The 119,897-nt window shown below is 35.5% G+C and overlaps 1 protein-coding gene across 1 annotated transcript; it reads right to left on the reverse strand.

Annotated features, from left to right (window-relative positions):
* Positions 1 to 3,451: 3,451 nt before the first annotated feature.
* On the reverse strand, positions 3,452 to 56,432 carry LOC120634595 (zinc finger protein rotund-like). Its single transcript, XM_039905322.1, has 3 exons — positions 56,000 to 56,432; positions 52,962 to 53,543; positions 3,452 to 5,726 (listed from the first exon to the last, which is right to left on the reverse strand). Exons 2-3 carry the CDS (start codon positions 53,364 to 53,366, stop codon positions 4,713 to 4,715), a joined length of 1,419 nt encoding a protein of 472 aa, XP_039761256.1. The 5' UTR covers positions 53,367 to 53,543; positions 56,000 to 56,432; the 3' UTR covers positions 3,452 to 4,712.
* Positions 56,433 to 119,897: the final 63,465 nt, after the last annotated feature.

Consider the following 119,897-nt stretch of genomic DNA (forward strand, 5'->3'; position numbering starts at 1 on the left):
TTTACTGAATCCACAGCGCTTACTGCTTTAAGAACGTCAACGTACTTTGCAGCAACTTTCACATTTATAATATAAATAGGAACCCTATCACCAGGATCCCACACTTCGCTGGGCATGCAAGGAACAATTCCTACAGAATGCCCCGTGCCCACCAACCTGAGGCGTACATGCTGTCTCATGTACAATTTGCAAACAGCCTTGCAGCGATGCTGATTGATGCTTGGCGGCAGAAGTAAGCACTTCTCCACACGAGCTCTGTTTCCAAAGACTCTACTGCTATTAAAAATGTCGTTGGCGAAAAGGGGTTTATAAATAAAATGAATATGGATCTTGGCATAGTTGTAATTAATTTTTAATCAATTTTAAGTAACAAAAAAGATACCGCCCACTTCGATCTATAATCTTAAAACGGGAACGCTAGACAAAGCGAAAACTATCCGTAAAACGAAAAAAAAAAAGTTACTTACAAAAATATCGTATTTAATCATACAAATAAGTTTACACTTAACTAACTAAAAAAAAAATCATTACAATATCACATGTCTACTTAAAATAGAGAGATATTGGCGACCTTTTTAATCCCTTACAACCGAAATCAGCTGTTCGCACATCTATCAGCCGCTGCGCACGTTACCGCACCGTGCGCATTCAACGTAAAGCATAGTCTCATACTTATAAATGGGGCCTGCCGTACCGAATGCGCCGAAGAAGAGCACAATGTACTTTATTTACTCAAACTTCTGCGGGAGATGCAAATTGTGCCTTTAAAGTTGTTTTCAAGTAAACAAATGTCAACGATGAAAATCTGCAATTTGACAGCCGAAAACGAAATTTTAATCGTTTCTATATTTTTTTCCGTACTTGCAATTGAGATTGAATTTAATGTCATGGTTTCTTATAAGCAGTTAGCTTATTAAATGTATTCACTTATTAAATTTGAATCCCGCGTTGTTGATAGAGTATGGCGAAATCTGTTAGTTTATCCAAACGTCAACGCATATACTGTTTCGTTAATTTAAATAATTAAAATAATAAACTGTAACAACAAGGTTTTGTATGTTAGATCAAAAAGATTTATAATAAAAATTAAAATGGAGCTTTTATAAATTCATTCGTATTAAGAGTTCTAACTGTATTCGGTCAACACGCTCTGATTTTATATTTTATTTAAAAAAAAACTTATTATACTTGGTGTTGTCATATATTACACCTTCATATATTACAGTTCAGCTAGGGCTGTCGAGTATTGGTTCACAAATTGCGGTTTCCGATGTTACAGTTTAAATGCCACAATAAATAATGAGTCTACACATGCGGGAAATGCGGACAGGTGTACGATCAGCTTAAAAATTTTGGATAAATCTTGGCTCAATGTCATCTATCTACATTGCGCATAAGCACTATAACAAATTCGGAAGAGATATAATATTGCATTACGATACAATAATAATTAATAAAAAAAACAATAATAATTTGTACAAGAACTTAAAATTAGCATTTGGCTAACTTTGTGACAAACGGACAGAAGGCATAACACTATATAGACTCAGAGCCAGTGGACTGTTTCTTCAAATTGTTTAACCCGGTCACTACGGCAAATTCTGCCACAAAAATCGCGTAAAGATGTTAATATATATCTACAAATATAAAGAAGATTTAAATAGCTAATAAAGACTCCTGTATACTGGCAGTCTTTCAAATAAATTATTTACTTTGATGAAAACAGTTAAAAAACACTTGTATAATTATTAATTGAGTGTCATGTTAACGTTGCAATTATATAATCTAATTCTAATAGGCATAAAATACAAGTATGAGCCCATTGAAGTCACATGTGCATTTATTCAGGAATGTCGTCACTTCCTCATTGGGAGTTAGCGAGCATTAGTATCGTAACAATATAAACAGTATAAGCAGTGCTCCTGGCAGAAATTTTATAAAATAAAAGTATACGTAATGTACGATGACTCTACGATTGCGAGTGTGCAGATCTCATATCAGAGGAATTTACTTTGCTGCTAGGTTATCCATATCAACCTAATTCGTAGAATTTATCTGTATAAACACTTTAAAGAAAAAGTGCACTGGCTCTCGAATCAGAAGTCCCCAAGGAACTGTGTCCCGAGCACAAATAACCACAACCTAAGAATTCGTAACCTAATAAAAAAAGATCAATAGCAAATCAACTTTTAGACGAAAGATTTTCGAAAAATACACCTCTCCCTGCACTTCGTCTTGTATCACATTTTTTTAAAGACTACATAATATTATGCAATTTTTCGACAATAAAAAAGAAAAACAAATCAACAATATTTCGTATACTTCAAAATTAAACTTAATTTATGTAGTTTTTGTGCATTATATTTTTTTAAAGAACATGTTATTTGGTGACTAAACTGAACTGTTATTTTTCGTATCACAACATTCAAAAATATGGATATTCTTATTGTTTTAAAATCTGTGATGTTATACTCAAATACACACAACAATTGCCCAATTAAATCTGCACTTCCACATACATTATCTTTGACATTCCTAACTTAAGTTTTAATCACTAAAGACGTGAAATCCACAGGGCTGGTATGAGATGGTTTAAAATATTACGATTCTAGTGTACATTCATTAACCTGGATGTAAGTATACAAAAGTAAACTTTACCTGGCATTTATTTAATGTTAGACGCGTCAAAAAGTTCGACTACCACGTTCTTAGATGTTATAAAATGAGGGACTATAACGAAAAAGGTTAACAGTTCAGTTAAGGTTGCATTGAATCGTAATAAAAGTTGATAATAGATCCATTGGTAACATTAGACAATTGATTTTTATCTAAATTTAACTCATTATCAAAAATGGAAGAACGATATTATTTTAAGACAGTAAAAATTTAGATACATATCAAATGTATTGCAATTATATTGCTAAAAACCTTTAATAAATAATATGATGTCCATTTAAACCAATTGTCTAGTTACCACTGTCGATAGAATTTGACAATTAAAATATAACTGTTAAGGACAGTCCAGAACTCGAAAAAGAGGTATGGACTATTGCCAACTTGATTTGAACACTTGACTGGCACTAAATTTAAGTGTCACCAAAGTGTACCTGCGATGTATCCATTATCAAACGACATCTTACGTCTAATTTAATTGAGCATAAGCATTTAAGACTTAAATGAAAAGAAATATTTTCAATAAATTTCAAGGTTTCTCAAAAATGTGTATCAGTATTTACAAAATATTTACAAAAGTGCGCTTTTATCGCTATCGATAGATGAGAAAAAGCGATTTTGGCCACCCTTCGATATTTATACATAAAACATATCGTACAAATACAAATAGAAAATGTATTCAGCCTTCAAGATTGACGTTAATTATGTTAAAATAAATACAAAAGGATACAAATAGACAATAATTAAGTAAATGTAAATTATGCTGCTTTATTTTTAATGCAAGATTCTGTTGAAAATGAAAAAATTACAAAGCTGCCCAAAATTACGGAATACTATCACAACCTCTAATATTAACACCGAAATTATTCATACGATAATTAAAAATAACCTTAACTTTTAAATATATAACACGAATCATTTACCAATCCTATTCCGCTAATGTACAAATCTGAAGGAAGACCACATTTTCTAATCCGTAAACTAAGGATTGTAGATTATTTGATAATGAAAAGTAAAGCTAAATAAGAATTTAATCGATCTAAGTAGGAACTGAGTGCAAATGTGATGGTTTAAGAGATCTGTCATGTGTAGTACTTCATAACGTATACGATTAAAATGCAACGGATAATAGAATAATCAGATTTCATTAAGAATTTTATATTTATCGATATTGTAACTCATCAATCAATCAGGAACTCTGTTTATTTTTATTAAATATCAATCAACACATTATAATATACTGCATATTTCATGTTTTCAAACAATAATATAGATACTATGGTTGGTACGTCATTGAAATTATGATTTTCCATAAAATGTGTCTTTAAAATCATTAGGTATATCTTTTTTACAATTAAAATAATATTTTTATTAACATTTAGTATTTGTAGAGTTAAAAAATGTGATTAATTTATAGAAAAATTAAAGTTCGTATTGAAGAGTATTATTATGCCTAAATTGCCTGTAAAGCGTTTTGATTATGCATTTGTATTATAATTTTTCTAATAAATTTTCAGAGCAAACATCAGATTTTATTGCTTTGACATTCCGTTTTAAAGATTAGTCTTCTTAAGTGCAACAGTCAAACACAATGCATGTTTAAGAAACTATCGACCAATATTCCTATTTTCATTAATAATGGAGTAAAATTACTTTAAAAATAATTATTTTATTACCTAATAATAATTAATCTGCGATAACTGTGCTTTAATGAAAACTAATCGATAAGCGATAAATTCCAAAATTATCCTCACAACTTCTGAAATCACATTTCATACCCAATATATTCGTTTACATATCTACTCACAAAATTCAGAATTTTTATACAGAATATCGATATAAGTCTAAAAACGTGAACTTCGCATCACTAAATGACAAACGAATTTCGTATTTCATACATATATTTTAATACCACCAAAATCTGTCTTGGAGAGCGAGATTCTAAACATTTTTAATAATTTTCGTTATTTTTTGTTTATAGACTAATAATACCATCATAAGTTCTAAATTAAGTGCACCTACAGGAAACGGCAAGGAGCTTACTGCTTGTCTTTGTGAGATAGGGAGTGGGGGAGAATATGTTCCGCGGGCAAAAGGGCGGACGGTTGGTGTGCGTAGTTCCGAATTTGGTGTAGAGATATCAGTTGATTAGGGAAAGAATTGGGCTGTTGCTTCCCTTGCTGGAAATGTAGCGGGTCGTAGAGATAAGGCCGTGTCGGAAGCGAGCTATGATGGGACAGTCCATTGAGGTGTGGAGCCATCGAGTTTATCGGCGTGAAGGCGGAATTCGCGGCTGAAGACACGGGGGGTTGGATGCGATCTTCTTGACTCTCGTGTTGAGCGAACAAAGCTCTCTGTTGCTGTAGCTGGTGCTCATGATGGTCGTCGCTCTCTCTCTGCTGATGATAGCCGCCCTCATCAGACATATGCGCCGCGGAGTCAGGACTGACTTTAGGCCAGTATGGATGATCTGCGAACGGTGCGGCAGTAGGCGCTGCCGCACCTAAGGACCTATTGAGCCCGCTCAGTCCTAAAGCAGAAATCGGCGGCCTTTTATCAGCTCGCTCAGCGTGCTTGTTCATGTGTTTACTTAAGTACGTCTCCTGGGTGTAGCTTTTGCCGCAGTACTGGCATATGTGGGTTTTCAAGTGCTTCGACTCTTTGTGTTTCGGAATGTGCTCGAGCAGATCCTTCTCATGCGTGAAACACTTATAGCAGGAGTTGCATTTAAACGGCTTGTCGGTTTGGTGGCAGCGGCTGTGGCTTTGGAGGTTGGACAGCTGGGAGAAGGCCTTGGTGCATCCAATTTGGGTGCAGCGGTACGGCTTGTCACCTGTGTGCGTGCGGATGTGCTGCTGGAGATGCGACAGCTGGGTGAACTTGCGCTGGCAGATCTCGCAGCGGTAGGGCTTGATGCCCAGGTGGATCCGCGAGTGCTGGGCCAGGTATGAGGAGTTCGCGAATGCCTTTGGACACTGCGTGCAGCGGTAGGGCTTTGCCTCGCGCAAGTGGATCTGCGTGTGCAGCTGGAGGTCTGCTTTGGAGCCGAACACCTGGAAAGATGGAAAAGAGATACGTTAGTTATATTGTAGGTACGAATATCAAGCTCCCAAACCATCATCAACACATTAACGGAACCTCGACATATACTCGCGCGGTCTCTGAATGAAAAGGGTTTGGGCCGTAGTCCGCAGGTTTCCTCACGAGTTTATCTTTCATAGTTAAAGGAAGTGATATTTAACTGCTTAAATTAAAAACACACGTTACACCGGAAAGTTAGAGGTGCGTGCCGGAGATCGAACTCGGCTTAAGGGAAGCCGAAGCGTTACCCTCTACGCTATCACCGCTTCCCAAAAAAGAAGGTTAATATTAAATCAGAAAATGAACAATGGAGGTACAAATTTGCCCATTTTAGTAACGACATTTCAAAGTTAAAATTAAAAGCCGTAATAGAATTGACCTCCTTAAATTAGAGTGCCTAGGACTAGGAGTAACATGAGATACTTTTTCTGATGGTTCCTAATATAATTTTGGTACAGGGAATGGAAACATAATGACAACAACGATGGTATGAATTTATAAATTCTCGGGATCTCCCCCTGAGATGACCACAGAACAAATCACTGCGCCGAATCAAATTAAGTTAAATGTAATGACGATTTACCCACAAAATGATATCACGATTAGAACGAATGTCTAAGTTATATTAATCAACATTATGGCTTATCTAATACGGAAAGATATAATTTTATACAGCAATGTAGATTTGCATATACCAAGAGATAAATCAACAAGAGATTAATGTTGCACTTTATTACAGATTATTACAGTATTTTGTAATAAAATAGTTGAATTTTGAATTTTTTTTAATTATAATATTATAAATGCAAAAGTGTGTTAATTGATTTGTGCTTTTTTCACGGTTCCAGCAGTGTCTTTGCATGTTGAGCATATCCTATCCAAATTTATTTATATTAAAAAAAAAATCATATTTGTGTTTTTTTTTTATTTGACATTCTTATCTATGTATATAGCCCCATTGAAACTGGTAGGCGGCGCTGCTGTCAATATTGAACCTTATTTGTTTTTGTTTTTTTTTATTTATCGGAAAACCGCATAAATTGTATCCAATTAAACAGTATACCTAACAAATTGTTGGCGGATTCATCCGAAAGTGAGTTCACCCTTGAACGACATCCGCGGGTAGCCGGAACTAATTGTTCTCAGTTTAAGCGAAACTTGGTTGTTTTTATTTGTTCACGATTATAAGGTTGTGTTCAGAATACCACAAAAATAAATGTACGAGTATGTCCAGTAGCAGTGGCGTGCACAGAGGGTATGCACAGGGCGTGCAGATGATACAAAATGAAGAAAATCTCCAGTACGAGTTGTAAAAAACTCAAGGATAGGCATTGTAAGAGTTTTAAAAAGCCTACCCTTAAGTTTTTAAAAACTCTTACTGGAGATTTACTTAATTTTATATCATCTGCATACCCTGTTCATAACCTCTATGCATGCCACTGTCCAGTAGTCGCAGCATAGAGTCACCTACTGAAAATGTATGATGCGCAAACTAAATATCTTATAACATAATGATACAAAATCCTAACTAATACATCAATGCGACAGTGTGTGTTTGTTTGTGCTCCATCCAAGCAAACCAATGGACTTGATTTTTAGCATAGAGTTAATTGAAGGGACGGAGAGTAACATAAGCTGGAGTAACACGACCAAATGGTCGTACAAAAACATCAAATTTCCAAGGATGGTATACAGGAACACGATATAAATGCAGTCGAAGTCACGGGCAGCAGCTAGTAAATCCATAAATAAAAAAAATTGGCTAAGCAGTGCTCATAATATGCATTTATACAAATCTGAGTTAACAAACAGATTTTGCTTAAATATGATATAATCCTATCCTAATTAACCTATTATTTATTTACGAGTAGCAAATAAATAATAGGTATACAGACTGATAGCAAAAACAATATTATAGACAGTCTATTATATTTTATCTTTAAGTTGATCAGAATTTATTTATAAGTGGTTAAATAAAACTAACTAATAAATAACCTGATTATCAAAATAACATAAGATATTAAAAATAAATTATTCGTTCTAAACTCGATCTCACTGGAATATCAAAATTTTTGTATATTTAAATATCTGATTTATGTAATGGTATGCAGTATTTGGACTATGCTTATATGACCATACAGCTGCAGTTTGTATTGATTATGTTTTGATAAAAGGAGGAAAGGTCTACCCTCCTCTCTCACTTACACCTGTGGATTTTTGGGTGAATTTTCCGGGTTTGATCCCCGGCTAGGGCGCTTTGGGAATTCATAACTTCTGATTTATGACTGGTCTAGTCTGGTGGGAGGCTTCGGCCGGTGCTAATAATTGAAAAAGTGCCGCCATGTAATTTGGCGTTCCGGTACGATGACGTATAGGAACCGATAAGGAGCATGGCTTTAATAGAACTGTCATACACCTAACAATTTAGCCCGTTCAAAATTCATTTATTTTCAAGTAGGCCTAATATAAGCACTTTTGAAACGTCAAGTATGTCTGTTTGTAGTGATTCTACCACCGGTTCGGAAGGCAGATTCTACCGAGAAGAAGCCGGCAAGAAACTCAGCAGTTGCTCTTTTCCAACATCAACAATTTACATTTTGCATTTTAACATTCATTTTTCTATCTTGTGAGAGCTGAAAGCGGAGTCGAATGCTTCCAAGCAACCTTGTCATTAAAAAAATCTATGTTTTTATGGTTATTAAATACCTCGCTGTAATACATGTGTTTTAACAAATTCTTTAAACTTGTGCATTGGCAGGTCCGTTGATAGCTTTACTGCATCATCATTACCTTAAAGCGGTAGTTAAAAAAGTCAAGAATGAGTTCCTAATTAATAAGAGAAAAAACAGAAGAGAACGAAGAGATATATTTATAAAAAATCTCGATTAAGGGAAAAACATCGCCGTGTGAACGTAGCCTAACACGGCTGTAAAGGCAGGAAGTATCTTCACGGCTTTTTCACGCATCTTAGTTTGCTTTCCTTAAAACCTAATCTGCTGGAGGATCCCGGTCTTTATAAACATAGCTATCTTCTAGAAGATTAAAAAAGGAGTCAAGCTGATGATCCTAATTAATAACAGAATGGACTAGAGAGAGAACAGGAGAGATAGAGATATAAAAGATCTTATGTAATGGAAAAACAACGCCGTGTGAACGCAGCCTAACACGGTAATAAAGGCAGGATGCATCTTCACGGCTTTTTTCACGCATCTTGGTTAACTGCCTTCCTCAAACTTAATCTGCTTGGATCTCGGTAATTACAAACATCGATGGCATTCAAAATTAAAATAAATCCACATTAATTTAAAGTTATAATGCGTATTAAGTTCCCTCGATGGTCTGGTGTGCTGTGCGAGGTTCTGGGTTCGTATCCCGGTTCGCGACGAAAATTGTATGAGGTATTAAGTATTTTCTGGTAAGGTTCAGTACCAGTCCGGAATAAGGCAAAATGCGGTCTCAACTCCCGTACCTCGGAGAGCAAGTTAAGCAGTCAATTCCGGTTGTTATTACTTGGGGTAATACTAGTTAAAGCCTATTTATCGACAAGGCTGCTTGGAAGCAGGCTCCGCTCTCATCTCTCACAAGATAAAAAAATTATTATATATATATATTTTTCATTGTTAACTGTAAAATGATGTTGAAAAAGAGCAATCTGCTGAGTTTCTTGTCGGATCTTCTCGGTGGAATCTGCCTTCCGAACCGGTGGTAGAGTACTACACTACAAACAGACTGACTTGAAGTTTCAAAAGTGCTTATAAACTGGGCCTACTTGAAATAAATGAATTGAAAAACAAGTAAAAATTTAAAAACCAATCATGGTTTTTTTTTTAAATTTTTACTAAGACTGTTTTAAAACAGACTAAGACAGTCTTCACAGCATTTTAGTTATAATTGTGTTGCCAAACTGTATATGCCTCAGTTAACGCGTGCCATCCAGGGGTACCCTGTATAATAGGACGCCGCGCCGGTACTCCTCGAGCACTCAAAAGACTGTTTCTGTAGCGCATGAAGACTCATTGTGATATCCCAAATTAGTTTCTGAGCTGAAATACGCGCGTCATCGTACCGAGACGTTGTATTCAATGTCCAATAATAGTCCAAGAGAGAGTGTGAAGATTTTAGGAGGTGCTTGATAAAATATCAAATGCAAAAGTTGCCACTATAGCACTTAAAGCGATTATCATCAGGTAACGATTGTTGCAATGCTATATATCATGAAATTTATGGTACATTGAAAGTATATATATTTTATCCAATTATTCTCTACCATCCGTGCCAAACAGTTTCAACCGCAACAAGTTGAAAAATAACATTATTGTGTCAATAAAGCAATTGAAATGAAATGTGTGACATATATAAGATGTCATACTAGTATGGACCCATGTATGGTAAAGTTGCTGAATAACTTTTAGTTTAGATCAAATGCCGTATTAAGCCTATAAAAACCAGCCAGGCGAGTTCTGTATTTCCCAAATCTACCAACCAGGGTATCCTTAAAACACGTGTTAAGTGGTACAACTTAAACCTGATAGCTCTTTGACTACGAAGTCTGTGGGCCACGTTCCTGCGGGCACCGGATTCTATTCAAGCACGACTCAATTTCAACTAGCCTATAAAACTTTTGGGAACCCAATCATTGCGATACTAATCTTGAGGTCCAAACAAATAGAGCTCAAATTACGTCATCGGCCATTGATTTGTATTGTCGAAAACTGCTTTGCAATGAATGAAATTCAAAAGGCTGCTGTCAGTGTATTAAATCTAAACGAGATTCCACTTTAAGTTTATGTATATAGAGTTTATATTTCTAAAATATTCGGTGTTGATTGTAAGGCGGTTTAAGTTACTAGGGTTAGGGCAGTGTCACATTGCCGGAAATTCCGCTGCTGATCTAGAACGGTGGAACGCAATTTTATTTAATTACATATAATATAATTCTGTGCAGTGTTTGCTTGTTACCTTGTCCAGCTACGGAAAAAGAGTTCCTGGGTCTGATTTCAGGGTCAGGCCGAAAATTTTAAGCATTGGGTTTATGCATCAAGTAATTCTCAATGCTTCTATTGAAACTACCTACTATTAGGCCTCAGAAAGAGTACTAAATATGCTCTTTCGGATTCTTATGTTGGCCACCAGAATTTAATCGAGCAGCGTCTTCTCCGCTAAGTGGAAATTTGTAACGCGCATTTGTTTAAGGGCAGTAGATTTTAGGGGGTAGCATTTCGAAAAACCACAGCCAACCATCTATTTTCACTTAATGAGCCTACTGAGCCTTTATTATGCCTAAGGTCCTAATAATGTCCTTATTAGAGTTACGGCGGAAATATGCAGTGGTACTTCCCGGGGCGAGCTCTGTCACATAAAGCTCTATTACAATAACCTCGCGCTACACTGCCGCAACGGAAATTCCAAACAATGTGTCCCTGGCCTAAGATACGGTAGCACTTGCATGACTTGTCAGAAAACGCAAACACGATCCCGATTGGTCACGGCCTGAACGTAATTAAAGTTTGGAGCACCAGTTAATGGCGTTAGGCTGTACATTCGAGGTGGCGGATGACTTTTAATAGGACTTCGTGAAGGATTGATTCAAAAGCGAAGAGGCTGCGTTAAATTGGTATATTGTAAGTACTTCCCGCTCAGGTTTTACATTGTTTTGACTACTTAGAATTGTTAAGAAGACTCTAAAGGCTCCGTTTATACGTCCCGGGTTTAAACAGGTTTTTCATCCATCATCTACATGTTTTTTTTTAAATTTCACTACAAGTTAGACTTTGACTACGATCTCTGCTGGTGATTATGCAGTCTTAGTTGGAAACGGGCTGACCTGTTAGGGGTATAGCAGTTAATCATACCCCTAATCGGTTTCTATGCGACATTGTACCGGAATCGCTTAGCTTCACGACTTTGTTGGTTGGGTGGTAACTAGCCACGGCAGCACCTCCCACAAGACCAGTCCTCCAAGAATCCAGAATTCCCAAATTTAGATTGAACTTGTGACCTCCTGCTTAAACACATAGCGCTCACCGCTGCGCCAAGAACGTCATCATCATTTTCATCACATTTTGCTCAAGATGTTTTCCTTCACCGTCAAAGCATATCAACAAACTGCCGGCCCACTACGGGGTCTGCCGGCACGGGTCTAACACAATGAGACGGGGTTAAGGCCGAGTCCACAACGCTGGTCCAGTGCGGATTGGTGGACCCCACACACCTTCGAGTACATTATGGAGAACTCCCTGAGAGTTGCAGGTTGCAGGTTGCCTCACTATGTTTTCCTTAAACGTTAATGCATGTGATATTTTAATTGCTTCATTTAAAAATGCACATAACTCCGAAATATTAGAGGAGCGTGCGTGTGTCGTGTCGGGGATCAAATTCGGTCCTCCGAAGCCTTAACCACTAAGCTACGAGTATCACCGCTTTCAAATTGCATGTATTTCGTATTTTTCCAGACAGCTTAACCGTATTAAGTACACGTACTTTGTTTTTTACTCCAAGTGTAAAATCGTTTCGCCAGATTAGGAGGGGCAAAAAACCCCCTTATTAGAGGGAATCCCTCACTAGACCCCAGCATCCTTAGGTGAACAGACGGGTATGTATGTCCGCGATTAATAATAATTTTAAGGACGCCGAAAACTGTCCTGCTTACGGACTTTTTGTCGCGCTTTTTGCTAACCGAGGGGTCTCAAGGAAATTAGTTTGAAGCTTTTCAGCTATCTCCGCCCATTTTTGCGGTAAATATTTGTTAAAACCACAGTACTTTTATAGTACATGTCAGTTCTTACTCCTCATTTTTGTTTTAAATAAATAAATAAAAATAAAATAAAATCATTTTATTTACAAATTTAAGAGATTAAGTATTTTAGTTTCGTCTTTCCGCTTATTTTTCTATCTGTAATTAATTACATGATCAAACCAGTGAATAATTGTATTGGTCTCATGTGTTACACCTGTAATCGACAAACGGACAGTATGTTATAATAAGATTATATTATGATAAACAGTGTATGTAATTTGTTGGTGGAAATAAATAAATATTTTTTTAACACCTCTTTGGTTTTGGTAGAAAAAAAAGTTAAAAAAACTGAGTCAGTAAATTACCTAATAATACTTGCTGTGACCTGGGAATCGAGCCCAGGATATTCTTACCACTAAACCAATAAAGAAGCTCATTGAGCTAACTTACGTAGGTTTTTTATTAAATAGTTGTGACTATTTGAGATGGTGAGGACGAAAAGAATACGCCATTAGGAAGCGCCGTAGGCTTATTTTAACGAATGCAGCTATCACAATCATGTCACTGCAATGTAAAAAATCATATGTAAGCATCGACAAATTCTAGGATAGAAGCAGGCGTTACTTTGCGGAAATCCATAATATATTACGAAAATAAAGCTTAATTTGCTATACTCCGCGAACAGCAGGATAAACTGTATGGCGTAATTTATAATTTATTCAATCAACAAACAGACATTGCCGAGGATCTGTTTGGTGTGGAGTATACGGATTGAAGAAATTTTAAATTACGCCATACAGATTCTCCTGCTGTTCGCGGAGTATAGCAAATTAAGCTAAAATCTAAATTCCTTGAAAGACTTTAAAAATGATAACTTTATTAAAGTGCTACTAATCGTTTAATATGTAGTATTCCAGACACATAATTAGTTAAGGCACCAACACGTTACTCAATAAAAAAAAAGACAAAAGACAAAAGCAGAGTCTACTGAGCTGTAGGTCGATAATAATAAGTACGCAAATGTATACTAACATTACCAAAGAAGATTTACAAACCCTAGGTGGGTTTGGTAATCTTCATCCCAAAACAGCATGACGTAGGTAATCTGGAGGGTTCAAACTGCTTTGATTTGAGGAGAGATTACACCCCCAAAGATGTGGGGGAGGGTCAAAGGATTAATGTCCTTATTAGAGGCCGGACAATCCTTTATGACACATTTTAAACTGACCCTTACAAGGCGGAAAAATGGGACCTCCAGGCAGTTTGTGACATGTAGGGCTTAAAGTAACATATTGTTGTAATGTAAACCTTTGTGATCTAGTGTTGTAAAACTTTTAAATATATTGTTATATTTTATGATAAAGTTAAAGTTGCCATAGCGAAGTTTTTGAAAACTAAGGAAATTATTCATTATAAATTTTTAGGGCCTATCTTTAATCAAATATTGCAGAGGTTTTCAAAATAAAAAAAAAAATAGTAAAACTAAATATTTGAACATCATTAAGACAACAATAATATAATTAAATGCTGATTTACAATAATTTAGCTACCGAAATGAATTGATATATCCATAGACATCGAACTAAACCGTAGAGCGCTTTTTTGGTTTTAAAGCGTACCTTGCTTAGATGGATGTGTAAAACAAAGTTGAACTTTATATGGTCCAGTGTTGCAGCACGTTATTACTTACCTTATAATGAACATTTTAATAAGTTATATTTTTAAAACAACAACAAATTTTAAACTTAAAGCAGTAACTTTCCCATTCACATTTACATTAAAATCGATAATAACTAATGAATAGTTATTATCGATTTTAATGTAAACGTACGTATTACTTTGAGGCAGGTTGTTAGTTATATTAAAGGACCATATATTTTTTAACAATATGATATAATATGGTATACTTTGATACTGAAATAGTAAAAGCAATTTGAAACAATATTGTATAATTTAAATTTGCGTTTTTAATAGCGTAAGCTTAGCCTATTATCAGCAAAAGAAAATGTAAGATGCTTCAGTAATCTACATCATGATACTAGTTGGCATAAAAATGCGACTAGTCACTAGTTTTTATTTGCCCATGTGTTTTGTTAGATTGTCCTATCTGAAACTTCTATAATGTTTAAATATCATTGCTATAATCACTAAATTATCAATCTCGAAACACTTCAGAAGCTGTTTTGTTTGTCAATTTGTTTTATTTATTAGGAGTTTTTGTTTCAACTCTTTTTTCCGATCGTGCGTTCTTTTGATGGTTTTTCATGTGCTTTTTTGTGTCTGCGTTTCAATTAAGCACTCCAATGTGTCTAACAATAAATCATTTATACGATTAGTTGAACAAATTACTCGCTTTTTTCGCTCGTAATGTGTTTTTGTAGCTTCTTCAAACGCGCGTGTTTATATGTGTATGAATGTGTACTCGTAAATGTGCGAAGCGGTGATAGCTTAGTGAGTAAAACTTCGGCTTCCCTTCCGGGCAGACCGAGTTCGACCACACACGCATAAGGGTCGGTTTTCGGATAAGCGTCACTAGTTTTAGCGATGAAGCCAAACATCGTAAGATGTATGAAAGTGCATCATGTTCTCAAAAGCTTGTGAAGTTCGCACTTGGTCAGAGCTACGGCCCTTTTTATTCCGCGAGAAAACCCATAGTAGTAATGGATTGATAATTACGATGACATACTATGTTACTATCAAAGAATCAAGAACGTACAGAAACCGTGGACTCGGCTAATATTGGAGCATTAAAAACCACTCCAATTTAGTAGCGATTCTCGAACAGGCGGCTAGTCACGTCATTAGTTTACCAGTTGACGGTAATTATTTTACCTCTAATGTTCTAAGCGTTTACTATGAAGTGGGGAAAATTTTAAAAGTTTTCGAGCTAGCAACATTCTTCGGGTGTGAAGGTTGCTCTCTCTGTTTTTGGACACAATGCACTGCATACAATAATGACTGAATGAGGATTCTGTATATTCGTAATTCTGTGATTACTATATACCTGAAAAACTGCTGCATCTTTTTTAATAATACTTAAACCAGAAACGCATAGGTGGAGAGCAAGGAGAAAATATTTTTTTTACAAGTTATTATAGGTATGTTAGATATACGTACTTTTTACACTATTACTTTTGAAAGTTCGAAAACGATACATTCCAACGTTTAAGGCCCGAGGAGTTTAGAGTCGGTGTATTAAAGGCATTTTTTTTTTGTATGAAGCCTACGATATACATATAAAACACATTCATAAAAAAAAAAGAAACTGAGGACGTATATCGTGTACACACTTGAAGGCTAACTGAATATGCGTTATCTCGATGTATTAAATAAAACTTAATTCTCCACCACTCTCTGCTGATAGTCTAATATGATGTTTTTTTTATTCCACTGCAGGTTAGCTCTTGACTGCAATCTCACCTGGTGATAAGTGATGATGCAGTCTAAGATGTTAGCGGGCTAACCTGTTGGGGAGTATGGTCATACCCCTAATCGGTTTCTTCGCGACATCGTACCGGAACACTAAATGTAGTGGTAACTGGCCACGGCCAAAGCCGGACCAGATCAGAGAAAATCCAGAAATTATAAATTCCCAAATATTGCTGTTAAATTATAATTTTTAATTCCCAAAATAAATTGCTGGGAATCGAACCCGAAAATAAAAAAAAAACATAATATTACTTACAACTCAAACACATACAACCAAATCCTGAATCCGCGTCTCATTCTATATTTAATGAAAACCAAGTAGTACCAGTGAATTTGTATTGTTAAAATGTATCTTTTTACAAGCTGTATGTATTTTTACGCTTTTTAACGAGGTTTTAATGCAAATTTTTTAATTAAAAGATATGTTTGCTAGACAGGTAGCGAGTATCTGAATTTAAATTTCCTTGCGTTATATTTTGCAATTTTAGGGTTATGTGGCCTTGAGATGTCTTTTTTTATACAATATTTGACGGATCGAGCAGATGGTCCACTGGATGGTAAGTGGAAAACCATCGCCTAAAACATAAATATAAATAATAAATAAATAAATATACTACGACAATACACACATCGCCATCTAGCCCCAAAGTAAGCGTAGCTTGTGTTATGGGTACTAAGATGCCTGATGAATAATTATATGAATAACATACATAAATACTTATAATATATAGATAAACACCCAGACACTGAAAAACATTCATGTTCATCACAAAAACATTGTCCAGTTGTGGGAATCGAACCCACGGCCTTGGCTCAGAAAGCAGGGTCGCTGCCCACTGCGCCAATCGGCCGTCAAAAAACAGAGTTCTGTCACAAAAAGCTGAACTGCTACCAAAAAGACAGAAGCTTCTGTTTTCTTTTTACGGCACAGTACGGCTAGCATGGGCAGGAGACAATTATATCCCCGGGGAAAGTATAAAAATTTCTTCTACTCCCACAGCTTTATCAAATCTCAAAGCACTGGCGGATAAGTCGAAATAATATCCAAATAATAAATGTGTAAAAATAAACGGAGGTTAACTTCTGCTATTCCATGTTCCCGGGCTTTAGGAGATGGATACGTTAATTATATCCCTTGGGATATAATCGGGGGATATAATTTTTATCTCCCGCCCGTGCTAGCCCTGCTGGTTAGAAACTGTATAGATAGTGACGGCCGATTGGCGAAATAGCCAGCGACCCTGCTTTCTGAGACCAAGGCTGTGGGTTCGATTCCCACAAATGGAAAATGTTTGCGTGATGACTGTTTTTCAGTATCTGGGTGTTTATCTATAACTATAATAATTTACCTATATAATTCATAAAAATATTCATTCATCTTAGTACCTTTTAAACAAGCCACGCTTACTTTGGGGCTAGATAGCGATGTGTGTATTGTAGTAGTATATGTATTTATTTATTTAAAATTCTCTCGTAAAAAAGGTAGAACCCGCGATCTCCCACTTATAAGTACAGAGCGAGCACCATTGAGCCTGAGAGGCGTAAAGTAGTTAAAACGCTAAATAATACCAGTAACATTCTTTGGAAGATTGACGTATTAACTCATGAGCAAGGTTTGAAGGGTGAACTACCCTCGTTTGTTAGAAGATTAGGTTCACGTATCAGGTGCAAGCATATGTATTTCACGCCGCTTTATAACTTTTATGACGTCATATATACTACCTCTGTGGCGCACTGGTAAAAAGTGTAGACTTTCAATGGAAGCGCAGAGTTTAATAATTCAGTCATATTTTATTTATAAATAATAAAATAAATATACTGACTTTTGAAAAGGTAGACAAAATCATTTGAAGGTAAACACTACATGTTAATTTCGCTTAAGCATCATCGTCATTATAATATCAACCCATTTTCGGCCCACTAAAGGTCTCGGTTTTCCTCCCACAATGAGAAGGGGTTAAGGCCGTAGTCAACCACGCTGGCCCTTTGAGAACGTTTTGGAGAACTCTCAGGCGTGCAGGTTTCCACACGTTTTCCTCAACGTTGAAGCAAGTGATATTTTAATTACTTAAAACGCACATTTCTTACAAAAGTTAGAGGTACTTGCTGGGGTTCGAACTCGGCAACCCGGATGTGAAGTCGAGCTCCTACCCAATGAGTTATAACCGCTTCCATTTTTTCTTGCTCCTAAGTTTTTTTTTTTTAATAGTTATAGACGGGCCAAGCCACCACGGATATGCGGATGGTTAGTGAAAAACCACCCAGTAGTAGCTGATTGCCGAGCTTGGTCACATCCACTACTACTATATTGTATTACATACAATGAAAAAAAAAATTACGTCAACGCTTCATTTCGGTTTTTTCGGAGTATTTAAAAAAAATCAAGTCCAATCGACGACAGCCTAAAGGTGAATTTTGTAATTAATAGCAAAAAGGCCGTTATGTATGTACGTAGAGTAGTTACCTACGTGTAACCAGTTTAGTATTTTTAAACACGTATCGTGTCGGAAACAGGTGGGTCCGTAGAGTATTGCATTTATCTACGTAACGTTAATTACTATAGTTGGATATTGACAGTTTACGTCGGTTTGTCGGTTTGTGGTAATTTTTTCGAATTAATAGCTAGGTGCACTAATTGTATTATTTGTTTGAGTTGCCTGGCAGAAGTTACATGTAGGTTTATACTTTGAAATGCATGCAACATTTGTTATTAGCGAATTCATATTTTTTTTTTCGTTTTGACAGTTTCATGTAGTAACAAGGATGCTATATTATGCAAGAACTATTGCATGATATAGCATAGAGAGGCATATAGCGTGCGTAGAGAGGGTATGCACAGGGTATGCAGATGATATAAAATGGAGAAATCTCCAGTAAGAGTTATAATTATACTTTTTTTCGACAGAAATTCGCGCCATTTTCGCAACTTGAGCAACCATTTCCTAGAAGAAAAATACAATTCTGCGACGTCACCATGATGAAAAAAATAATTAAGCACGGTTTCACTGCTAATAATCACAAATCAATCGGATCGGATATTATGATTATCAATAAAAAAATTATGATCTCTATCATTTCGATTCGTCGAGTTAAGAAATACTTGATTTCTTGCTATTTACCTGAATTATCCAGTTTTTTCAATCGTTGCGCCAATATTTAACGCATGGACGCGCTTGACATTGGCGTTTTTGCCGCCAAAATAAAGAGGTCGCCTTCAATCGATATTTTTCTATGATATAATAAATGTCTTTGGGATAAGTCTGCGTTTAACATAGCCAATGGAGTGAATAATTGAAGGCTAACCTAATCATATAGTCAGAAATATTGCAATGTCTGTCCGTTCACACGTTAAAGTTACCTAGTATAAATATACAAGTAACTGAAGTAAGTAGAAAAATAGATAGAAATTATTCAGTATCTTTCAACTCAAATGTAAAACTTAGATGCTATTTTGTTATTTATTTAGCAAATGCTGGGTTTCTTCATGTTTTCTAGATAGAATATGCCTTTTGAATCGGTGGTAGATGCACAACCAAAAACACGTTTGACATTTCAATAGTGCTTGCAAGACATATCTACTAAAAAAAAAAAAGGTTGGACATTTTGTTACAAAAAAAAAACCAAGGCAAAAAACTAAAAAAAAAATTAAGGGAAATTACTTTAACTATCACAAAAATTGTTATCGAAATAATTTTTGTCTTTCTTAAATTTAATACACACTATTGTACACCAAAAGTTAAATGTTCATAAATGTAAAAAAAAAAATATTAAATACAATTTCGAAACGATTTTCTTTCATTTTTCTTTTTCGCGTTGGATGCACATCCGAGAGTGAAAATGCACCTTATAACAAAAATAGAATCAGTGGGAGACGCGAAACAAATAAAATTATCTTCCATCAAAAAAGCCAAACACGCATTGGATACAATAGAGATATACTATGTATGTACATAACGACCTATGATAACATAACTGCAATTTGAGCATGTCGAGGTCATCGGTGACGCGAACCTATAATCACATAATAACACCCAATGTAACCAACACCAATGCAAGTTTTCCCCTATCAAAAATCAAAGCGGCCAAAGAAGTTTTCTCTTCAAAAAATTTTATACATTAAATCGGTCGGCTTTTATGCGACCCTAGTAGTCAACTTGAACTTAACTAGGTGATCTAGTGATCGTGGGCCCAACTGTGTGGCCTTTACTGCACTGTGCAGTGCGTCACAAGGCACTTTTTGTGCACTTGGGAAAATTCTATGAATCATCCGAGGCAATGGGAGTGAAAAATTCAAGGTTTCCTTTTTATCGGCAACCTACCTACTACGCTTGACTACTGTGATCGGTGATCGTTGTAAAGGTTGGATAAAGTGCTGGCACACAGTGGCGTGCACTTCATGCATGCACAAAAGCACTGCCTACCCAGAAAATTTTATATAATTTTCCTGCTGTGTGCACACCCTGGCAAGAAACCCAGTGCACGCTTCTGCTGGCACAGAATGTCTATTATAGCCTCGTTGGGAAACTGGTTTTCATATTTACGTACAGGTCACTAGTTCCAAATTTAAATTTCCGATTCAAGCCAATAACTAGGATATACGTAAGAATTTATCTGTAAAAGCAGTTAGAAAATTGAATAAAATTGTCTATTATGACTAACATAAAACAAATATAACAACCCGCCAGCCCGCATTGCAATAGCGAGGCGGGTCTATGCTCTGACCCTCTCGTCCGTGTGTGAAAATGCTAGTTATGACGGATGACTGACAGCACTGAAGATTAACTACGACAACGCGATATCCACTCTAATGATTACCGATAAGGTTGAAATTTGCTCGCAGACTAACTGTGTACCTAACCTATACTCCGTTTGAACCAAACCCAACCTAAACACTAAGATTTAGAGTAATAATGAAGCCGTACACATTTGTCTGTTAATTGACAAAGCGTAATTGACAGCGGGGCTGACTTACATAAGACGCTGCCGACACCATTTAACGACTGCGCATTGCTCTTTCATGGAGTATCAATGATATATACATTGATTTCTCTTAAAACAGAAAAGTTTCGTATTTGACATTCAATTATAAAGAAATGTCAAATACGAAACTATGAAATAAAAGCCCAGTTAGTAGTCAAATAAATTACTAAAAAAGCACCGACACCGGTTTCCGTAGTCGTACGTACAATTTTTAATAAGCGAGATAATAAAAATTGAATTTTGCGAAGTAAAATACAAAGGTTCTTTTTGCTTAAAAATACTTTGATAACACTTATTTTATATATAGATACATATAATTATATATGCGATGTCTTTTTGTATGAAAATAATTTTCCGTATTCCTTATTTAAGAATAAAACTATCTTAAGGTTTATTAACGTGGTCTTAGTACAAACCTACAATATTTTTATAATGACGTTATTCTATAAGTCGTTATTTACGGGCGCTACCAAAGGCCAAAGCTGGTATTAACTATAGAAATTAGTTAATGCAACTTACTTTATATTATAAGGCTTTTATCACTCAACTTAAGTGCCATTTACACTAGACCGTTAAACGACCGTTCACTGAGTACGACTGGTGGTATAAGAGAAGCGGGTGGAGTGCTATTGTAATAACAAAGTTGATCAACAACGAAGGTCTTTCGTAGAGATGCGGTAAAAGTATTAGTGTAAATGGGTCTTTAGGATTAAGTAGATAATTTTAATTAATTAACTCATTGCCTGTCTATTGAAAAACGGCCGTCGGTCTAGTGGTTAACATGTCCAACTACGGACCACGAGGTACCGGGAAAATTCTTGGCTCGAGCTTAAATAACATATAGGAAAGACTCTGAGTATACCTACGGGTTTCTATGTGTGAAATTTACATGCATGAAAACACTACCTAACACCAAAATCAGGGGTTATGACTTTTGAGTTAATGTCTCTAACATACCGCGAGATGGTGATAACAGAATACACAGCTGAGTTATAATATATAAGGGATCTGAGGATATAGTATAGTGGAGATGTAAAGGAAAAAGAGCAAAGAAAGCGCTGAAATTTCCAACACATTTCGTACAAAATGGGTAAAGACAATCCATAAAGTTTTGTTTAAATGGATAAAATATTTTGATCTTGCACATTTATATAAAAGTCAAATAAGTAACAATTTATTATGCTAATATGACGCGATTGTGTGAAAATGATAAATGACTTAATATGGACCGTTTGTCCTTCGTTTCTCATTATTAATAGATATTTTTTCGCATGACCTTTAATTGTAGTTTCGTATGATTTACAAAATATGATTCATTTTTATTCAACTTTATTCGGTGAAAAGGTTACTTTTTATATAATTTATGATACCCATGAAACGAAATGCATTGCGTGTTAAGTCAAAGCTACTCCGTATCGGTGGTATTTTAAGTGTGTTTTTGGGCATATTTGCTATGCCTATCTAGGAATATGATTTTATTAGACTCAATACAATACATGGAGCGAATTAAACGAGTATGTTTCCGGTGTTTTAAGTGACTTGTGAGAACAAAATGTAACTTTTGCTTATGCCCGAAATCATTCTTAAAATTATTAAAGGAGAGAGCAATCTAGTTGACCCTCCACGCTGTTTCAAATTGGGTTGGCGGGCTATTCAAATTGGGAACCGCGGGCGGGGCACGTGCCTCCAAAAAAACCTCATTTCCAAATAACCGTTTTCGACGCATTGGCGTAAAGAAACACCAAGACTCAATTCGTATTCTACATCAAAACACACTATCAAGACTAAATATAAACTCAAACACCTTATAGATAAGATTTAAATTGATTTGCTTTCTATATTTTTCATACTGCATAAAAATAAAATAGACAAATCAATTTGAATTCTATGCACACAACCACGAGAATTAAACTTGGTTGCTACAGTTTTTGTGCAGCTCGATAGTTTTTTGTCCGCGCTTTTGTCACCCAAGAGGCGAGTAAAAAGTTGGAAATCGTGCTTCTATTAAAAAAAAACCGTTTAATATTGGCATTGAAGGTGTCGGATTTGGGCGTGGAAAATTGGTTTTCAAACGTTTTAATTTGTACCGAGTTTGTAAGAGATAAAGTACCGTTTTCTGCGCAATTATTGCAACAGGGATATTTATCGATCATCCTCAGTTTGTATGGCCAACAGCTGGCCATAGACCTTCCTGGGGCCATGGTGGTCTTATGAGTTGATGTCCCTGCTTCAGTCTGGAGACTATTTCAAATTATCTCAGGTCTGGTGGGTGTTAGGCTTTAGCCATGGCTAGTTATCACCCTAACGCCAAAGACGTCCAAGTATTTTTTTTTTTTTTTTGATTAAAAGTTCGATGCCGTGGTGAAACTATAGTTGTCATGTAATAACTGGTTAGCCCTCTCCCGTCTTAGACCAGGACGCGTTTGGAACACTCCTAGCTTTAGTTTTAAGTTTACGAATATGGTTACCGCCATCATCTCACTACCTTGTACTTCTCACATAATGTACGCATCAAAAGTGCCATTTATGGGCCTATTTGAAGTCAAAAGTCAAAGTCAAGTCAAGGCACGTAGATGGCACTTTTGATGCGTACATTGCATGTAAAATATGACATAGTAGTGAGTTCATGGCGATAACTAAATTCGTCAACTTAAAACTAAAGCTACGAGGCCTCGAGGGTTACAAACGAGCCCTGATCTAAGGAGCCCACAACAAATGTAGCCGGTTCCATCCGGTTTCACCATCTCACATTGTAATTAAAAACTATCAAAGAAGCATCCTGGTTAGAACAATAATTTACACCCAAGCAAATGCATTGAATAAAGATATTTTTGACTTTGGGCTGCATAAAACTTGCCCTCGGGACATTGCAGCAGTGGCTAACTTGTAGAATCAGAAAAAACAAAGGATGTTAATAATGGCATAATCCGTGGCGAAAAAACCGTATTAACATTTTTAAAGACTGCCGATTGGAGCAGAAGGCAGCGACCCTGCTTTCTGAGTCCCAGGCTGTGAGTTTGAGTCCCACAACTGGAATATGTTTGTGTGATGAACATGAATGTTTTTAGTGTCCGGGGGTATATCTGTATATTATAATTATTTATGTATATTATATTCATAAAAATATTCATCAGCTATCTTAGAACTCATAACACAAGCTACGCTTACATTGGGGCTGTATGTCGCGAAACGTTTTTTTACCAGTTCCTGTGAGAACCTAGGGATATAAAGTAAGGGAAATAGATCACTGACGTAATAAGAAAGTTTCCTTTAGGGGATTTATAACTTCGGAGGTTTTTTAATTCGCTGACAAAACTGGACGTGAAATCATAGCATATCAAATTATTAGAATCCGCATTACAAAATAAATTATAACGTGCTTCCGAGTTGGATAATTTATTATTGTATCGATTTTTATTGCTACATTTGCACGCGTTTCTATGTCACGTATTCAAAAAATGACTATAAATTTCAAATATTTTGATAGTGGTCGAATAAAATGCATTTTAATATCAAAATTCGTAGGTTAAAATATAGACAGGAGATTTTTCTTATAAAATCTTTCCTTAATATGTTCACCCGTTGCTTCCTATGCATGCCCGTTATATTTTAAGGGTTTGTCATATTTTAAGTCATATCGTAAATGCTAAAGAGTGTTTGTTTGTTTGCCCGCCTTTCATCCCTAACTTACCAAATAATTTGAACAGATTCTTGGTCAAATGTAGGTGAAATAACGTACGCTACTTTTGGGCCTTGAAAAATGTCAAATACGCAAAGGTGAACATTATGAAAATTATGCTATTCATACGTATCATTGGAAGTAATGCCGCAAAGTAACGCTTGTTTCCATTCAATAGAAAATTTCGCACGTGGAGTCCTAAGTCCTAACTAAACGATTTCTTCCCCGCTGCTGACATCGTGGGACGCAGCTAATACGATAATAATCGTTAAAACCCAACACGCCTCATTGGTGCAGCGTAGTGGGTTAACTCTCTTAAACCCGCTAAGTCTCTCTTTAACTCTCTTAAACTAAGGGATAGGCGCCAGACATAGTGTATCACATTGTTAGAACTGGCATGACAAAATAAATATGTATATATAATAACGTTCTTCCGAATTTAAATGAATAATTTACATCGACTTTATTTTATTAGACCATTTGCATTTAAATACTGGATTAGAATGTATCTAGGCATAAATTTTACCTGAAATATATTTTAGCATACACTGGCATTCATTATGTAGATATTTAGGTGCAGTAATAATTGAAAAGCTAGTCGTTAATGTTTAATCTATTTTTGGATTACCAAAATGTCTATGGGTAGAAGCGGTTGGTTTTATCATTTTACTAAAAGCCTGTTTAGTTAAACATTGGTAAATTTTGTAACACTCTCACATTATATCAAGTAACAAAGAAAAAGCTATCCGACACTTTATATGGGAGGAGGTGAAACAGGGTCTAAGTCTTATGATATAAAATACTATCTGTGCCTGCAGAGAAGGTCACGTTAGACCTTTCATCAACTTAATGTATAAAGCCGAATGAAGCTTGACAAAAAAAAAGTAAAAAATCAAAATATTTTTTCGCAAAGTTTTTGTCGTTTCCATTATGTTACAGAGTATGTTTAACACTTTTAAACATACTCCATAGTTTTATAATTTCAAAAAGTGTATAATAAAAATGAAAACAAGGCATAACTTCATCACTAAACTTTACCTGTTTTCTTGGTTATATTCAAAACCAAATCGTAGGCACATACATAATTTTAAGTTTGATTCCAAAAATATTTTTCAAAAACGTTAAATAAAGATCAAAATCCATTACTAACACCACAATATCGGATCGCTGGAGCCCGTAGTTAGCCCAGGTTCCAGGACCCATTAAGATTTCCGCCCGGTGCCGTGAGATGCGCGGGAGCACATTCCACATACAACTACAAAATATCTTATGTACGAACAAAAATTACTGAATTTTAATCTTTCCGACATTACACATAAAGTTGAGTTTGAATTAATGGTGGTTGAAAATTCGTCTGTAAGTATATTATTACAATATTGATTTAATGTACCACACTTTATAGTTCAATCTCGTTTGGCATTACGCAGATAATTGTGTTTTAAGGAGTGCGAACGAATGCCAAGCGATATTGAATCTTAAATTTTTGCGCTTTTGGTAGTGAGTTGCTTAAAGTTTAGGAACGTTTCGCAGAAAACTGCTCGCGTTGTTTGGTATCACTCATTTTTATAGTGGTTTCAAGATAATGGTATTGATTTACCACTATACATGGTATCTTTAGAAATCTGTAATATTTTGTATAAGATATTCCGGTCTCATGGATATGAAATTTCACTTATTTTGTCCGTGTTTATAAAACTTGCATTTTAAGGGTATTTGAATGTTAGATTTTTGCTCCAATACAATGAAATTATAATGTGTCAAATTATACTGTTCAGCTTGGTTTGTATTTCGGGACAAAATTAAAGTAGGTACTTAAAATAAAAAAAAATACCCTATATAGGCGATATACGATGCATATGACTTGTTCTTAATTTGAAGTTAACGGATACAATTCATAAACACACCTAAAAAGTCAGTATATTTGCCCTACCACCGATTTGAAATGAATAATTCTGCAAAAAATAAACCGTAAGGAACTAAGTAGGTGGAAAATGTTTGTGCGATGGAAATAAATGTTTCTGAGTGTTTCTCTAAATATTATAAGTTATGTATAGTATTCATTAGTTATCCTAGTACCTATAGCACAAGCTACGCTTACTTTGGGGCTAGATGGCGTACTGTGTACTGTCGTAATATATTTAGTAATAGGTATAACGAAATTGCAACATTAGATATTTCTCTCATAAAATCATTAATAACGTCAAAATACATGCACATAAACGCCTTTATTACACACAAGTACAAATATAAAAAAAAAAATACAGAACAAAGTAATTACTACAACATTTGAAGTCATACATAACAATAATTAAAAGTAATTCTTTGTGGATTGGTACGTGACAAAATTCAAGAAAAAATACGTGATCAACGTTGGTACCTACACAGGAAATAATGTTTATCTTCCATCCCTTTCGTCACTAAACACTTGATATCTACCTGTCTCCTTCATATTAATTCCAGTTTGGGGCATCATAAAATTACTGTCTGTACTGTAGATCTTTGCGAAAGATATAGATAGCTCTTGGAATTCACGTAGTAAAAATGTCAGCAGTAACTATCAATTGTACTATCGTTATTATCTGCCAGCTAATAGTTTTCTATTAGAGGTAGATATCTTCTTCATGGAAGAGGAACTAAGCGTTTAAGCGGGTTTTATTAATTATTATCTCCGTACCGTACCGAGGGATTAAGTTGCTGTGGGTTTCGAGGCAGTGATAATTTTGTAACTCTTGGATATACCCTATTTACAAGAGTTACAAAATTATCACTGGTCACAAATTTTATTATTCTATTTTCAAACATATACCCCTTATTGGTTTTACGCGACATCGTAGCGTCTTTTTCGTTAGGTTGGTATCAAACCATGATCCCGGGCGTCTAACAAAGCCAACGAGAGAGACATGCCGAGGTGGTTTTAGTTTGTGTTTACCCCCTTTAGAGGGGGGAGTCCCACATGCCCAAGGGTCGGAGGTAGCAATAAAGCTTTTTATCACGATAAAAAAAGGGAGTTATTGAGCCATGGGCAGAAGCCTCCCACTAGACCAGATCAGAGGAAATTCAGAAATTATAAAGTCCCAATTTGCCTCTGCCATCTAACCCTTCCTCTCGCCTCTTCGCTCAGGTTGTGCAAAACTGTTACACAAAACGTGATTATCTTAAAATACACATTGAGATTTGATTTTGTATGTATTTTATTTCAATCATTTATATTTTAAGATACCCCGAACATTTGAAATTAATTAAAGTTAGCATTCAAGTATATCATGACGATAGTTTGTATATTCGTTAAAAATGGATCATGTTGTAAAACAAACCAAAAATTATTAAAATTGAAACAATTTACTACCAATAATTACCAACAATTTACCACTTTAACAATAAGCTTTTAATAATTATTAAAAGCTTATTGTTAAAGTGGTAACGCAGACAAAGCTAACATGTCATCAAATGAAAAAGAAGTCCGGTCGCATTCACTAACAAATGTAGAAAGAAATTAAAATGCTAGTTAGTTACAACATTAATCCGCATAAGGGAAGCCGTTACATTAACATTAGTAAACAATTAATTTTATGCCGTGTCTAGCAATAACGCTGTCTATGGTAATACTTATAATACGTGATGTAATGTATAACAGGTGATCGGGAATTTCTCCTCGTAAATTATTATATCGGCATTTTAACCCCTTTGACTTAAGAATCAAATTCGCTTGACAATCTCATCACATCAACCCATTACCGGCCCACTGCAGGGTACGGGTCTCTCACAGTGACAAAGGTTCAGGTAGTAGTCCACCACGCTGGCCAAGTGCGGTTGGGTGGACTCCACAAACCTTTGAGAACATTTTTCTAACCATGATTTCCTTCAACAGTGTATAAAACTGATATTTTAATTGCTTAAGTAAAAAATAATTTTAACTACGAGAACTTGGTAACTTTATTAGTCGCTATGTTTTGATTTCACTCTATTTCACAAACCTACAGATTGGGCATACATTTTCCTTGCCTTGCGAAATTCAAAATTCAATTATTTCCAAGCAGGAAGCACTTTTGGAACGTCAAATATGTCTGTTTGTAGTTACACAACCGGTTCGGAAAGCAAATTCTACCGAGAAGAGCCGAACAACTCAGTAGTTGCTCTTTTCCAACATCAACATTAACAATCATTTTTCTATCTTGCGGGTGATGAGAGTGGAGCTGTCTGCTTCCAATATACCTTGTTATTAAGAAATTCATCAAATGTATAGTAACCTCGGTGTAATAAATTTCTTTTGTCACATTGTTCAAATGTATGCTTTGGTAGGTCCAGAATTAGCTTCGAATTCATGTTGTTAAACTCAACCCCACAAAGGAGTTCTGCATCTTTTGCAGATCTCACTAAGTTATGTCCGTTTCTAGTAAGTCGATTGTTAAGCTTTTTGTTTATGAAAAGTAATATTTTGTCTCACGTAGACTATATTGTTATAAATGTATTGAGAAGCTACTGTAAGTATACCTAATGCAACCTACATAATAAGGTTTTATACTAATCTACGATAATTTTTAACAGAAAATTCTCTATAGTAATATAAGAATCGATCATTGTCATCCTTTGTCGATACATACCCTAATGTCGGGTAGTGGGTCATTGATACCCTTGCTGTAGGGGAGGGTTGGACTATACAGAGATGACCGTTACACATCCCTTTGTTATGTTAATTCGTGTGATACGCTGCATCTCTTTAATGCGCGTTGTTTGACTGCATTCTAAGCATTATTTGGAAAAGTAATATCTATTATATTAAGTAAAATATACAATTTGAAATATACAAGTATGACAAAAATTAAACTCTGAGAATATTAAATTCACAATTTAAATTACAAAAAGAATTTGCAAATTCCAAATTTTCAGAAGAATATATTTTAAATAGCAGGATGGCGAAGTTGCCAGTATAGCCATGAATAGAAGACAACAAGAGCGCCTGAGAATATTCCAAATTTTCAGAAGAATGGTTTATTGGTTTATACTTTAAACAGTGAGCCGTGAAGTTGCCAGTAAAGCTGTGAATAGAAGACATTAAACGCGTTAGACAAAGGGGTAAGATGAAGGAGTGAAGCAAACCCTAAAAGAGAACACAATCGATTGCGATGAGAATTAGGAGAAGAGTGCTACAAAATAACTAAGTCAAGTGGGCGACAATCGGTTGCGAAAAGAATTGAGAATCAGGAAACGTAATTTGTCTTCCAACCCTTAATAGAGCAGAGTGAGTGCTCTAAGATTTATAATCTGTGAGAGGTAAAGCATTTCCTTGGGATATTGATACCCTAATATGGCATTTAGTTCATTCATTCATTATGAACTGAATCCACAGCTTCTATTCAAAGACGTGATTCTCCCATTGTATCATAGTTATTCCCATAAAATGAAAATAATGCATAAACACCCCTAAACAGATGCACAAAATATCCGAAAATACCCAAAAATTTAAATGAAAGGAAGCATTAACGAAACTAAATATTAGATCCTCATAAATCACTACATAACAAAGCGTTTTATAAAGGAAATGACAATATCCAAGAATCCAATACTGCGGAAACTATGTTCCCACAGTTGCGCAAGGATCAATAGAAAATGCAGTTTTTATAGACCTTAACACAAACGAATAAAGGTTGTAATTGTTTGGCAGAATTCTGAGTTGAAGACATATGGGACTGGAGCTCGCAAAGATTAATCTGCAGTTCAAGTAGACTCTAATGAAAAGGAAGTAGAGGTAATAATTGCCTGGCTGGGTGTGTGGTTTAAGACATGTGGGGCCGTCACCTGCAGGGTCGTGGGACAGGTCGCAAGCATCCCTCTTAAGTTGCGTGATGCATCCTGTTCAAATTTCGCGCAGTTTTTGGTTCTTTGCATGGGAATTTTCATATTTGTGGGTGTATTCGTGTATAGCATTTTGTGGGAAGTATTTTGTTTGGTAGATCAGTTGTTGTTATGTAAATTGGGGGTTCTATTTTCTGGCAAAGATGTCTTTTATATTGTCATAATGAAATAGTAATGTTAGGCAATTTTGAGGTCGCGATGATGATTATTTGTTTACTACGTTGTTTGTGCTTAAAGACTGCGGATATTTAATATTTGTGTTATTTTGTTAACCTCTAAGTTATCTATTGAAATAAAGGCTCCAGATTAAACATTTCATGTTGTTTCTTTTATCTACGATTTCTATTACTAACACTTTTATTTATTTTTTTACCGCTTTTGGATCTTGTCCTTCGGTTCCATACAGGACTGAAGTATGCACTCGTATTTGTAATAAAATACCCACCGGAAAAAGGTGATGAATATTTGCTGTGAATCCTATCCTACTAATATTATGAATGCGTATTGATGGATGGATGTTTGTTCTCTTTTACGCAATAACTACTGAAACAATACGACCGAATTTTGGAATGCAGATGGATATGCAGATACCTTGGATTAACACATAGGCTGCTTTTCATCCCGGAAAAATGTACGGTTCCCGCAGGATTTATTAAAAACCAAAAAACCACGTACGAAGCCGCGGGCAACGGCTGGTCAAATATCATTTTAATTGTGTATTGCAAACTATATATTTAATTATGTAAAGGATGAGACGTCAGCCAGTGCACCGACCACAGATTATAGATAGACAATTTGTCAAAGCCAAGCCGCACCGCCGTCCGTGTTGACGTGTTGACGTACCTCACCGCCGTCAAGCTAGCTAAAGCCCGCCATTTTTTTGAAACGGTATTAAAATATTTTGTTGTACCAAAATTGTTTTTATTTAATTGTTTACAATTATAAAGAATTACCAGGTTGTTAAAATGCTAATCAATAAAATAAAATATCTGGGACATCAAGTTATAGTCATCAAAAGTTTATTTATTTACCCACTTTATAAAACTACTGTAACACTAAATACCGCGAAAGAATCAAGTACATTTGATTCCAAGTGTGGTTGTTTTTTATCACATTTTCATTAATGTCCAGACAGGTGCCAATACATGGCTTCTTAAACACCTGGTGAGTATTAAAATCAAGTCCCTATAGGTCATATGGTCAATAAGACCACCGTGAGTTGGTAATTACATGGGAGAACGGTCAATGTTCACAGGGTCGAAGTATTCCAGTGCTCAAGTTAACTTTTACGACTTCCGAAGGTGTCATATGTTTAGCGTTAATCTTATTGCGTGCGTATTATTTGCTAGTGGTTACCCGCTACTTGTTCCTCGCATATGTAAAATAATATATATTTTTTTTATTTTAACGGTGAAGGAAAACATCGTTGGGAAACAAACATGCCTAATAGATCACCATAATGTTCGGGTGAGAAGTCTACTTAGTATTTGTCCAACCTATTCTGAGAGACCTGTGACCGGCCCACGCCCACTAAAGGGGTTGTGGGCAGTGGCGTGGCAGTGGCAGTTTTATTGTCAATCGAAATTTCTAATCATATTTCGCGTATGGACCATAATCGTAGTGTTTTTCAAAGATGAGTTGGTGTTTGTCATTTAGCAAAACAAAAACTGCTTTGTATATGCCATACGATGAGTCAATTTATTCCCATACTAGCTCGCGACTTCGTCTCCGATTGATTTTGTTTTTTGATGTGGCATTAAATATATTTGTAGATCTAAAAAAAAGTATTCAGTATCGCTAAGCCTTAAATGCGGGGTTTGCTGCTGTCCGCTGAGGAGTTCTGTCCTCTATCTCCAACCACAGTTTGGGCAAAACTAAACGCATATTATAACCTGTAATATTACAAAAATAATTATTTAAATCGGTTATAATTTGTCGGAGTTATGGTGTGAAACGTCAAACACTCATCCCCTCTCCCAAAGGAACCGAGCTTAATATCGGGATAAAAAGTTACTTCTAACACTTCCAAGAATATGTGTACAAAGTTTCATGAGGATCGGTTAAGTAGTTTTTGCGTGAAAGCGTAACAAACAAACTTACATTGATATTTATAATATTAGTAGGGATAGGGATGTATCTTGGTTTGCTCTAATTCAAGACCCTAGGAACGCTTTAATCAAATTTATCCAAACTTATCAGACCAGTCTGTCCCCTCGTGCTCTCGTGTATATCATTCCAGTACGCGCAGAGGCCGTGGCGTGCAAAGGGGTTTTGACCAGGGTATGCATAAAGGATGGTGGCGTAAAATGGAAAAATCTTCGCATTTATGAGTTACACAAATTTTAGGGAAGGCAGTGCTTTTGTACATGCATGAAGTGCACGCCACTGTCCATAGGGGACCATCCAGCAACCATGTGCTGAGGAGCAACGATGTGGTGTTGATGCTGCTCATAAGCCTGCTCATCATAGATGCAGCACGTTTGCACTTGACCGCATGAAAAGCATACACCCGTATAAAATAAAGTTTCGTCTAAATCGGTCGTCTTTTCTGTGGTAAAAAAGATGATAATATTAAAAAATTAATCACTGAAATGTGTTCTTAGTAGCCCAAATACAGACAGGCATTTAAAAAAGGTCGTAATTTTTAACAATTTCATGTCTTTAATCATCTTAATAATATAATAGGTATAGGCATAAGGCCCTTTGTTAAAAAACAAAGAGTTGAGATTTCCGCATTAGATAAAAAACAGTAAAGGCGTAGGTACCGAAAAGTATTTTAGGGTTTCGATAAGATGCTTTGCTAAACCATTTATACCGATGTCTATATACGCGATGCAAGTATATCGAACAACAAAATATGCTAAGTGTTAACTGCTACTAAACTACTCACTACAAAGCCGCGTTTCTAGCACACGCTTTAGGGTGTTTCTTAATGCAACGAATTAATAAATTATTAAGTAAGGACTTTCTTCGAAGTTCCATATTCCATATTATAATAAAAATTATTATTAACTGGAAAACTATTTCCTATACATATTTTTAAGTGCATTAAGAAAATAAGCAGAATGCCGTGTTTCACAAAGTAAACCATAAAATACGCTTAAAAAATGATTAAAACGTCTCAGTTAATTTGTTTTTAATGGCTTACTTCAGGATGTATCTATCTATCATCTAGAAAACCTTTTTGAATTCTAAAACATTGAGGCAGAAACATTCTTAATATTCTAAGACATAATAAATAATAAGAACAGATAGAATCTAGGTTTAACGCGTCTTAGGATGCGACCAGTTCCTTATCTATGCTAATTAAGAGATAGGATAGGGAAGGGAAGGGCTCATAATTTATTTGTAGATACCTGTGACCCTGCCCTTAGTACTATAACCTACCCATATTAGACAGTAATGCGCTTTTGGGCTACACACTTTATTTGTAGACAAATCACAAAACTATTTTGGGGGTGTGAAATATGAATAACTTGATTGAATAATAAATGCTGGTAAAAGCTACGTTAACTGAAGTCCGTAACTGGACGGGCGTCTGCATTCAAAAATTCAAAATTCATATATTTCACATACTTTATGAACAATTTCGAAACGTCAAGTACGCCTAAGTATGTTTGTAGTATCTACAAGTTCAGCGAAGCAGCCAGAAACTCAGCAGTTGCTCTTTTCCAATGAGAGCTGGTTGCTTCCAATCTCTATTGTCATTAAAAAATTCATCACTTGTATAATGACCTCGCTGTAATAAATGTCCTTTAATACACTTTTTTTAAATAGCTTTGGCCTACATTGGTAGGACCCGAGTTACCTTAGGAATCATGTTCCAAAAGCGTATACTCAACCCGACAAAGGAGTAAGACAGATTTTTCTGGAACTATGGTGTAACTACACAATTCAGTGAAAATTTGGTCTTCGGCACTTGTTTAATATAATATAATCTACCGGTGATCCTAGAGCGGGCAGTTACCTCGGCCAACTAATTGGTGTGGCCATCCAAAGGAGCAATACTGCCAGCATCTTAGGAACTGTGTCTCGCTGCGGTGGTTTCGAAGATGTTTTAGATTTATTTAGTTTTACATAGTTTATTTTAGGTTATATTTATAAAAAAAATATTTTAAAGAATAAATAAATTTATGTACATAAAATATTATCTATATAAACAAAATAAATATTGGCTTATAGCATTACGAATGGATAACAAAAATAGTTGACTCAATAAAATCTTGATACAAGTTCGTAATTAAAATGTACTACGTCAGTACACACAACCATTTAGCCCCAAAGTAAGCGTAGCTTGGATAACGGGTACTAAGATGACTGATGATTGTTTTTATTAAAAGAATGCATAAATACCTATAATATACAAATAAACACCCAGATACTAAAAAACATTCATGTTGATCACACATGGTATCAACAAAGGTTGCCTGTAAGAGATTGCTTGCAGCAATAAGGCCGCCTTAGCCTGTCTACTTTGTTTACTGTATACTCCATATTGTTTCTTTTCATGTATGTTATACGCGCAATAAAGTGTTTCTTCTTCTTAAAAAGTAGTAGGCTCAATCAATCTGGATCTTCTTCTTAGGGTGCCGTCTCCTTACGAAGGTTGGCAATCACTAGGGCTATCTCTACCTTGGACACCGCTGCTCTAAATAATGATTTGGTGCTCTTTCCAAACCATTGTAGTAGGTTTTTGAGCCATGATATTCTTCTTATGACTGCCACTTTACCTTGTACGATAAACTGAAGAAGTTAATACTTTTTGGTGTTCCGCATCACATGACCAAAATATTCTAATTTTCTTTTTTTAATTGTTAAAAGTACCTCTGGAACCTTACCCATTCTCTGCAATACAGTGCTATTCTTGCTAGTCCAAGATATTCTTAACATACGTCTGTACACCCACTGGATACTAATTCGAAATTATTTTCTGAAAATTGTTCATTTGCTAAAATCAAAGTTTAGATGGGGTTACTTGGGCCCCTGAGTGATGACTAGCGGTTATGGGCGCGGTTAAAATTCGACCTGCACTTGCTGAGGGTTAAATTAATTGTGCGAGGGGTTAGCAACTATAAATTATGATAAAGGGTTGGGATATAACTATTTGGATCGATGTGACCCTAATAGTTCGAATTGTATTTTCCGGCCACGTTTTAGTTATTGGACGATCATCGTTGTAGACTGTACTAGGTACTACAGTGTTATGTAAAACATAGAATACAGAGGTTCCTCATCATCACCCATTACCGGCCCACTACGGGGCACGAGTCTCCTCCGAAAACGAGAAGGGGTTAAGGTAAACAAATGGTGTTTGTAACGGAAAAAATGATTATTTTAGTTTTATGAATATTTTCTTTTGCTCTCTTTTATTTTCATCGTAATCGTACTGATTTAATTAATATAAATTTGTTAGTAAAATAAATCTCTGATTTCACTTAACCTAGGAATCGCCTTAATCAAAGTGATTTATGTGATTTTGTTCACCCCGCTAGCCCAATGCGGATTGATGGACTCCACACACCTTTGAGAATATTATGTAGAACTCTCAGGCATGCAGGTTTTCCTTCACCGTTGAAGCAAGTGATATTTTGATTACTTAAAACGCACATAACTTAGAAAAGTTAGAAGTGCGTACTGGGATTCGAACTCGGCCCTCTGAAGTCGAGCTCTTACCCATAGAGGTTAAGCTAAACAAATTCGACGACTGCTTGCGAAGATTTGCTATCAAATAAATATAAATAAATATAAATAATTATACTACGACAATACACACATCGCCACCTAGCCCCAAAGTAAGCGTAGCTTGTGTTATGGGTACTAAGATGACTGATGAATATTTTTATGAATTATATATACATAAATACTTAGAAAATACATATAAACACCCAGACACTGAAAAACACTTAATGCTCATCACACAAACATTTTCCAGTTGTGGGAATCGAACCCACGGCCTTGGACTCAGAAAGCAGGGTCGCTGCCCACTGCGCCAGTCGGCCGTCAAAAATGGTAAAGTACAGCTGAGAAAATGTTTATTTCAACTGTTATAATAAATGCGAAAGTGTTTGTTTGTTTGTCTTTCCTTCACGCCCTAATTAAGCGAACAAATAATTTGATTTTTGTCATTGAGTTAGGGTAAAGGATCGGTTACTTTTTTATGAAAGCACGGAATTAGTAAAAAACCGTTCGTCAAACCGTCAGCTAGTAGGTTAATGAAGGAACTAAATCTAAGAACAACTCTGACTGAACTTACAAAGGTTGCTATGCGTAGCATTTGTTACATTGATAATGTTTAGTGTTTAGGTTAGTATAATATAGTTTATAATGTCTGTAGATAGGTGCATCAGCGCCCAAATAAACAGTATACAAAGTAGACATGCAAAGGCGGCCTTATTGCTGCAAGCAATCTCTTACAGGCAACTTTTGTAGATAGGACTTACAGCAAGAGAACGGGATAGTGTCAAGAGTGTTGATAGATATACATAAATACCAAAATGTAAAGATACAAATACATAGATAATTTAAATATATATACGTAATATATAAATATAAAATTTACATGATATATTTACATGAGAAGTTCGAACAGCATGAATATTACAGTACGAATCTTAAGTACCAAGGAACACAATAAATCCCATTGTTTTAAAGCACAAAATTAAATGGTTCCATTTTTACTTAGTTTTAATGAAATATTATTAAGCAAGCTTTGCTACCAGTGGCGTTCATAGAGGGTATGCACAGGGTATGCAGATGATATAAAATGAAGAAAATCTCCAGTAAGAGTTATTATTACTTAAGAGAAGGCTTTTAATAACTCTTACAATAACTATACTTAAGTTTTTATAACTCAGACTTGAGATTTACTTCATTTTATATCATCTGCATACCCTGTTTATACCCTCTATGCACGCCACTGGATATAGTTATACCTACAACATTAAATTATAAAAATCAAAATTCAAAATTCATTTATTTCAAGTAGGCCTAATACAAGCACTTTTGAAACGTCAAGTCTGTCCGTGTGTAGTGACTCTACCACCGGTTCGGAAGGCAGATTCTACCGAGAAGAAGCCGGCAAGAAACTCAGCAGTTGCTCTTTTCCAACATCAAAAATTTACATTTTACATTTTAACATTCATTTTTCTATCTTGTGAGAGATGAAAGCGGAGGCGGATGCTTCCAAGCAACCTTGTCATTAAGAATCTCATCAATTGTATAATAACCTCGCTGTAATAAATGTGTTTTAACACATTCTTTAAACTTATGGATTGGTAGGTCCAAAATTACCTTAGGAATCATATTATAAAAGCGTATACTCAATCCCACAAATGACTTCTGCACCTTTCGCAGACGATATGCAGATGTCACTAATTTATGACCATTTCTTGTAAGTCGACTGTTTATATCCACTTTTTGTTTATAAAGACTAATATGTTGTCTTACAAATACTATATTGTTATAAATGTATTGTGAGGCTACCGTAAGTATACCAATTTCTTTAAATGTTCACGGAGGGATTCACGTGATTTAAGTTTATATATTGACCGTACAGCTCTTTTCTGCAATATGAATATAGTTTCAATATCAGCAGCTTTGCCCCATAATAAGATCCCGTAAGACATCACACTATGAAAGTACGCGAAGTAAACAAGTCTTGCTGTTTCTACGTCAGTAATCTGTCTAATTTTCCTGACGGCGTAGGCAGCCGAGCTTAGTTTACCTGCTAGTGTATATATGCCAGCTTCTATATATTATAGCTTACAAAATGCATTAGGCTAAATGTTTACAAAACGTAGTTACGCAACGTAAAATATATGTTGAATTGACGTAAGAATGCTGTGGATACGATGCGCTGTGCGGGCTGCCTAATTTCTGCTTGGCATTGAGCCGGTCCAAGGTCACGCTAAATACGCCGGGTGACGTCACACGTGCGTCTGCGCCGAGGCATTGTGGGTGTGCCTTTTATTTGTTGCTCTCGCGTGATATTTTCTATTTGAGTTATTGGTGTGCTTTGTATTTGTTAGGAGCTAGCTGAACCGCAAGACAGTCCAAATTCGTTCGTTTGAGGTTCATACAAAAATCCCATAGAGCAAAATCTCCTTTTTTTTAACTATTTTCCAATTATACTTATAACTTTGCCATTTAGCTCTTACTAAATAACTTATTTGGGTTATAACAAATATTTAAAAATCGATTAGTATGTAAATGTATCAACGAGCAGATTTTTTTTTTAATTGTGTGTGAATTTACATGTAATATTACGGAATAACATAAGCGATGGCACATACAAATATCTTACCTAAACTACGACAATTTAATTTACATTCAATGAAGACGATAGGCAAATCGGATATTATTTATTTTGGGAACATTATCAAATTTGACTAACTTGCTATAAATAAGTATTGTAAAATACAAATGAAAAATTTGAGAATTTCCATAAAACAACATTTTATGCTTGGTCAACCACTATTTCTGTAGTCAATTTTTGTCGTGGAATTCAAATAAGGTGAGCGGCTTACCGCAACTCTGTAACTCAATACTTATAATATGTGACATTTCAGTTGACCAAATTGTACCTATCTGGTTTTGACTTTAACTGTAATAAATACATATCAAACATTCTTTTGTAATATACTTTAATCTGCTCCCGCAATATGAATTTTCACGTTTTTTTTTATACTGTCCTATTTACTTGGTTCAAAGGAATTTGACGATTTAGGTTTGTTCTAAATAATATAACAATATTCTGCAACAAACTACCCATTGACATCTTGGAGATGTCTCTGAAAAAGTTCAAAGTTTGTATTTATAAACGCTTATAGTAACGTCCTATTATAGTATTAAGGACTACGTAATCGATTAAAAAGCTTGGGTGTGATTTTTTGCTCAAACCAGGTTGCTCTTCTGATAATTTTAAATGACAATGTGAGATGGTGATAACAAAAAAAACACCCGGCTAAGTACGTTGTGGGCTTCTTCTTAGACCAGGACGCGTTTGGAACCCTCGTAGCTTTAGTTTTAAGTTTACGAATATGGTTATCGCCATCATCTCACTACCGTGTAATTCTCATGTAATGTACGCATCAACAGTGCCACCTACTTGAATAATAGTATATTGTGCAACAAGTGCGACAAGTTGTCGATTGCCGAGAGAAGCGAGTGCGGTCACTCGCTTGAGTGGGTAATCGATGTCGCACTTGTTGCACATACTATTTTGTATTACTCATGCGGGGAAAGTTTTTAAACTAATTTTAATTTAATTACAATTTTATTTATTAAATTAAACTGTCAGACGCGTCAACCTCAATTTGCGTGTGCCAAGAATAATTTGAGAAAAATTTGCATTCGCACTCAAATTTAAAAATGGGCAAACGGTTCTTTTTCAACCGCAACAGCGAGCGTCAAGATACTACTTTCCCCGCATGAGTAATACAAAGATATTTTTGTATTTTGACTTTGACTTTACACAAATTATGGAATAAACATTCTATATTATAAGTGTGTGAAAACGTATTTTTTATAAATGCAAAATTTTATTGGTATATTTTTTTTTCTAACTTATATGTAGGTGTGTAGAAATAGTTTTGTTTAATGAGGTGACTTTGAGGGAAGTAATATTCTCAGACATGTGCTTATTACTTATACCTTAACGACTCGAGATGTATCTTGCTTAGTAGGTTGACCATAAATGATATAATCTACTCGGACATCCTGTCCAAAAATAATTTTATCGATTTTGGAAAAGGATGCCCAATTAGATTATTTTATATATTTTTACTTAAACTGCAAATAAAATACTAATAATCTACTTTGACTATTGGATAGAAGCAGGCGTTACTTTGCGGAAATCCATGATATATTATCAAAATTAAGCTTAATTTGCTATACTCCGCGAAAAGCAGGAGAATCTGTGTGGTGCAATTTATAATTTCTTCAATCCTTATACCCCACACCAAACAGATCTTCGGCAATATACCCTCTACGCACGTTTCGCTCCGAAACCGGAGCATCATCAGGAGATGTTGACTTTACAATGAATAATTGTTAAGACCTTTGTTGTACTTAACAATTATTCATTGTAAAGTCAATACATAACTAGTACGAACTGGAATAATAAAAAAACATTGTAGGTAACTACATATTATTAAGGATCTAGCCAAATAAATAGACTAAAAGTATCTTTAATAAAGCTGATCTATTAATTTTTAGTCCAATGGTAACTTTATTTATAACAATAAATAATGTCATGAGTTAGAAAATTTGATCCTTTTAGGTGTAAAATTGTTTAATTATTTTACACCTAAAAGGAGCCTTGGTTTTTAAGCAAAAATACCGAACTATATGTTTCAGAGTCTAGTAAAGATGGACAAAAATAATCCTAATTCATTGTGTAGGGCCCTGTGGCAAAAAAAAAATTTGAATCATTTAAAATATTATCCCATAACAAACAGCCCAAAATTGTAAGCAACGGACACAAAGAATGCCGAGGTGGCCGCAGGCAGAACCGTCGAAATAATTATATCATACTGGAGATAAAGATAGTCGAATCGCGTGACCGTACCGTGATTAGTGTAATTTCGTTAGACTCTAAATGGATTATTATTTTACTCGTTATTTACTATTTAGAAGGTAGGTATAAAACCTTGAGAAGTAATAAACGTAAAGGTACTATACGACAATAAGGTACCTATGTGATTCTTTGACATTTAGCAAAACATGCTCGTTGCTATTTTAAAGCGTATCCAAAAATCCTTTGCCCAAAAGCAGTCATTAATAAAACATAAAATATTAATATAAAGAATAATTTTCGTATATTTATAAAATACAATACGCTAAAATAAACGACTACATAATGGTATACAAGCCAAGAGATCACTAATAGCTGTAGGCAACCCAACCTACTGGCGTGGTCCTTAAACTAAACCTTGACTTTAACACTACAGATTTAAAGTTCATTATCAAGTGAAAATAAGAAAATCAACTACAAAAGTAAAGTTGGTGTTGCCGAAAAAATAAAGCAACGTATGTCCGTAGTTACTCGATGACGCAACTCCTAACTCGCCAGTAATGGTTGGTGTCAATCAAAATTACAGTGTAAATTTGTTGATATGCGCCCGAGAAAATTATTTGCCATGTTATTATAAACCTTACGTCCCAGGAAATTAAACTGTTCATGTGTTTTATTGAGATTAAACACGAAAGGATTCTGGTAGTTGGTACGTTCCAAGAAATAGCATGGATCAAGACGTGGCGAGCTGCCTACAAATTATTATTTATTTATTGAGAAACTAAAATTGGTTTTTTAAAATTGAACTAAGTATTTAGTTTTAAAATTAAATATTTAAGCAAAGTCAAAAGTAACTGATTAGAAAAGTTATTACTTATTAATAGAAAGAAAATTAGTTTCTAAATATTATAATATTCATGGAAAGGTTTCATAATTAACCAAAGTCTACCTAAATTATTAAAGTAATGATTAAATATGATGAAAATTACCTACCTATTTTATGTTATTATTATTGAAATCGTATTTCGTAAAAAGCACCCATAAAATAATGACTAATGAATTGGATCACGCCAAATCATTTTTATATCCTTGTCAAGTCAATGAACCCAAATAAAAAGTTGTTTGTTAATAACATTAGAATAATTTGATACATAATATGCAAAAAATATTTAAATGACAAGTTCTAGTGCAGGCTCTATTGACATTGACCGCTTGAAGTGTGGCCATAGATAAAGCGAAATATCTAAACTTGAATCAAGTTTCTTTGCGACTCACCGCGCTTCACGCTACCGACTGACCAGAATTGATTATTCATATTTTATTACTTTTATTACATTATAATTGCTTTAAAAATAACACATTTTTATGATTAAAATGGAATTCTTAATAAATATTTTTCTAGTTTTGATGCTGCTCGTTGCCATAATGACAAAAACTGTTGAGCGTAATGTTTTTTTTGTTTTGTTGAATTCCCGCCAATTTCACCACCTCGCCAGCCAGTGCCTGTTCCAATTTTTAAAAGTGCTATAAACTAGATGGCCAAAGAAAACATCCGTCATTCGCGCTGGTGACATTGACAATGGTTTGAAATTGGAATGTGGCCTTGAAACGAAATCGGTATCTCGACGAACGCCGAGCGCGAATTGCGCGGGAAACAGATCAGGTTTTTTATAATCGATAGATTGGACGTGCAAAATAGATTACCGAACTTATCGGACTTGCAGAATTGTGGTGGTTTTCCATTAGAGCTGCCCGAGAGAGCTATAAAATAAGCCAATGAGAAATATAGCATCTGATAATTCCAGTAAAGTTTAGATGTAACACCGAGGTTGTGATCGAAAATGAATTTTCGAATGGGCGCTCAATTTAATCATAAAAATAATACAATTTTTTACCGCTTTGTAACGTAAATATAAAATTAATTTTATACTCTAAAAAAATCATATTGTGACTAAAAACAGCTTAGATAAGATTTAAGCCGCCGATCTCGGGCGCAATAAAAACACCACGTATAAAACATTATACCCTTAGATAAGCAAAAATGTCAGAATTAAAGGAATCTTATAAGTATACGTTTGGAAAACCCAAACCAAGCACCACAGTCTCGTGAAGTGTGTAAAGCTCTAATGGACAGATACACTAACACTGCGGCGCTGAATACGAAACCGATATTATAAAATACCTATTTTTCTTTATTTAACCAGGTGCCAAGCCAATCTGTTATCGCAATACAATGTGATTTAAATGCAGACTACCGTTTTTAGTAATAATGTTACTGTATAATCTATTAAAGATTAGGCAAATAAAACCTAATGAAGTTTCCAAATTTAAATAATATAAAACATGATTTTTAAAACTAAATTTAAAATTCGAAACCTTTATACTCTTGATAAATATATCAATGCACGTTAGCACGTAATTATAATTATTAATCATAATGAACCTTAACTGTAGAAAAAAAATTAGCGTATATGCCTCATCCCCAATATAGAATTAGTTTAGAATTAGCAACCTCTTTCCTAAGGGAAGAGGTTGCTAACTAACTAATTCTAACTAATTCTAAAACTGTTCTTATTCACATTTATTTATATTTTAGATGGAAAGGCTTAATTCGGATCTTGAAAACTGCTTATCCAGTTACGGTCTGGGTCATTGTTACTTAATTTACCAATCAATTGATTTCCAATGACATAACAAGATTCCCTCACGAGAGCTAAAGAATTGTCTCATTTCAAAATGGCGCACCAACAACCTTAAAAATACGAAATTTAAATGTAACTTTACAATTCGGAGAGGATTTAAATTTGTGCTAATTTAAAACAAAAAAAGCCAAGGTTATTTCTGGTACTTGAAATTCAGATGGTTGGTGTTTGGGTCAAGATGACAAATATTCATGAAAAAGCAACAATTTTGGTAACTGGCGTATAGATATCGCATTTTTCACTGCCTTTATACCTAGTCACGTAAGTAATGATGTAATAGGAACTATTTGAGAATAAAATAAGAGTTTAAAGCACCAGTTATTATTTATTTTTGTCTGTGAAAACTAATAAAGCTTACTGCTTAGTATTTGTTTATGATAAAATATCCAAGTTGATTAATCAAGCTACATTAGTCAATGGACAAGTGTAGACAATTAATTTTCAATTTAGCTTGCTGAAATAAGTGTAGAGTATAAGTTCTTAAACAAATTAAGATTACTTTAACCCTACTGAAGTAAATGACTAAAGGAATAACTTCCAAAGTTAAAGACTAGAGATAGTTCAATGTAACATAAAAACTTATGAAGGCATACCATTTTGTCTATGTTTATAGCGCTTGACTGCTGACCGGATTGTAAGCGATGATGCAGACTAAGGTGGAGCGCGCCTGCCTAGAAGATGCCTATTCACTCTTGATTTGAAGGTACATATATTAAAGGTACTGGGGAAAATGGAAGCTGGAAGGGTATTCCAGATCCTTGCGGCGCGGATCAGAAACGAAGATGCAAAGCGCTTTGTACGCGTCCGCGGTATATCAACTTTGTAAGGATGCAGATATTTGCGGTTCGATGGTAAAAAGGTGAGGGGGGGCTAGATAAAACAGTTCTTGAGCACACTCTCCGAAAAATATCTTATCCATAAAGTATCAAAACTGATATTCTCATTCATTCAATCTAAATTAGATTCAAGGTAATGTCTAAAAATCATTAATTCACGTTAAATGCGAAAAAGTGTTCACTTTAAACAAGTATTAATGATTTCGTATGACACGTGTCCATAAAATCATTTATTCTTATTGTATTGCTTAGTAACCACATAAACTAAACGGTTGGGTCAGTTAATACAAACAATAAAAGTTATTGGCAATTTGATAAACCACATTCAGGAAATTTCCCACGGATGAGATCAAACAGTTAATTTCATAGGCAATTCTTTAAGAAATTTCTCGTATTCTGTATGTCCGATAGGTTAAAGAAAACGGTTCTCTGCTTGCAGACTTCAGGCGAGTTCTAAAATTCAAGCCGTAAAGTCTAATAGACCTCAGAGTGTATTTTATGGGCATGATTAAATAACCGAAATTTAGCCGATATCCGACGATTCCAAGACTGACTCTAATAGCGGTCAAGAGTGAGTTCCTTATTATCCTGTAAGACGAAACTCCTAAACGAACAGAAAAACAATCTCGCGATATCTGAATTTTACATCTAGTATCAAAACTAATCCAACGACCTACATAAACATTATGCAATATTAGAATCTAAAAATAATTTATAAAATCGCATAAATTATGGCGGAAAGAAAAGAATTTCTACCGAAAATTGGTAAACTTTTTATAAGCTTTATTAGCAATTCATACAGTTTTAATTGCTGCTAATTTTATTAACGTTTCACTGTTGAATGATATACCTAGATGCTATAAAATTTTATGAGAGCCAGTCCGACCTTGAATTGGGCATGCATAACAACGCATATTTTTACTTTAAATAAAGAAATGTTGTTCTGTTGCTTAGAATATTTTAAAAAGGAAGATTCCGGTTTACCATGTTTATGATTTTAACAATGGTCTGTAGAAAAATTAATGCTAAACACTTGCGGAGTTATATTACCAATGGCGTAGTTATACTATATACTTAACTATAATATGATCATCAATAGGAGAGGTGATGACAACTTTATTTTGATCTGCTGTCACCCTTGGTTTTTCTTCAGATTGCTGATTAACCTTAATGGTGCCAACATCGTAACGCCGACTTCATTACGGTTACGGTTTTACATTAACATTACGAATTGTCAGTATCGTTCAAGTTTCGTCAGGGGGCCAAACAAGTTAATGCCTAAAAGTAGTACTTCTCTTTCACAATGTAACGCTTAGAAAAAGATAGCGAGCACATACCTATCATTTGTTTTTTCTATAAAAAGTCTATCTAAGTAATACTTGATTGTAATCTATCAAAAAAAAAAACGTAAAACAAAAAGGACCTAGTTATAAAGAGCGATCTCTTCCAGACAACCTTCAAACTAGGGAGATATTCAAAACGTGGTTATACATAGGTGGTATATTATATAAACATACATGTATCAGGTAAATAAACAAAACCAATACGTCATGATAATAATACACTAATTGAAGCACTATAAATAATAATATAATAAACTTACAAATGAGTAAAATACATCATACTATTTGTATGTAAAATCAAAGACTCCTGTTCTATCACAAAAAGCTAACAAAGTCCCTCCATGTCCGTAGGTAGGCTATTTATTTCCGACATAAAAAACTTCGGTAAGGAAACCTTAATGTAGTGTTTATTGAGTGTCCAGCTTTACATAATGTCAGTGGGGATTTATCTGGGGCCTTGTAACATTTCGGCTCTACCGGGTCACTCGTTATCGCGTGTTTTATTTTTGATATTCGTACAAAAACTTGACATTCGGAGGATGTGCATGCTGTTGCAGATTATTGTCTTGAGACAATTGTAACGCAAAAGCTATAACTTTCGTACAGCACCGGTCTATTTAAGCATATGACAAAACTAATATCGCATAGTTATAATTATATTAACAATTATTGCTAATTAACTTCGGGTGCCTTTTTACGGTCAAACATTCCACGGGAATCTTTACTTCGCTTTACAAACTTTTTTTTTAACAAAGACCGTGCAAACGTAACGAAGACTACTTTTCTGCATCCCGTAGGAATATTGCCCGGTGCTTTTTCGGTATTTTATGTCCCTCTCCGGGATGCAAGCTATACGTACCAATAATCATCAAGATCGGTACAGTGATTAATTATGAATTGGCAGGTAACAAACTTCAATAACTTTTTTTTTCTCTTTGAAACCACCAGTAACTCTATGGTCTTTTCTGTTTCAACAGATTAATAAACTTATCAGTGCACAATAGACAATCATTAATTTCATTGACATAAAGCATCAAAATGAAAATTTACGTCGAACAGATAACTTCCTTTTGGAGTCAGTTGTAAAAAAGATAAATTTTACGAAAGTTTCGTAACAATCATTAAAGGCTGCGGTAAAATTTTTTTTTCACTTTTCCAATTAATCTGATTAGAAATCTGATATGCTCAAAGATTTGACTCAAAAGTTAACGTAGTAAAGGTAAGAATAGATAGATACAATGAAGGTTTGTTATTAAATAAAAAAAAATGGAAAATCTTTAATATAAAACTTTTCAAACGTTGTATATTAATTGTGTCACTAACTGGCTTACTTTAAATTTTTTTTAATTAAATATTTCATTAAAAGCAATAAATAGTCAATTGTAATTTTCAAAAACTTTTGTGTGCGCAGTTGTGGTATTGCTATTAATACCTAATTAAGGAAGCTATAATTACACAAGATAAGAGTGAGAAATATTCAAATCTCGTAACATACTAACCATCAATACTATGAAAATTGTTTTACTAACCTACATTCTGTATTTACAAAAAATGTAATCGAATAAAGGTTTTTATTTTTTTTTTCAATTTTTGAATCACTAATTAAAAAGTATTTCAGAGCTAAGGTCATTATCTTATATATATTTATTTACATATGAATGAAATCATATTTTTTTCGTTATTCGTTTTTGGATATATCCCATAACAAACATTCGCTTTTTTAATGTAAAAATCATATCAATACGTTGCTCAATTGCTGAGTGAAAGTAGACAAACAATCTTTCGCATTTATAATATTAGAGAGGATTTTTTTTTATTGGTATCAGGCAACAGGGCCCATAAAATACATAAAATACTATATGACTGAAAAAAAATTATATATGAATGTACTCAGCAGGTTTAAGTCATTATTTAAAAATTAATTAAATAATTAATTAACAGTAGTGACGTCACTTTCCGCTGTAGTTTTCATAAAAGATCAAGAGAACAGATCAGAAATATTTTAATTGTATTTTTAAAATATTTTACATTAACATTAACAACGCGTTGTACAAAAATAGCCGAAAAATTAAAGCAACGAGATCCTTATCAGTGCGGAAGGTAAGTTTAACTAACTGACTGACTCTAAGGTCAAGTGCGAGGGAAATTAAAATACAAAGAAAGGGATCGCAAATACAGAATCTCCATTATAGAATAATTTATACGTCTATATGTCTTCAAGTTTTCCTATTTTTACTTGTGTAAAAAAACAAACTCAAATCGGTGCCCAACAAATACTTAAATCGGCCCAACCATTTTCGAGGCTATTTTGGTAATGATGAATAATATGGTTGTTGGAACTATTAGGTGTATATAAAAAAGAGCTTTTGTTTTGATTTAAGGCTTTTCCCTCGGTTAGCCTTAAAAGGGTCGCAGCCGCAGTTTGTTTTCGTTTTAATTTTTTTTATTACTTGTTGATTGTTATGTCTGCCATATTATCATGACCTTAGACCCTCACACGCGACCAAGCCCCACCTTATTTATCAACATCCAATTAGTAATTTGTGACTTAAATTGGTGCAAAGCTAAACAGACTTAGGTCTGCTCTATTTTTAAGCTAAGAACTCCAGTAAGACGTAAACTTAATAACGATCACCGTTCCCAGGTACATACCTATACATATTATTTATTAAAAAAATCTTAGTGGCGTTCTTATATCTAGCAAAAATTCGAAAATGACTCGACCGATTTGGAATTATTTCGTTGCTCACAAATCGAAAGTCGTATTTTGTACGGGAATTACCACTTCGGGTAAATTCCAATAAATGAAGCTTGTTCGCAGTCTTCTCGTAAAATATGCGTATTAGCTTTGAAGCTTGGAATCGGGGTTTTATTTTATTAACAGACAACTTCAAAATCTTAGTATTTTTGCCACGGATCATAACAAAAATATTTTTCACAAAAGATTGCAGCAGTGTGAAAAATATAATATTTAAAAAATACTTAACAAAGCTTTGCTTAAGTTTAAGTAGCTATCGACGAAAACCAAAAACCTCTTATCTATTGCATGAGACTGTACTTATTGTCCTATACAACCTCTATACGACCTGAGTACGGCTGACCTTGTACGCTCAAGGCATATCCGGACTCATCAAGTGTAATGGAGGCAAGAAACGAACGTTTTAGACAATTTTGGAACTTAATTTTGAAGATATAAAAGCTAAATTTACTTAACGCGATTAATGTTAGCGAAGAAATCGGTTCTATGGGTAATTAAGAGATCAAAATTCAAATAGGCAATGGACAAGAATGATTTGATTAAAGAATTAATTGGTAGTAATATAAGAAAATATTATTATCCTAGTTCTACTTATAACATACAACAGCATGCATTATAATCTATACATCTAGCTGAAGAGTTTGTTTGGTTGAACGGGCTAATCCCAGTTTCGAATTGGATGTATCTTTTTGTGTTAGATAGTCAATTTTTCGAGGAGGCTATTGTCTGTTCATCACGCTGTGACCAAAACAAGAGGATCATCAATGAAAAACGTAACAAAAATTAAGAAAAAATTGTTTTTAAACTTATTATAACTCTTTATTTATAAAAACAAGAAAAATAGAAACATGGAGAAACCTATCCCTGCCGGACAACCTTAGAATTAGGAAATAAAGAGGAGAACAAAAACTTTAAAGTAAAACCGATATTTTGCAATGCGGTTAAAGTAACACCAAAATGATGTATGATGGATTTATTCACCATAAAATTCCAAAAAAAGTCTGCTACAGGATTTTTTAATCTTTTATAATTAATCCATACAAAAAGTCTCGGAGGACCACTAGGTTCTTATATGTATTCATCACCAGTCTAATGACTGTCAGTGCAAAAATCCTCTTTCTCATTGGATATAATGTTCAAACCACACCGCTTGGCAGTGGTCAAATTAAAACGGCTTGTCGTTTTTACAGAATCATGAATCGATTGATTTACGCGGTTATACTATTTTTATATTTAAAACACATCTTCGGAATCTACCCTGCATTGCAGGGTAGTTTGGGATTTGATAGGATGCTCGAAAATTATTTGTCGAATTAAGTTTTTTCATATTCCAATTAATTTTATCTGAAAGAGAGAGAGAAATAGATGGAAAAGGATGGAGGAGGCCTATGCCCAAAAATGGGCATTCCAATTGACGTAGAATAAATAACATGGACATTAAATACCTAACATTGACATGAATTAATTATTACCTAACAATGATTTTATAAATGACAAAGTAAAATAACAAAAATAATTAAGATTAAATTTAAGATAGCAAATGATTGTAAAATTTTGTCATACAAAAACTGACTAAAATTACAATGAATAAATTTATGAATTACTATGTACGTCTAAAAATTTAGGTTTTATTATTATTTTTATTACTATTATTATTATATTCCAATTAATTTTATCTGATTGATTGATTGATTGATTGATGGCATGACAAATTATACGTATTATGATAGAAAACATGGTCGGTTATTGTTTGTTGTTTATTTGATACTGGTAATATAATGTAAGTCAAAAAGAACATTTCTAATAAGATAACTATAAAAGCCTAGCACCATTAAGGATACAGGTAAGATGGAATTTTATTTTTCTTCTTTGATTATTTGGTATTTCTAGACTACTACCTAACATGAATTTTAGTTTATTCCATAAGATGCTTGTTCTGCAGGGCTTTAACTATCCACGGCCAAAGCCTCACCAGACAAAATTATTAAAAAAAACACTGAAAAATTATTCAATAATTAATCAGTGTTTGCAGAACCGACAACGTCTGTTTCCAACCAACATTAAGTCACTAATGTGTAACTTAAATAAAAAGCTGTTAATAGTCAAGACTCTAATTATTATTTAGTTACTATGACACATAGGATGTGATTCTTTATATTAGTCTGACTAATATCGATATTATTATCCATTTCTACAGGACATAGGTAGGTACGTCGGATGTATTCAAAAATTTATTAAATATTCAAGGCCATTTCAAGTATTGTTGACAGCCTATACCTGCGCCCAAAAATTGTTTTTCTTTGTATATTCTACATGGGCCATTTTGCTAAAACCTTGAACTTAGATAACTACTGCAATAAGTGCTGTCAAATTTGGCAATTGTATGAAAAGTTCTGAAATTTAAATCACATAAGTTTCGATTACAGTACGATTACCTCTTTTATTAATCGAAGTATATTATACTAATCGTTTTAACTTCGGTTTGGTTGTCAGTTAAATTCTGGTAAAAATCTCAAGACAGTGCAAGTTAGCACGCAAAAAAGAATGCTTGAAGTTAATAATTAAGCTGCGATATAAGACAAAACTTGACACCTTACCGCATTTTATCTGAATCACTAATTACCATCAGAATATCGTAGGCAAGCGAGAAAATGTGATCAGTAAAAAAAAACAATGATTGTGCGATGTAGTAAAAGGAATTCTATTAGCGGGGGTCAAGATTGATATTCCCATTAATCAATTCAACACGTTCTAATGTAATGTTATGATGAGCTCGTATTTTTATATAAGTCGGCGAAAAAAAACGATTGCTATGTAAATACATTTTAACGAGTTCCACACTCGAATAATTCTGTTGTGTTTATCAATTCTTGAGTACTCTTATGAGACGAGGAAGAAAATGTATGTTCTAATGAAGATAAATAAATACATCACAAGAGTCCTTACAAAACTCCTTCCACGATAAAATTGTGGAGGTTGAATATTATTTTGCAAAATTTGATACAGAACATTTACATACGAAAATATGTTAATATTATTGTCCTAAAAATGCCTTTACATTGATAGCCTATGAGATAATAAGTGACAATAATGTTGTTTTGTACACATATTAGAAGAAAAAATTGTAATGTTGTATGAACAAACATGCTGTTGACAACATTGATTTGTTTTCCAGTACCAAGGGCTATCATGAGGGCTACGAGAAAGATATGTCTAACTCTACAGAAAAATATGAGTAACGCGTAGAGATAATTATCTCGTGATATATCGTTATCCTATCCGAGACAAAAAACATATACCCCGATTATATCCCCTGAGAAGGTATCAAATTAGTGTGTCCACCTGCTAAAGCACGGTACCAGTCATATAGAGTAGTTAAACCCTGTTTATTATTACAAGTATATTATTTGGGTATTATATCCACTTCTGCACCAATGCTCGGAGAGTTGAGCTGTGAAAGAAGAAACATTTTTTATCCTTTCCCCGGGGGAAAAATGTCTCCTGCCCAAGCTAGCCATGGTGGTCTAAAAAGTAGCCGATTTCGCTCTCTAGCTCTTAATTTTGTCGGGATACTGACAAAATTCCTGTTTGCTTTCAGTCACGTCAGTTAATGCAGGAACGTAGCAATTCGTTGCTTCAAGAGCAATTCGTTGCTGCGGGATAAAGGACTGACAAACCGACTTTCGCTGTATCTTTCACTGTGATGTATCACATACGTTTTACGTTGCTGCTATTTCAGTTTTATAAACACTTTCAGCAATTTAGACAGTTCTAAAAATACACCCCTTCCTTACACCAAACATGAGTTTTAGACTTGTCACTTTAGGATTTTTTAGATTTCTTCCGGATCTGGATCAGAATTCCGGGACGATTATATAATTTTTTTTTGATGTGCATATGAACTAACATTGAAACATTAAGTAACAGATAATATAAGCTTCAACTTTACAATAAGCTCATACATGTTAATTTATTCATCTTTGATCGAGTAAAATGTAAGTTAAGAAATAGCGAATGATTAAAGTATATATACTTCTTATCAGGATGAGGTCATCTGCTAGCAGTCAAATATAAACTAATAGAAAAGGTGCGTAACTACCTCAAGTAAATTCAAGTTAAACGCGGAAGTTTAAGGTACTTAGGCATATTAGGAAATTCGCTGCCAAAAATTGAAGATCATCAAAAGATTAATGGTCTGGTACGCGGAACAAGCCTGCATCGTGATTCTTCATAATGATTATAATAACGAACATTGTGTTAAACCGAATGCTGCCAACGATGACGTCAACACACGAAAACTTCCGATGACTTCAAGGATAGAGCATAATGATAAATTAAATTTATTAATTACATGGCAACATAAAAAATAATATCTAACCTTTTCCTCCTGGATGCTTTGTCCACCATTTTCTGACATAGGCGTTGAAGGAGCGCTGTATCCTTTACCATCATCATGTGGAGTCATTTGCCGCTGTATATCATTCTCTTGGTCACTATGCACCCTTATTTCTTGAAGACCACTCTTAAATTCGGATAATCTAAGTACGGACGGTTTTATCTCAGGTATGTCATCTGGATGGTCGTACCTTCTCAAATCTGTCAGGTTGGCTGCTAAATGCCTGTGAGGGTCGAGATGTGGAGCAACTCCCATTGATCTCAAATGCTCTATACTTCTATGGATATGGGAGTAATTGTCTATAGGTATCTCCGCCATTAAAGGAGAGTTATGGTAATCGAGCCCACCACCGTCTGGCCTGTAATCGATCGTCCTTCCTTCCATCATCTTGCTTGTTTTATATTTAGTAAAATCCTATCTAAGTTTCAAAATAATTGTTATTAAATTTGTCTAAAATTGTATTTGGCACTATAATATAAAAATATACGTTTTCTGTCTTATTGTTTCCTTGGTATATTTTGCTGTATGTGTCATGGAATTTCTCGAGATCCTTCGTTCTTTTATCTGGAAAAAAATAAATCAAAATAATATTTGGACGGAAACAAGGTTGCAGAAAGTTTGTCCGAATATCATCTACTAATTTTCATATGTTGCCATTTTAATTATTATCTTCTGCATTGTTTATCAAACCATATTTTATTGAGGTTTGTTTAAAATATGTTGTTTGCAGCTTTAGATATTTGTGTACATCTATCTATTTAAAACTAGATTCGTCGTATGAAAAACTAGCCTTTTTTCTAGCAGGTGACGAGCAGCCGCGTAGGTTGTGTCAATGATCTAGCCCCTAGCCCACATGCCGCATCGAATAAGGCTTCTATAATCACGCGATTTGTACAACCGTGTCTACAATGTATATTAATGATGATTTGTCCGGAGTCACTTCGCTTCTTATATGATAAGGGTTCATTTTAGAACATTCTTTAGCTTTTCAGCTCATGTTGGCTTTGTCTTTTAATTATTTAATAATATGTATGATTACACCAATCTGACCAAATTTATTTTAAAAATAAAGATTTTATTAACATGGAATATTTAATGATTACTTTTTTTTGCTATCGTTCATCTATTATATCTAATATTATTTTTTTAACATGTGAAATAATTCTTACAATCATATACTAGGTATGAATATTATATTTCTCAATATAACATAATATCAAAGTATTACTCCGGTTACGTAAGGCATACATTTGTCTGTTCAAGCGTACCTGTGGAGCTGGCCATACACAGCTGTCAAAGATAATAATTGCGCGTACCAAATACACGACCAACATATTTTTCTGATCCTCCGTGACGAGTTACAGGACCTTGATCTCTATTACTATAGTTTTACGGTTCATTATTATCAATGTTAAGGTTATCGTGTGGAAAAATAAAATGGTGATGCTTAGCACTTGGGCCCCACGGTCGATCAAGTTCAAGATTTGTAATCATTACTAGTTTTAAAATAGGGAAGTGACTTAGAGAATTTAATTACGTTTTTGTTACTGGTCATACTTTAAGTCTATGTATGTATGCTTTTAACTTTAAAGGTATTATTTTACATATTGTATTGATATATTTTACGTATCTTATTGATTTTATTTATCTTAATATATATATTTATATATATATAATTATATCTTTATATCTTTATATATATATTTATATATAAAGATATAATTGGGTTCGAAAAAAATTGGATAATGACGAAAATTCACTTGAGTTCAGCCGTTAAATACAGATTAAAAATGCACTTTACTCAAAGTAGGTTAAATTAAATAAAAAGTTTCTCTAAAAATATGTTGTCATTTGGCAAGAAATATATCTTTTTTGAATTTTTATTGAGCTTTTTTTAAAAATTTTCAGCGTCTTTAATTTAAGTATTCTAAAATTTCATATTGTTTTTTTCAAACATATTCAATAATAATCTTACAAATAGATTACTTATCTTCCGTTTTTCTTCCAAACACTTTGGCAACTTTGATTTTTACTTTATTTGTAAATTGGTAATTGCCAAATTCTTTCGTTGTAACAGAAGCGATTACTGTTGTTCAATATTTGGTTTTTGTGTCGGAATTAACCTTTTCAAATTGTTAATGGCAAGTTAAGATTTAAAATTGTGGACTTATTTTAGTTACAAATATTTCTCCATTTATTTATGTAGTCCTATTTTATTTTGGGTTTATAAAGAAGTTTTTTTTTTATTTAAGTACCTAAGTAGTTTTTGTATGTAAATCGAATGACAGGCAAAGTTCTTAAAATATTTGAACAATGACAATTAAGTATTAGATTTATGATCATACGATTAAAACTTTAAATTTATTTTGTAAAGAAGTTCCGTGATCCGTAATTTTATTTTTTTTATTCTCGTAGACAGAAGAAATCTCCCTAAGCTCGTTTCAAAAAAAATTTAATCTCAGACTTTAAACTGCTATCACGATGTTATTTTTAAAAAAATCGGCCTAATTTGGTTATCAGTGCGAACTTCTGTTTAATTGTTTTTGTTCAAGACGTTGATACTGTAAAAGGTGAGGCATTAAGATAAGTTATCTCATCACCAGAAACTACGGAAATATGTGATTAGTTACATAATATTCAGACAACATTTCCATTTGTTATTTTAAGTGTACAAAAAAATTTAACCATAAACTTAATTTGGAGGCAAATCGTAAGAAAACCCTCGGTGAAGTATTGAATTATTTATAAACATAGAAGCGGGCCAAAGACAATAGATTTTAACTTATAACCAATACGCTCACTGTAGACACAAAAATATTTTACGTATATATTATAGTTCGGGCATACTTCAAGGTCGCGCTTGACAGACGGCTAGTAAGTCGTCCCACAATTTTGGCATCGCGATTGGGGGAGATATTACGTAAATATTCTGACTCCCTCACAGGGGAGACCTCTCCCGCCGTCCGCAAGGGGATCTTGCCTCCAAATTAATTAAAAAAACAAAAAATATAGGTACATACCTCTCACTATTCTGCTCTCCTCAATTCACCAATATCACCATAATAAATCACAGTTTGTTCCTATCTAAAGTGTCACTTAATAAATATCACATAATCGAGATAACACTAGGCGTCACAACACGTCCAAAAGGCAACAGTCCCAGGCTTGACAGCCAAAAAATTTCAAAAAATCCACGTGCTCCCGGCAAATAAACATTTAAAAAAGCCGGGGGAAAAAACGCCGGAGCCGTACTCTTGACCCTGAGGTAAAATTATGAATGCCGAGCGTGGTTACTAGGATTCGAATTGCCCGATTTTTTGTGCTCAATATTTTTGTGTGCTGTATTTTGATATAGTTGTGGGTAATCTACACGTGAGGCTGCGCTCCGTCCCTCTCACACTCGCCGATTTGCGCGTGCACCGATTGTAAGAGCTAGTGTAGGCTGAGACATGTGCTGCCACAAAAAGCCGGCCTCCTCAGACTCGATATCGAGAGAAACGCCGAACGAATACTCTCAAACGACAAAAATGCAATATAAAACGCCCGCTCGCCCGCCTTTAGACCGACGCGGCAAAAACGAGACTGAAATTCAGATCTATAGTAGAAAAAGTGAACTACACCGCGCGAGGGGTACACTAACACATCAAATGAAAAAAATCACACGGACGCTTACATTGACAGCGGAGCTTAAAAAATCGGAGTGGGGAGCTGTTTGTACCGCTCACCGCGCTAGCTGCGTCCCTCTCACGCGGCATGAGGCCGCACGCACACAGCGAAGCGGTGGTTAAGCGAAAAAAATGTGTACACATTTTTTTATTATTCACGATTTTTATGTGTGTAAGTGGGCTTCGTGCGAACGGGACAGCAATTGCCATCCGCGCCTGTTGTCTTGGGCGCGAGTGAGAGGGAACGTGTCGCCACGTGCTCGTCCCTCGGTATTAAATAATAATTAAAATGGCTACACGGCCGGCGATACGAGATACAGTTTGGTAGACGATTTTTTGGCCGTGCTTTTCGCCTTTTTGCGGAGCTTTTTGCAGATTTGAGGAAACGACGGGATAAGTAATAGTTAACTGTGTGGTTGAGAAAAAGTTTTCTTGATTGACATGTGATTTTAAGCGTTACGCGCGCAGAAAGTCGCGCCGGGAAAAAAAACCAAGGACGGGGCGCGAAAAAGAAGTTATTGATTAAAAGTAGAGCCGGCATTGACCAGAGGCAAATGAGGGCTCTTAATAATATGCACCGGATCCGCCGCTCCTGACAACGTTCTTTCTTTTCCCCCTTTTGTTAGCAGCTTCATTTAGATATCGAAAGTTTCAGGTGCTAAAAAGAACTTACCTACATATTAAAAAAGAGTTTTATTAAGGACATAGTCGGCCGTTTGCGCAGTGGGCCGCGACCCTGCTTTCTGAGTTCAAGGCAGTGTGTTAGATTTCCACCACTGGAACATGTTTGTGCGATGAACATGAATGTTTTTCAGTGTACGGGTGTTTATGTGTATATTATAAGTATTTTTTTATATTATTCATCAGATATCCCAGTACAATAACACAAGCTACGCTTTCTTGGGGCTAAATGCGATATGTGTATTATCGTGATATACCTACCTATTTATTATTATTTTAGTTAATAATTGCCTCGTCTTGTGGTTAGCTTGTTTAACTTTGGATCACGAGTTCCCGTGTTAGAATTTCAGATGAGGATTTTCTGTAAAATAATCTCAGCCAAAAGTAAGTTAATTGGCGATGTCGACTCCCACGCCTCGGAAAAGACTAAGAGGTCGGTCGCGGTTATTGTCACAACCATGTTATAATAGCCTTTTAAGGCCATGTTTAAGTAGCATGGTGGGTCTGTGCCCAGCAGTGGGACGTTTATCAGTTAATGATGATGATGATATCGTTTTGAATCTAAAACCCGATACTCTTAAGAGCAAAAAGCGTCGCAAGCTAAGCGATACGTTGAAAGTTTTTAAAGTAGGTACATACTCGTATAACAGCCAGCTAAATAATTATTCTACATTTGAATTTATTAGTAAACTGGCGTTTTTAGGTTTTTTTTAAATTCAGCGGGTAGGTTACTGTTTTTTTTAGGCTTTTAATGAGCTTATGTCCATATCCAGGATGCAATGCTATACGCTACGCTATACAAAATGTCGTCTATCAATTTAGCTGTATAGCTATACTTACCCCTCATAGGTAAAAAAGAGTATTATTAAAATCACGCGGGAACTGGCCCGTTGTTCTTTTTCAGGATCAAAATATGTATCCTATTTCCGTCTCCAGAATGCTAGCTATCAAGTCAATATTAATGCTAAAAAGTTGCCCAGTGACAGAGCATTGCCCAGAAGTGGGATATTGAATGAATCTGTTGACGATTACACCATTAAAAATATTCTTTTTTAAATTGCACGATAACACCATTAAAAATATTTTCTTTATTAATTGCATTAAAGCGTGAAATTTGAAGTAGTAGCAGAGGTTTTTTGTGACAGTGCTCGTCCGAGGTACTGAGAACTTCTTCCCCGCTTATGACTGCCGCCAAGCAGTTCACCACTGCTTGGCGGCAGTCTAAAGAGCATGGTTGCCGGTGTAACAAGCGGCACATGGGGCTTAACATGAGTAGCGGTGATAGCGCATTGGGTAGGTGCTCAACTTCACTTTCGGGGGGCCGAGTTCGAACGAACTCGAACCAGTGTAGTGGGCGGGTAATCGCTTTGTGTTTAAGTTTTTTTTTTTACCGTAACAATGCACACATCGCCATCAAAGTAAGCGTAGCTTGTCTTATTGGTACTATGAAGACTGATGAATATTTTTATGAATAATAGACATTAATAGTTTGAATATAAATATATACACTCAGACACTAAAAAACATTCATGCTCATTAACCAAACATTTTACAGTTGAATCGAACCCACGGACTTGTACTCAGAAAGCAGGGTCGCTGCAAACTGGGCAAATCGGCCGTCAAATTGGATACGTGAAGGAAGATCAAACAAACAAACACTTTGGCGAGGTGTGCACTGCAATTTGAACTCGGCCCCCGGAAGGGAAGTCAAAGCCCTACCGGGCTATAACTACTGTTTTTATTATTACTTAGAAAAATCATACATAAATTTTTCATACGTGTTCGAGGCTAGAAACTTGTCTAAATATAACAATAATAATAATAAAACAAACAGTAGTAAATATCTAGAAGCGGCATCCTCCAATATTAACCAACTGAGACAATAAAGGTATTGAGTTTTATTGCACCTCGTTAAAAGCTACCCTGTACGGCGGTAGCTTTGCCAACTTTCGATTTTTGAATGCTTCTAACAAACGTCATACAAAAATTTTTTTTTTATGGCTACCGGCATAGCAAAAGCTACAAACACTTTATTGTACTTGCTCTATTTCATAAGCCTAGATAATACGAATGTTAAATTGCAATTATTATCATTTTTTGGTCAATGTCTTTCCACTAAGTAATATATAAGTAGTCTAGTCGTACTATATTCTATTATTTATTTATTTCTACCTTCTATTTTATGTCGCTTTGAAGTATTTAAGATACAGACTCTGAAAACCAGTTACACACAGTTTATTGTATAAAAATCTATAAACTAAACTAAATTGACCGACAGATTTTACAGAACAGGCCAGGGCTATGCTTTTACAGGAAGTATATGCAAATAACCTAGTCTAAGGGAAGTACTATTTATTAATTGTTTTCACCACACTTTTAATGAGTGTTGTCAGTGAACAAAAAGTGTGGTCATGCAACGTTATTATTACATATTTGTGATTATAATTTGAAGGGGGTGAATACGGCCGATCTCTTGATTCCAGCGTTATATTGAGAGCTTTTGCAGAATCTAGGACCTAAAAATACTTCGCTCGAACCGGTAATGGTACCTAGGACTTTGTGATCCGTAGTATAATAACAATTATGAGCACATAAACAGATTGCAATTAGAATACAGATTTCACCACCCGACTCTTCCCGCGGGTGTCGTACGAATCGACTAAGAGAATATAACGGAAAACGGCCAGCAGCGTTCTCCGTTCTACTACTACAATCTGCGATCTGGGTGATCGCAGATTGTAGTAGTATAATGGAGTGATCATAGACAAACCCCAACGGGAAGGCCTTTAGTTCAGCAGTGAAATGTGATTGGCTGATACAGAATAATGATGTTACTATAAATAAACACTCAAATATATTATCTAATCGAAACATATTTAAGATAAGACAAAAACGTGTAAGTTAAGCCGTTCGGAAAAAATATACTTATGTAAAAAAAAGTTCCGATACAACACGTAGTCGGATCTCAAGACAAACGACTTTAACGCGTGCGCGCGCACACAAAAAATACTAACGTATCGATAAAAAGTGTATGACGTTCTTATAGAGATGTTGCTATTATTAGCCACTATGTAAAAGAGTTGAATTCCTCGTTGATTTAATAGTTAATATTTGACTTTAAATTCTCTCTTGTCAAGAAGACCCGTCTAACAATCTATCAAATTTGCATGCACTCTACAGTACAACCTCGTTACCCACATAGGTCTGCCATTGTCATCATTAACCCATTACAAAATACCGGCCCACAGGTCTCGTCTTATAATGAGAAGGGTTTAGACCGTGGTCCACCACGCTGGCCCTATGCGTATTGGTAGACTTAACACGCCCTTGAAAGTTCCCGCGTAATTTAAGCTAAATATAAAGTAAGTAAGTAATAATAAAGTAAATAATGATCTTAGAAAACACATAGCTGGTATCCCAAAGACGGCTATAGGATACTTTTTATACCGGGAAATCAAACGGTTTCCGTGGAATTAAAATTTAAAAACCGAAGCGTACGCTTGGCAATATCCAGTTTTTCATTTTCAAGCATCGCATGCATATAAAAAGTGACATTAAATTCCAGTCGGAGTAGAACACGAATAATATATGTAAAACCACCTAAACTTATTACTAAAAGCAGTTAATAATTAATTAAAAATGTACACTTCGAAACATGTAATTACTTATTAAACTTTTTGCAAAAAAATAGACGTTTAATTTTATATCCACAAAAACAGTTTTATTGCAAAACAAAGACTTTTATTGCATCCAAGGTAGGTAATTCTCACTAACAAAAATGAAATGATAACAAAAGTGAAAACAATTTAAAAAATAAGCTACGGACGAAAGATAAACCGACAAAAGACGTGATTGTTTTAGACCAAAAAAATATGACAACATAGAACCTACAAGTGTAATGGTCTCAGAGCGTAAACGAACAAAAATCGTGTTTAGTTTATGGCGGTGACGTCAAACCAATAAAGTTATACAAAAGTCCACTTTTTAAGGGTTGTTATGCTACATTTAAAGATTTCAATTTCGTTCGGCCTTGAATTTTTTTTATATTTAGCCTGCCTATTCATAATTCATCGATTTTTTTTTCGTCTATTTGTCGTCAGGGCAAAGCGAGGAAGGGTTTGACAACAATTGCTTGAATAGGCTTTTTGTCGAGATTCGTATCAAAAAAATCACCTGTTAAGGGGTGCGGAAGTAGGATGTTGATTAAAATCCTTATTTTCAATTGGAATTCTCTTAATTCAGGTGCTTTAACAATGGCGGCAAGTGTTCTTCAGTATGGGACGATCTTTTTGATTGTGCAATCATCATTCATTCATTTTTGAGGAGGGAAAAATTACTAAGGACTTTTGCCTAGCGAGCGTATCCGACTCTCCATAAATACTACACTGACACTTTTAAAACCCCCGGAAGATTTTCAAGTCTAACAGTAAGTGGCGGTACTACCATAGAAGCTGGAAAACCGGGCTTTATTTCTATTCATAATTCGCGTGTGGACCATAATCTTAGTGTCTTTCAAAGATGATGTTTGTCATTTGGCACTACAACAATTGCTATATATCGGCCATATGATGAGTAAAATTAGTCCCATATACTAACTGGGCGTTGTTGTTAAATGATGTTTAATGGCGTCCCCGCACAGGTAAACGTAGCGTTGGTCGGCCCCCAATGAGGTGGACAGACGATATAAACGAGTCGCTGGAAGCCGCTGAAAACAAGCGGCTCAGGACCGTGGATTTTCGAACTCTCTACAAAAGACCTATGTCCAGCAGTGGGCTTCAATCGGTTGAGGTGATGATGATGATGATAACTGGGCTTGCTCTAATTCAATACCCTAGGAACGCCACTGCAAGTATGCATAGGAGATTGTGGTGACCCTTTGAGACGTTATCCCTCTTAATCGTCTTTTTCTTCTCTTCTCAATAATCTGGCAATATTTTTCCCACTTCTCATTACTGGGCTACATAAAATTTACTTGTTCACCTGCCAATGCACTGCAATAGTGAAAAGGCAGAGTTTAGCCCCGTTTGACATTATAAGTATATTATTTCCACCCGTGCGTTCATACTCGGAGAGTGGATAACACTGTACGAGGGTATATGATTTTGTCCCTTCCTCCCAGAAAAAAATGTATCCTGCCCATGCTAGGAAGACAACTGAATTTCGTTAAATATCTGAGAACGCCTTTCCAGAAAAAAAACAATAACTCTCAATAATAACAGCGATAAAAGCAGCAATGTTGTGAATTATTTTCAGCATATGCAGTCATAATCGATATGAGCTCTCATTGATATTCGCGAATTCTTATCGATGCTGAATCTCATTCGTGTCTAATTTTTGAAAATTTATTGATAAACTCAATCTAGAAAATGCTTTTATTCAAATAGCCTTGCTTGCTGACTTTTCGTTAAGTTCATACGTATTTGAACCAACTGTGAAATAAGGGAATGGCTGTTAAATAAACATTGGTTACAATTTTGTTGTTCACAAATCTCTGAATTTAAGTCAATTCCAAAAAAAATATTCCATCTACAATAAACACAGTTCGCATTACTTATAGACTTATCGATTTGCTTAATTCTAAACTTAAGTATTAAAATTTAAAGCAATAAGCGAACTTAAAAAGCGACGATACGCTTCGGTCTGCCTATCGGGTGTACCAAGTTGGATCCCGTCACCTCTTGTTGAGTTATGTTTATGCAACTACATGTGACTTGCTTTAACGGTGAAAGATAAATATCGTAAGGAAACCTGTCACTAGTTCTCCATAATGGTCTCAAAGGCGTGTGAAGTCTACCGAACCGATCTTGACCAGTGTGGTGGACTAATTAGCTCTGCTCATTCTGAGAGGAGACCTGTGCGCTGTAGTGGACCGATAATAGGTTTATAATCTTGAAGCATATTTTATAAAAAAAAAACAGTGTATATTCGTATCTATAATTTCTAATGGCTGTATGGTGATATACCTTTGCCTTTTCCCTACAGGTGAGAATAAAGAAAAAAATATATAATTTAAATTGGCTTCGGAGCCTTATACGCTATGAGAAATTTACAAAACACATTTACAGTACTAAACATTGTCAGTTCTTGTGTAAAATTTATCCAAAATGGCGTAATAATTTAGCGGCCAAGCATATGCTTTGTCTAATTTAAGATGATAATTTTCCGCCCGTAAAGTTTCGAATTTTTTCCGTTAAAATTTAAAACAGATAATAACATACTTCATTCATAAGTACCGCTCACTTAGCAAAAATAGGTTTTCAAATAAATTAAATCGAACATTTAAATAACATAATTATCTAACTATATGATAATATCTTGTAAATATTAAAGTAACATGCAATTCTATCAATAAAAAAATAAATTACATAACAAAAAAAAATCTGTTACTTATAAATATAAGTACCTATTTTAGTTTAAAAATAATTATAAATCATTACAAATGAGTATTGCCAGCCGAGATGGGAATAATTATATCAAAAAATAAATGAAATATCCAATGTTTTTATTACCAATAATCTAGGTCATGTAACCATCGATTCCTAATCAAATATGTTCATTAAGGATTAGGTATACCAAACCTCTCCCTTCTTTGAGCTGTCAAAATTATCTTCCTAAATTAGACAAAGCATTATGGCTGTACGGTGATATACCTCTGTCTTTTAAAGAATAGAGAAAATAAAATGAGACAAAGCATAGTCCGGCTTTGACTAAGGTTAGTGTGCAGGCGATCCACTTTAGATAGAAAGATAGAATCTTGGAGTTCAGAACTCAGTCTCGCGCTAACTATTTAATTAAAAAAAAAGTTATAACGTAGTTATTTGATCTTTCTACCTACATCTATCTATTCATCTAGCTGTGTCTAATTTCCTGTACAACGGGTAACCTGTATTTTGGGGGTCCGCCATTTTGATCCACACAATCTTACATCTCATTATAGTGATTGCAATACAGTATCGGAAGATAATCCAGTCTTACCCTTACTTTATACATTGCTGATTCTGTTAACAAACATATAGTCAAAGTGGGAACAAAAGCAACGATGGTTGTTAGAACAAACTTTTTATGTGAGGTAGGAAATGTCGTAATAGTATTTTGTGGTTTATAACATCTACGGACTTACCAACTTCAACTTAGATTGCACTTGTTGGTTTGTTGACGAGGAGGGTTTGATACACGAATGAAAACTTGACATTATATTCATGAACTTGAAAGTCGGTTGCCGAGAACAGCACTTTTAATCTACTTCCAACTCTAACATTAATGTTGGAGTTAGAAGAAAAGCTGTCTTTAATTAACATCTTGAACGAATAAAAAACCAATCAATAAAATATCATGATTAATTTTTAGCAGAAATGGGATAAAGAATAATAATTACTTGTTAACTCGGAGACGCGTTACCTTAGCCATAAATCTGCATTAGCAGAAACCTAACGTAAGCAATCTCTAGAGAGTTTCTTTATTAGAATTGACTTGCGTTCTGCAGTAAGGCAGAAGTTAGGTTTATAAAACCATTGATAAAAAAATATTGTGGTCCCATATTAGAATGAGTAAGGCTAATTAACGCGCCTTCTAGAACATTATGAAGAACACTCAGGCTTGCAGGTTTCCACACAATGTTTATGTTTCTGTACCAATTTCAAGTTTATATTCTAATTGCTTAAAACGCACATAACTTCGAAAAGTTAGAGGTAGGTGCTGGGAATCGAAATTAGTCCAACCGTGAGTGGGGACCAATTTTTAATAATTAGAGTACCACTGTTTTTATTTATACACTACAAAATAATGGTTGGAAATGGACGTGTTGGCGTGTCTGCAGACGGTTTAAGGAACAAGCGTGCAAGTGCCCGATCATCCATCACGCAAATGTTCAGAACCGGATTCTTCCGAACGAGATCCAAGACGAAATACGATTTCAAGCGATACTGTTGATAAAGAACGACAAATTACTAATAATAACAATGCTACTGGCATTTTAAACATTTCGTAAGGTTTTTTTTTTTTAATAATTGTCGGACCAAGCAGACTTTCCACCTGATTGTAAAACCAATGTCCATAAACGCATTATAACTTTGTAGGGCATGTAAAATACGTCCTACAAATTACCACCCTGTGTGTTCATCAATCTGAAGCGTAAGTGTTAAGCCTCATAAGCCAGCAATTACACCAGCAACCCTTCAGACCGCAGCAGATCAATGCTGCTTGGAGACAGAAATCAGCATAGCTGTAGTACTTTTACGAACTCTGACGCAAAGAGCTCGTACTACAAAGTTAAATTTTTTTTGTCCTTCTACAAGTTGACTGCAATCTCACCTGGTAATAAGTGATGATGCAGTCTAAGATGGTAGCGGGCTAACTTGTTAGGGAGTATGTTAGTCATACCCATAATCGGTTTCCATGCGACATCGCACCGGAACACCAAATCTTTGTCGGTAGGGTGTTAACTAGCCACGGCTAAAGCCAGACCAGACCAGAGAAAATTCGGAAATTACCGGGAATCGAACCCGGGACTTCCGGGAATTCACAGCGCTCACCGTTGCGCCTAAAGGTCGTCAATTTACGAGTCATCAAATAATACAAAACATATACCACAAAGAAACTGCCGATACTTTGCGATTTTATTCTTCAACATGTAAGTTTTTGACTGAAATCTCTAGGATGGTAGCGGGCTAAGTTGTAAGATTTATTTTAAATCTATACTTCAAATCTGTTTTTACGCGGCATCTTATTATAACGCTTAATCGATTAGTGGCTCGTGTTTTTCGGTAGGGTGGTAACTAGCCACGGCCAAAGCCAGACCAGACCAGAGAAAATTCGGAAATTATAAATTCCCAAATTGCCCCTGCCGGAAATCGAACCTCGTACTCTAATCCACAGCGCTCACCGTTGCCCCTAAAGATCTTCAATTTACGAGTCATAAAATAATACAAAACATATACCACAAAGAAACTGGGCAAAGTTGTTAGAGGTATTGTAGTTATTTTAAACCTATACTTCAAAGTTTTTGCGCGGCATCGTATCATAACGCTTAATGGATTAGTGGCTTGTGTTTTTCGGTAGGGTTGTAGCTAGCCACGGCCAAAGCCAGACCAGACCAGACCAGAGGAAAATCATTATAATTTGCCAAATTAAGCATCCATCCAATTTTTATGTTACCATTGTCACTTTCACGACTAAGAAGAATATAATGACACCACTCACATAAAAATACGTCAAGCGGTTTAGGCGTTATGGCGTGCCAAAGAAATGTACATACATACGTACATACATACACTCGAAAAACATAACCCTCCTTCATTCGCAGTCGGGTAAAATCACTATTCTCACACTTCTATCCAACGCCGGAGCATTCGCAGGAGAGAAAGAAATTTGGGTTTGATGGACATTGGTCATTGTCGCGTCTCTGAGCACTATCATTTACTGTTATTATGACTAAATATTGATAATACGCGAACCTAAATAATAGTAGCGTGGTGGGTTTCATCTCTCTATGAGAGCCTGTACCCAAGTGTTGTGGGTCAATAAAACTAGGAAACTTTTGTCATGATGATAAAAAATGTACCAGGAGATCATAAGCTCATGGGTTACAATAGATAAATTAACCTAGACTTAACCTGCAGCCTAACAAACAAACAGAACTTTGTATATGTTCACAAAAGCGCCGACTCAAACATCCTTTAATTTCTATCGCGCAATTTGAAACAAAAAGTTAATAAAAAGGAGCCAAACTTTCTCTTTCATAACCAACTTTTTGTTCACAATAAGATATAACAAAAAGGCTTCTTTTTAGCTACCGAGGAAAAAATGTGTGGTCCCAATTGTTTGAGGAATACCTCGTTTGGCACTCACCAAAGGGTTTCATATAGCTAAAGAGCTGGTGGTCATTTCAGTATATCATAATAATAACTTTATGATTATTCTAATTCTAAGTGTAAACACCGAAATTTCGGAAATGGCGGGATTTGTCTTGCTGTTGCATCCTAAACGCTTTTTAATTTCGAACCAAATCTAAAACTATGTTAAAAAATTCAGTGTCACTCTGTGTGACGTCACACCTTATTTTGAAAAACTGCCCTAAGATGCCCTACTATATCCCAACAATAACATATTTTTGCAGAAATTTAAGCTTTTGTTGATATAAATTGTTAATCTATTTAAAAAAAATCTTCGAAATCGCTCCCTGATGCCATAGCCGTACTCGTGACGTCACAGGCAAATTAGAGCTAAGAGCAGAGAAGAGAGTAAGTCCTGGATGGATATAATTATAATCACGATTAACATATCACTTCTGGGCTTTTATAGGAGAAACCACAGGGAAAAACTGTTAAGAGAATTGAGTGTGTTGGCTTTAACCCCTATTACCAAAAGTAAGTGATAATAACCAGGATCGAAGGCTTGACGTGCTCTCCGAGGCAAGGGGTTCGACACCTAACTCTTGGCTGGTGCTGAAAATTCTTTAATAGAAAATACACAATTTTAACGTTTTTATAATTTTTGAATCGACCCGGGATTCGAAGTTCAACATGCTGACCATCGAGGCAGTGGAGTGAACGAATTGAAATTCCAGCCACCGGCTCCCAAACTAATAAGATCGGATATTACAAAACAAATAATAAGAACTTTTGGATTGGATCGAAAAAACAATGCCACGCACCTGGTTTCGGTTATTTTTTATTGATATCTCTAATGTTTATTATAATCAAATAAGTTCCTCTTCCTGTGGAAGAAGGGCGCCCCGTTTTTTACCATAAACGCCATAAAAAAGCCACGGTCAATGGTGGTGCTATAGCGTACCCTGACATGTGGTATTAAGGGTTGTGAAGGACCTGATGTAAAATTTGATTTTTTTGATTGAGCTCTCACAGACGCAATGTGTTTTATAATATAAGTGGGATTTCTTACGAATAGATTATAAAGATGCTGTTTTAGAGGTCAAACTTGTGATTTAATGGACTGCATTCCCCAGCATATATGTTATCATCATCATCATCACATCAACCGATAGACGTCCACTGCTGGACATAGGTCTTTTGTAGGGAGTTCCAAGTTCCACGATTCTGAGCCGCTTGGATCCAACGGCTACCTGCGACGCGCTTAATGTCGTCTGTCCACCTCGTTGGGGGTCGACCAACGCTGCGCTTACCAGTACGGGGCTGCCATTCCAGCACCTTGGGACCCCAACGTCCATCCTTTCTCCGAACTATGTGCCCGGCCCATTGCCACTTAAGCTTCGCGACTCGTTGAGCTATGTCGGTAACTTTGGTTCTTCTACGAATCTCCACATTTCTGATTCGATCGCGTAGAGATACTCCGAGCATAGCTCTCTCCATCGCCCGCTGAGTGACTCTAAGCCTTCTTATGAGGCCCATAGTTAACGACCATGTTTCAGAGCCATAGGTCATCACTGGCAACACGCACTGTTCGAAGACTTTCGTCTTCAGGCACTGAGGGATTTCTGACGAAAAGATGGCACGGAGTTTCCCGAACGCTGCCCATCCGAGTTGGATTCGGCGGTTCACCTCCTTCTCGAAATTGGACCTACCTAACTGGATCGTGTGTCCTAGGTATACGTATTCGTCAACAATTTCGAGTGCAGTGTTCTCAACGATTACTGGTTGAAGCGGAACATGAGCATTAGACATAATCTTCGTCTTGCTCATGTTCATTCGTAGGCCAACCTGTTGAGAAGCTCTGCTGAGGCCATCGAGCATCGTATTTAGGTCTCCCAGAGTCTCTGCCATTATGACTACATCGTCGGCAAACCGAAGTTGAGTGATGTACTCGCCGTTAATGTTGATGCCAAGTCCGTTCCATTCCAGAAGCTTAAAGACGTCCTCCAACGCAGCGGTAAATAGTTTCGGGGAGATAACATCTCCCTGTCGCACGCCTCGCTGCAATTGGATTGGTCTCGTAGTCTGATCCTGTATACGAACTGACATAGTTGCGTTTTTGTACAAACACTGCAACACTTGGATATACCGGTAGTCAATTCGGCATCTCTGCAGTGACCTAAACACAGCCCAAGTTTCCACCGAATCAAAGGCTTTTTCATAGTCCACAAACGCTAAGCAAAGTGGCCGGTTATACTCTTCAGTCTTCTGTATAACCTGCCGCAGCGTATGAATGTGGTCTATGGTACTAAAGCCCTTACGGAAACCGGCTTGTTCGGGAGGCTGGAAGTCATCAAACCTACGAGCGAGACGATTCGTAATGACTCTCGAAAACAGCTTGTAGATATGACTCAGCAGCGAGATGGGTCTGTAATTCTTCAACAAGGTATTATCACCTTTTTTGAAGAACAGAACCACCACACTCCTGTGCCATGCCTCTGGCGTTGTGCCTTGGTGAATAACGGAATCAAACAATCGCTGAAGGACTTTCAGTATCGGTTTTCCACCTGCCTTCAGGAGTTCTGCCGTTATTCCGTCATCACCCGGCGCCTTTCCATTTTTAAGCTGCTTGAGAGCCACACTAATCTCGTATAGGCTGACGTCTGGGATATCTTCGGTATAATGTCGAGTTAATTTGGCTCTAGGATCCTTAGCCAAATCTTCAACAGGCGTCTGTACTGTGGTGTACAACTGTCCATAAAAGTTCTCAACCTCACCCAAGATCTCAGGTTTGGAAGAGACAAGACTACCATTATTGGTCTTCAGTCGCATCAACTGGCTCTGACCGATAGACAGATCTCTAGCGAACACTTTAGAGCCTCTGTTTTGCTCGATGGCATTTTTAATACGCTCTGTATTGAAGTGCCGCATATCACGAGTCTGTGATTTAGAGATCTGCCTATTAATCCGCCGGTAAGCGGACGCGTCTGCTATAGACTGTAGTCTCATCTCTTGCCTCTCCGTCATAAGCTTGAGTGTATTGGTTGAGAACCTATTGGCCTTGTTCCTACGGTGGGCCTTGTAGAATTTGGACCCGACTGTTTGGACAGTTTCCACCAGCCTGTTGTTCAAATCGTCCACAGTGTCGCAATCTGCTAGGCAACCGAACCGGTTCTGTAGTTCTAGTTGAAAGCTCTCGGGGTTTTGAATATGGGCACGGGTAGGCCGGAGTGTAGACTTCACCAGTCTGACTCTTTCAAGTTGAACGTTTATACTCAATGTGCCTCTTACCATACGGTGATCACTTCTGGTGTATGTTATACTAAACCCAAATACCCATGAACTAGGCCGTGGGTTCGATTCCCGCGACTAAAAATGTTTGTGTGATGAACATGTTTGTTTTTAGTGCATGGCTGTTTATCTGTATATAATAAGTGTGTTTATTATATTCATAAAAATATTCACAGCTATCTTAGACCCATAACACAAGCTACGCTTACTTTGGGGCTAGATTGCGATGTGTGTATTGTCGTAGTATATTTATTTATCTACTACAAATTAATGACACTACCTCTTAAAAAGTAGGGGTGATCAAATCAGGAATTAGGAGATCTATAGAAGAATCAGAGTAAGTTTTACGAGACGCCAAACTGAGTGGGGGACGAAGCTTGGAGAATCGACATTGACATTGACATTATGGATCCGCAAGGTGCAGATATTGTGACTTTTCATCCTTTAGATATCAAGCAAATTGCAGAAAGCCACTGTATGTTAGCAGCACGTGGAATGTCGGACTTACTCGTATGTCAAGCAGTGGACCTAACTTGTTGATATGATGTAAAGCATAAACTCGTAAAGAATAAAATCTTATTCAAATGAAAAGCAATGGTTCGAGCTAATACGCAACAATCTCGGCAAAAGTCCCCTAAAGTGGTGCATTCAATTAACTGTCTCAAAGTAATTTTGGAAATCTACACAGAAATCTCAAACGGCATCCGAAGTCCATCCGTCGCACAGCTTGACGCCGACACCAGCTTTTGTATCTTAAAATCGACCCTTGTTTTTTTCATCATCCCTCAAAATGTTCAAATTTCTTTACCTGCGCATCCCTCTTCTGAAACTCGACACAAATCCCCCAATTCTTTCAATCAATTAAATACTCTATGTTCATGTATTAAAGCTTCTTTTGCTTTTTCGTTATTGTTATTTAGATCATTTTGTTTATTGCTATTGTCTGCAACATCTTGAATACCATCCCCTAATTCCTAATGGCTTATTTCTTTTTAATTGCAAAGAATTTTGTCACCTATATCTATTGCTAATCAGACTAATATTGCATTTAGTTTTTGGGTGTTACGTCATTTTCAAAGTGGTTGATATCAGGCGCTGTACTAATAGAATTTTGCCATGGCGCATATGAAAATGTGCGTTTCCCGTAGTGTTGGAATTTATTAGCACCGGTGACTGTGCATGGAGGTTTTAGTGATTTGGAACTTTGTATGTTAACAAAGGGACTGCACGGGCAGTGGACAAACAGATGCCCGTCCGTCAATATTGCAGCTTTAATTTATGTATCCCTTCGTTTTATGTTATGTCAAAAAAAAAACAATTTTAATACTAAGAATTTAGCTTATACATCCTTTTTGTTAATTGTCTCCATACTTAATTGGTTATATTATTTCATGCAATTTAACAACGTTTTAAATGTACACTGTGTGCAGTGGCGCACTTCATATACGCACCAAAGCGCTACCTACCCTAACATTTTCACATAACTGGCGGCGGAGGAGGATGTCGCAGTTTTATGCCATTTTACTTCTTTATGCTTAACCTGGTCTAAATTCCTGTGCACGCCACTAACTGGTGTACTCTTGAACCTCTTTTACCTTAGTTAAATCCAATTATTAGAAAAGTTATGCCTCTATCAAGTGCCAAGCTTTCTAAATTTTTTTTTCCTGTTAGGCAGGTACATTCTTTCAATGATTATTCTTCTTATAAAAAAAAAAAAACTATTTATGGATTATTTTAAAGAGTTTCAATGAATACATAATTAAGTGGAAGAATGTTCTAGGTTTAGTTCATTTTAATATGGATTATTTCCATTATTAGTTTTAGTTGATTGCTCAAATTTATTCGCTCATTATTTAGAAACATCTTATCACAAATAAAGGTAATAGTTTTAATAAGTAAATTCAGTAACACGAGCTTCATAGATTCACAACTGATTCACCGACACTGCAATTCTTTTATATCAAACGACGATATACTACAGAATTTGCTCTATTCAACGTCAACCACCTGAGCAACGACAAAAGCGGTCCCCTTTTCACTAAAAAAGAAGTTTTTAACAAAAAAATCTCCCACGACGCGCAATGCAGTTTTTTCATCCCCTTTATTCATACCTTTTACTATTTTTATGGCCCCTGATTAAACATTGTTAATCTTTTGTTCGGCCCGAGATTTATTTTCTTGGATTATTTTTTATTGTTGTAGCTTATTTCGTACTTTTTTATTGGGTCAGTAGCGACAAATAAATATGTACGTAGTTTATTTTTTTTTTATCTTATTTTTTACTACCGAAGCAATAAACTTTAATTGTAATTGAGTTAGCGATGCCATTTCTGCTCAGCACAATTTATTCTAAACTGAATTGATAGGTGTAACGGGTACCGTCAATTTTTATCTATTACCTGTTGTAAAAGATGACAGTACTTTTGGAGCTGTCAACTTAGTTAAGTGTAGGATTTGTGTCAACCCAATGAGCACCATTGTCAAGAAATATAATTTTATTTTTATAGTGACGCAGACTAAGATTCAATATATATTTGAATTTTTGCGACAGTTAAGAATTTTGGTCAAATCACTAAAAAAAGGTTTTCAATGGAAGCCGTGACGTCACGTCATGTGATATTGCAGTCAGATTGCAAGCTATCTTGTAGAGGAATAAAAAAAGACCTAAATCTTAATCGGCGCTTCGTTTTGATTTAACTCGCGCGTATAATTCGAGCGCGCAATTTGCTCGCTCACCTCACAGCTTCCCACATCCGGGTACGCCATCTTGTTCGATAGGTTTTTGAAATCTACAAGTGTAGTATGTAGTGTTTGCTTTGCGTTAGAACGTGGCTACTGGGGGTCAAGTATCGTAGGCAGCGAAAATCTTCTTGAAAGTCCAAAAAAAAAAATCGAAATTCAATTATTTCAAGCAAGTCTAGTTTATAAGCACTTTGGAAACAGAGGTAAGTCCGTTTCTAGTGACTACCACTGGTTCGGAAAGCAAATCCAGCCGAGAAGATGCCGACAAGAAACTCAGCATATGGTCTTTTTCAAGTGGTAGCTACCACTTTACCGCTAGTAGCTACTAGCGGGCACGTAAAGCGAATATCTTCGTCAAAATAAAAATAAAAAAAAAATTACATTATTTCAAAGGTAAGGGAAAACATCGTGAGGAAACCTGCATGCCTGAGCCTTCACCATAATGTTCTTAAATGGCTTGTGAAGTCCACCAATACTCCCAGGGCCAGCATGGTGGACACGGCCTAAAACGGTAATCCGTTGATATGAGGAATAAGTCTATAGAACACTTTTAAGCAATTTTTGCCCTTTACTGCAATCCTATTTAATGGTAAGTGATGATGCAGTATGCGATGGAAGCGGGCAGGCGGGCGGCTCACCTACGAGGAGAGTAGCACTATTAGAGCCATACCTGTATGGTTTCTACGCGAAATCGTACCGGAACGCTAAATCGCTTAGCGATACGTCTTTGTCGGTAGCCACGGCTGAAGAAAATATTGGGGGGTGGAGTTAAATTGTCATGGTGGGCTTGAGTTTCTAGCCCTAGTTTTTTATTAGTTCTTATTTGAAAGTAAGTTTGTTTATTAATACTTTTGATCCCTTAGCAACGGGAGTTACAATTAGACTCAGTTATAGCAAATTGCAGGAGGGTACAGGGAGCAATATTAAAAAAAAAAAAATTATCCCCAAATTGACCCGAACGTACCACAAAAAAGGCCATAACGTCAAAACCTCCTACAATCATATTAATAAAAGTGGCATAATGTCGGAATAATAACGCAGTGTTTTTCACGCACTGCCATTTGAAAGGTGATTTGAGTTGTGTAACAAAACGTAACTATTCCACGTTTTATCACGTTTATTAATAAGGGGGCCAGTGTGTACATATGTACTATGGAACACAACTATGTTGTATGCTACCAGTTATATGTAAGTAGTGAATAATGATAGTCAAAAAACATGTTATATAACATACAATTTCAGTGTCAAGTGCTGTGGGGAACGCACGAATAAACTACACGGTACGAGAATTGTGAGGACTGTTTAAGTGTATGTTTGTTGTTTTATTTCGAAATAGCAGATTTTTATTATATTTGGCGATCAGATAAATAAATAAATGAACTAAGACAATACACACATCGTTATAATAGCCCCAAAGTAAGCGTAGCTTTTTTACTAAGATGACTGATGAATATTTTTATAAATAATATAAGAACCTAAATACACCCAGACACTGAGAAATATTCATGCTCATCACACAAACATTTTCCAGTTGTGGGAATCGAACCCACGGCCTTGGACTCAGAAAGCAGGGTCGCTGCAAACTGCGCCAATCGGCCGGCGAAGTAAGCATGGTGGCAATGCTTCCCGGACGAGCTCTGTCACAATAAGCTTTGTGTTATTTAAAACTATAGCTAAAAGGTCACGCTCCATCATCGCAAATACAAAACTGTAATTTCTATTTGCGATGATAGGTTTTGCGTGATTCTGAAACAAAACCTCAACAATATTAAAATTATTTATTTATTTCATCTTATTTAAACATAAATATAAATAAATAATACATACGGATAGTTAACCTCAATTATGTTGGAGCACTTGAAAAAGTATATAAGCACAATTTTTTTCACTAATATTCACAAATAGTAAGTAATATCAATCAAAATATTCAATTTAAATCACTACTGAATATAATTTATTAGCACATATATAATTCGCACTTGTATGAAACTAAAACACGTGTTGTGAATGTATAAACTAGAAACATGTTGATAAATATTATAAATATGAAAACAGTGATCAGAGGTGACGAGCGTACCAACATGCGCGACTAATATCGAGGTTCAATTTCTATTTTGTTGGTAGCTTTTTATCGAGACTCAATGAGCCGTTACAGCTTCATACTGTTAATTTTGTGTCACAGATGCGCGCGCATCTTAAAATTTCACTCTCATAATTTTTTCATAACGCGCCTAAAGAAGTATAACTTCAATAATACTGATTAAAGCGAAGCTTTAGTTAGGGGCAGACAGCTTACCGTCATCGTTTTAAGTAGTATTATTTTATAATAATTGTTTTATGAAAGGTAACTTGACGTTCCTAAAGTAGTATGGGATTGGTCTAAGAAGAAGCTAACAATAACCTAAGCCGGGTTATATAAAAAGAGACTTTAATAAAAATATTTGTTAATCGATCTTACTATTACAGAATGGGCCACAATTTTCGACCGGACTGTAATATCAATTGCAAGCAGCTCACACGAACTAGTTTCCATTTTGAAAGTCATGGTCAATGCCCAACACTCGGATACCTACCGATACCTACTGGGTGTATTGTTACGTACCGACCAACACGCGCACATATCACATGTATAGTAGAAACTTTTAACTATAATATTATCGTCTGCGAAAGGTACAGAAATCATTTATGGGTTTTATTTTATGCTTTTATAATATGACTAGCGGTCCCTCGCGACTACGCCCGCGTGTGTAATGGAAACGGCTTACACTACAGGGCACAAGCTATCGGTACCTATCATTGCATAATGGTTGAAGTCCACCAATCCGAATTGGCGCAACGTGGTGGGTTTCCCTTCTCATAATATGAAAAAGAAGGCCCGTGAAGTTAAGAGTGATTTAAAAATGCTGTTAATTTTGTTGAACATAATACATAGGTAGATAAAATAAAGAATACATAAATCAAAAATACTAATGTAATTGTACATGGTAACTATTCACCAACAAGTAGGTACTGCTGTTTTATAATCCATTCTGTTATTACAAACGTGAGAGTATGTCCGTTTGTTTAATTATTTGTTACGTATGCTCAACCACTGCTACTGAACCAACCAATATTTACAAAATATAGCACATCAATATAAATAGAATATAAATATAAATATACTACGATAATACACACATCTCCATCTAGCCCCAGAGTAAGCGTATCAGCTTGTGTTATGGGTACTAAAATAGCTGTTGAATATTTTTATGAACATAATACACATAAATACTTATAATATGCAGATAAACACCCAGACACTGAAAATCAATAATGTTCATCACACAAACATTTTCCAGTTGTGGGAATAGAACCCTATAGGGAATATTTATAAAATTTTCACTAGTCTGGTCCGGTGGGAGGCTTTAGCCGTGGCTAGTTACCACCGATTTAGTGTTCCGGTGCGATGTCGCGTATAAACCGATTAGGGGTATGACTGCCATACACCCTAACAGGTTAGCCCGCTACTATCTTAGACTGCGTCATCACTGACCACCAGGTGAAATTGCAGCCAAGGGCTAACTTGTAGCGGAACAAAAAAAAATCCGAGTAAACGCTTAAGAAGTCGCTGGCAAGAGCTAGTCGTAGTATAAAGCGAACTTTGAGACTGAAAAGATAAAAGATAATCTACCATCCAAATCTCGACGACCTTCAAGTAACCTGCTCATGTTCATTGATTCACTTGTTTTTTTTTAAACCGCAATCGTTAGGTATGTATGAAATAAAATTGTTATATCAGTACTTGATAAGTACAATACTTTTGCGAAAGCCGTGCTAGCATAGTAGTTAGTCTCGACTTATCTTTCGGGGTGACTAAGTTCTTAGCTTTCGGAGAGTTATGCGTGTTTCTAAATTAAGGAATTTAAGGAAACACACACACACACTCCCACACACCCACACACACAACAATACTTACATATAAAATACAGTGTGTACTATTACTCGGAGGTGGACGGTGCAGCAACACAGTTTTTACTATAATTGCAGTGCCACCCTTGCTTATATTTTAAGTGCTATTGTAACTGTTGCAAATAAATAAATAAATAAATATACTACGACAATACACTCATCGTAATCTAGCCCCAAAGTAAGCGTAGCTTGTGTTATGGGTACTAAGATGACTGATGAATAATATAAATAAATAGTTATAATATACATATTAACACCCAGACACTGAAAAACATTCATGCTCATCACACAAAAATTTTCCAGTAGTGGTAATCGAACCCACGGCCTTGGGCTCAGAAATACAGATTTATTATGTATAATCAGTGGCGTGCACAGGGTTTTTGACCAGGGTTTGTTGTGGGCTTCTTCTTAGACCAGGACGCGTTTGGAACCCTCGTAGCTTTAGTTTTAAGTCTACGAATGTGGTTATCGCCATACTCTCAGTACCGTGTAATTCTTATGTACGCATCAAAAGTGCCACCTATGGGCCGGGCCTACTTGAATAAAGATATTGTTGACTTTGACTTTGAAAAAAAATGTGTTATATTACACACAGTTATATGTTATATGTTATGATGGATGTTTGTTACTTTATCCCAATATAACGGTTTACGGATCTAAATTAAATTGGCACTGAAAAATGTACTGAAAATGTGCGGTTATCGTGGGTACATTTGTTTTTGTTATCGCATAGTTATACACATTTACTTATGTTTTTCTTGGATATATGGACGCAAAGTCGCGGGCAGCAATTAGTGTACCATAGAGTTATATTTAGCTTTAGATTAGAACATTAAATAGAGAAAAATGTAACTTCTTCATTGACTTAGCCTAAAAAACATTAGCAAAAAAGTCATCATATAAAATTAACACCTTTTTCCAGTGGTCAAAACATATAGAAAAACTTGTAAACAGAGTACAAAAACCACCGAAATGCTAGTGGCAAGTGAAATTGCAGTAAAAACTCTAGCAAAAAGCCCCCTTACAATGCGTGCGCGTGTAGAATTTTTATTTTTTTCTAGCCGATGTTGAATTTTGTTAGAATCTGCGCGTGAGCACGGCGTCAGGTAGAAATTCGGGTTCGCAGGTAGAAAAAATCTTTGGTGGATGTTGGAAAAAAAAAGGTTTCTTTTATGCGACCCACCCTCTTTGTACGCCTACGATTTGTTACTAGTGTACCCCGGCTAAATAGTTTTGATCCTTTACCTTACCTACTTACCATTATTTATGCAGTGATTGTTTTTATGACGAAGTTTATTAATTCCTATTACTATTAAGAATCACGAGATTAAAGCTGGATCGGACTGGAATTTTATAGGCACAGTATTAGGCAGGAGTTAGGAATTAGGCATTGTCAACTGGCCGCAGCCAATCGCATTCTTTAAGTGCAGATTGTTAGACAAGCCTTAGAGAACATTAAGGAGAACTCTCAGGCATGTTCCTTCCTCACAATTTTTTCCTTCATCATTAAAGCATGTATATTTTATTGTTTAAATTAAGAAACGCACATAACCCCGAAAAGTCGGAGATGTGTATCTCGGTCCCCCGAAAGGGAAGCAGAGACCTTACCCACTAGGCTATCCACTTTGCTTCTTCTTTCTTTTAATTATAACAATTGTTTTCAATTTTGTTAGACCGCTGAGCTTCAATTGAATAATGCTCATTACTGCTAAAAGTCTGAGGGGCGTGCTGTGCAGGCGATCCTCATCGGTTAACGAAAGGGGGCCAAAGCCCTAAAAATGTTGTTTTGATGAACGTCGAAAAGCTTAGTTGAAAATCTTATGTTAACTGAGTATTGTGATTAATTCGATAAAGTTATATTGGAAGCTCAATTTTTTGAATTTAGAACACATCTAATCAGCAAGTATCAAACCAGTTCGCGCTATCTAAATTAGCGGGGGTGAGAACAGCAACCTCGGAACACGCATAGCTGCGTCTGCGCATTAACGCACACACGCAAACCTGCAGGAGACGAACCTGTGCCTGTGTGTGCCACAAAGATTTAAACTAATAATAAGTTGCAAGAATTTAAAGTCCCAGTTAAGATAATCTTACAAAGTGCTTATTATTTAAGTGTACATTTTTGTAAACGGCTAATAAAAGATATCTATAGTGGACTTCATAATATAAGTAAATTAGGTATAGGTAGATATAGACACGGTCTCCAAAATCGGGGAGAGCTATCATTATCAATTCATTACCGGCTTACTACAGAGTCAGGTCTCCCCTCAGAATGGATAAGGTTTATTCTACCATGCTGGCCAAGTGCGGGTTGATGGAATTGACACGCCTTGTTTATTTGTTTGTTGTTAGTTCGACTTCTTTATTGCACCCACAAAGTATAAATGATACGAAAGAAATAGCCAGACGCTTAAAAACTATTTAGGAGTGCCAAGGTGGAGAAAGGAATTTCTTAAGGGTATTTTGAGAACTTAATGGAGAACTCTCAGGCATGTAGGTTTCCTCACGATTTTGACCCTTAAAGCAAATAAATAAATATACTACGACAATACACACATCGCCATCTAGACCCAAAGTAAGCGTAGCTTGTGTTATGGGTACTAAGATGACTGATGAATATTTTTATTGAATAATTTACATAAATACTTATAATTTACAGATAAACACCCAGACACTGATGATATTGAATTGCTCCAAATGCTAGAGTTGAGTGCCAGAGATCAGAATAGGTCACATCAAAAGGGACCCGGAGATCTTACCCACTAGGTTATCACCGCTTATATGCAGAAATTCATCGCCTTGCACGTAAAAATACTACTATAACTATATAAATATAGTCCACTATTCTAAAAGCGTCTTAGTTATTGCAATAAAAAAATCTTGCTAGAAGACAATACTATATATCGTGACTATATACTAATGGTTTAAAATATACCTAAGTGTTTTATTTATTTTAATTACTGTTGTAAAAATCAAAGATAATCTCAAAATTTAAGGTACACCAGACATCGAACTCACTGGAAAAATGGCAATTTTATTGCTTTTTTTATCCACCCCGTCCAAACGCAATAATTACGAATTTGAAATTAACATCAAAAATCTGTACAAAAAAACAATCTACAAAATCTTTCCCACAAACTCTGTAATAGCATATCACCGGATCGCAGGGGTTTATAAAAAACCTTTAAAAAAAATCCCGTCATCGACTTGACAACACCTGTTGCGCCTACGCATCCGCCAAACAACTGCGCCATCTTGGTTTCAATATGGCGGACCATCTGTCAAAATTTACATTACATCTCATATCATAGTTATTCATTGTATTAATTATTATGTTATTGTATCATACGTTAATTAGGAGTGTTTTTTTATATCAATAAACTCATTTGGTAGGCTTTGTATGAAGGTTTTAGGGTTCCTCGGTCTTACACGGTCTATATACACTTATAGATAGGACAAAATTTATTTATTATTTATTTATTTTATTTATTTATTTAAATATGGCTGTGTCGATACATTTCTCCGTTTCTCCGTCTGTATTGTGCAGTTTGATTTGTTTTTATTGATATTTTAATGACTTGCTTGTTTAGAAGAAGTCAGCTTCGTTCTTATCTCGCAAAAGGAAAAGGGCAAATGCTAAATTTCTTACCAGCTTTTTCGCGGTAGAATCGGCATTCCAAATCGATAATAAAGTTACTACAAACAGACAGCTGTTTACTTAATTTACATGAAATTTTAATTCTTTACAGTTTTTGATTCATCATTATGAAAATCAAGCTTAATTTGCTACACTCCGCGAAAAGCAGGAGAATCTGTACGGTGTTATTTATAATTTCTTCAATCTTTAGGTACACTCCACACCAAACAGATATTCGGCAATGTACCCTCTATGCACGTTTCTCTCCGAAACCGCATCATTCTCAGATGTTGACTTTACAATGTATAATAGTTTAAAGCTACCTTTGCCTTCTATCAGCCTTTTTTTTTGTGGGGAGTTCCAAATACAAAAGTACGGTGTTGCTTGTATCGCCGGGTATCTGCGACTTGTTTGATGTCATCTCGTTGGGAGTCTACCAACGCTGCGTTTACCGGCGGTAGGTCGGCGGTAACTAACTTGGTTTTTTTTTACTCCTTGCGTTAAAAATGAATTTATTGTTTTTGCGGAACCCTACGCTATGTTTATTCTTAATACACACTTGACCAGCTATTTTTCTAATGTGGGTGGATGTTTTTTGCTCATATATTAACGTGTGGTATATAAATATAAGTAAGGCAAGCTTAGATAAACAATCTTTACGGTTGGTTTAATTGCCAATTTAATTTTATTTATTTTATAGTGTTAACGTTATATTTTTTTTGCTAAATATTTAATTGCCCAAAGATGACAAAGATATTTGGTATTTAATAATTTGCCTGCACGATGGTATAATGATAGAGATTTGTTTATGCGAACCTTTTTCTCGGTATAATTTGCTTTCGGCTATTATGTTTACATTTTATTGGTTTGGAATTAGGAAAATTGAATTATTAGTATTGTATTAAGAGGAATCGCGTGCGGCGGCGGTATTTCCAATTCAATCGATTGCGCTTCTTAATAAATGTATATCAGATCGGATAGATGAAAGGGTCGATGTTCAACGTCAAAAAAAGGGAGGGAGTTGTCAAAATTATTTGCTTATCAGAGCTTTTATCATCATCATCATCATATCATGGGTCTCCTCTCACAATGAGGAGACTTGAAGCCCTAGTCCATGATGCACCACGCCTTTGAGAATATTATAGAGTACTCTCGGGCACGCAGGTTTCCTCACGATGTTTTCCTTCGCCGTTGAAGCAAGTGATATTTTAATTATAAACGCACATAACTTCAGACGGCCGAGTGGTGCAGTGGCCAGCGACCCTGCTTTCTGAGTCCAATGCCGTGGGTTCGATTCCCACAAATGGAAAATGTTTGTGTGATGAACATGAATGTTTTCAGTGTCTGGGTGTTTATTTGTATATTATAAGTATTTATATGTATTATATTCATAAAAAAATATTCATCAGCTATCTCAGTACCCATAACACAAGCTACGCTTACTTTGGGGCTAGATGGCGATGTGTGTATTGTCGTAGTATATTTATTTATTTATTTATATAACTAAGGAAAGTTACAGGTGCGTGAGATTCGAGCTCAGCCCCCGAAAGTGAAGCTTAAATGCTAACCACAAACTGATTTACATAGTACTTTTTACACACTCATTAAGAGCTGACCCCAATACAAAATCTCTGACCAGAATTTGACCCGTCGTTATGCAATCCAAATCCGAATGGAAACAAAAGGAAAAAAAGAAGTCAAACAATGACCACATTCTTGTGTAAGGGCAAAAACTTTAACGGGTTCTTTAGTACGTACCGCGTACGGCTCATCCGAGGTCTTTTTCCCAAACAGGAGCAAAAAGAGGCCCAAACAAAAAAGGCTCTACAATGACTTTTTGCAAATATAAACTCAACTTTTTCTCAGCACGCGTCTAAGTCTGAATTTTAAAACGGTTTTTGCTTTCGTTGTTTTTTGTTTATATTGTTTATTTATATCGACGGTTGGGATAGGTCACGGTGTGAAATGTTAATGCATTGTTCAAAATCGACAATTTTTAACTCCTTATTCAGATTCACGAGATCGCGTTGCTGTGTCGAGGTCAATCAGCCAATGGAATCTATGCTTTTATAAGAAGTCCCGCAGACTTGGCATCACTGTTTTCTTTTGAGCCCAGTGACCCCAGTTTGACCTCAAACTCAGGTTAAACTGGTCACTGCTCAACAGGTCGCACACTATTAGACTTATAATTGGTACAGAAATAGCTAATATAACGACTCTAAAAAGGTAGCCAGGGAAGTACTACCGCGACCGCCATGCTTATTTTTGCCGCAATTTTTTTTAATTTCGTGCCTGTAATTACAGGCACATGAGTCCATTTCTCCACTTGCGGGGCTTATGAATTCCCAAGCAACCGGCGGTCAGGGCTCCAGCGTAACTTTGATCCAACAACCAAGTGAAAGCTTCTTAAGAACCTGTTCGAAGCTGTTCGCGAGAAAACCATTGACTGAAACGACTGTCGGAACAACAACGGTCGACTCAACACTCCACATGGCTGTAATATTTTTTTCTTTACGTTTATAGACGAGCGCTTGACTGCAATCACACCAATCGATGATGCGGCCTAATGTGGAGCGCGCTTGCCTAGAAGATGCCTTTACGTCTCAGCATGATGGATACAGGATGGCTTTTTACAGGACGTGTTTCTTGCCCACCCTACGAAGTGTTGTCTTGGCTTGTTAAATTATTGCTACAAAATAAAAAAATCGTATCAAGAAGCTACAACATTATACGAGATGAATAGAAATGTTTTGAGATTTGAATGAATTGGTTATGGAGCCATATTGAGTGTAGTTTGGCCCCGATGCTAACGAAAACATAAGTAAAATGGTTCATGGCCAATAGCGAAGAACTAGAGGGTGTCAACGCACGCACATCTGGGGCACACTTGCTAGACTGTGCCACTAGCGAGAAAGCTTAGTGTGGACACGTTTACTCATGAGTAATTTCATTTTGCTTTTTAATGTTATGAGCATCGGTGAGCGTGTTTTCTTTTTTTGCCGGCTACAAAAAAGAACTATAAATGTTGTGAGCGTACACTTAAGGAAGGTACATACAAATCTATAAACTATAATCTATAGAGCACAGCTTAATGCAGCTAAAAAGAAAATGTTCGTACAAGCGGGTAGTTCCACAAATATTACCGAGCAAAAATATACGGAAACGACTTATAGTAACATGTTATTTATCAAGTAGAATTTTATTTTTTCTTAAAAATAACCGTAGATTTGGCTTCTTGTAGATCTGATGGTAGTTTATTATAAATTATATATGTTACCCGATTACTCGAAAACGCCTTAACCGATTGTAAAAAATCTTTTTTTGTTTTAAAGAGCATACTTTCCAGGTAGTCCCAAAGTTTTGCTTATAAAGTTCATTATTTGGAGTGCGCTGAGAAAAGTAATGATACATAAAAAATATGTACTACATAATTAAAGTACTTATTATTAACTACAAAAAAGTCCGGGAGGGAATATATCTAACTATCATATTTAGGTCACAATAGTAGCGTTTGTGTTCTAAAATTTGATTAGATCGCCGATGGATAGATTTTTTTAAATTTATTAAAACCACATTTGTATTATTGTTTGTACTGTATTTCTTACTACTAAATTTTTTTAATGTTTGTTATTTTTTTTGTTTTTCTGAACTTAATGTGGTGTACAAATAAAGAGTATAAATAAATAAACAAATTTCTTATTTACATTATTCTAATTAATCAAGCCCTTTCATTTGATACAAACATTAACGAGGTTGTGAAAAAAAATATTATCCGCCATTTTAAGGCGGCGGCCATCTTGGATCGATTTTCATAAAATATAGCTAAAAGCACTCGCAAATAAAATACCTTTCAAATGAACTAAACAAAATCAAAATCCGTTCATCCGTTAGGGAAATACGATACCACAGATAGACAGACAGACATACACACACACGAAACTTATAACACTTATAGTACGTAGTAACTTCGATATCTAAGTTACAACCCGGACATATCCATATCATGACAGCGCCTGACAAACATGTCAGTTGTAAATCAACGCATAAAATTGACTCCAGGGGATGCGAATGGAACGAAATTCTAAGCATTTCTCCCAAAACCTCCAATTACCTCAGGAAGCATATGAAAAACAGAAACGCTTGATTTAAGTTAAGTATGATTTTTTATGCATATTTTATCGTAGTATGGTAAAAAGGTGTTTTTTTAGTTTGCACTTTGAGTTGTGATAACCTAGTGGTTACACTTCCGTTTCCTATTCAGTGTGACCTAGTTCGAATCCTCTCGAAGTCTCTGTAACTTTGCGGAATTATGGGCGCTTTAAATTTTAGCAATTAAAATATCCCTTGCTTCAACGGCTATGGGAAACGTGAGCTTGCATGCATGAGAGTTCCCCATAACGTTCAACAGGCGTGTGAAGTCTACCAATCTGCACTTTGCCAGCGTGGTCTACGGCCCAAACCCTTTTTAATCTAAGTCAAAAAAAATCTAAATTCATTTATTTCAAGTAGGCCTAGTTAGACAAATGAGACTGCGTCAAATGCTTAGTATTATATTATGGCCTTCCACAAAATAACGCCTGATTCTATTCATTGTCATCTGTCCAATAATGTACTAACTGTGCGCTTTCCGGTGCTGTGTCGCCCCTTGTAATCTCATACGTCCAATAGTGCTATTCCCAGCTTATTGCCATTTTACCTTAACAACTTGTTAAACTATATCATTCCAATAGCAATCGAGTATTACATGATATCTGGAGAATAAAATTTTCGGTTTCCATGACCCATTTCGAAAAGCACTTTTGAAACGTCAAGTCTGACATGACTTAAGAGGAGAGATGTTCCCTGTAGTGGGCCGACAATGATATGCCGACACAATATATAACAATTGTATGTTATATATTTTGCAAACGTATATCTTGCACCTTTACCCATGTACAGGGAACTCTTTATTCCGGACAAGAACCCGAAAAGCGTTCCCGCAGATCAAAATAAAATGGATATTTCTTATTTGGACGTTGTTAAGCAAACGGTTCCCGTTGGATTTTTAAAACAAACGTAATTGTTTTTTAATGTAATTGAACGTAAACTCTGGTACGTTAAAATCTACGACGACAATTTATTTTGGGATTTTCTTCAATATTACATGTACCTAAAGACGAATCGATTGCATTCAAATGTAGTCAGTTTTATATATTTATTAAATCTATAAAACCGACGAAATATTATTTTTCAATTTAATTATAAAATTTATTTATCACGGCTAGCCAAGTAACGATTTACATAATCGTTAATTATTGTTTCTTATTTTATGTTAACTTTAAATTTTTAAGTCATAGCTTTACTGACTACCGGATTTATTTTAATCCTAAAACTAAGAATATTAAATATAATTATCCGTACTGGTATAAATATAAATATGTATAATATAAATATTTTTAGAGTGCCGTACTTTATAATTAGTGTATTAATTAATTAAATTATATATTTATTAATTCAGTGCCGTAGTGACAGCTCCAACGAAGTTCATGAAATTTAGTATACAGGGGGTTTCGGGGGCGATAAATCGATCAAGCTAAATTAATTTATATTGGAATCTCAGAATCATTTATATTGGACATACAAATATTTTTTTAAGTCGACTCATTCGCTAACGAAGTCGGGCGGGTCCACTAGAATATATGTATATATATATATATATATATATATATATATACAAGAATTGCTCGGTTGAAGATATAAGATTTGTCATAATTATTCTCATTTAGCTGGGGAGGGTTTTCGTGTCACATATCTTTGATTCAAAGGCTGCCACAGGTGATCATTGCATGCTTTGGACGCCCTATCCGTGACAGTCGGACGGACATACGCATTAGTTTATGAGCTCGCTAAAAAATTCGGACTTCCCTTATTAGCTGTTGCCTGCGGCCTTTATCCGCGTTCATTACAGATTTTTACAAATCACATTGGAAGCGTTTGTCTGCGAAAGTCATTTCTGGGATTAAGTATAAGCTTTTATATTATTACCAGTTGTCCCGGCGAACTTCGTACCGCGGAATTTTTAGATGAATGTTGTATTTTAATATTTATTATCCTATTCCGGTCTAACAGGAATCCAAAAAATCAAATATCATAAAAATTGATCCAGCTGTTCTTGATTTATAAATGGTGTTATTAACACAACATTATTTTATATATATATAGATGATTCCTGAGGTAATTTTTGACCTGCCGATGCATAACTTTAAAGAATATCTTAAAACACATTTATTACAGCGAGGTTACTATTGATTTATTTCTTAATGACAAGGTTGCTTGGAAGCATCCGGCTCCGCTTTCATCTGTCACAAGATAGATAAATGAATGTTAAAATGTAAATTGTTGATGTTGGAAAAGAGCAACTGCTGAGTTTCTTGCCGGCTTCTTCTCGCTAGAATCTGCCTTCCGAACCGATGATAGAGTCACAAACAGACAGGCTTGATGTTTCAAAAGTTATATTAGGCCAACTTGAAATACATGAATTTTCAATTTTTGATAAAAAAAAAAAACCTTTGTCCTTTCGACTCTATGCCATGCTAGTCGATTGTTTGCTTAGATAGGGAGTAAAGTAAGGACAAACCAACAATCAGACTCTCGCATATATTCGCATATTAGTATTTTTAAGGTTTTTTTTAGATAAATGAATAAATAATAAATGTAAATCGACATTAAACACATCGCCATCTAGCCTCAAAGTAAGCGTAGCTTGTGTTGTGTTAGTAAGATGACTGATGAATATTAAAGCCCTTCGGCTCTTATTGCTTAAGATAATTCAGATCCAGCCATTAATATAATTAGTTTAGCAATAATCCTAACATATAATTTGTTTCGTTATGTCATAACTTGGAATCCTAAATTATGGCTTACGATTCAAATCAAACATCTTGTAGAAATGTTTTCGTACTCTGCGGTGAATATTGGATGACTGTCACACCGTGGTGTAACAAACGTTACGACAAAACGACAATATTTAAAAATCACATCATCATCTTTAACCCATTACAGGCCCACTAGGCCGTATCCACCACGCTGGCCAATTGCGGAATGGTGGGCTTTACACGCGTACAGAATGGACTAGTCTCAGGCAGTGGCGTGCATAGAGGTTATGCACAGGGTATGCAGATGATATAAAATGAAGGAAATCTCCAGTACGAGTTATTAATATTTACGGGTAGGAATTTTATAACTCTTACAATGCCTATCCTTAGGGTTTTTATAACTTGTACAGGAGGTTTTCTTAATTTTATACCATCTGTATACCCTGTGCATACCCTCTATGCACGCCACTGGTCTCAGGCATGGATGTTTTCCTTCACTGTGAAACCTAGTTAGGTATATTGATTTGCTTAAAATGCACGTACTCGTAACTTATTCAATGAGAAGAGGTTAGGCCGTTGTCCGCAACGCTGACCAATTACGGAATACACGCGTACATAATCGACTACCTTGTTTTCCTTCACCGTCGGGTCAAGTTATATTTATTTGCACATAACTTACGCACGAAAAGTTAGAGGTACCTGCCGAGATTTGAACTTGACGACCCCCTCGAATGTGAAGACGAAGTTCTAGCCACTAAGCTATTACTGTTTCTATAGGCTAGCGATAAAATATAATTTTAAACGACTTTTTACATCCTAAATGCTCATTGTTCGCATCGGTGTGAATGAGTCCATCTGGTGGTTGATCATCGCAGACACTTGACGTCGAAGAGCGATATTTAGTATTATGTTATTACCGAGAAGTTCTTACATAGTTTAGGCACATAGCGCTGTGAGGTCAGACTCGATCTGCACTTAGCCAAAAACCTGTCGATAGGGTAACCATATCGTTTTATTTTGAATTTTTTTATTTTATTTATCTTTAAGTTAGCCTTCAGTTACAATATCAACTGGTGGTAAGTTTAAAATGGCTGGATGATACAGTGTAAAATGGCCGCGGGCTAGACTGTCAGGGAGTATGGCAGTTATATATCCAACTTTTACATTTACAAATAATATAGCAAATGGCCGCATACTCAGCCTTGTGCTCTGTATTAACAGCCGATATAGTTATTCAGCCGCACAACCCCGTAACGCCGTATTTTACTTTTAATCTGGATGTCTATATATAAATAAAATAAATGAAGTTAAACAAGCCGACATACGACGACATTTGACGGCCGAGTGGCACAGTGGGCAGCGACCCTGCTTTGCACGGCTGAGTCCAAGGCCGTGGGTTCGATTCCCACAACTGAAGAGTGTTTGTGTGATGAACATGAATGTTTTTCAGTGTCTGGGTGTTTATCTGTCTATTATAAGTATTTATGTGTATTATATTCATAAAAAAATATTCATCAGCTATCTCAGTACCCATAACACAAGCTACGCTTACTTTGGAGCTAGATGGCAATGTGTGTATTGTCGTACTATATATACAAAATTAAAACAAACCGTTAAAGGTCATCATCATGATCATGTCAAATAATGGATGTCCACTGCTGGGCATAAGTCTTTTGTGTTCACCCGTCCACCTCGTTGGGGCTCTACCAACACTGCATTTAAGAGCTCACAACTTATCATATTCTGAGCATATGAGAAGAATACTGGAATGCAGGATTTCTCCGCCATACGATGGAAGGGTTTTCGTCGTCGTTTATTCTGGTTTATTACAAATCCCGTGGTAATCGTTTGTTTTCCTATGATAAAACGTAGCCTATGTTACTTCCGTCCTTTTAACTAACTCTATGCCGAAAATCAAGTAATTAAAAAATATTTTCTTCAACGGTGGAGGAAAACATCGTGAGGAAACCTGCATGCCTGAGAGCTATCCATAATAATGTTTCCAAATGTGTGTGGAGTCCACAAATCCGCGCTGGGCCAGTGTGGTGGACAACGGCCTTAACCCCTTCTCATTGTGAGAGCCCCGTACCTTGTAGGGGGGCGGTAAATGGGTTGATATGATGATGAAACAGGACATTCCGTAAAAAGCGCGACGCATGGTCACCCCAGCACCTAGTATAGAAGCGCGTATTACGACTAATGCCTGCACGTCAATCACTTTGATTGGACCGACAAAAACATTGATTCATATTCACAGGCGCGCGGATGAAGAATTAAATGATATTACCTATAGAAACACTTAATACCACGCTCTTGGGTAATTTCACTTGAAATTAACTTAAATACCTATTCATCCATATATATGTTTATAAATATATATATATACATATATATGTATATGCACCACCTACCTATTTCCTGTATTTGTTTTTATTCATCATTGGTTGCCCGGAAGCGCCAAATTTCAACGGCCGATTGGCGCAGTGGGCAGCGATCCTGCTTTCTGAGTCCAAAGCCGTGGGTTCGATGTGTGATGAACATGAATGTTTTTCAGTGTCTGGGTGTTTGGCTATAGGTATATTATAAGTATTTATGTATATTATTATTCATGAAAAATATTCATCAGTTATCTTAGTACCCATAACACAAGCTACGCTTACTTTGGGACTAGACGGCGATGTGTGTATTGTCGTATATTTATTTATTTTTATTTAATTTGAATTGTTTACGGTATTTTTTATATTTGCTTTTCTTTTTATGTACTTTTTTAGTGTGCAATTAAAGTAAATATATTTATTCATTCATTTATTAATAAATCCTTGTGTCATATATAAATTTAAAATGTAAAAATCCCCGACTTTCAATATAGTGTAGGTACATTACCTATTAGTCAATTTGATACCCCTATGGCAACAAAGTTAGTTAATTCGCCCATTCGTGGTGGCGGCCATCTTGTTTTAAAATGTTCATAATGTATGGTACTCTTCTAGTCAAGCCCTAACTTTTGATACCCATATTGTAAATACCCATATTTTTCCGTATTGAAAATATATGTAATCCGCCATATTCATCAAACAGAGCTAACAAGACTCCTGACTAATTTATCTTTCAAACGAAAAAAAGACAAAGCCAAAATCGGTTCATCCGTTCGGGAAATACGATTGCGTCACCGATTATGGTTGTTTTTTTTTTCGTTAAAGTTATAGTAGAAAAAGTCTACTGTTTAGTTAGGATGTAAAGTAAGGACAAACATACACACCATCGAATTTAAGATATTCATATGGATTCATAGTAATAATATGTACCTATATCTGACTAAATAATTTATCTACGTATACGTATCTAACGCGGTCTGAGCGTTGCGTCACTCTCAAAGTTAAGGCTACAAACTGACATTCGTTAATAATTTTTATGGTAATTTGACGCTAATCTTTTTTTTTCGCATTAGTTCTACGTGTATAAATCATAAAAGCGATTTAAACTCGCATTAAAATCCCTATTATATAATACATTAAAACTTTTATTAAGATTATTATTTATTATTATTGTGAACAAAAAAGCGTGTCAGGTGACAACTTCACTACGGTTCCGTAGAATAAACATAACTTTATAAAATAAAAATTATTTTTAAATAAAAAAAAAATTTTTTTGTAGATATATGGTGTTGTTCAGAAATAGGACGCTGTTCTGAAACGATTTTGGTGGGCTAAGTTTGTATAAAACTCTGATTCTTATGGTATGAACATTAACAGGTGTTATTTATAACGACCGGTACCAACTTCTTGACTTACTACTCGAGGCACGGATTAAGGGTGTAAGCTAAATTAGGTTCTCAAAAGTCAGTCACCCAGCCAGTTACTGATATATTGTGTAATGAATTCAGTATACAATCTTGTCAAGTGCCAAGACTCGAACAATGTAGACAACACAGTCGAGGACAGCCTGTTTTTAAACGGCGGGAAAATCTTCATACGGAGTGATTAGTTACTGTATTACCCCCAATACAGACGTCGACCTTCCTGTCGCAGTAGTCAGCGCTGTGGTCTCATAATTGGGAGGTCTTGGATCCGATCTCTGGCAGAGGCAATTCGTATTTTCTCTGGTCTGATCTGGGGGACGCTTCGGCCGTTAGTTACCAGACAAAGACGTGTCGCCGAGCGATTTAGCGTTCCGGTACGGAAGGGGATAAATTAGGAGTATTGCCATATCCTCAACAGGTTGAAAAGGTACAAAAAAAAATTCAAAATACTATTTCAAAGCGTTTAATAAAATGCGGAATTCTAAAAAATATTACTGTTCAATATTATTATATATGACATAATTAATAATTGTTTTTACATTTAAAAAAAAAAATGTAATTAATTGGTTAAACAACCTTTGTGTCTCCATAAGATCTAATCCATAGTAATGTTACGAGTATGAATGCGAAAGTATGTCTGTCTGTCGTTGCTTATTTTACCTATGTTCGGTTCAACGGTTGACTTTAATAAAATTTGGCTCATGTGAGCCAAATTTCATTAAAATATATGTAATATGTTATAAAAAATATATCCCGGAAAAAGTTCTACAAACGGGATAAATAATAGCATTGGTTACCTATTTATGGCTTGACCGCTTAATTAATATTAACTATACTAAGTGAAATTCTGCATAGAAATAGTTTGAATCGTGTAGACGGCCGTAGGATGCATTATATCCCTGGATAGAAAGGGCTCTAGCTGAAGTTTTAAAATCTAAATAGGTAAATATTCGCTAAATAATTCAGACGCGGTCATTTTTGTAAATATTATACTTAATGTTTAATAATATGTCCTTGCTGATATATTAAGCTTTGACATACTACCTTACTTATACTATAAATCCGAACACATGTTTGTAGGTTTGTCCTTCTTTCATGCAGGAATTTGTCGTTTACCTACTACCATTATTTCAAAATTACAGTTGCAATAATATCCATTAGAATCCATCAAATAAGGATTATAACTAAATATTACGACTCTATGCGGTGGTCACTCAGCGGGCGATGGAGAGAGCTATGCTAGGAGTATCTCTACGTGATCAAATCAGAAATGAGGAGATCCGTAGAAGGACTAGAGTTACCGACATAGCTAAGCGAGTCGCGAAGCTGAAGTGGCAATGGGCAGGGCACATAGCTCGGAGAACCGATGGACGTTGGGGTCTTAAGGAGCTGGAATGGCGGACCCGCACCGGTAAACGCAGCGTAGGTTGGCCCCCAACGAGGTGGACAGATGACATCAGGCGAGTCGCTGGGAGCCGCTGGAGGCAAGCGGCCCGGGACCGTGTATTGTGGAACTCCCTACAAAAGACCTATGTCCAGCTGTGGACGTCGATTGGTTGACATGATGATGATGAAGCGGTGGCAGGAACAGGGTAAAAGAATATGCGTAATTTTTTTTGCATTGAGTTTATGCTTTTCTCCGGGAAAATTGCACTGTTCTTTTTTATAGTCAAGTTTGACGGACCGAAAAGATGGTTTGACCGAAAACCGCCCTGTGTTTAACAGGTTCGCCCTTAGGCGTAGGCGTTAAGCCTCACGTGCTTATAATAACAGCGGCAACGACATCCTTCAGCAATGCTTAGCGGCAGAAATAAGAATGTCGGCAGTAGGTTCTGGAAGAGGTTTGCCACAAAAAAATCTACTACTACTAAAAAATAAAATCGTAGTCCTATTAAACCCTCTTCAAGATAAAAAGTAATAATAATATTATTCAAATCAAACACATAAATAAATTATGTATTAAATAAGTCCTAATGTTATTCGGTAGTCACATATTATAAACGATTAATATATAATCGGATGTGTGCTTCGAGATAATCTTATGTTTAAAAAACTCATTATGCTCCATGCAAAAAATGTCGATAAAAAATATAAACAAACGATAAAACTAAAAAAGGGACAAATTGTATGAATATAAATAAACATGTAGTCGGAGAGACGACTGTCTAAAATAATAACTCGTGAGCGCGATTGTTTTTGGGTACGCAAAAGTTTTTAAGGGCGGCCCATCGAGGAACGTCCAAGTGGGTGTAAGCCCCATTTCAGACATTATTTGGTGTAATCAAACTAGTTTATGATATTTTATTAACATCGTGTCCGAAAAATTGGTTCATAAGTCTGGTGACCCAAGAGCTGGCGATTATTTAGCCCAACAGCTAAGTCTAGCAATTCAAAGGGGCAATAGCGCCAGCATTTTGGGTACCATGCCGTACCATTTAGGCTGCTTATATTTATTGTAAATATTAATTTTAGTTTGTAATTATAATTTCCCTAAAAAATATATCTGTTGTTGGTTCATTAATAAATAAATAACGTTTATGATATGAAAAGAATTTAATTGCAGTGTCTGTATGTATGTTTAAAATACCTATTACGGTTTAAGACTATGACAATATGATAACTTAATAAAAAATGTCGCCATATCTGTGCGTTTATCTTTTGACTGAACGTACTTAAATAAAATCTTACCGACAATGATTTGAAACGGAAATATATTGTCTCAGGCTATTTTATACCGCAGAAGACAAAAACTGGGTCTGAGCCGACAAAGTAGCGGGCAACTGCTATGTTTCTTTTATTTATGCTTTTTGGTGTAATTTACACAAAATATAATGAATATTACAATTTGTTAAATTCGAAAACAAACGAGTCATACGCGTCGAACTGCTGGACCCAAGCGACACAAGACAGTGGTATTTGGAACCAGGTTGACATGATGGTGATGAAAAATGAAAAACGAAACAAGAACATTTGGTATTTATTATGTTATCAGTATCAACATTATTTGTTTCAGATACATGCCTCTTATACTACAAGACAGCGATCTTGTCAAGTATGAGTCAGAAAATTTAAATAAAATTCCATAAAGGACAAATAGAGACACACTGACCCAGTATGTTTCGCGACAAAAAACTGAAACCAAAAAAAAAAAAAACCGCTAACCGTTCGTTTTTTTTGGCGGAATAAAAACAAAATGGCGTTAAGAAGCGTCCGATTCGACGCAATTGTAGTTTTTATGGCGCCAGATGATGATAATGAAAGTTTTTTTTTTTGCTCGGAATTAGCACAAAAAGGTTTTAATTTGCGTAATCAAGTAGATAGGAGATTTATGATAAACGATTTGCATATTCAGTTTTTTTGGGTACTAAATAATAATTTTGTAGGATTAGATTTTTAGAGCTGATAGCCCAGTGCGTAGGACTTCGACTTCACTTTGGGGACTTTTAAGTTATGTGCTCTTGAAGCAATGGAAATATCACTTGCTTTAACGGTGAAGATAAACATCGTGAGGAAACCGGCAGGCGTGAGTTCTCAAAGGTCTGTGGAGTCCAACAATCCGCACTAGGCTAGCGTGGTGGACTGCGGCCTTAACCCCTTCTCATTGTGAGAGGAGACCCAAGTAGTGAGCTAGTAAAGGGTCGATATGATGACTGTCTAGCTAGTCTGTGGTCTACAAACGCTGCATTTGCTGATGCGAGGTCGCCATTCCAGCACCTTGGGACCAGTGGCGTGCATAAAGGGTACGCAGATGATAAAAAATTAAGAAAATCTCCGGTACTAATTATAAAAAACTTAAGGATAGGCAAAGTAACAGTTATAAAAAGCCTACTCATAAGTATTTATAACTCGTACTGGAGATCTTCTTCTTTTTATATCATCTGCATACCCTGTGCATACCCTCTATGCACGCCACTGCTTGGGACTCAGTTCATCAGTTTGGTTAGCAGACGCAGGACACTGGACGTGCTTTTGTGCATGTATGAAGTGCAAGCCACTGCTTTTACGCCGACCGCGAAGGAGGGGTGGTAATAGGTGTATTCTGAATTGTGATCTGGTGTCACCACACGGCAATGCATGTCAACAGAGAAAAGGAGAAGTATAATTTAAAATTCTACCTGTATAATTTTTTAAACATTACGCCTATATTACTTGTCGGCCGATTGGCGCTGTGAGTAGGGTACGGCCTTGTACTCGGAAAACATTCTGAGTACAAGGCCGTGGGTTCAATTCCCACTGCTGGAAAATGTTTGTTTGATGAACATGAATGTTTTTCAGTGTCTGGGTGTTTATATGTATGTTATAAGCATTTATGTTATTATTCATAAAAATATCCATCTTAGCCGGTTGTTCTTTTTGTTATCACAATATCACATCGTCATACAAAACTATTTAAAAAGAAACCTGGTTAGAGGAATAATTAATATCCAAGCTTTTTTATCATTTAGGTAATCATTTATAGCTACTACTAGCTGTTGCCCGCGACTTCGTCTGCGTTTGTTTTTGTTTTTGAGACACATGGACATTAAATTTAGGTGTAGTTGTACTGAATTTTTTAAGTTGTGTATTCTTATATATAAAAAAAAAAAATCTATTCGCATAAACATTATCTGAAAAGAACTGTCTGACCTCCTCCTATAAGTCTCAGCTCCTCTTATCACTTACAAAAAATAGTAATCGTTATAGGACGAATCGAAATCGCATTGTTAGTTGATTTATATGCTAAAGGTTAACGAAGAACATGTCTAACATTTTTTATATAGTCCTTATGTAAAATCGTCAAAATTTTTCATCACCTCTCCCAAAGGAACTGAGCTTAATTTCGGGATAAGAAGTATCCTATATTACTTCTTTTACCTCCAAGAATATGATCCTTAAGTTTCATGATGATCGGTTCAGTAGTTTTTGTTTGAAAGCGTAACAAACAAACTTACATTCACACTTATATTATTAGCAGGGATAGTAGGACTTTTCTGTTATTTCTAGCTGACGTTTGATAGCAAATTTTAAACCTCTTTAAGAGACATCACCGAAATAGGAACCGTTAGTTTTATCCCTTCATTACTAGGATTGTAATTTTATGTGGAAAATTTGGAAAAAGACGTAGAGAGATATCTCAACTAATTTACAATAGCAAAAAATGCTTTATAGTTAAATAAGTAAAAATACCGATTGTCCATGGCTGCCAAATAGTATAATAGCCATAAATCAATTTAACATGAATATTAATTGAATACCAAATAAATCTTGCGAACGAGTTTGTATCAACATAATGGAATTAGGGCGTCTGTACGCAAGATTCCGTAATATGTACCTAACGATATTTTGTGAACTTCATTACAATAAATAGTAATAATTTAGTTTTAATTTTATTTCAATAACAAGTAATAATAAAAAAAACTTTAAGTCTGAACTACTCAAGGTCAAAGTTGAAGTAAATATTTTGGAAAGAATCTTAAATTCTCAGTAAGCTTTGGAAGCATTTAGTTCATTTTATAAATAAATTTAAAGTATTTGTATGGCGGATTATATATCTTTTCGCAACTCCCTCAATACGGGTATCGAATGATAGGGCTTGACTAGTAGAGTAACGTGCACTGTATTGAAATTCGGGGTTCCTTTAAATCTTGAATTTATTTATTTTTTAACAAAACTTCTAAAATGCACGTAGAATTATGATGAAATACGCCCATTTTCCCATGTCCACCAATCCGCACTGGGCCAGCTTGGTGGACAACGGCCTTAATTTGTTCTTATCGTATGAGAAGACCTGTATCCTGTAGTGGGCCGGGTAGATTATGATTATGAATCTGAATCCCATTTTCTCCAAACAGGTAGGATCGTAACAAGTCCAACTTCTATACTATACATCCTCTTGTACAGAATGCTTTAGTTAGGTATACATATTGCAATAAAGTTAATTTGCATAAAACCACACGAAAACCGGTTTTAACGTAATTATATTTCGGTTATCAAAATCTTTTCGTTGCCTGACCACGGATACTCATAAAATACCTTAACCTTGGATGTTTTGGAATTATAACTACATTTTCCGAAACGTTGTTACAGTGACGCCAATCTTAATCTACTAATATTTTAAATGGTCTGGTTACTTTAAATCTGACCGGTACCGACAAAGACGTGCCGCTAAGCGATTTAGTGTTCCGGTGCGATGTCGCGTAGAAACCGATTATCACGACTTCCATACTCCCTAACAGGTTAGTCCGCTACCATCTTAGACTGCATCATCGCTTACCACCAGGTGAGTTTGCAGTCAAGGGCTAACTTATAGAGGAATAAAAAAAATACAAAATAATATATTGGAAAGTTTGTTAGTTTATTTTGTCCTTTCATACAGTGACAGAGTTTTCCTAACTCGATTTCTACGTTAATGGCGTGATTTTTGGGAAGAAGCTCCTAGGCGCATCATTCTCAACCCGTTGTCAGCTCACTATAAGGGACTTGTTATCTCAAAATGAGACGCTGTAGCACCACGCTGTGCAGATAGACTTCCCACAGCTTTGAGAACATTATGGAGAACTCTCAGGCATGAAGGTTTCATCGCGAAGTTTTCCTTCACCGTTTAAGTACTCAAGTGATATTTAATATACTTTGTTACCAGAAAAACCGACTTTACAAAGTATATTATATTCAACTGACTTAAAAAAAGGAGGAGGTTCTCATTTCGACTGTATGTTTTCTTTTTTTTAAGCCTTGGCTTCGGGAAATGCAATATTTTGTAGTAGGTTATGAGCAGTTGACATTTGCGTATTAAAACTTGGAAAACATAATTGCGAACCTAGCTATTAAAAAGTGTGGAAACAAAATTTTGACAAAAAAACAAACCGACTTCGTAAAAAAAATAAACATGAAGACATAAATATCTTCTGCAACACTTTTAAGACGGCGCTAAGTAAAATATTGTATCTAGTTATTTTCTGCATTTTAGGTTTTAGACGTCGGTTCTTTTTTTTAATTTTAGGACACGAAAATAAATGATTCCTGCTTGGAGAGATCGAAACAAAAGCGGACGAAGTCACGGCAACATCAAGTTTTACATGTTAAGTCATGTAAGATCAACAAACAACTTAAGAAAACTTAAACAAATCACCAACGAAACAAAATGCGGAAAGACTTAGCCGGAAAAACCTTACTTGGTAACCGAAAAGTACTCTTTACTGCTCATTCTTCAAAGACTTAACTACACTAAAACAATCATAAATTAAAACATACTTTAATACGATGGTACTAGGTTGCAATTAGGTTGTACAGTGCTAGAATTAAAGGCGTTATAAAATTCTGTGATGTAATGTGTCTGCCACAAGGTCAGCATAGACCGAAAATCAGGTTTCACTCCCCCCCTCCCCCCAGACACCGTCATGGGAGGCGCTGTGTACGTTTTAGCAGATAGACGTCTAATTTAACGTAGGATTTAAACTTATCACTTCAAGTCTCAAGGCCCTTGTAGGATTTTAACTGCCTCATTGGTCTAGAGGTTTGCGCATTTAACTACGGATCGCACGGTCCTAGGTTTGACTTCTGACTGAAAAATGTATCAGTATTAGACTGAAGTTAAGGAATTGATCGTGTGCACCGTACCTCGGAGAATATGCTACGAATCCGGTGATTATCACGCGTGATAAAAGAAATCAAAGCCCGCCAATCCGCGTAGTAGCAGCGTAGTGGGTCGAAGCTCACACAACAACACTCAGGTAATAGAGAGATAATATATCTGTCCCATTCACATTCACACCCGTGCTCTGCTGTGGTATCACTATCATCATCATATCAACCCATTACCGGGCCACTACAGGGCACGAAAAGGGCGAAGTCCACCACGCTAATTTAACGTAGGCCTAGTGCGGATTGGTGGACTTCTATGGGCCGATCACAGGTTGATATTACGATAATGATACAAAAAATGAAGACGATTTGCCCTTGGGGCTTATTACCGTCTCCTGCAACAGTATTGGTTACCTAGACAGTGCATTATTGAATGCAGCGATCTTAACAACGTTGATTCTAGTAAAAAATAAAGTATCAATTTCGAAGTCAGTTAAAGCAATTCCAAAAATATTTCAGTAGTCTCTATTTACCCTTATATTTATATAACTTAAATCTTTAGTTTTTTGTAGGCTACACAGTCTTCTCTGGAGAGTTCGGAGGCATACTCATGTTAGCGCTAGGGGGCGCAAGTATACAAAAAAAAAAAAAACATTTATTTCAAGTAGGCCTAATATAAGCACTTTTGAAACGTCAAGTCTGTCTGTGTGTAGTGACTCTACCACCGGTTCGGAAGGCAGATTCTACCGAGAAGAAGCCGGCAAGAAACTCAGCAGTTGCTCTTTTCCAACATTAAGAATTTACATTTTAAGTAGTTTTAGTAGTAGTAGAGTTAGTGGTAGGAATTAACATAGGCCTAAGTTAATATTGTTACTTACAAATATGTTTATTATTATGTTTACATACAAAATCGAGTATTAATCAAAGGCAGCCGTGCGTTTGAAACGCACATGTAGTCTATTCGGAATTCATCAAAATACTCGCCGTCTACCACATGGCTTGCGACTCATTCTTCATACATTAGATTAAGAGTACACTAAACACAATTTGTCGCAAGACAAAAAAAACGTAAGTGTACATGCGTTAGAAGTTACACTTCTTTGTCGTAACAAGATAAAAATCTTCAAAAATGTTATCTTTCGCCTTATTCTGTTCCGTTCCGTTTGTAAAAAAACTACTCTTAAAATAAAAAGGTATTTAATACATTTAAAGATTTATTATAACGCATTATCTAGTTTTCTCACTATCGAAAAACAAAGTTTCATCATTAACATTTGAGATTTTTGTCTGTACAATTGAATCAATTAAATCACCGGAATGAGCCCGCAAACTTTGACAATTCAAAGTTTATAGTGTCAAAACTTTTATTGAAAAACAACATTGTTGACTATAGCTAACTTCAGGGTGTCGGTTTTTCGTGACGGTGTGCGCGCGCATCGCAAAAATTTACCCTCATCATTTTTCCCTAACGCCCCAAAAGAAGTATAACTTCAATAACTATACTCAGATTTATGGTGGGAGACTACAGCCGTGGCTAGTTACCACCGTACTGGCAAAGACGTGAAGCAAAGCGATTTAGCGTTACGGTACGATAACGCGCAGAAACTGATTACGATTATGGGCTTAATATTCCTAGTACAGGTTAGCCCATTAGAGACTGAGAGACAGAGACTGCATTATCACCTCGCACCTGGTGATATTGCAGTGAAGGGCTAACTTGTAGTGTAGTGGAATAAAAGATACACAAGCTTTCCATCACGAATATGTCAGCTGAAGAGTGCTAGAGAGCAAAACTAGACTATAAAATGAAGCAAAGCTAGGCGGAAAGGATACATAACGCAAATATTACAGTATTCGTAATAATAAAAAAACTTTTGTTCAACAATTTTTTTTTCTGAGACCGATAGTTGCGAGAAATAGCAGCACAAAGTTGTCATATTTTTTTCCGCGGTGCCAACCATAGTATCAGCTGTTTTGACATTGAAAGTCAAATGGATTCTTGGATTACTTTGGTTAGGTTCCTACATAATTTAAAAACAATAAAACACGTTTACGTCCATACGCACAAACACACGTGTAAATGTGATCTCAAGTATATATGCTTAGTTCTATCGATCTTACTAAAATATGAATCAATGGAAGAGCTGATAGTTTTGCTTCTAATGGCTGACTTGTATTTTATCTACTAAAATATGTTTAGCTAATAATAACACCATAAATATAAAATAACGATATATTTTGTCTAGCGACATGTCGCAAATGTGGTCTTTTGGTTATACGTGTGTGCGTCTGTGTTTTAAACGTGTGCGTAATGTCTACTTCAATGTGTGCGGGATTGCGTTTGCGCATCTAGAAGCATAAATTTAATTAAGCTTTTATTTATTTTTTTACTTTAAAAAAAATATAGCTAGGTCGGTATCTATTAATAAACGAGCAAAATAAATATTTACGGGCCCACTGGTCAAAACATAATATGAGTATTTATCAAAAGGTCGCCAATAACTATTTATGTCATAGACATAAATAAGTAAGAAGAAAAAATCTACTATACTTATTTGTAATATTGGTATTCAAATAATTCTAAAGTTCAGCTCATTACAATTTGCTCGTAATCAAATGTCTATTTTGTTTAAGAAATAATATTACGATTAACATCTTCTTCTTCTTCTTCTGTTCCTGGGCCTTTTCCGCACTTGGTTGGTCTGGGACCGTCCGTTGTACGTATGGCCACTGATGCGGCTCCCCGCTGGATCACTCCAGCCAGCCGAGCTCGCTCCAAAAGCTTAGCAGGCCGCCCAGGTCGCCGAGTGCTTCATGGAGTGTTGCTGAGGAGCCAAGGTGTGCTGCGCGTTGTTCTGCTACTCCGTTGCATTGGAGCATTACGTGTATCGGTGTACACGACGACGATTAACATAATTGATTAACTAATTTAAAATATAAATAAATTAAAAAGGGTTTAAGACACCCACAAAGTTTTGAATCATCTGTTGAAATAAAAGCGCCTGCCTACGCCATCTATCAAAGATCGATGGAACTAAACTTAAAGTTCCTTGTCCACTCAACAGATGTCAGCATGTTGACATCACAATGATCTACTTGAGTTTAAATAAAAAAATTATATGATACACTCTCTACCAATTTTATTAAAACTATTTTATGTATCATTAAATAAAAATCTACGAGATGAATAAAAGCGGTTTTGGGGAAAACTTCGTAGTGAATATTAAAAACTTGTAAATGGGTGCTGATGTAAAAATTATAGTTTAATCGCATTTGTAATTATCTAGTTAGCCAATCGACTGTAATTATGTAGATCAAATTATAATTTTCTATAGTTTTTATACTAACTAGCTTCGCTATACCAGCTTTGCCCACGGTGTGGTCTGTATACACCTATTGCACGCGTGCACTGCGTTGGTAAAAGAAGGGGAAACAAACACACTTTTGCATCAATTATATGCTGAGGGGACGCAACAAGTTTTTTATTTTACTTTAAGTTGACTGCAATATAACCTGGTAGTAAGTGATGATGCAGTCTAAGATGGTAGCGGGCTAACATGTTTGGCACTTGTATTAAGCCCGTACCTCTAATCTACACGACATGGTTATGGCACACTAATTCGTCTCTGTTGGTAGGATGGTAACTAGCCACGGCCGAAGCCTCCCGCCCGACAAAGATGATTTTCTTCTCTAATGGCAAACGATAATATTGATTTTTATTTATTTACGAGTATATATTGTCCTTATTAAAAAGGTTTTTAGACGAATTAAAACTTGGACTTCATACTTACAGGTACAGCCTCGTTGCTTTTATATTCATACGAGTTATATATAAAGAGAAACGGATATAAATTAGTGACATCTGCATATCATCTGCATAAGGTGCAGAAATAATTTTTGGGGCTATCATGTACATAGTGAGACATGCTTTCGAAGGTAATATTGAAACAACCAAAATGCGTAAAACAGCTAAATACTCAGAAATACTTATAAAAGCGGTCCCTAGATAAAGGACGAAGCATCAAATTTCATCCTAGCCAAGATAGAATACTCTTGAATTATAAAAAAATTGATATTGGAAAGGAGCAACCGCTGATTTTCTTACCTCCTCTCAGTAGAACTGTCGACAATCCTTCCGGAACAGTGGTCAAGTCATTACGTAAAAAGTAGGAGCTCTTCTCTCTCTCTAGGTTTGATAATATCGAATTTTAAATATTGCCTTAAAAAGTGCAAAAAAGTGCAGTGCAAAAAGGCTTTACAGACTTTCATACATATACAAAATCAGCAAAGTGAGTTCTACACCGTCTTAAATAGAGCGCTATATACACACGTCCTGCCAATATACATCTTAAAAGCTCTGTCTCCTCATAACTACGCGCCGCAGAGATCTAGAATAGCCTACTAGCTTCTGTTTATCCCACCACGTATAATCAAGAGTGTATAAGCTAATCTCTTAGACGGACGCACCCTTCCCTTAGAGGACATAATAATTTTTGCTCCATCTAACTGTACTAATAGATGAAAATTGTATTAGGTAGTCCAGATGGTGCACGATTGTGGTACTTTGCTTTTTATACAATTGTAGGAAACAATAAAGCTAGATTGTTCGGCTAATTTGTACAAGCCCTTCAATTAAAGATAGTTATAATTAATGTTTACCCGCCAGCACCAAACGGAAGATAATGTTGTATGTTTATATAAACTAGTACTTACCTGTTTAATGTGATGTTTTGCTTACCATTCAGAAATCTTAACGCCACTATTCTATAACTTACCTGTAACAAAAATTAGCACTTGAATTCATGATGACTACTAAAGTTACAAATTTTGAGTCACCTACTTATTTAATTTCTAGCACGGGAGTTCATATATTTTTTTCCATGAAAATATCTGGATATCTAGCCCTATGTTCTTATTTAAATAAGCAATGAATGATAATTCAAATACCTAGCTAGAACGTAAATAAACTCATTGTATGTCTCACTTAAAATAATTCGAACAAGTTCTAGAACAGATATTATGAAAATCTTCAATGAAACATGTTACACTCAATAGATAAAAAAAATAACGGTTATCAAACCTCACCCCAGACATTATCTAGATTCCCATACAACGATCACGAAGACAGTGTCATTTGCATACGTTGAATCACTAATTTTTTACTCTCGATTTTTTCTCATCCCATTTACCCTACGGACTCTGAATGGAATCTAACACAAAAAGATGCCATTAAAATAAAAGATTAAGTAGTATTCATAATTTGCATACTTGAACCATGTGAGAAAGGAGTACAACAAGGGAAGACCTTGGACCCTACACTTTTTATTACATACGCGAGTGGTAGACAATACAAAAATTGTTTTTATATTTATCATTCACCCATAGAAGCGGTTTTTTCACTATTTGTTTTTTACTTTAACTTCGCACGGTGATTTGCATAGCCCGTTTACGGTCACCCCATACGATTTTTGCATACTATTTTGCATATTAAAGTTTAAGACTGTCTCTGACAATCAGTCTTAGAGTGCGTGTGTTTATTTTGAGCTTTATTTTAAGGATAGTAGAATTATTAATTTTATTTATAAATTCTATGGGGTCAGGTTTTTTCTTTACCTATTGTTAGTGTCATTAGTGATGCTTTTGCAATCGTGTGAGACGTTTCTTTTGGTGGATCTTGGTGAAGGTGAATAATTAAATAGCTGGAACAAGACGTTGGTCCCAAATTTCCTTTGTATTTCTAATTGAATTCCGGTTTTGAGTTTTGCTCGTCATCGCTGATTATTCTTTGTTTGATGAATATTACGGAGGATTTTTTTTACCTTTAGATGCATTTCTTTTTATTGCGGGACAAAACATCTGCTTGGGTGTAATTAAAAAATCGTGAGAACACACAGGGGATGTCCGTGCGCATTAATTAGATTCTTTGTTACTGATAGCTTTGAATGCTATTTGTGAAGATGCCGTTATAAGGAAAACACGTTAGGAAACGTCCAAATAAAATAACGATACACAAATGTAGGCAGCATAAGGGTGAGGGGTTTTAAATCACTTAATATTTCAGATTTTTGTTTTGTCTATATGAAATCATATAGAAGTAGCATGTGCACTTAGATTTTTTAGTTTTTAAAGTTTTATAATTTTTTCGTTAGAAATAGAATTTTAGCCCGTTTTTATTTACGGACGTTACCTACATTTATTTTTCTTTAATTATACCTTTACTGATTTATGTATACATATGACTTTATTACATATAGTTTTATTTTTATATTTTATTGGGTAGAATCTTATCGATGGAAATCCATAGAAATTAACATGTTCTATTTTTGGTTGATATTCGTTTGATATAAATAAAGTAGATATTAATTGCGTGTACTGTTCATAAAAAATGTCAATATAAATTACGCACTTTACTTTAATGTGCATTTATATGCAATAAAATTGTTGTATATTTATAAATATCTTTTCTAAAGCAAGGAAATATATGAAGCAGGTGTAAGTAAGCACGCACGCGTTGTATTTAATGCATTACAGGCATTTAATTTACATTTTTGCGAAAACTTATTAAACAAGTACGAATATTGCTTCGTTATTAAAAAAGAATATAATCAACGTAAAATTAAATCCTTTAATAGTAATTAGTTAGAACAATTATATCAATGGCGAGACCACTTAATGTTTTTACTGACCTGACTGTTAAATAACAGTTTATTTATTATTGTTTTGATAGAGTGATTATGATTTCATTTGGACATTTATTGATAGCTAAGGTAATAAGCTATCGATTAAAAATATAAAGTAGCTTGTATCTATATACTACTGGATATAGAGCTCTTACAAGAACAAGCCATCTTATTAGTTCTGTACATATTCTACATCTTGATGTAATTATCTTCAATATAAACATCAATAAATTGTTTAATATAAGTACCCTTCCAACGAAATATGATATTTCATCAATACTATCAATATATCAAATAAAAAATACTATAGCTCTTATCGTAGTAAATATAAGAGCGTTAATAATACAAATCGAACGGATGGTGAAGGGTTTATCTTATAAAGGGTTAAGTGAAATTATAACTCTATTGATGGTAAAATGTTCAATAGATCTATAATTTCAGTTGCTGATATCGTGATTGACATCGGCGCGTGCGCAGTTCGTAGGGCTGCGGTCCGATTGGATACATGTTATTATATTAGATATCCCCAATATTGAGAAAACTTCGACGCAATAAATAAATGCTCTAACAAAACGTAATAGACAATACTAATTTTCGAATTTTAAGGCTTTAAATACAAAAGCCCAATTTCTAACAATTTTTGACCTGACTAAAGAATTTAATTCAAATCACGTGGAAAAATGTGCTAAGAAAAAAATAGAAATGCAATATTTCACCAACAAACTATAAATAAATAACAAAAGATAAAAGAAATACAATTGTGAATGTTGATGAATTTAACACCAGTTTAGTTCATAGTAACTGTAAGCAATACATACTATCTTACTATCACATACTATCTTATATAATACGACCTTGGTGATTTGACCAAAACTTTTTTTTTTTATATAGAGATAGACTTGCGCTTAACAACTATCATGCCTGATCTAAAACAATGCGGTCTAAGTTGGGGCGCGCTTGCCTAGAAAATGCCTATTCACTGAAAGCATTCAAGTTGTATGAATCAGGAAACACCGAAGCTGAAAGACTGAATCTTCTTATCATAACAACTTTATAGAAATAATGCTCTAGAAGTCGATACAGCTCACGGCATAATTCTGAACGGTTCCTATGGTGATTTTCTATGAAATTGGATACTTTTTGCGACCAGCAAAAAGTGTCAGATTGTTATTTGTGGTCAGTCAGTTGTCAGCAGCAACAAATAGTGAACAAATCAATTTAAAATAATCTAGTACACTGATAGTTTTCCTAGTTTTCTATCAAAACACTCACTTGTTCGGTTTCATTTTTTGGACAAAAAATAAAAATGTCGTGAGTTTAATAAATATCTATAAAGAAATTGTCGTGATCTTTTCAGTTTTTTTAGCTTTATTATTATTATAGTGAAAGTCTGTCTGTCTGGCTGCTGAATACCTAAGATTCTACCTGAGGTAATTTTAAACGGCTTATAATATCATGTTGGGTTCAGATTTTAGTAAGTTTGATTTATTATTTTAAATGTGATTGCTTTCTAAAGCATTATTTATCTGAATTAGATAAATAAAAATCATGATACTCTTTTGAATTGTTAAAATGGTTGTAAGTGTATCAAACTGATAAACACACTGAGGATTTGTCTCGTCGTTGATTTTAAAACCAAATTCTATTAACGTATAGACTGTATAAACTTTACGTAAATTTTTTCTGTGTTTACTCAATATTTTGGTATTAAAATTGATTAATTTTATCATAAAACTCTAAGATTATTGTTTGCTTTCCCCAATAACCACTTTTTCGATCATCTACCTAATCATTGTTTCATAAAATCTTAAACAGCTGTCACGCGAAATCGGCTTTCGGTTAATCCGCACTAAAAAACGTCTTAACCCTTCGATTGCTTTCAATAACATTTCATCCTACAATCTTATCCCTTGCAATTTCGGCTATTATAAGATTATTGGGTATTGATCCATTGTGTAGGGCGCGAAAGGGTTTAAGTAGTTCTTGTTACCATTCAAACCCTTTCATCTTTTGTTGTGTTGTGCGATTCGATGAAATATTTGGCCTATTGATTTTATTAATAATGCAAATTACATAGTCATCTATTCTAATAGGTGGAAATTTCTCCACTATACGTTTGGCTCTATCAGCATAACTGTGGGAGGGCCATAATATAATTTTATACACTCAGTATGGGTTAATAATTAAAAGCGGTGGTAGCGCATTGGATAGGAGCTCGACTTCGACCTCGAAGGGGGGCGAGTTGGAATCCCAGCAACCTCTAACTTTTACGTGCGTTTTAAGTAATTAAAATATAACTTGCTTCAACGGTGAAGGAAAACATCGTGAGGAACCTTGCATGCCTACATAATGTTCTCAAAGGTTTGTGGAACCAGGCGTGGTGGACTACGGCCTTAACCCCTTATCATTATGGGAAGAGACCCGTGCTCTGTAGTGGACCGGTAACGTGTTGATCAGACGATGATAGGTTTATAATAATATTTATGAAGGTATTTTTAATCTTGCGGTTTAAGAAATTTTATTGTTTTCATAAGAACAGTATTCACTTACATGAAAACTTAAGCTATTACATTATAAGGTTTGCTGAGATTGTAAGTTAGAGCGTGCTACACAAAAAATAGACTTAATTCAACATGCCAAAAACAATTAATTCACATGCAGCTATCCGTTAAAACTTTTAACTTAATTTATAAATCATAGCATATCAAAGTATCTTAATGATCATGATGCGACTATTGCTATTTTTTTATTTAGCTTTCTTATGACATTATTGATGGATTTCTTCTAAACATTAATATCTTTTGGAGATGCTTCTACACAGTCAAAATCCCTTAATTCCAAAAACAAATTTTCCAGAGCATTCAAACCCTTTCACACATCTGTTGCAATGACATTCATTACATGCAATAATATGCATTTCTTAAGAATGTCATGACGTAAGAGACTGCTTTATTTTTTCACACGAATGTAAATTTTTACAGCTAATTAATTATTATTCTGGTCTTATTCTTGGTTCTCATCTCTCTTTTATAATATCGTGTGGTATAAATCGATCATTAGCGCTAACTGCATCGTGCGTTCATCTCGTTTCCATTCCCACATTACTCCTAAACACTTCCCGATGCAAATCGCGATCCTAATCCCGGAAATCTACATAAAATTCCATTGCGGAACAAAAATTTTTAGCAATGACAAATTGCTTCGGCGGTTTCGAGTGCCCAGCACTACCTTTCTCACATACCGAATCATCCCTTTCGGTTTAAATAATGTTTTATTCAATAATTGACAAGCATTACTATTATTATGCAAAATGCACTTTGTGATTGTGCATGTTGACATAATACCATCAATCTGCTATTTGATTTATGTCCCATTAGTGGTGTGCGGAGTCGATGATTTTATACATACTTATATAACGTTGAAAACACTTTTTTGTAAAATATGCTACAATTGTACGTAAATATAGAAATACTATATACCTAGATAAATTACCAATATGCAAAAGAACGTGTCTTACTAATAACTTGCTCTGTGAGAAACAAAAACCAACCCTTCCTATGGGAACCGTTAATTTTTACGGAATAAAAAGTAACCTATGTTTCCGTCTAGAATCTATCTCTGTGCCGGATTTCATTCAGATTCGTTTAGCCGCATTCTGAAGTGTTTGAGTAACGAACATCCATCAATCCAAAATTTTGCATTTATTATATGTTTGTATTTGTATTTATATAGTTGTAATAAACAAAATTTACTAAATAATGCTTTGAAGATATCGGTACTTGCCTGTAACGATCACTTTAGACATATTTTTTTTAAAGTCATCGCAATTTTATGCCGTTTTTTCTAACTGAGTTGGTTTGTTATTATAAATAATAAACTTGTATTACAATAAAGTATCTGCAAAAGTTTTATTTCCAGAAACTAACATTACTTACATATCATTTCTTCCATACTTTACCAAAAATAACCTTTAAGTAGTTTAAGCGATTTTTCAGAATTAGTTGAATATTATTGTATAGCTGCACAATTCATTGTATCTTTTATGTTTTTTGATCCAGCTAATTCTACTACAAAATATATATATATAAGATATCAAAGTTAAAATAGCATTTCCAGCTTTCTTGGCGGCTTCTTATTGGTGAAATTCTCAAATTGCCCTCCCGGGCACACAACCACAGCCACACACAGCGCCAGAGATGTCGTCATTTTTATTTTATGTCGATATGAGTACACGTTTTGTTATTTTTCGCATCCCTACTTTACTTATATTATAATGATGGATTATCCAGGGCCGTGAAAGGCGTCGGCACCGCAACGCCTGTTAGCGCACAATGCATTGTCATTTAGATTCTGTGTTTAACCTGCGTGCAGCGTGCACCCTTTCAGAATGCATGCGTGGAATAGGATATAAGGTATTAGGGTCTGAGACACTCATTAAGAAGGAAACGGATGTGCTTTGAACTTGAATAGAGATGGTTTTAGTGAACTTTTCAAGTTTTATAGTTTTTTAGGCCATGTCGATATTCAGCACGACCAGCAAGGCCGTCTAACGATGCCAATAAGATGGGGAATACCCCCCTTTAAAGGAGGGGGGACAAGGGTCGGACATAGCCATAAAGTTTTCCCAGTACGCCAAATGAGCCGCTAGCACGGGCAAAACTTTTTTCTCGTCTCACCTGTTTTAGGATTTCAATCTTAAGCGGTTTTTAAATTCCTTGTAAGAAAGTATTATCTGTCGCAATAAATTGTTATAAATTTTGAATTACTGTGGCATTAGCAAAAATGTGTCTGGTTGTGTGTGTGTGTATTTTTATGTGTGTGAGTGTGTGTGTGTGTTTGTGTGTGTCTGTGTGTGTCTGACTGTGGCATAGTAGCGGCCGAACGGATGAACCGATTTCGATTTATGATATTAACTATTGCAACTTTCAAATCCAAGATGGCTGCCATCACAATTCGCCATTTTGTGCGATCGGTATTAATGAAAGGCCTTCTTGTGGGCAGAGTACTAGATAAGTACTTTGGAACTACCCCTGTACTATTATAGAAGAATAACATATTAAAATAATCACTTGAATGTTGAATATGACGTAATGTTCAGTGATTCCGCTCCAAACCGATTTTCCTTTATAAGTACACCTTTACATGCGGTTTTCTTGAATGCGCCTTCCGAACGATGAAAGCTACCGCAAGAAGCTTTGCGGTCGCCAAGAAAGATATCTAAGACATTTTAAAGCACGAAATACGACTTATGAATATCTTGAATGTTCGTAAGGTTGAAAATCATTTTAACGTTTGGAGTCGCGAAAAAAAATTCGCCAGCAGTTTGTTTCTCGGGGAATTTTCGTTCTGGGCCCGGAACTTAAAAAATACAGAGGCAGAGAAAAATTGTTGTAGAATTTAGTTCTGCAGCGAAGCAGTATTGGGTAGGAGCTCGAATTTAGGGCCTTCAACGGTGAAGGAAAACATCGTGAGGAAACCTGCATGCCTGAGAATTCGACATAATGTTCTCAAAGCTGTGTGGAGTCCACCAATCCACACTAGGCCAGCGTTGTGGATTACGGCTTTAAACCCTTCTCATTGTGGGAGCGGTGCCCGTGCTAGCGGTTTTTTGGCGTAGTGGCGTGTGTTTGGGAAAGCTTTGTGGCCACCTCCGACCCATGGCCAACAGAGGTACGCTTTAGACATGGCGAGTGTGTATTGAGATGTGGTTTAGTTTTAAAATTAATTTGTGACTTTATGACTTCCATAAGTTTTTTCCTAACTAGTATGCATGTTTTATTATATATATAAAAGAGAAAGTGTGTGGGTATGTTCCGTATGGGCTCCAAACCGGCTGGACCGATTTCAATGAAACTTTCAGGGAATCTCCGGATTGACCTGGCGAGTAATCCTGTAAAGTTTGGTGACGATCGGAGCACTCCTATTTTTGAACTGTCAAATACAGCACACAAGCAATACATTTTATTTACTATGATGATATTCTATTCTTGGGTGTACATGGGTGTAGATAATGATCTTCACCCGCTCGAGAAGAGAATAGAAGATAATGAATACGGAGAGAAATAAATTATTTAATATATTATGAGACTTAAATTAAAAATTTAATTATGTAAGTTTATTGTTTAACGTACGCTAGTGTCTTATATTTGTGAAACTGGCTTAGGGAAACTATTTTTTATTTGAATGAAAACCTTAATAATAAATAATAAACATTCTAGAAAAGAAAGACAAAATGTACAGCAAATATGATTTTGGTAATTTTGCGCAATGATTAGGTATACGAGTTTTGGTTGTAACTTGCTAACAAAGTCTCGGAGCAAAGTCTTCGTACAACCCAAGATTGCGGTTTGTGGCCGAACATCACGTGAGCTTTAAGCCGTTTAAGAGATCAGAGATTCAAAAGGAAAGGAAAGGAAACACAAAATTGTTATTAACTAGCATTTAACCGCGACTGTGTTCGCATAGAATGTCGGTTTTGCCGTTTTTTTTGTGGACCTCCCTGGAGCAGTAGTCAGCGCTGTCTTATAAGTGGGATTTCCTGGGTTTGATACCCATTGACTTTGGGTATTTTCGGAATTATTGACGAATTTTCTCTGGTCTAGTGACGATACAAAACAAATAAGTGTTCCGGCACAATATCGCTCATAAATACCTCTTAATTTTATATACTTAGCTATGGATATTTTTTTTTTGTAATTATTGGTACTTGTATGTACATATTTCTTTATTTTATTGTTTATTTGTGAATAAATATACACAAATAAACAATAAAATATGTTTATGTATTCGTATGTAGTTATTTGAATGTAGGTTTATAATAATTTTACACCACCGATTTGTTCTCGCTCTTGTTGTCCTAATACTAAGGTTGCCTGGCAGAGATCGCTTTTAAGCGATAAGACCGCCTTTTGTATTCTACTCCAGTTTTTGAGTTTCTCTCTATACGTCCTTTATTTTCCTAACTGTGTAGTGGTGTACAAATAAAGAGTTAAATTAATAAATAAATACTTGTTTAATCTTAATATATATAAATCTCCTGTCACGATGTTTGTTCGCGATGGACTCCTAAACTACTTAACCGATTTTAAATAAAATTGGCTCACCGTGAGCAGTCTGGTACAACTTAAGAGATAGGATATCTTAGATCTTAAATTATAGTCTCAATTTTATTTTATTGCAAATTATTTGTCACATGTTATATATATATATATATATACTACAATACTCACTTAACGCTAATCGATACTGAATACTTTAAAAACAAAATCAAACGCAGACGAAGTCGCGGGCAACAGCTAGTTCTATATATAAACCCGGGGAGAATTAAGCAACTGTAATGTCTACACGGGGTGTGTTTTTCCTAAATAAATAAACTGATTAGGCGCATGGTTTTACTATTTGCGGTATCTTTCTAATTATTATTAATGCACAGTATCAACCTTCGACTGGGCACGAGTCTCCCCCCCACAATGAGAAGGGCTCAGGCCGTAATTCACAAAGCTGGCCCAGTGGTGGACTATACGCGTCTTTGAGAACATTATGGAGAATCCTCAGGCATGCAGGTTTTTCAGGATGTTTCCCTTCACCATTAAAACAAGCGATATTGTAATTACTTAAAACGCACATAACTTAGAAAAGTTAGAGGTGCGTGCTCACTGGCGAGCACAGGAATTTGGACCAGGGTAAGAATAAAGAAGTCAAATGGCATAAAATGGCAAAATCCTCCTCCTTTGCCAGTTATATGAAAATTTTTGGGTATGCAGTGCTTTTGTGCATGTATGAAGTGCATGCCACCGTGCGTGCTGGGATTGAACTCGGCTTCGTGAAAGTGAAGCCGAAGTCCTAACCTCTGGGCTATCACCGCTTATTAGTGGCAATTTGTATTTGGTATCAATTATTTAGGATTTTTAAAGGGCAATGTTGATTTAAGGTTATCTACCGTATTATACCGCTATTTTTATTTTATTATAAAATTTCATTCAAGGATAATTCTTTGAATTAAACGGAAAGAGTTGCTTTTGGGCTCTTTGCCAATATTTATGCAAGAAAATAATGGTTGTCCAATGCTCTGTTCCGTGAAATATGGATAAACAGACATACCCACGTTATCCATCAACTCGACATAGAGGGTCGACATAGATATTCTTAAAGGGCCAAAAAGTAAATTGCAATTAATCCTGGAAGACATATCCATGCGAGTGAAATCTGTTTAGGTACTAATACTTAAAAATTTAATTGTTTCTAGACTTAATATTTATTCTCATCTTCAACATACTAGCTTTCTTATCAACATACTATCTCAAATTACAACTCAACAAGCCTCGGTAAAGGCCCACATTATAAAGCAGCAATTAGACAGTTTATTTTTATTTTGCCCACTTTTAAATGGCGTCGTAAATTAATGAAACACGGCCTGGTAAGTCGGCTGTTTAACGGTCGTTAATGCAGATTAAATATGAAAATGGTAAATTGCATGTCTAACGCTTGCTTGGGCTTAGGGCCAGTGAATCAGCGACAGAAAAAAAAGATGTACAAGTATTATTATTTTTTTAGTCACTATATATAGAGTATTCCTACTAATATTATAAGTTCAATGTAAGTTTGTTTGTTACGCTTTCAAAACTACTTAACTGATCCACATAAAACTTTGTACACATATTTTAGGAAGTGTTAGAAGTAATATAGGATACTTTTTATCCCGACTTTAAGCTCGGTTCCTTTGGGAGAGGGGATGAAAGTTTTTGACGATTTAACGCCATAACTCCGATAAATTATAACCGATTTAAATAATTATTTTTGTACTTTAGAGGTACTTTGTGTAGATCTAATGAATGTAGTTGGAGATAGAGGACAGAACTTCTCAACGGACAGCAGCAAACCCCCTTATTTAAGGCTTAACGATACTGAATACTTATTTTTATTTAAAGCACAACTAAATTGAATGCTGCATCAAAAAAACAAAATCAAGCGCAGACGAAGTCGCGGGCAACAGCTAGTATTTAATATATGTATTCTTTATCATGTAAATATCGATGCCATCGAGCTCCTCAACAATACAGACATAGTGAGAAAACTCAAAAGGACCAATCCTTTTGCAATTTTAAAATGACAAGAACAAAGTGTCTCCCATATTGTGAACACCTAAGATAAGTCATTGGACCACCTACTTATTAGATATTGATCAAAGTAGAAATTTAAGTTGAAAAAATGTGATTAATAAGTCTTAAGGCTAGATTGTTATTAATAAAGTAGCACGCGTGCGTATTACTTTTTGGAAAATGAAATTCGTTTACCTACGAGTATATAGCCCGCTGACCAATGTTAGTGCAGCATAGTGTGTTTATGCTCTAAAACTGCTTCTCCTATGCGATTTGAGGCAATGTAGGATACTGTGGTCACTCAACAATTTGAAGTGCTTAAAATTAAAAATCGACCAATTTTTTTTGTTTTTTTACTACTGAATACAGGTGGTTCTATATTTGAAAAAAATATATATTTACTAACACCACGACTACATACTATGTTACACACTATAAAAACAATATCGGGATCGGAATAGCCTAAAAATGCATGCACCCTTAAAACAATAGGAAAACTCTCCTTCCCTGGCCCACCGGCAATAATCGCGAGCGGTTCCCGTGACAACTTTTAATTGCACATGCGCAAAACACCTGCCACCGCCGGCGCGTGCGCAGCTTATTGTAACAACTAGCTTTGCGCTACGGTTTCAACCGCGTTAACTATGGCTGGTAGCATGATATGCCACAACCCTTAACCTTCCTTATTTCACGCAGCAACGGATCACCGGACCTGATGGTAACCGGAGGTAGGCACTTACATTACTATTTATCTTGAGAGAAAATATTATACATGCGGGTGTAAGCCGGCTGAGGTTGAAAGAATTTAAACTATTAACAATCTTTGTATTTCTTCATAGCGAAAAAAATATATGTTATTCTTCATCATAATAATTTTAAAAACTAAATGGTACACGATTCAGTAAAATCTTATGAAAGGAAAGAAATGTCAACGTTAGTTTAGGATATTTGAAACACGTTTATTTTAGTTGTTAATTTAATTTTGGTATAAAATAAAATAATACTATTTAAAATTACTAAGTAGGTATTTTGGTGAGGTTATTTTTTTTACCAATTTATACTAATACTTCCTTCAAGTGTAAAACAGAAAACTTAAAAAAACTTACGATGAACTCGGCAACTCCCAGAATGATTTTTCTAAAACGGTGAAGGGAAACATCGTGAGGAAACCTGCATACCTGAGAGTTTTCATAATGTTCTCCAAGGCGTTTGAAGTTTACTAATCCACGCTTGGCCATCCTGGTGGACAACAACCTAAACCCCCCTCTCTCTCCCTCTCTTAGAGGGGTCCCGTGCCCTTTAGCCGGCCGGCCGGTAATGCGTTGATAATGATAATCCCAAATTAATACAGGTAATTTAATGACAATGTGAGATGGTGATAACAAAAAGAACACCCGGCTAAGTTTGTTGGGGGCTTCTTCTTAGACCAGGGCGCGATTGGAACCCTCGTAGCTTTAGTTTTAAGTTTACGATTGTAGTTATCGCCATCACTACTCACTGCTATGTACACATTTTGTATATAATAACGCATCAAAAGTGCCATCTATGTGCCTATTTGAATAAAGAAATATTTGACTTTGACTTTGACTTTGACTTTGACTTTGAATAAGAATCTTTTCAGTATGGTAGGTACTTCGAATCTTTTCAGTATGGTAGGTACTAGGTACTGCTGGAATGGCAGCCCCGCACTGGTAAACGCAGCGTTGATCGACCCCCGACGAGGTGGATGGACGATATTCGGCGCGTCGCAGGTAGCCGCTGGATCCAAGCGGCACAAAACCGTGGAATTTGGAACTCCCTACTAAAGACCTATGTCCAGCAGTGGACGTCTATCGGTTGATATGATGATGATGAGGTACTTCGAAGTATGTCAAAGCATAGGTACAATTTCAATTCTTGGTGCCAATTCCCCTGTTCCAAGATTATGTAAGACCCTAAACCACATTAGCACTGAAGTTGATATTTACTCTGACTCGTTGTATAAGTTCAGAGATAAGATATTTTTATCATGGACCAATAGACCCTTATTTGCTGTTACCTTGATTTATTTTCTAGTGTGTGAGAGATGTTGTTATTATATTCTCATTCACGATACCTTTTGTTTTCATGTTATGGTGTTATTGTATATTTTCATATGCTGTGTTTACTTTTAAGAAAACATTACACTTAAATATAATAGTTAAAATTTTAAAAACGGTTGTATTAGTGTAAGTGTTTGTAAGTAAACGTAATAAATAAAATAAAAAAATAAAATAAAAATAAAATAAAATAGGTACCTACCTATACTGATTCCGTTCACTAGCAGTCAGAAATGCCCTCTGTCATATAGTAATGTCCAAAAAAAAAGGACGAAATCACACAAATTGCCGGCAATAAAAAAATGTCGTTTAGGCACCTCGTCCGGAAACCGTCAGATGACCGGAACTGGGATGAGATTTTCATTTCGTGATAAATAGGCACCGATAAGTGCCTGTCTAATGCCGTACTAAAACTATTCTAGCACTGCCAACTATAATTCAACCTTATACCATCCCAATAAAGTCTAAATTAAACTGGCGACAGTTCTACGTAGAGCACATCAGTATTTTCGAATCCAGTACGCTTTTTAGTTGTTATACACTCTTTTGTTATTGAGATAAGGTTAATTTTTGTTAAATTTGGTAAGAATAATCTTGGAAGGGTGTCTCTGCAGAGAATGATAGAAATTTGTATGATCATTTGCAGTGCGTACGATATTGCATGGTTTTGGTTTCGAATCAGTAGATGTCATGAAGATTTTTGTATATAACGGATATAATATAAGGTAGGCATACCTATTAAACTGTCGTCATTTAACAGAACTAATACTTTTATAGGAAACACTTGGATAGCAAATTTTCCCTTTTAATATATTAACGGATTTTAGTTTCAAAATTATTTATTTAAAGTTAAAGCGATTCGATTGGTTTTAGACCAGCACGGTTAGCATGAAAATAAAGCTTAATTTGCTATTCTCCGCTAACAGCAGGAGAATCTGTATGGTGTAATTTATAATTACTTCAATCCGTATACTCCACACCAAACAGATCCTCGGCAATGTACCTACGCACGTTTCGCTCTGAAATCGGAGCATCCTCAGGAGATGTGGACTTTAAAATGAATAATTGTTAAGTGAGTTGTAATTAAGCTTAATTTTCATAATATATTATGGATTTCCGCAAAGTAACAACCTGCTTCTATCCAACGGTTAGCATGGGCAGTAGACAATTATATCCTCGGGGAAAGGATAAAAAAATATCTTCTAAAGCTGTATCAACTCTCAGAGCACAGGCGCACAAGTGGAAATAATATCCAAATTGTATATGTGTATTTATAAACGGGGCAAGCTTCTCATATTATATACGCCCGTGCTTTAGCAGGTGGACAAGTAAATTATATCCCTTGCCAGGGGATAAATTCGTGATGTAATTTTTGTCCCCTGTCTGTGTCCTATGTCCTATGTCCATTTACAGAAACATATTTGCCAAATTTCATTAAGATCGGTTTTGTGATTGGGCCATTTTTAACACAACAAATAAGTAAACAGAGACCTTTTTATTTATAATATTAGTATGGATAATAGGCATTTAAAGGGTTACCTTTGTTATCCAAATATGAGCAGTTTTTGGTCTATCCCTCCATATAATATTGTCATCTCGCAACATATTTTAGAAGAAGTTCTTTTACTGGAGAAATAAAAATTAAATCAAAAATCTTTTCAAACGCCGGCCCCGAACCTGCCGGAGTGCCGCGGGAATCCAAAAATTTACACAATCTCAATAGGTATCAAAAGATCCGACTTTTTGTCTGTCCGTCTGTCCTGAGGCCCGCATTTTTGCGATGACATTCTTTGGCTCCCGGTTTTGATTGGCCACGCGCCGAGATATTTATTTAAAATACAGATCCGCTATTGGCAACTTCTTTTTACCTTTGTAATAAACAGAGTGGTGATGTAAGTTTAAAACCGTGTGTATTGGACAGCGTACAAAAAACTGAAGACCACAGCGTAAGGCGATTTTGGTATTTAGTGAACGATCGATTTTCGTTTAACGATCGACCTTATGGCAAAGGAATTGCTGTCTGAAGGCTGACCTTAAGTGTCTAAGTTAACATAGTGCTGAAAGGTATGAACCGTTTTGAATTTGGATCCTTGACGTGAAATAGTCATGGTATTTTTATTAGTTCTTCTTTAACGCAATTAAAATTTGATAACTAATTAATCTAGATATAGTACTGCAATCAATCTGCAGAGCATTGTAGCGTGATAGATCTTGTCTTGGCATTCAGGATGGCGTGAAATGTTATTTTCTACATGAGTGTTTAATTTTTAAAATCCTTACTCATTGATTTATTTTGTTAGGCTATATACAATAGCGAAGGTTTATGATATTTTTAAACCGTGAACCATGGATGTAAAAAGATAGTGTTAATTCTGAACACAGAATGTCTAAACTAAACAATATTGCGCTAGTCTATTAAGTATAGTTTACATTTTGTATAGACCGAAGTATATTTATTATTATCGACAGTGTCTAAACAGAAATCTAGAGTAGAGAGACAAGTAGATCTGAAAGAATACTAAAAATGTCTTTTTAATCTTAGCAAATGTCTATTTCCGATTTGTCGTATCTATCACCAATAAAACGTTTAAATATCTTTTGCTTCTTCACTTGTCCATCACTTTAATTGCAACTCTATACCGTTTGAGTTAAGATTGACTTTTGAGTAAGGCATTTTTATTTTTTCTAATTAGCGAAAGATGGAGAGAGTTACTTTTGGTTTTTTGTTTGTTTGAGGGTAATTTTGACCGCTAGTCGTGAATTGGTGGGTTGGTTTGTCTAACTGTTTCTTAAGAAGTTCAGGGAATAATTGCTAACTTCTCGTTTATAAATACTTTATTTCGATTCTTCCTTCACCGATTACTATTCTTTGTTAGTGTAGGAGCTGAGACTGATAGATACAAGATTATCTTTCAAACGTCCAAAGTCGGGTACCCATCAATTTACCGACTTGGGTCAACGATGCTTACCTAGCGCTATCGACTAATATGTAGTGCGGCAAAGCCACGCATTATTAATGCAGTCATTTGTTATTATGAGTAGAGTATTTCAAATAACG

Source organism: Pararge aegeria, chromosome 24 (genome assembly GCF_905163445.1).
Source record: "Pararge aegeria chromosome 24, ilParAegt1.1, whole genome shotgun sequence".
Lineage (NCBI taxonomy): Eukaryota > Metazoa > Arthropoda > Insecta > Lepidoptera > Nymphalidae > Pararge > Pararge aegeria.

Excerpts from the sequence above, each read along its gene's own strand:
- LOC120634595 (XM_039905322.1), bottom strand. The coding sequence starts at position 53,366 with ATGATGGAAGGAAGGACGATCGATTACAGGCCAGACGGTGGTGGGCTC. Across the intron at positions 5,727-52,961 it reads AAAGCATCCAGGAGGAAAAG|GTGTTCGGCTCCAAAGCAGA; the intron begins GTTAGATATTAT and ends CCATCTTTCCAG.